General features: G+C 51.0%; 2 protein-coding genes and 1 long non-coding RNA gene across 4 annotated transcripts; 1 reads left to right on the plus strand and 2 right to left on the minus strand.

Moving 5' to 3' along the window:
• Positions 1-24,523: 24,523 nt before the first annotated feature.
• On the minus strand, positions 24,524-79,014 carry LOC137349280 (zinc finger protein 623-like). Of its 2 annotated transcripts, none has more exons than XM_068014812.1 (3): positions 78,768-79,014; positions 77,952-78,073; positions 24,524-28,648 (listed from the first exon to the last, which is right to left on the minus strand). In XM_068014812.1, the coding sequence occupies exon 3, from the start codon at positions 28,537-28,539 to the stop codon at positions 27,670-27,672; it is 870 nt and encodes a 289-aa protein (XP_067870913.1). In that variant the 5' UTR covers positions 28,540-28,648; positions 77,952-78,073; positions 78,768-79,014; the 3' UTR covers positions 24,524-27,669. The 2 variants fall into 2 exon arrangements, with proteins under 2 accessions (XP_067870913.1, XP_067870914.1); XM_068014813.1 differs by having other exon boundaries at positions 77,918-78,073.
• Positions 78,837-99,181, plus strand: LOC137348783 (zinc finger protein 271-like). Its single transcript, XM_068014028.1, has 7 exons — positions 78,837-78,938; positions 81,699-82,289; positions 82,383-82,471; positions 83,919-84,007; positions 87,079-87,872; positions 98,405-98,995; positions 99,089-99,181. Exons 1-7 carry the CDS (start codon positions 78,837-78,839, stop codon positions 99,179-99,181), a joined length of 2,349 nt encoding a protein of 782 aa, XP_067870129.1.
• LOC137349308 (uncharacterized) lies at positions 83,569-95,719 on the minus strand. The gene is made up of 3 exons (XR_010969317.1): positions 95,474-95,719; positions 94,658-94,779; positions 83,569-84,883 (listed from the first exon to the last, which is right to left on the minus strand). It is a non-coding gene; the product is annotated as an uncharacterized lncRNA (long non-coding RNA).
• Positions 99,182-110,730: the final 11,549 nt, after the last annotated feature.

Genomic DNA, 110,730 nt, shown 5'->3' on the forward strand with positions numbered 1-110,730 from the left:
CCTCAATCTCCTTTGCTCCAAGGAGAACTACCCCAGCTTCTCCAACCTAACCTTGGCACTGATAAGGTAGATAGAGAGGAACTATTTCTGCTGGTTGGGGAAACCAGTACGAGGGGGCATTCTCTAAAAATTAAAGCCAGGCCATTCATTAATTCACCACTGCGCCCATTAAACCCGAGCATTAATCCACTCCTGGGCCCTGTAAACCCGAGCATTAGTCCAGCCCTGGGCCCTGTAAATCCGAGCATTAAACCATTCCCGGGCCCTGTAAAGCCGAGGATTAATCCACCCCTGTGCCCTGCAAACCCGAGCATTAATTCTCCCCAGGGACTGCATGCTTAAACATTAACCCACTGCTGCTGAACATACACTGAATTACAGCCCAGAAATAGGCCGTTCAGCCCCACTAGTCTGTGCTGGTGTTTATAATCCACAGGAGCCTCCTCCCAATCGAATTACCTTAAACTACACTGCCCCCATATCCCTCTATTCCCTTCTCCCTCATAAGTGTATTGAGCCTCTCCTTAAACACATCATTGTTATCTGCTTCAACCACTCCACATGGCAGTGAGTTCCACATTCTCACCACTCTCTGAGTAGAGAAATTCCTCCTAAGTTCTCTATTTGACCTGTTAATGTCTGTCTTATATTGCTGCCCCCTTGTTCTGACTCACTGATAATTTTAAAGACCTCTATCAGATCTACTCCTAGTCTTCTCTTTTCCAGAGAAAGGAGCCCCAGCCTGATCAATCTTGCTGGATAGTAACATCCTCTCTGGTGACATCTTTGTAAATCTATTCTGCACTTTCTTCAGTCTTCAATATCCTTTTTTAATCTGGAGACAAGAACTGCTCACAGTCCTCCTAAGTGAGGTTCTCTATAAATTTAACATTCCCTCCCTGCTGTTACATTGTATTCCTCTAGAAAAGAACATCAGCTCTTTCTTTGCTCACTTTTCGACTTGTGTTGCTCCTTTTAGTGATTTATGTGACTGTTCCCAGATCTCTTTGCTCCTCTGCTCCATTTAATTTCTTACATTCTAACCAATAACTGGCCTCCTTATTCCTCCTCCCAAAATGAACCAGCTCACATTTCACTATGTTGAATTTCATTTCCCATTTATCTGTCCAGTCTGCCAGCCTGTTTATGTCTTCCTGGACTTCAGTGCAGTCCTCCTCATTATTAGTTCTGCCACCCAATTTAGTGTCATCTGCAAATTGTGAAAACATCCCTCTATTTCCTGAGTCCAAATGTGGGTAATGAACAGAGGTCCTATTGTACTTCACACCATAGTTAATGCCCCGGGCACTCGGCTTGCTGTATAAATTATTTAATAATTTCACTTGAAAATAATCATCCATTTAACAATGGGAGATTTCAATGGCGGATTAATTACCCAGGACTCCCGGCGGGTCAGAAAGACAATGATTACAGGAGCCCAGTGCGCCAGTGGAAAAACGGACAGTGTTCTGAGCATGTGCAGTGCGAATGGTGGAGACGGATTGAGGCGGAACAGGCGGCTGGGGAGGTGGGAGGAGATTGTGTGCGCAGGGGAAGAATTGGAACGGTGGGTGGGCTGAGAAGCTTCATAAACACGTATGGTCGGCCTGAGGCCCCGAATAAGAGGCCACAGGGCCCTTGTTTGCCCCACGGTGACAGGGCCGGGAGAGAGGCGTTATTGGCTGCCATTTTGGACAGGGCGGGGCCAGGGCGCATGTGTGGCCATCTTGGTGAGGGCACAGGGAGTGGGCAGGGTTTCACAGTCGCTGTTCTCAACCGGGTCCAAGTGCCCGGGAGATGGAGCATCCTGAACAACAGGGATTTCAGCAGTTTACCCACTCCCAGGCTGCATGCGATGTTTGCAGCCGGGAGGAGTCCATGGGCTATGTATATATTCAGTGTGAGAGATTACAGTCCCTTTATAGTTACCTGAAGGGGCTGCTCTGCAACTTAGAATCAAATAAATTTACAGCACGGAAGGAGGCCATTCGGCCCCTCGTGTCCGTGCCGTTCGACAAGGAGCCATCCAGCCTAATCCCATTTTCCGGCTCTTGGTCCAAAGCCTTGTAGGTTAGGACACGTCAAGTGTAGATCCAGGTACTTTTTAATTATTGTGAGGGTTTTTGCCTCCACTATCCTCCCAGGCAGAGAGTTTCAGATCCTCACCATCCTCTGTCTGAAAACATTTCCCCTCAAATCCCTGCTAAACTTCTTACCTCTGACTCTATACCAGAGTGGTGGTATAGTGTGGTGACCAGAACAGCATGCAATTCTCCAGCTGTGTCCTAACCAGTGTTTTATACATTTCCAGCATAACCTCCCTGCTCTTATATTCTGTGCCTTGGCTAATAAAGACAAATATCACGTATGCCTTCTTAACCACCTTATCTCCCTGCCCAGCCACCTTCAGGGATCTGTGGACATGCACTCCAATGTCCCTCTGTTCCTTTATACTTCTCAGTATTCCTCCCATTTATTGTGTATTCCCTTGCCTTGTTAGCTGTCTCCAAATACATTACCTCACACTTCTCCGGATTGAATTCCATTTGTCACTATTCTGCCCACCTGACCAGTCCATTGATATCTTCCTGCAGTCTGCAGCTTTCTTCTTCATTATCAACCACACGGTCAATTTTTGTATCACCTACAAACTTCTTAATCATAACCCCAATATTCAAGTCCAAATCATTGATATATACCACAAAAAGCAGAAGCTCACTGAAAACAGCCTCCTGTCACACAAACACCTATCAACCAGTACCCTTTGCTCCCTGACTCTGAGCTAATTTTGGATCCAACTTGTCACTTTGCCTTGGATCCCATGGGCGTTTGCTTTCATGATGAATCTGCCATGTGCGACCTTATCAAAAGCCTTGGTTACGCCGTAGTCCCACTCTCCAAATCTTTGGTTGCTCAGTGTGGAGGGCGGTGGGTAAGTTGGAGGATCTTCTCCTGGAGCTGCTCTTGGGCCTGGTTAAAACAGCAATGTGTAGGTCCAGGATGTGCAAGGACTGTTTTGGGGATGAGGGTGTCTCTGTGTCTGTCGATCTCTCTTTCGTGGTCTTATCAGTTCCTGGGTGGCCTGGGAGCGGTAACTCGCTTGATATCTTCTGCGTTCAGACGGTTTGGGGTGGTGGTAACAACATTTTGGTATAGTTGGGAAGATTCCCTTTGCTTTTGTTGCAACTTTGTTACTTATTTTGTCTTTTTTGTTTGAATAGATGCACATGTTTGGGGAAATAAGAGAGGAGAGAATGTTTCTTAGAAATTAAATCAGTTCTGAATTTCTATCCTGGACTGACAGTGATAATTTTTGTAAACTCCTTTTACAGGGGATTAGAAGGGGAAGATTTACAGACTGGAAACTCAAACCAAACATCACACCAAGATCTGACAGAAACACTCGATTCGTCAGGACCTGAATATCATCAGCCTCTCAATGTGGAAGGAGAAATGTTTGTCTGTTCTGTCTGTGGGAAAAGATTTCAAACATCAGTGTGACTGGAAAAGCACCGAGACACACACACACCCGAGTGAGAGTGTTCCAGTGACTGACTGTGGAATGAGCTTTAAACAGTTACACAGCCTGAACTAAAAAAAAACACCATCCATTGCCAAGAGAAACCATACATGTGTTTTGTGTATGTAAATGAAGCTTCAACTGCTCGTCCAACCTGGAGAGACACAAGGACACCTGCACCACGAAGAAGCAATGGAAATGTGGGGACTGTGGAAGGGATTCTGTTCCCTATCCAAGCTGGAAATTCATTGGCACACCCACACAGGGGAGAGGCCGTTCACCTGTCTGAGTATGGGAAGAGAGTCACTCAGTCATCCAACCTGCTGACACACCAGCGAGTTCACACTGGGGAGAGGCCATTCACCTGCTCTGTGTGTGGGAAGGGAACACTTGGTCATCCTACCTCCTGAGACACCAACTTGTTCACTCTGATGAGAGACGTTCTGCATGTTCTGAATGTGAGAAGAGCTTTAAAAGCACAAATGATCTGATGAAACACCAACACAGTCACACTGGGTAGAGGCCGTTCAGCTGCTCCCTGTGCAGGAAAGGATTCCCTCAGTCATCACTCCTACTGACACATGTGTGTATACACACTAGGGTGGATTAATGCTTGGGTTTACAAGACTCAGGGATGGATTAAAACTCAGACACAAAACTCAGTTTAATTTAAATGAGGTATATGGTGATGTGATTGGCTTTATTATGAATACAGTATGGAAAATTCTACAGGCCTACTGCTTCAGATTTTGAGCTGCCTATGGTGTGCAATATGTTCAGTATCTCACCCTGAGCTGCCCCAGGAAGGGGAAGTTTGTGATGGCCCTGTATGGTGCAGTGTGTTCAGTGCTTGTCGCTCAGCTGTCTCAGGGAGGGACAGTTTGTGATGCCTCTGTGGGGTTCAGTGTGTTCAGTGTCTGACCCTGAGCTGTCTCAGGGAGGGGGCAGTTTGTGATGCCTCTGTGGGGTTCAGTGTGTTCAGTGTCTGACCCTGAGCTGTCTCAGGGAGGGACAGTTTGTGATGTCCATGTGGGTTCAGTGTGTTCAGTGTCTGACCCTGAGCTGTCCCAGGGAGGGGACAGTTTGTGATGTCCCTGTGGGGTTCAGTGTGTTCAGTGTCTGACCCTGAGCTGTCTCAGGGAGGGGGAAGTTTGTGATGCCTCTGTGGGGTTCAGTGTGTTCAGTGTCTGACCCTGAGCTGTCCCAGGGAGGGGACAGTTTGTGATGTCCCTGTGGGGTTCAGTGTGTTCAGTGTCTGACCCTGAGCTGTCTCAGGGAGGGACAGTTTGTGATGTCCATGTGGGTTCAGTGTGTTCAGTGTCTGACCCTGAGCTGTCCCAGGGAGGGGGCAGTTTGTGATGCCTCTGTGGGGTTCAGTGTGTTCAGTGTCTGACCCTGAGCTGTCCCAGGGAGGGGACAGTTTGTGATGCCTCTGTGGGGTGCAGTGTGTTCAGTGTCTGACCCTGAGCTGTCCCAGGGAGGGGGCAGTTTGTGATGCCTCTGTGGGGTTCAGTGTGTTCAGTGTCTGACCCTGAGCTGTCCCAGGGAGGGGACAGTTTGTGATGTCCCTGTGGGGTGCAGTGTGTTCAGTGTCTGACCCTGATCTGTCCCAGGGGGGGGGACAGTTTGCGATGTCCCTGTGGGTGCAGTGTGTTCAGTGTCTGACCCTGAGCTGTCCCAGTGAGGGGGCAGTTTGTGATGGCCCTGTGGGGTGCAGTGTGTTCAGTGTCTGATCCTGAGCTGTCCTCACTCAGCCTCCTTGGCGGAGCAGGGGGTTGTGGTGGGTGGTGGGGGGTTCATTCTCCTCTCAGAAGGAGTTAAATGGAGGTTCAGCCCCACCTGCTGGACTCAGGCCCATCTCATCTCTGCCATTCTTTCAAACTCGATCTGCAGCTTCAGTTCATTTTCTGAGCATTGTTGAACTTCGTTTTGCTGCATTTGGGGTAGTTTTCAGTATTTGAAGAAAATCTTTTAAATGGTGAAATATTCGATAAAAGGAAAAATAAACTCCATTGGAAGCAAATACACTCAGCAGAATTTTTACCCTTGGATAATTTGATATCTACCCAGAATATTAAACTCCAGCCCAGTTACAGGGATTATTAACATCAGCAGATACAAACCCCAACTGTCAGAATGAACATGATTCTATTTTTTATTTTTTTTATTTAGAGATACAGCACTGAAATAGGCCCTTCGGCCCACCGAGTCTGTGCCGACCAACAACCACCCATTTATACCAACCCTACAGTAATCCCATATTCCCTATCACCGACCTATACTAGGGGCAATTTACAACAGCCAATTTACCTATCACCTGCAAGTCTTTTGGATGTGGGAGGAAACCAGAGCACCCGGTGAAAACCCACGCAGACACAGGGAGAACTTGCAAACTCCGCACAGGCAGTACCCAGAATCGAACCCGTTCTGGATGTGATTAACAGCAGAATCCAATTCCTGCAGTCACTTGTGAACTCACTGCTGTTTCAGCAGGGTGGCTGAATGAGTAAATCGCTTCCCACATATGGAGCAATGGGTTTTATTTCTGCTGATATCAATAAACCCTCTAACTGGGCTGGAGTTTAATATTCTGGCAATCAATTTGCTTTGCTTTGCTTTGTAACTTTTACTCCTCAAATAAAGCATCTTCAGGCTATTCTCAAGAGTTTTTGTCATGAAACAAACACAAACAGTGATTTACCCTGATACGGCCCTCGTCTCTGCTGCCTGAAGTCCATGGGACACAGATGTGAAAGGATATAGCCGACAACTGGTTTATCCATCCACAGGCAGAGCTGTCTGGACCACTGAAAACATGATCGTATCCTGCTTACGTTTGCTAAGTCTGTTCACTATTTCAGGATCATCCCGGAATACAAAGATAACCCCGGGCTTCTTGTCTCTGCTGTAAATCGTGTTCTTATACTCCTCTCTCTGCCCTGTCTCCTCCCGCCACAACTCAGCACAGTGGTGCAGTGGTCGGCACCGCAGCCTCACAACTCCAGCGACCCGAGTTTGGTTCTGGGTACTGCCTGTGCGGAGTTTGCAAGTTCTCCCTGTGACTGCGTGGGTTTCCTCCGGGTGCTCCAGTTTCCTCCCACATGCCAAAGACTTGTGTGTTGACAGGTAAATTGGCCATTGTAAAAAAATTGCCCCTAGTGTAGGTAGGTGGTAGGAGATTTGAGGGAAGGTGGGGATGTGAGAGAGAAAAATGGGATTAATGTAGGATTAGTATAAATGGGTGGTTGATGGTTGGCAGGGGCTCGGTGGGCCGAAGGGCCTGTTTTGGTGCTATATCTCTCTATGACTCTATGACTTCAACAACTTGTGTGAGGAGCTCATGGATTTCTTTGTCCACTAAGATCAAGGCCAGCTGCCTCCGCTGCATCCCTCCCTTCCACACACCCACTGGGCCAAACTTCCTCTAATGCTCCCCCCTGCCCCAGCCCAGAAACTACATTTTTCTCCTATCTGCCCTCATCTTGTCCATGAGAGCCACCTCCTGCTCCCTTGACCCTATTCTCACTAAACTGTTGATCACCCAACTACCTCTCCTGGTCCCCATGTTAGCTGATATTGTTAATGGCTCTCCCTCTTCGGGTGTTGTCCCTCTCTCCCTTAAATCTTCCATCATCACCCTGTTCTCCAAAAAACAACCCTTGATTCCAATGTTCCTGCAAATTACTGTCCGATCTCCTACCTCCCTTTCCTCGCCAATGCCGTTGAATGTGTTGTTGCTTCCCAAATCCATTCCCATCTTTCCCAGAACTCCATATTTGAATCCCTCCAATCCGGTTTCCGCCCCTGCCACAGTGCAAAAACGTCTCTAATCAAAGTCACAAATGACTGCGACAAACTTTCCCTCCTTGTCCTTTTTAACCTCTCTGCAGTCTTTGACATTGTTGACCACACCTTCACCCTCCAACATTTCTCCATTGTCATCCAGCCTGGTAGGACTGCTCTCACCTGGTTCCATTCTTAGCTAACTGTAGATGCTGAATCACTTTCAATGGCTTCTCTTCCTGCTCCCACACTGTTAACTCTGGTGTCCCCCAGGGATTAATTCTTTGCCTCCTCCCATTTTTCATCTACGTGCTGCCCATCAGCCTCATCATCCAAAAACACAGCGTTAGTTTTCACATCCGCACTGACAATGCCCAGCTCTACTTCACCACCACCTCTCTCAACCTCTCCGCTCTCTTTAAATTATCAGACTGCTTCTCCGACATCCAGTGCTGGATGAGCAGAAATCTTCTCCAATTAAATATTGGGAATAATGACGCCATTTATTTTGGTCCCTACTCCAAACTCCGGAGAATCCTTGGCATCTGGTGGCAGGACCGTATCTCCAACACAGAAGTCCTCGAGGCGGCCAATATCCCCAGCTTATACACACTACTGAGTCAGCAGCGCTTGAGATGGCTTGGCCATGTGAGCCGCATGGAAGATGGCACGATCCCCAAAGACACATTGTACAGCGAGCTCGTCACTGGTATCAGACCCATTGGTCGTCCATGTCTCCGCTTTAAAGACGTCTGCAAACGCGACATGAAGTCCTGTGAAATTGATCACAAGTCATGGGAGTCAGTTGCCAGTGATCGCCAGAGCTGGTGGGCAGCCATAAAGGTGGGGCTAAAGTGTGGCGAGTCGAAGAGACTTAGCAGTTGGCAGGAAAAAAGACAGAAGCGCAAGGGGAGAGCCAACTGTGTAACAGCCCCGACAAACAATTTCTTCTGCAGCACCTGTGGAAGAGTCTGTCACTCTAGTATTGGCCTTTATAGCCACTCCAGGCGCTGCTCCACAAACCACTGACCACCTCCAGGCACTTACCCATTGTCTCTCAGGACAAGGAGGCCAAAGAAGAAGAAGACTCCAAACTCTGTTCCCTAGCTACTGACTCCATCCCTTTCTCTGGCAACAGTCTGAAATTAAGCCAATCTGTTTGCAGCCTTGGTGTCCCATTTGACCCTGAGATAATCTTCCAAATGCATGCTCACGCCATCACTAAGCCCACCTATTTCCACCTCCGTAACATCGCTCGACTTCGCCTCTGTCTCAGCTCATCACCTGCCTTTGTTACCTCCATGCTTGATTATCCCAACAGACTCCTGGCTAGTCTTCCACATTCTACCCTCCGTAACCTTGCGGTCATACAAAACTCTGCTGCCCATGTCTTAACTCGCACCAAATCCTGTTCACCTACTACACCTGTGCTCACTGACACACATTGGATTCTGGTCAAGATAAGTCTTGATTTTAAAAATTGTCATCCTTGTTTTTAAATCCCTCCATGGCCTTGCCCCTCACTATCTCGGTAATGACCTCCAGCCCTACAACCCTCTGAGATGCTCATCTGATTCTGTCCTCTTGATCATCCCTAACTGTAATCTCTCCACCATTGGTTGCCATAGCATCAGTTGCCTGGACCCCAAGCTCTGGAATTCCCTCCCTCAACCTCACTGCCTCTCTATCTCACTTCCCTCCTTCAAGATACTCCTCAAAAGCTATCTCTTTGACCAAGCATTTGGTCATCTGTTCTAATATCTCCTTATGTGGTTCGGTGTCATATTTTGTTTTCCATCACTCCTGTGAAGTGCCTTGGGATGTTTTATTCCATTAAAGGCACTATATAAATGTAAGTTGTTACTTGTACTTCTTGCAATTTAGTATATTTTATTCACTGCTCACAATGCGGCCTGCTCTATATTGGGAAGACCAAACACAGATTGGGTGATCACTTTGTGAAACACCTTTATTCAGTGTGCAAGCGGGACCCTGAGTTTCTCGACGCTTGCCATTTTAATTCTCCATCTCACTTCCACTCTGACCTCGGCTTCCTGCACTGTTCCAATGAAGCTCAATGGGCACTTGAGCAACAACAGCTCATTTTCAATTAGGCACTTTACAATCCTCCGGACTCAACATAGCATTCAGCAGTTTCTACACCAACAGAGAGTTGTCAGGATCTGGAATGCTCCACCTGAAAAGATAATGGAACCTGATTCCGTCAGTCATTTTTAAAAAATACGTACAGGTGTTTGAATGGTGGTGTAGTGGTAATGCCACTATACGAATAATCCAATGGCCCAGGCAATGTCCGAGAGCTATGTGTTCAAATCTCACCATGACAGCTGGTGGAATTTAAGTTTAGTAAATTCAATTATTTCATTAAAAAGAAGCTGGAATTGAAAGCTCGTCTTAGCAACAGTGCCTTGAAACTATCATTGACGGTCATAAAAGCCAATCTGTTTCACTAATGTCCTTTAGGAAAGGAAATCTGCCATCCTTATCTGGTCTGGCCTACAGTTGTCTCCAGCCCCACAGCAATGTGGTTGATTCTTAACTGTCCTCTGAAATAGCCTCGCAAGCCATTCAGTTGTCAAGGGCAATTAGAGATGGGCAGCAAATGCTGGCCTTGACAGTGACACCCACAGCCCATGAAATAATTAAAAAATGAGGAGCTCACAGGGTTACAAACAAAAACTGGGTGTATGCGATTAAGCACAAGCACAAAAGGTTGAATGGCCTCCCTCTGTGCTGTTAGTTTCTATGATTCTAGGTGTTGGCTGTTTACACCCCGGGCCTGTTTCACCATGCAATGAGGTCATGGCTGATCTGTGACCTCACCCCATATACCTGCCTTTACGCCATATCCCTTAATACCATTGGTCAGTCAAGATCTATCAATGTCAGGTTTAAAATTAACATGATCCAGGCATCGAGTACAAAAGAAGAGAAGTTTTGCTGAAATATTCTAAAGCTCTGGTTAGGCCACAACTAGAGTACTGCGTCCAGTTCTGGTCACCACACTTTAGGATGGATGCGAGGGTCCTTGAGAGGGTGAAGAGGAGATTTACCAATGTGGTTCCAGGGACGGGTAATTTTAGTTGCAAGGTGATATTGGAAAATCTGGGGTTGTATCTTCTGGAGCAAAGGAGATTGAGGGAATATTTAATAGAAGTGTGCAAGATTGTGACAGGCTTAGATAAGTTAAACAAGGAAAAGCTGTTACAATTAACAGATGATACAAGGACTAGGGGACACAGATTGAAGGTTTTGGGCAAGAGATGCAGGGGGAATGTGAGGAAGAACTTTTTTACACAGAGAGTGGTAATGACCTGGAACTCGCCACTCACGAGGGTGGTGGAATTGGAAACAATCAATGATTTCAAAAAGAAATTGGATGGACATTTGCAGGGCCAAGGGATCGAGCAGGGGAATGGGACTGACTAGATTGCTCTGTGGAGAGCTGGCATGGACTTCATGAGCTGAATGGTCTCCTTCTATGCTGTTCATCTTTATGACTCTACTGTTCTTTAGAATTGTGCCATTAAGTCTATCTTGCCTCTCCCTACTCCTTCTGCCAAAATGTATCATCTTACACTTATTAAAGTGTATTAAATTCCATCTGCTACATGTCTGCCCATTCTGAGAGCCTACCTATGTCTTGTTGCAGTCATTGGTATCATCCTTACTGTTTACTGCCCCTTCAAGTTTGGAGTCGTCGGCATGTGCACACACACGCACGCACATACACACACACACACTCACGCACACACCCACACACCCACACACACACATGCACACACATATCAAAAAAGCAGTGGTCCTACCACTGACCCATGGGGAACACCACTGTCTACCTCCTCCAGTCTGAAAAACAATCATTTACCATGACTGGTCACTGACCTGAAACATTAACTCTGCTTCTCTTTCCACAGATACTGCCAGACCTGCTGAGTATTTCCAGCATTTCTTGTTTTTATTTCATTTACCATTTTCTCTCCTTAAAATCCAATTGGACACTGACCCTCTTATTCTCTAAGCCTTAATTTTGATACCCGCCTTTTTGTGTGTTATTTCGCCAAAAGCTTTCCTGAAATCCACATGGACAACAAGTATTTATTTCCCTCCATCAACCTTCTCTGTTACTTCATCAAAAAATTCAATCAGATTAGTCAAACATGATCTGCCTTTTACAAATCCGTGTTGGCTTTCCTTAATGAACTCAAACCTCTGCAAGTGCCTGTGAATTGTTACCCTGATTATTGTTTCTAAAGCCGTACCCAACACTGATATTAAACTGACAGGCCTGTAGTTACTAGAATGTCCTTACACCCTTTCTCTAATAAGGACGTCACTTTTGCCACTCTCCAATCCTCTGGCATTTCCTCTGTATCGAGGGAAGATTGGAAGATTACGGCAAGCCCTTCCGCCCTGTCCAGTCCCACTTCTTTCAGTGACCTGGGATGCAAGCCATCCAGACCAGGTGATGTATCTACTCTAGGCACAGCCAAGCCTTCCAGTACATCCTGCCTATCAAGTTTCACCCCATCCATTACCTCTACCATCTCTGCTTCTACTGATGTTTTGTCAGAATCCTCTTAGTAAACCTGGACACAAAGTACCCATTAAGTATTCTAGCCCTGCCCTATAACTCTAAGTGTATGTCACCCTCTTTGTCCCTAAAAGACACACCCTCCTCTTACTACCCGCTTGCTGTTAACTTGCAAGTAGGAGACTTTTGGGTCCCCTTTTATGATAACTGCCATCCTATTCTCATATGCTCTCGTTGTCAGTCTTATTTTTTTCTTCACTTCACCTCTCAACTTATGGCATTTAACCTGGTTCTCACTTGAAGAATTCACCTGACATGCACCATACACCATCTTTTTTTTTGTTTCGTCATCATGTCTATCTCCCTCATCATCCAAGGAGACCTGACCTGGGTTCCTTTACCTTTCACCCTTGTTGGAAAGTACCCAGCCTGTACCTGAAGCATCTCCTCCTGAAAGGTCCCACATTGTTCCATTACAGATTTCCTGTCAGACCTTGCTTCTATTTTACCCTGGCTTGATTCCCTCTCATCCCATTGAAGTTAGCCCTCATCCAGTTTAGAAATTTTACTTGACATTGTTCCTTGCTCTTCTCCATTACTAATCTAAATCTTATGATAGCATGATCACTCTTACCCAAGTACTCCCCCACAGCCACTTGGTCCACTTGGCCCACCTCATTCCCCAGCACCAGATCCAGCAAGAGCCCTATAGAACAACTCCAGCAGCATGACCAACTCTCATCAAATGGATTCTGTCCTCGCCCTCTCAAGGACATTCTCTCTTTCTAAGACTACAACGTGTTCACTAATCAGTGCTGCCATCCCACCTCCATTTTTTCATTTTCTATATTTTCTAAACACTTTGTATCCTTTAATATTAAGTGCCATTCCTTAGTTTTAAGCCACATTTCCATGATTGCCATTGCATCATATTCCCACATGGCTATTTATGCTTGTAGCTCACCAACCTTATTCACGACATTTTGCACATTTACGTACATGCAGGTTGAGTTAGGACATCCCAGCTCTCCACCCTGGGATTTTCAGTATGAAAAGGGTGGGATGTGTTTTGAGAAAGGATGTCCCAGCTCTCCACCATGGGATTCTCAGTATGAACAGGGTGGGATGTGTTTTGAGACAGGGTGTCCCAGCTCTCCACCCTGGGATTCTCAGTATGAACAGGGTGGGATGTGTTTTGAGACAGGGTGTCCCAGCTCTCCACCCTGGGATTCTTAGTATGAACAGAGTGGGATGTGTTTTGAGACAGGATGTCCCAGCTCTCCACCCTGGGATTCTTAGTATGAACAGAGTGGGATGTGTTTTGAGACAGGGTGTCCCAGCTCTCCACCCTGGGAGTCTCAGTGTGAACAGGGTGGGATGTGTTTTGAGAAAGGATGTCCCAGCTCTCCACCCTGGGATTCTCAGTATGAACAGAGTGGATGTGTTTTGAGACAAGATGTCCCAGCTCTCCACCCTGGGATTCTCAGTATGAACAGGGTGCGATGTGTTTTGAGACAGGATGTCCCAGCTCTCCACCCTGGGAGTCTTAGTGTGAACAGGGTGGGATGTGTTTTGAGACAGGATGTCCCAGCTCTCCACCCTGGGATTCTCAGTGTGAACAGGGTGGGATGTGTTTTGAGACAGGATGTCCCAGCTCTCCACCCTGGGATTCTTAGTATGAACAGAGTGGGATGTGTTTTGAGACAGGGTGTCCCAGCTCTCCACCCTGGGAGTCTCAGTGTGAACAGGGTGGGATGTGTTTTGAGAAAGGATGTCCCAGCTCTCCACCCTGGGATTCTCAGTATGAACAGAGTGGATGTGTTTTGAGACAAGATGTCCCAGCTCTCCACCCTGGGATTCTCAGTATGAACAGGGTGCGATGTGTTTTGAGACAGGATGTCCCAGCTCTCCACCCTGGGAGTCTTAGTGTGAACAGGGTGGGATGTGTTTTGAGACAGGATGTCCCAGCTCTCCACCCTGGGATTCTCAGTGTGAACAGGGTGGGATGTGTTTTGAGACAGGATGTCCCAGCTCTCCACCCTTAAAGGAAAAATGGGAGGACCAGCTGAGCTGAAAGGCATTTTTTATGACATCATCGCATTGTCTCAAAACCAACCTTCTCAAGCCTCGCTCATTATCAACTGGGACTATTTGATGGGGCAGTATAGCAGGAGGTGTATTTTGTATCTAACCCATGCTATACCTTGGACCATGTGGTAGTCGGTGTGCAGTGGCCACTCCACGTTAAAAGAACCCATGAACAGACATTTTCCACCCTCTCAAAATGAACTTTGGGACCTGGAATATCAGGTTCAGCCTATTCAGTCACCTGAAGGCCCACAACCCTGGAGTGGAAAAAAGTTATCCTCATTCCCCAGGAGCTGCCTAAGAAAATGAAGAAATGCTGTACCTGCCCTGGGGTATGTTTACAGGGGCAGTGTAGAGGGAGCTTTACTCTGTAGCTAACCCATTTTTTTTCTTTAAAAAAAATCTTTTTAGGGTGGCACAGTAGAGCAGTGGTTAGTACTGCAGCCTCACAGCTCCAGCGACCCGGGTCCAATTCTGGGTACTGCCTGTACGGAGTTTGCAAGTTCTCCCTGTGAACCGCGTGGGTTTTCGCCGGGTGCTCCAGTTTCCTCCCACATCCAAAGACTTGATAGGTAAATTGGCCATTATAAATTGCCCCTAGTATAGGTAGGTGGTAGGGGAATGTGGTAGGAATATGGGAATAGTGTAGGGTTAGTATAAATGGATGGTTGATGGTCAGCACAGACTTGGTGGGCCGAAGGGCCCGTTTCAGTGCTGTATCTCTAAATAAATAAAATAAATAAATCTGTACCTGTCCTGGGAGTGTTTGATGGGGATAGTGTAGATGGAGATTAACTCTGTATCTAACCCATTTTTTGTTCTTTTGTTTCTTATTTTGCCATGGTGTACCAGCACTGGGAGTGTTTGATAGGACAGCATGGGGGAGATTTACTCGGAATCTAATCCTTTTTTTTTGGTAGAGGGTGCTTTCCTCTGTATCTAACCAGTTTTTTTTAAGGTGGCCTTTATACCCCAGGCCCCTTTTATATTTTTCATGTCGAGGGGGCCTTTATTGCTCAGGCCCCCTTTATATACATATTTACATTTTTAAAATAACTTTATTACAACCAGATAAATAAACAAAAAACTCAAATAAAATGCCATTTTCAGCATCAATGATGCACTCCAGTCCCTGCGGTGCCCACCAGTCGCGGAAGGCATCAAGCGTGCCGGCGGACACCGCATGCTCCTTCTCCAGGGACACCTGGGCACGAACGTAACCGCGGAAGAGGGGCAGGCAATCGGGGAGGATGGACCCCCTGATGGCGCACAGCCTGGACCTGTGAATTGTCACCTTGGCCAGGCCCAGGAACAAACCGACGAGGAGATCCTCCCCCCAGCCCATGCCCCTCCACACCGGGTGCCCAAAGATTAGGAGCGTGGGACTGAAGTGCAGCCAGAACTTGAGGAGCAGCCCCTTCAGATACTCAAAGAGGGGCTGCAACCTCGCACACTCCGTATATATGTAGAACACGGACTCGTCCAGGTTGCAGAAAGTACAGGCGGCCTGGGAGTCCATGAACCTACTTACAAGTCTATTGCACGGGACTGCCCTGTGCAACACCCTCCACCCCAGGTCCCCGATGGAAAGGGGGAAGACTCCCGCGTAGAGAGACCTCCATCGGGGTTTCCCCTCACTGCCAGATGGCAACGTGGACAGCCAGGGCGTGTCTGGCCGGCTGACGAGGGCGAGGAAGTGGAGAGTGCGCAGGAGCAGCCCGTACAGGAAACCCCTCCGTGCCGATTGGAATGGCACGGAGGGCATTTCCAAGAGTCGGCTCGGGTTGTGTGGGACCGGCTCCCGAGGAGGGTTTCGGGGCCTGGGTCCGATGAGCAGTTCCGGCCAAGCGGAGGTCAGCTCGGCCGGGATCGCTCCACACTCCTGAGCCCCCTCGCCACCCGCAGTGTGGGGCATCCCGGGGGTTTTGACTACTCCTCCGCCCGCCGGACCATCCCCGGAGTCGGCCGCTCAGGCAGCCGAGGCACTCCCCTCCACCGGCAGGGAAGTGCCCTGACTGGAGGCGACCATGTTCCAGACTCGGAATTGATCCCGGTAAAAGACAGGCAACTCCCTCAGAGAGGAGTGGCTAACGGACTCCACCGGGAGCTGTGTGTCGTCTTGAAGGCAGTGACACTGGTGGAAAAAATACGTCGCCAGTGCACACCATCTGGAAGGACGCTCGATGTATAGGTATCTCTGCAGGGTCTGAAGGCGGAGACTTGGTTAAGGGAAGGGCATGATTGACAACTAAATATCCCAGGATATCGATGCTTCAGGCGGGATAGAGAGGGAGGTAAAAGGGGTGGAGGAGTTGCATTACTGGTCAAAGAGGATATCACAGCTGTGCTGAAGGAAGGCACGATGGAGGACTCGAGCTGTGAGGCAATATGGGCAGAACGCAGAAATAGGAAGGGTGCGGTAACAATGTTGGGGCTGTACTACAGGCCTCCCAACTGCGAGCGTGAGATCGAGGTACAAATATGTAAACAGATTATGGAAAGATGTAGGAGCAACAAGGTGGTGGTGATAGGAGATTTTAATTTTCCCAACATTGACTGGGATTCACTTAGTGTTAGAGTTCTAGATGGAGCAGAATTTGTAAAGAGCATCCAGGAGGGTATTCTAGAGCAGTATGTAAATAGTCCAACTCGGAAAGGGGCCATACTGGACCTGGTGTTGGGGAATGAGCCCGGCCAGGTGGTTGAAGTTTCAGTAGGGGACTACTTTGAGAATAGTGATCACAATTCCATAAGTTTTAGAATACTCACGGACAAAGATGAGAGTGGTCCTAAAGGAAGAGTGCTAAATTGGGGGAAGGCCAACTATACCAAAATTCGGCAGGAGCTGGGGAATGTAGATTGGGAGCAGCTGTTTGAAGGGAAATCCACATTTCATATGTGGGAGGCTTTTAAAGAGAGGTTGATTAGCGTACAGGAGAGACATGTTCCTGTGAAAATGAGGGATAGAAATGGCAAGATTAAGGAACCATGGATGACAGGTGAAATTGTGAGACTAGCTAAGAGGAAAAAGGAAGCATACATAAGGTCTAGGCAGCTGAAGAAAGACGAAGCTTTGGAAGAATATCGGGAATGTAGGACCAATCTGAAACAAGGAATTAAGAGGGCTAAAAGGGGTCATGAAATATCTTTAGCAAACAGGGTTAAGGAAAATCCCAAAGCCTTTTATTCATATATAAGGAGCAAGAGGGTAACTAGAGAAAGAATTGGCCCACTCAAGGACAAAGGAGGAAAGTTATGCGTGGAGTCAGAGAAAATGGGTGAGATTCTAAACGAGTACTTTGCATCGGTATTCACCGAGGAGAGGGACATGACGGATGTTGAGGTTAGGGACAGATGTTTGATTACTCTAGGTCAAGTCGGCATAAGGAGGGAGGAAGTGTTGGGTATTCTAAAAGGCATTAAGGTGGACAAGTCCCCAGGTCCGGATGCGATCTATCCCAGGTTACTGAGGGAAGCGAGAGAGGAAATAGCTGGGGCCTTAACAGATATCTTTGCAGCATCCTTAAACACGGGTGAGGTCCCGGAGGACTGGAGAATTGCTAATGTTGTCCCCTTGTTCAAGAAGGGTAGCAGGAATAATCCAGGTAATTATAGACCGGTGAGCCTGACGTCAGTGGTAGGGAAGCTGCTGGAGAAGATACTGAGGGATAGGATCTATTCCCATTTGGAAGAAAATGGGCTTATCAGTGATAGGCAACATGGTTTTGTGCAGGGAAGGTCATGTCTTACCAACTTAATAGAATTCTTTGAGGAAGTGACAAAGTTGATTAATGAGGGAAGGGCTGTCGATGTCATATACATGGACTTCAGTAAGGCGTTTGATAAGGTTCCCCATGGCAGGCTGATGGAGAAAGTGAAGGCGCTTGGGGTCCAAGGTGTACTAGCTAGATGGATAAAGAACTGGCTGGGCAACAGGAGACAGAGAGTAGCAGTGGAAGGGAGTTTCTCAAAATGGAGACGTGTGACCAGTGGTGTTCCACAGGGATCTGTGCTGGGACCACTGTTGTTTGTGATATACATAAATGATTTGGAGGAAAGTATAGGTGGTCTGATTAGCAAGTTTGCAGATGACACTAAGATTGGTGGAGTAGCAGATAGTGAAGGGGACTGTCAGAGAATACAGCAGAATATAGATAGATTGGAGAGTTGGGCAGAGAAATGGCAGATGGAGTTCAATCAAGGCAAATGCGAGGTGATGCATTTTGGAAGATCCAATTCAAGAGTGAACTATACAGTAAATGGAGAAGTCCTGGGGAAAATTGATGTACAGAGAGATTTGGGTGTTCAGGTCCATTGTTCCCTGAAGGTGGCTACGCAGGTAAATAGAGTGGTCAAGAAGGCATACGGCATGCTTTCCTTCATCGGGCGGAGTATTGAGTACAAGAGATGGCAGGTCATGTTACAGTTGTATAAGACTTTGGTTCGGCCACATTTGGAATACTGCGTGCAGTTCTGGTCGCCACATTACCAAAAGGATGTGGATGCTTTGGAGAGGGTGCAGAGGAGGTTCACCAGGATGTTGCCTGGTATGGAGGGCGCTAGCTATGAAGAGAGGTTGAGGAGATGAGGATTATTTTCATTAGAAAGGCGGAGGTTGAGGGGGGACCTGATTGAGGTGTACAAAATCATGAGAGGTATAGACAGGGTGGATAGCAAGAAGCTTTTTCCCAGAGTGGGGGATTCAAATACTAGGGGTCACGAGTTCAAAGTGAGAGGGGAAAAGTTTAGGGGGGATATGCGTGGAAAGTTCTTTACGCAGAGGGTGTGGGTGCCTGGAACGCGTTGCCAGCGGAGGTGGTAGATGCGAACACGATAGCGTCTTTTAAGATGTATCTAGACAGATACATGAATGGGCAGGAAGCAAAGAGATACAGACCCTTAGAAAATAGGCGACATGTTTAGGTAGAGGATCTGGATCGGCGCAGGCATGGAGGGCCGAAGGGCCTGTTCCTGTGCTGTAATTTTCTTTGTTCTCTGTAGTCACAGCCAGGGTGCGGATGCACACCAGCGACTGGCTGCCCTCCTCAATTGGGAGACTCAGGACCGTGGCAGAGACCCAGCGTTTCCTCTTGCCCGAGAAGAAATCGACAAGTTTCTTCTGGATCTTGCTGGCAAATGCAGGGGGCGGGGCCAAAGTGACCAACCGGTACCACAACATGGAGGCCACCAGTTGGTTTATGACCAGCGCTCGGCCCCTGTAGGAAAGCACTCGGAGCTGTCCTGTCCAGCGCCCCAGTTGAGCAGTGACTTTCGCCTCCAACTCCTCCCAGTTTGCCGGCCAGGCTTCCTCAGCGGGGCTCAGGTGAACTCCCAGATGGAGGATGTGCATGGTGCTCCACGCAAAAGGTGTCATCTCCTCCAGCAGGGAGTCCACCCACCACTGACCCACCAGGAGTCCGGAACATTTCTCCCAATTGATCCTCATGGAGGATGCAGCAGAAAAGGTCTGCTGGCAGTTGTGCATCCTCCGCAAGTCAATGGGATCTGTGACAGCGAGGAGCACATCACCGGCGTAAGCCGAGAGGACCACCCACATGGTCAGCTCACGCAGAGCCAATCCCGTCAACCTCCTGCGAAGCAGGCACAGGAAGGGCTCCACGCAGATGGTGTACAATTGGCCGGAAATGGGGCATCCCTGATGCACGCCTCTCCCAAAGCGAAGGGGCGCCGTCAAGGACCCGTTAACCTTGACTAGACACTCTGTGGCAGCGTATAAAAGTCGGACCCGGGCCACGAAATGCGGCCTGAGTCCAAAAGCACGCAGAGTCCCAAAAAGGTATTCGTGATCCATCCTGTCGAACGCCTTCTCCTGATCGAGGGAGAGAAAGGCAACCGACTGACCAGTCCTCTGGGAAAGATGGATCAGGTCCCACACCAGGTGGATGTTGTCCTGGATGGACCGGCCCGGGACCATGTAGGACTGGTCGGGGTGGATCATGTGGGCCAGCACGGAGCCCAGGCGGGTAGACATAGCCCAGGCAAAGATTTTATAATCCATGCTGAGGAGGGAGACCGGACGCCAGTTTTTAAGCAGGTGGAGATCGCCCCTCTTCAGCAGCAGGACAATGACTGCCCTGCACCACGAGAGGGGCATCTCCCCGGTGACCAGGCTTTCCCCCAGGATCCGCACGTAATCGTCCCCAAGGATTTCCCAGAACGCCCTGAGGAACTCCACGGTCAGCCCGTCCAGCCCTGGAGATTTGCCCCTCAAGAGCTGGTGGAGGGCACCAGTCAGCTCCGTCAACGTGAGCGGAGCCTCCAACCCTTCGGTGCCCTCCGAGCTGACCTGGGGCAGGTTCTCCCACAAAACTCTGTGCACATCCTCGCTGGACGGATCCGGAGAGAACAACGCACTGTAGTAAGTATGGACCAGGAGGCCCATTCCCTCCGGATCCGTGATGGAGGATCTGTCGTCGGCCAGCAGCTCGATGAGCTGCTTACGGAGCCCCCGCCATATTTCCAGTGAGTAGAAGAAGGGTGAGGCGCGGTCCCAATCTTCCATGATCTGGATCCGCAACCTCATGTACACGCCTTGGGACCCTATGAGCTGCAGGTACCTCAGCGCGCCCTTCTTTTCTTTGTACGCCTGCCACAGGGCCGGGTCCACAACGGCATGACCGAGGCGGGACTCCAAGTCGAGCACCTCCCTCTCAAGGCGCCCGATCTCGGCTTCCTGCCTCTTGGTCGACCCCTTCGCATACTCCTGACAGAAGACATGGATGTGAGTCTTGCCCACATCCCACCACAGCCTCAAGGAGGGGAAGCCCCCCCGCTTCCTTCTCCAGTCAGCCCAGAATCGACAGAACAAGTCCCGAAATCGCTCGTCCTCCAGCAGCCCGGTTGTTAAAGTGCCAGTACGCGGACACTGCCCGCGTGCGGAGCGGAGTGAACTCCGCCCACACCAGGCGGTGGTCCGAGCACGGCACCAGCCACATGGAGATGCGGGAGACGTACGCCTGCGAAAGTAGAGGCGGTCTCCACGTGAAGGCGCTGGAGTCAGGATGGAGATTCCGCCAGACGTCCACCATGTTGAGGGAGCTGATCAGTCTCCTCAACTTCTCCACTGATGCTTGGCCGCACTGGGGACCGGAGCGATCCCCCACCTCGAGGGTGCAGTTAAAATCCCCCCGAGGATGATGCACTCACCGCTATCGATGGAGCTCAAGAGAGCGGACACTTCTTCAAAGAAGCGCGTTTGCAACGCGCCGGGCCTGGGCATGTACACGTTCACAAAGTGGAGTGGCACGCTACCCAGGCGAACAGCGAGGTGGAGCAAGTGGCCCGGCACTAGCTCCTTGACCCCCAAGATCTCCAGCTGAAAAGTCGGGGCCAACAAGATAGCCACCCCACTAGAAATAGGGGTGAGGTGACTCATGTTGACCCCACCCTGCCACTCCAGGAGCCAGGTGGCTTCGTCTCCTGGAACGGTGTGGGTTTCCTGCAGAAAGCTCACCGCGTATCTACCTTCCCTGAGGACTGAGAGATTGTGAAATCTGCGGTGAGACCCCCTGCTGCCGTTGATGTTGAGGCTGGCTATGGTTATCTTCATGTCAAAGGTACTTACAACCCGTCACCAACACCTCACTGTGAGGAGGGAGTGGAAGTGCAGCTGGCCTTCCACTCCCCTAGCAACCCATTGAGGAACACATTAAAACGGTGCCTCTCAACCAGTTTCACGCCCGCGCGCTTGCCCGCTTTCTTCAGGGCGGCACGGACGGGCTGTGTGATCAGCGCCAGATTCGACCAACGGCCGAGGGCCAGCTGAACTTTATCACGGCAACCCCTGCAAGCTGCGAGGAAATCCCGGAGTTCCGCTGTGGGGATGAGAGGAGATTTGGTGGGAGGCACGAGGGACTCCACCACCTCACTGGCGATGGAATCAAGATCATCCTCCGTGCCCCACACTGAATCCCCATCCTCCTCCGGGTCGTCACCGCCAGCGACCAACACATCCACCACACACTGTGGGGCGGACGTCCCGGCCGCGCCAGCAGATCCCGCCTCCGTCACGATCCCACCCCCAGGATCGATGGCGGAGGAGTCCTCTCTGGGTTCTATTATGAAACTGGAGCCTGTGGGCGCCAGCAGTTCAGGACCCCCCTCCACCTCCATCCCCAGGCCAATGAGTGGTCCAGGGGAGACCACAGGTGCTGGACTCCAGCTGGGAGGGCCGACCCTTTGGGGCCCCGCCCTCCCCTCTACTCAGGGCACCCGACCCAGTGGCAGTGGCGGAATGGGTGGCGTCCCCAGGCTCCCCCACAACAGGCAGGGCTCCACTGGCTTCCCCTGGAGGGGCCACAAGTACAAGCGTCTCCCCCCTCCACTCCATCCTGAGGAATCAGGAGCTCCTGCCCGGACTGTGTAGCCTTGGTGGTGGCGGTAGGGGAAACCTGGGGACCCGAAACAGGAGACAGCTCCCCTCCAACAGATGGACCCTGTGCCTCAGGGCCCCTTGTTACCTCTGTGGAGGGGTGCCTTCTCCTCTTTTTCCCAGTTGGGTGCAGAGGCTCAGAGACCTCCACGTCATCAGAGGCCTCCGCACTCTTTTTTTTTATTCACCCTGGGCATGAGCCCAGCCCTGGGGCAAGTTGACTCCCCGACATCGGGCTTTGTGCTGAGCTCAGACTCAGGTAGTGTCATGGTGTCCAGGGGACGCGCCTCTCGATGCTTATTTCTCCTCCGCCCCTTCCTTCCACTTGGACGGTCACCCCCCTCCCTGCCGGAGGCCATGAAAACCACAGCCTCCGGTACCGACTGAATGGTATCTGGTGGAGGTGGAAGGGGGGTGGAAGGAGGTGCAGTGGCGCCACCCTGGGACGCTGAGTTGGAGTTGGCAGCCGGGAGGTTGAGGCAGTTCTTACGAACATGCCCCACCCCCTTACAGACATGGCACCGCACCCCATCCAAGGTCCAGAAGACGCGGTAGGCCGTCCCCTGGAACTCTACATTAAAGTGGCCCTCTGTAACCTCCTCCCGCGCCAGCTGCATGAATAACTGGCGGCGGAAGGAGTACACGTGTCGGAAGCTGTTCTCCCGAAGACCGAGCGGGACTGGGGTGAGCCCCATCTTTACCTCCCCCAGATGGTGCAGGTGGGGAAGGAGGAGCTCACCAGGAATGAAGGGCGGGACATTGGATAGAATGAGCCTTTGAGCAGTGGCCTCCAGGGGGTCCACTTGCAGAAAGGTCCCGCCCACGGTGAGCCCCTTGCTCAGAGCCAGGGACACCGCCCGCTCGGTCCTCAGGAATAACACTGCTTTCCCGTACATTTTAGAGGCTGCAACAATGGCTGAAGGGCCGACAACCTCGGCCATTGCTTTCACACATGCCTCTATAGTCATGTTCAGGTGGATGTCGCTCTTGACCCCATGCTTCGATGTTAATAAAGCAAACGGTGACGGGGCAACAGGTGCAGCTGCAGCAGCCGCAGCAGCATATGTACGGGAAGGCCCTGCCACCGGCGAAGGAGGGCTTGCCATGGGGTCTAAGAGACACGTCCACCCACAAGAAACAAAGCAAAGTTACACAATTGAAACAAAAAACAAACTTTAAACAAAGTGGAGTGGCAGTAGAGGAGGATAGGGGTAGGAAGGTAAAAGAAAAGGGGAGGATAGGTGACTGAGTGGAGGAAGGGAGAGAAAGGCTGAAGGGGATGTTTGATCCAACTGCCAGTTGGAGCACCTTTGTAACAATTAGTCCAAAACTGTTTATTGTCTTCCAGTTGGGGGAGGCTTCTTCGCCCGGGATGGCTGGAGCCGCCCGGTACTCTCCTCTTCTGCTTTTAACAAAAAAAATCTTCACCCGGGCAACTCCAGCTGTCCCGAGCAGGCAGTTGCGGTGGGGAGGGAGCTCCCTGTGTGCAAACACCACTACAAATACAGGGGCCCCCTACTGGATTTGGCAGCCCCACCCAAGTCTTCCGGCCTCTTCTCCCTCCCCCAAACAGTCCAAACTTAAGAGTTCATCAGGTGCCCTGGACACCCACATCTCCAAAACAATTGCAGCCTTCCTTGATGGTTTCTCTCCACTCTGCATTCACCTCGCTCCGCTTTCTCCAATTACTCCAGTCTCCTCTCTCCAGTTGCTGCAGTCTCCACTCTGCAGTTGCTGCAGCACAGGTGCAGCTGCTCCCCCTGATTGCTGGCAGGAAGTGCTCCAAATTGCCCAGCCAATCCCAGTGCTGTACCTGTCCTAGGAGTGTTTGATGGGGACAGTGTAGAAGGAGCTTTACTCTGTCGCTAATCCGTGCTGTACCTTTCCTGTGAGTGTTTACAGGGACAATGCAGAGGGAGCTTTACTGTGTTTCCCAGCCAGAGTGAGCACGTTCAGGAGAGGAACATAACAACATAAATAGGATCAGGAGTAGGTTACATGCCCTTTGAGTCTGCTCCGCCACTCAGTAAGATCATGTCAGATCTTCTACTTCAACACCACTCTCCTGCAGTATCCCCATTTTCCTTGACTCCCTTAGTATCCAAGAAGCTATCTATCTCTGTGCTGATTATACTCAATTACTGTGCGTCCACAGCCCTTTGGGTGAAAATTTTTAATCCTGTTGTTGAAAACAATTTTCATCATATCGACTCAGCACAACTTTCACAACGGCAATTAAGGATGGGCAACAAAAGCTGGCCTTGCCGATGATTCCCACATCCTATGAAAGAATAAAATAAAATTAAAAAGTCCTAAATGGCTGAACTCTTATTGTGAGACTGTGACTTCTAGTTCTTGACTCACCAGCCAGGAGAAACATCTTCCCAGCATCTTCTCTGTCAAGTCCCTTAAGGATTTTATATGTTTCAATCGACCACCTCTAATTCATCAAGCTCAATGGAATATAGACCTCTTCTCCTCAGAGAACAATCAGTCCTGAGAGCCTTCATTGCACTCCCTCTCAGGGAAGTACACCTAAAGTAATATTAATCAGATCCAGGACTCAACGATCACAGAGGGCCCATGCATTTGGGTTTCTGTATGAGTTATTTATTAATTACATCACAATCCAACCACAGAGCATCATTTTCGTCACTAATTGGGGCGGCCAAAGGCGGGGTCCTAACCCAGCATTCCCCGCGGCAGTGAATGTGCCCTATTCCCTCTTCAGGAGCCCAGCGCACATGCGCAGTGCTGGCCAGTATGCGGAGCATGCGCAGTGTCACTGTGACCAGAACCGTGCAAGTGCTGGAGACGCTTTTGCAGCGGGTGAGAGTCGGCGGAGTGCAGGGGAGGAATGGAGCCAGTGGGTGGGCTGGGAAGCTTCAGAAACACCTGCGATCGCCCTGAGGTCCCGTGTTTATCCCGCGGTGACAGGCCCAGGAGAGCACTGGCGCCATCTTGGACAGGGCACCTGCGTGGTCATCACGCGGGTCCTAGTGCCCGGTCGCTACAATATCCTGGACAACCGGGTTTTAAGCAGCTTCACCCACTCCCACCCTCCAGGTGATGTTTGCAGCTGAGAGGGGTACATGGGCCATGCAAATGTTCAGTGTGAGAGGTTACAGTCCCTGAAGGGGCTGCTCCTCAAATTTTAATTACAGTTTAGCCCCACACTCCTAATCTTTGGTCACTCAGTTGGGGAGGCGGAGGGTGGGTGGGTCAGAGGATCTGATCCTGGACCTGCTCTTGGCCTTAGTGAAAACATCAATGTGTAGGTCCAGCATGCGCAGGGTGTCACTCTGGTTGCCAGCCTCTCTATCGTGCTCGGGTCGCCCCAGAGAGGGAGCACGCTTGATATCTTCTGCGTCCAGTGAGAACCTAAGGGTACAGAGTGTTTCATAGACACTGGTAACAACATTCTGGTTTAGTTGGGATGGTTCCCTTTCCTTTTGGCACTTTACATCCTTCTGGACTCAATATTGAGTTCAGCAGTTTCAGACCATGAACCTCATTGTGATTGTTTTTTAAACCATGTGCCAGTCTTAAATTTGTTTTTCACGTTTGTACTTTTGGACAGAGCTGTTCATTACTCTGCCATCAACACGCTCTTGACAAATGCTCTGTCTTTTACTGCAACTCTTAGAACTCCCTTTGCCTTGTGTTCCATGACATCTTTGTCATTTAATCTCTCCCACCCTCATAGACTTTCCCTTTTGCTCAAAATCTATTACCTTTCTATCCTTTGCCAGTTCTGATGAAAGATCACTGACCTGAAATGTTAACTCTGTTTCTCTCTCCATAGATGCTGCCAGATCTGCTGAGTTTTCCAGCACTTTCTGTTTTTATTCAGAATTGCAGCATCTGCATTTTTGCTTTTGTTGGACTTTGTTGCTTATTTTTGGCTTCTTTGAGTTTGAATGGATCACATGTTTTGGGAAACAAGAGAGGAAAGAATGTTCCATAGAAACTAGAATTGTCTGTTCTGAATTTCTATCCCGTACGAACAGTGTGGACTGTTGTAAACTCCTTTTACAGAGGATTAGAAGAGGAGGATTTTCAGGACGTCTAACACACAAATTAGTAATGTGATATATGAATTTCAATGCCAGCTAGGTATATAGCTGTATGTCCCAAAGACTGGTGGAGTATTGTACAGTTTTGGTCCCCTTACTTGAGGAGAGATGTAGTTGTATTGGAGGCAGTTCAGAGGAGGTTCACTAGATTGATTCCAGGGATGATGGGTTTGTCTTATGAAGAGAGATTGAGCAGTTTAGGCCTTTACTCGCCAGAGTTTAGAAGAATGAGAAGAGACCTAATTGAAGTATATAACATAATCAAGGGGATTGACAAAGTAGACAGAGAGAGGATGTTTCCTCTTGTGGGGCAATCTAGGTCATAGTTTTAGGATAAGGGGTAGCAGATTTACAACAGAGATGAGGAGAAATTACTTCTCTCAAAGGGTCGTGAATCTGTGGAATTCACTACCCCAGAGTGCGGTGGATGCCGGGACATTGAGTAAATTTGAGGAGATAGACAGATTTTTAATTAGTAATGGGTTGAAGGGTTATGGAGAACGGGCAGAAAAGTGGAGTTGAGGCTGAGATGAGATCAGCCATGGTCATATTGAATGGCGGAGCAGGCTCGAGGGGCTGAATTGCCTACTCCTGCTCCTAGTTCTTATGACCTTATGGATTGTATCAAACAACATGTCCCTTCCGCAGTTTGCAACGGGCAAGGTACAGGCTATACCCAACCAGCCCGTGCTTGCAAAACTCAAAATACAGTGTCCAACATTAGATTTCCGTAATTGAACAACATTTGCTAAATAACCCTCGGTGTGCTAATAATTAGCTGCCAACCAATTTAAGATTGTCAGTCGGGCTCACAGTGTGGCACATTTGCGTGTACTGGAAGCTACATATATTCATATGCAGGGTCCTATTCTTTGCACACAAAGAACATGTACACACATTGCGCCTGTTTCAGCTAAACAAAATAAGTGACAGCCATTCGCTGGTTCATTCGTCAGGGCAATGCCTTGACCAGAGTCAAGCTGCCTGGTTTAAATTGCAAACAAAGCCAGGCAGTTAACTGTCAATCACCATAAACTACTGCATTCTCGATGACAACACCTCTACCAAGCAGAGTTCACTTGCCAACCAATCAGCACTCTCTTACCATACAGTATAAAGTTGTTGTTTTCCTTTAAATTGGTATTCTTGCGGATTGTCCTGATGAGAGCGCAAGATGAAAAGCTGAAACAACATGTCTCTATTTCCAGCACCAATCAAGTTCATTTAAAGATGATTTAAATTTCTTGTCCCCGAGTTACTTGTGAACTCGCTGGTGTGTCAGAAGGTTGGATGACTGAGTGAATCTCTTCCCACACATGCAGCACATGAAGGGCTTCTCCCCAGTGTGAACTCGCTGGTGTGTCAGCAGGTCAGATGACCGGGTGAATCTTTTCCCACACTCTGAGCAAGTGAACAACCTCTCCCCAGTGTGAAGTCGCTGGTGTCTCAGCAGGTTGCATGACTGAGTGAATTCCTTCCCACACTCTGAGCAAGTGAACAGCCTCTCCGCACTGTGAATTCTCTGGTGTGTCAGAAGGCAGGATGACCAAGCGAATCGCTTCCCACACTCTGAGCAGGTGAATGGCCTCTCCCCAGTGTGAATTCGCTGGTGTGTCAGAAGGCTGGATGACCGAGTGAATCCCATCCCACACTCTGAGCAGGTGAATGGCCTCTCCCCAGTGTGAACTCGCTGGTGTCTCAGCAGGTATGATGAAGTAGTGAATCCCTTCCCACACTCTGAGCAGGTGAATGGCCTCTCCCTGCTGTGAACCCACTGGTGTGTCAGCAGGTCAGATGACTGAGTGAATCCCTTCCCACACTCGGAGCAGGAGAATGGCCTCTCCCCAGTGTGAACTCGCTGGTGTGTCAGCAGGGCGGATGATTGAGTGAATCCCTTCCCACACTCGGAGCAGGTGAACGGCCTCTCCAGGGTGTGACTGCGTGGATGAGTTTCCAGCTCAACTGGATAATTCAATCCCTTTCCACAGTCCCCAGATTTAAATGGTTTCTTCCCAGTGTGACTGCGCTTGTGTTTTGACAGGCCAGATGATCGGCTGAAACCGCGTCCACATTCAGAACATGTGTACAGTTTCTCCCCACTGTGATCGCTGCTTTCTCCTTCCATGTTCAAAATCCAGAGCGATTCGGGTTACGATAAATTGGGCGACTCCTTCAGATCCTGATCTGACGTTTGCTTTGCATTTCACGGCTGCAATTCCTCCCCTTCTAAAACCCTGTGAAATTGATTTAAAACAGAAAAAAAAGAGCGTGTGAGAGAACCCACAAAAACACAAAGGCAGGTTGTGAAATGGAGCTGAATGAATCTGGTAATTTATGGGGCCGGCACGAGGAAAGAGAGACCATGAAAGCTGCTGGATTGATGTACAACCCCAACTGGTTCACTAATGTCCTTCAGGGAAGGGAACCTGCCACCCAGTCTGGACCGACACAAGACTCTACTCTCTATGGAGAAATGAGAGAGAGAGTGAGAGAAGAACATAGGAAGATAGGAACAGGAGTAGGCCCTTCAGCCCCTCGAGCCAGTCCCGTCATTCAATGAGATCATGGCTGATCTGCAGCCTAACTCCATATACCTGCCTTTGTCCCATATCCCTTAATATCTTTGCTTAACAAAAATCTATCTCAGATTTAAAACTAACAACTGTTTTAGCTTCACCTGCTGTTTGTGGGAGAGAGTTCCAAACCTCTACCACCCTTTGCGTGAAGAAGTGCTTCCTAACATCTCTCCTGAACGGTCTGGTCCTAATTTTTAGACTATGTCCCCTAGTTTTAGAATCTGCAACCAGTGGAAATAGTTTATCTTTATCTTGCCTGTCTTTTCCTGTTAATATCTTGAAGACTTCAATCAGATCACCCCATAACCTTCCAAATTCGAGTGAAAACAGGCCTAATTTGTGTAATCTCTCCTTGTAACTTAACCCCTGTCGTCCAGGTATCATTCTTGTAAACCTACCTTGCACTCCCTCCAAGGCCAATATATCCTTCCTTAGGTGTGGTGCCCAGAACTGCTCACAGTACTCCAAGTGGGGTCTAACCAGGGTTTTGTACAGCTGCAGCTTAACCTCTGTCTTTATACTCCAGTCCTCCAGATATAAAGGCCAGCATTCCATTAGCCTTTTTGATTATTTTCTGCACTTGCTCGTGGCATTTTAAAGATCTATGCACCTGAACCCCCAAGTCTCTTTGGACATCCATTGTACTTAACCTCTGCCCATTTAGAAAGTACCCTACTCTATACTTTTTGGTCCAAAATGGATAACCTCACACTTGCTCACATTGAAATCCATCTGCCACAGTTTTGCCCACTCACCTTGTCTGTCAATATCTCTGCAATTTTATGCTATCATCTAGACTGTCCACAATGCCGCCTAACTTTGCATCATCAACAAATTTGGATATATGACTTACTATGCCATCATCCAAGTCGTTGATGAATAATGTGAATAATTGAGGCCCCAAGACAGATCCCTGCGGGACACCACTAGCCAAATCCTGCCAATCGGAATAGTTTCCCAATATCCTCACTTTCTGTCGCCTACCACTCAACCAACTTCCTAACGTTGTCAATAATTTGCCCTCAACTCCATGGGCTTCCACCTTAGTTAACAGTCTGTTATGTGGGACTTTATCAAATGCTTTCTGGAAGTCCATATAAATAACATGCATAGACATTCCCCTATCCACTACCTTAGAGAAAGGGATGGGCAGGGAGAGGAGAGGGATTTTATATATCTACAACTCGACCAGAACTTTGACAGAACCTCACAAACACTCAACTTCCATCATTTCGAAGGACCAGGGTAGCAGGTGTATGTGAACACCATCACCTCCAAGTTCCCCTCCAAGTCACACACCATCCTGACTTGTCTGACATCCAGTACTGGATGAACAGAAATTTCCTCCAATTATATATTGGGAAGTCTTCAGTTCCTGCTACAATCTCCACTCCCTGTCCCCCAACTCTACCCCTCTCCCTGGCAACTGTCTGAGGCTAAACCAGACCATTCATAACCTTGGTGTCATATTTGACCCTCAGATGAGCTTCTGACTGCATATCAGCACCATCACTCAGACCGCCTATTTCCACCTCAGTAACATCACCAGACTTCACCACTGTCTCAGATCATCTGCCTCTGAAACTTACATCCATGTATCTGTTACCTCTCAACTTGACTATTCTAACACACTCCTGGCCGACCTCCCACGTTCTACCCTCTGTAAACTTGAGATCATCCAAAATTCTGCTGCCTGTGTCCTTACTCGAACCCAGTCCTGTTCACCCATCACCACTGTGCTCACTGGCCTACACAGACTCCCAGTTAAACAGCACCTCAAATTTAAAATCCTCATCCTTGTTTTCAAATCCCTCCATTCCCTCACCCCTCACTATCTCTATAATCTCCTCCAGTCCTACAACCCTCCGAGAGATCAGGGCTCATCTAATTCTGGCATCTTGAACATCCCTGATTTTCATTGCTCCACCACTGGTGGCTGTGCCTTCAGCTGCCAAGACCATAATCTTTGGAAATCCCTCCCTAATCCTCTCCGCCTCTCTACCTCACCTTCCCTGATTCAGACACTTCTGAAAACCCACCTCCCTGATGAAACACCTTGGAACATTTTATTACATTAAAGATGCTATATAAATACAAGTTGATGTTGACTTGGACATATATCACCGTTCCTTCATCATTACTGGGTGAAAATCCTGTAACTCTTTCCATAACACAATTGTGGGAGCACCTTCACCACACAGACTGCAGTGGTTCAAGAAGAAGGCCCACCATCACCTTCTCAATGGGCAACTGGGGATTGGTAATATATGCTGGTCTGGATAGTGACACCCTTATTCCAAGAATGGATTAACAACATCTGTATATGGAAAATGGATTAAAAGCCTCTGCAGAAATACTTCTAATTAACCCAATACTCTTTTACATTGACCAGTTGGTGTCTGTTTAGCAACCTCATCTCTCCTGGAATCTACCTCCCTTAACAGCCTCCCATTGGAAATTGCTGGGCCTGACTGGGCTCAAATGTACTCGGGATTAAAGCCAGCCGCTGTTCCTCCATCTCCACTCCAAATCAAACTGATGCAACAAAAAAGACCAACACAGGATGTCAGGGACTGACTTCCACATCCAACATCCACCCTGATACAAACCGGATCTTACTTGGTCCTGCTGTGTTTCTTGACTCAGTGAGAAACGTTTGCATTAAAATAAAACCAAAATACTGTGGATGCTAGAAATCTGAAATAAAAGGCAAAAATGGTGGAAATACTCAGCAGGTTGGGCAACGTCTGTGGAGAGAGAAACAGAGTTAACATTCGAGGCGCATTCAGCTGCCGGAGCCTGCAGCCTGGAACTCGGAGGGGGAGGAGGAAGAATGAGGAGAGAAAATATAGGTGGGTGGACCATTAAAGTGATGGTGCAGCGTCTCCCCCATCCCAGCTGCCGCTTCCCGGTTTCTTCTCCCATTTCCACTGAGTCAGGAAGCCTGTGAGTTGATTGGCTGGTAAGTTTTGTAACTTTGTTTCCCTTTCTCCAAAGTTAGGAAGTTAGTCCAAGGAGCTGGAAATTAAACATTCCAGTTTTCATCAGAATAAGGGGGATCTCCCCTCGATTTAAGTGACAGCAACAGAAAGGAAGTGAGTAGCTGGTCAGTCTCCTCTTTTATTTTTTAGTAGTAAGGTATATTAGTATTAGTAAGGATTATTATCTAACAGATATAGGAATGGCAGGGCTGCTCTGGCCTCTGGATTGCACATCCTGTGCTATCTGGGAACTCTAGGACTCTTCCCGTGTCCAGGATAACCATTGTGCAGGGAGTGCCGTCAATTGCAGCAGCTCAATCTCTGGATTTTGGAACATGAGCAGCAGCTGGCATCGCCGCGGCGCATCTCTGAGGTTGAGAGCTTCATGGATAGCATGTTTATAGATGTGATCACCCTGCAGCTTTATGAGGATGCAGGGAGAGAGGCAATGGGTGGCCAACAGACAGTCAAGAAGAAACAGACAGGTAGTGCAGGAGACCGCTGAGTCAATCTCACTCTCCAACCAGTATTCAGTTCTGAATACTGATGAAAGTGATGGTTCATCTGGGGAGTGCAGACAGAGCCAGGTCCATGGCACCATGGTTGGCTCAGCTGCAGAGGGGGGCACAAAGAAGACTGGAAGAGCAATAGTGATTGGAGGTTTAATGGTTCGGGGAATAGACAGGCATTTCTGCAGGCGCAGGCGTGACTCCATGATGCTGTATTGCCTCTCTCATGCCAGGGTCAAGGATGTCACTGAATGGCGATAGAACACAGTGTGGGGAGGGTGAATAGCCAGCAGTCATGGTCCACGTTGGTACCAACAACACAGGCAGAAAGAGGGATGTGGTCCTGCAGTCAGAATTTAGGGAGCTAGGTCCTGCTTGGTAATTTTCTCCCTCAAAAGTAGTAATCTCTGCATTACTCCTGGGATCACACGCAAGTGAGTACAGAAATAGCAGGAAAAAGCAGATGAATACATGGCTGGAAAGATGGTGCAGGAGGGAGAGCTTTAGATTCCTGGGACATTGGGACCAGCTCTGGGTGTGATGGGGCCTGTTCAGGCCAGGTTGCACCTAAACAGAGCTGGGACCAATTTCCTTGCTAGTGGAGAAGGTTTAAACTAACTTGGCAGGGGTATGGGAACCAGGAGGTAATCTCACAGAGGAATACCAAGGTGCACAGAATACTGGGAGAGACAGACAGCGCTAGAGTAGGAAATAGTAAGTTATTAGGTTGGGTCAGAGTAAGGGAGAAAGAAATAAAGTCTAAATTAGGGCTACTGTGCATGTATGTGAATGTGTGGAGTGTGGTAAATAAGCTTGGTGAGTTACAGGTGCAGATTGCCATGTGGACATATCATGTGACTATAACAGAGTCATGGCTCAAAGAAGGGCAGGACTGGGTATTAAATATTCCTGAATAAAAGGTGTTCAGGAAAGATAGGAAAGGAAGGGTGGCAGTATTGGTTAAGCAGAACATTGCAGTGCTGGAGAGGATGTCCCAGGGGGGTGAAGAACAGAATCTATTTGGCTACAGCTAAGGAACAAAAAAGGTGCAATTACATTGCTTGGAATAGTCTATAGGCCACCAACTAGTGGCAAAGATACAGAGGAACAAACTTGCAAGGAAATTACAAAGAGGTGCAAGAATTATTTTTTTTAAATATTCATTCATGGGATGTGGGCGTCACTGACCAGGCCAGCATTTATTGCCCATCCCTAACTGAGTGGCTTGCTAGGCCATTTCAGAGGGCATGTAAGAGCTAACCACATTTCTGTGGGTCTGGAGTCACATGTAGGCCAGACCAGGTAAGGACAGCAGATTTCCTTCCCGAAAGGACATTCGTGAACCAGATGGGTTTTTACAACAATCGACAATGGTTTCATGGCCATCATTAGACTAGCTTTTAATTCCAGATTTATTAATTGAATTAAAATTCCACCTTCTGCTGTGGTGGGATTTGAACCCATGTCCCCAGAGAAATACCCTGGGTCTCTGGGTTACCAGTCCAGTGACAATACCACTACGCCACTGCCTCCCCATAAGTAGAGAAGTTATAATGGGGGGACATTAATTATCCCAATAGAGACTGGGATAGTAGTAGTGTAAAGGGCAGAGAGGGGCAAGAGTTCCCAGAGTTTGTTCAGGAAAATGTTCTACAGCAGTATGTTTCAGTTCAATGAGAGGGGAGGCACTGCTGGACCTGGTTCTTGTGATTGAGGTGGGCCAAGTGGATCAAGTGTCTGTCGGGGAACATTTTGGGGACAGTGATCATTGTATCATCAGGTTTAGGTTGGGTATGGAAAAGGACAAGGAACAATCCACAATAATGAAATGGGGGAAAGCCAACTTCAATGGGGTAAGAATGGATCTGACCCAGATAGAGTGGAATCAAAGGTTGGTGGGTAAAATGCTAACCGAACAATGGACTGCCTTTAAAGACAAGATAATTCAGACACAGTCAAGGTATATTCCCACGAAGGAGAAAGGGAGGGCAAACAAATCCAGAGCTCCCTGGATGATGAAAGGGATAGAGATTAAGAAGAAAAAAAGTGCGCTCATGATAGATGTCAGGTAGATAATATAAGTGGGAACCAGGCTGAAAGCTGCACAGGTCATGCTGAAACAGGAGGTAATTTAGATACTTGAAGGGTTTAAAATTGATCATGAGGAGGTATCGATAGGCTATCTGTACTTAAAGTGGATAAGGCATCAGGACCAGATGAAGTGCATCCAAGGATACTGACGGAAGTGAGAGTGGCCATAATTTTCCAGTCTTCCTTGGAGTCGGGTGGTGCCAGAGGAGAATTGTTATATCTTAGTCACAGTTTAATGGCGAAAGCCTGGTTTGATTTTCTCAGGTCGGGAGTTCAAGGCCGACTCCAGTCTCCGCCTGCATGTAGTTTAAAAATGGTGATCTTAGACAAGGTCCTTCCTCTTTGCTGGAATAGATGGAAAATCTTCATCACTGGTTAAGTTAATCTACCTATTCTAAACTTACCTTTCACCAACTTACATTTATATTCTCTCAATATAATGTATTTATATAATCTTTATATTGTATTCGCAACAAATTAATATGTACAGCCCTTTGGAGTGGAGAATTCCAAAGATTCACAGCCGTCTGAGTGAAGAAATATCTCGTCTCAGACCGAAATGATCGTCCTTTTATCCTGAGACTATGTCCCTTAGTTCAAGACTCTCCAGCCACAGGAAACAGCCTATCAGCACCTAACCTGTCAAAACCTGTCAAACCCTCTCAGAATCTTGCATGTTTCAATGAGATAACTTCCTATTCTTTAAATCTGCAGACAGTATAGGCCCATTCTACTCAATCTCTCCTCGCAGGACAACTCTCTGATCCCAGGAATCAGTCTAGTGAACCTTTGTTGCACCCACTCTAGAGCAAGGATATCCTTCCTTAGATTCAGAGACTAAAACTGTACACATTACTCCAGACCTGATCGTACCAAAGACTAAAACTGTGCACATTACTCCAGGCCTGATCTTACCAACACCATGTACAGTTGTCCCTCATGGCAGACTGGTACAAAAGGTGAAGTCACACGGGATCAGAGGTGAGCTGGCAAGATGGATACAGAACTGGCTCGGTCACAGAAGACAGAGGTGAACAGTGGATGGGTGTTTTTCTGAATGGAGGGATGTGACTAGTGGTGTTCCGCAGGGATCAGTGCTGGGACCTTTGCTGTTTGTAGTATATATAAATGCTTTGGAGGAAAATGTAGCTGGTCTGATCAGTAAGTTTGCAGACGACACAAAGGTTGGTGGAATTGCGGATAGTGATGAGGATTGTCAGAGGATACAGCAGGATATAGATCGGTTGGAGACTTGGGCGGAGAAATGGCAGATGGAGTTTAATCCGGACAAATGTGAGGTAATGCATTTTGGAAGGTCTAATGCAGGTGGGAGGTATACAGTAAATGGCAGAACCCTTAGGAGTATTGACAGGCAGAGAGATCTGGGCGTACAGGTCCACAGGTCACTGAAAGTGGCAACGCAGTAAGGTAGTTAAGAAGGCATACAGCATGCTTGCCTTCATCGATCGGGGCATAGAGTATAAAAATTGGCAAGTCATGCTGCAGCTGCACAGAACTTTAGTTAGGCTACACTTAGAATATTGTGTGCAATTCTGGTCGCCACACTACCAGAAGGACGTGGAGGCTTTGGAGAGGGTACAGAATAGGTTTACCAGAATGTTTTATTTTATTTTATTTATTTATTTATTTAGAGATACAGCACTGAAACAGGCCCTTCGGCCCACTGAGTCTGTGCCGACCAACAACCACCCATCCATACTAATCCTACATTAACCCCATATTCTCTACATCATCCCCACCATTCTCCTACCACCAATCTACACTAGGGGCAATTTATAATAGCCAATTTACCTATCAAACCGGAGCACCCGGCGGAAACCCACGCAGACACAGGGAGAACTTGCAAACTCCGCACAGGCAGTACCCAGAATTGAACCCGAGTCGCTGGAGCTGTGAGGCTGCGGTGCTAACCACTGTGCCGCCCGGTTGCCTGGTCTGGAGAGCATTAGCTATGAGGAGAGGTTGGATAAACTCGGATTGTTTTTACTGGAACAACGGAGGTGGAGGGGCGACATGATAGAGGTTTACAAAGTTATGAGCGGCATGGACAGAGTGGATAGTCAGAAGCTTTTTCCCAGGGTGGAAGAGTCAGTTACTAGGGGACATAGGTTTAAGGTGAGAGGGGCAATGTTTAGAGGCGATGTGCGACGCAAGTTCTTTATATAGAGGGTGGCGAGTGCCTGGAAGTTGTTGCCAGGGGAGGTGGTGGAAGCAGGTACCATCGAGACGTTTAAGAGGCATCTTGACAAATACATGAATAGGAAGAGAATAGAGGGATATGGACCCCGGAAGTGCAGAAGGATTTAGTTTAGACAGGCATCAAGATCGGCACAGGCTTGGAGGGCCGAATGGCCTGTTCCTGTGCTGTACTGTTCTTTGCTCTTGGTAGCAAGTTGTCCTTACTCTAACACTCCAACCCCTTGCAATAAACACCAACATTCCAGTTATCAGTCTTAGTCCTTAAACAGCCTCCGCTGAAGACAATTTTCAGACATGATCTCCTCTTGGATATTTTTACTCTTTGTTTTTCTCTGTCGCTATTGAAAATAAATCAGCAGAAAGCAATTGAAACACAATTTGACATCTTAAAAATGCTTCTGCCTCCACTCTCGTGACAGGTGGGGATACTCACCGCTGTGCTAATGAGGAGCTGACACAGGGACAGACTGTACTTTCTCTGTGGTCTAATTCACCAGCACCAGAAATATTTATTAGAGAGAGTGATCAAGGAGAGGGAGACAGAGAGGGAGAGAGACAGACACAGACTAAGAGATGGAAGCAGACAGAAACACAGAGAGAGAAGTAGAGAGTGAAAGGTGCAGATACATTTCACAATTCCATCTCTCTGTTCATTCAGAGTGACAGACAGAAAGATAGATTTGCATTTTATAGTTTCTTTCATGACCTCAGGACACCCCAAAGCACTTTCCAGCCAATGAAGTGCTTTTGAAATGTAATCTCCGTTGTAATGTAAGGACAGTGTTACAGAAAAAATGCAGAATTGGAAATAGCAAAGTAGCATCTTAAGAATGATGTGGAAATATGGAATATTTATTTCCATATCGTCTCTTTGTTTCGTGCAAATTCAGCAGATGTAAACGTTTGCTGAATTTCAAAATGCTGCTCAGTTTAAATCTCACTCGTCCATCACTTTACAACAGACTTGCACCAAGAATCAGATCACCAAACAACTCATCATTAGATGGTCTGAAATTCTCTTATGAACCGATCTTAATAGTTAATGTTCGTGAGAATCCTTAAGAAGGAATACCTCCTGCAACATGGGAGATGCAAGCCTCATTTTCTGATACTAAACAGTTGGAAATATTGCATTGTACTCAGTAATCTCCCCCCACCACCTGAAACAGGGATTATATTATGCTGCATGACACTTCTTTCATCTTTATCAACTTTGAGAATCAAATCACGGAATGGTTACTGCGCAGGAGGCCATTTAGCCCTTCGTGTCTACACCGGCAGCAATTCACTCAGTTCCATTACCCCACCCTCTTCCCATAACACTGTAGAGTCGTCCTTTTCATAAAACCGTTAGAGCGCAGGAGTGGATTAATGCTCGGGTTTACAGGACCCGGGGTGGATTAATGCTCGGGTTTACAGGGCCCAGGGGTGGATTAATGTTCGGGTTTACAGGACCCAGGGGTGGATTAATGCTCGGGTTTACAGGGCCCAGGGGTGGATTAATGCTCGGGTTTACAGGGCCCAGGAGTGGATTAATACTCGGGTTTACAGGGCCCAGGAGTGGATTAATGCTCGGGTTTACAGGGCCCAGGGGTGGATTGACGCTCGGGTTTACAGGGCCCAGGGGTGGATTGACGCTCGGGTTTACAGGGCCCAGGGGTGGATTGACGCTCGGGTTTACAGGGCCCAGGGGTGGATTGACGCTCGGGTTTACAGGGCCCAGGGGTGGATTGACGCTCGGGTTTACAGGGCCCAGGGGTGGATTGACGCTCGGGTTTACAGGGCCCAGGGGTGGATTGACGCTCGGGTTTACAGGGCCCAGGGGTGGATTGACGCTCGGGTTTACAGGGCCCAGGGGTGGATTGACGCTCGGGTTTACAGGGCCCAGGGGTGGATTGACGCTCGGGTTTACAGGGCCCAGGGGTGGATTGACGCTCGGGTTTACAGGGCCCAGGGGTGGATTGACGCTCGGGTTTACAGGGCCCAGGAGTGGATTAATGCTCGGGTTTACAGGACCCAGGGGTGGATTAATGCTCGGGTTTACAGGGCCCGGGGTGGATTAATGCTCGACGTACAGGGCCCAGGGGTGGATTAATGCTCGGGTTTACAGGGCCCAGGGGTGGATTGACGCTCGGGTTTACAGGGCCCAGGGGTGGATTGACGCTCGGGTTTACAGGGCCCAGGAGTGGATTAATGCTCGGGTTTACAGGGCCCAGGAGTGGATTAATGCTCGGGTTTACAGGGCCCGGGGTGGATTAATGCTCGGGTTCACAGGGCCCAGGGGTGGATTAATGTTCGGGTTTACAGGACCCAGTGGTGGATTAATGTTCGGTTTACAGGACCCAGGGGTGGATTAATGTTCGGGTTCACAGGGCTCAGGGGTGGATTAATGTTCGGGTTTACAGGACCCAGGGGTGGATTAATGCTCGGGTTTACAGGACCCAGGGGTGGATTAATGTTTGGGTTTACAGGACCCAGGGGTGGATTATTGCTCGGGTTTACAGGACCCAGGGGTGGATTAATGCTCGGGTTTACAGGACCCAGGGGTGGATTAATGTTTGGGTTTACAGGACCCAGGGGTCGATTATTGCTCGGGTTTACAGGGTCCAGGGGTGGATTAATGCTCAGGTTTACAGGGTCCAGGGGTGGATTAATGCTCAGGTTTACAGGGTCCAGGGGTGGATTAATGCTCGGTTTACAGGACCCAGGGGTGGATTAATGCTCGGGTTTACAGGACCCAGCGGTGGATTAATGCTCGGGTTTACAGGGCCCGGGGTGGATTAATGCTCGATTTACAGGGCCCAGTGGTGGATTAATGCTCGGGTTCACAGGGCTCAGGGGGTGGATTCATGCTCGACTTACAGGGCCCAGGGGTGGATTAATGCTCGGGTTCACAGGGCTCAGGGGGTGGATTCATGCTCGACTTACAGGGCCCAGGGGTGGATTAATGCTCGGGTTCACAGGGCTCAGGGGGTGGATTCATGCTCGACTTACAGGGCCCAGGGGTGGATTAATGCTCGGGTTCACAGGGCTCAGGGGGTGGATTCATGCTCGACTTACAGGGCCAAGGGGTGGATTAATGCTCGGGTTTACAGGGCCCAGGGGTGGATTCATGCTCGGGTTCACAGGGCCCAGGGGTGGATTCATGCTCGGGTTCACAGGGCCCAGGGGTGGATTCATGCTCGGGTTCACAGGGCCCAGGGGTGGATTAATGCTCGGGTTTACAGGGCCCAGGGATGGATTAATGCTCGGGTTTACAGGGCCCAGGGGTGGATTAATGCTGGGGTTTACAGGCCCAGGGGTGGATTAATGCTGGGGTTTACAGGATCCAGGGGTGGATTAATGCTCGGGTTTACAGGGCCCAGGGGTGGATTAATGCCCGGGTTTACAGGGCCCAGGGGTGGATTAATGCTCGGGTTTACAGGGCCCAGGGGTGGATTAATGCTCGGGTTTACAGGGCCCAGGGGTGGATTAATGCTCGGGTTTACAGGGCCCAGGGGTGGATTAATGCTCGGGTTTACAGGGCCCGGGGTGGATTAATGCTCGGGTTTACAGGGCCCAGGAGTGGATTAATGCTCGGGTTTACAGGGCCCAGGAGTGGATTGACGCTCGGGTTTACAGGGCCCAGGGGTGGATTGACGCTCGGGTTTACAGGGCCCAGGAGTGGATTAATGCTCGATTTACAGGACCCAGGGGTGGATTAATGCTCGGGTTTACAGGGCCCGGGGTGGATTAATGCTCGACGTACAGGGCCCAGGGGTGGATTAATGCTCGGGTTCACAGGGCTCAGGGGTGGATTAATGCTCGGTTTACAGGACCCAGGGGTGGATTAATGTTTGGGTTTACAGGACCCAGGGGTGGATTAATGTTTGGGTTTACAGGGCCCAGGGGTGGTTTAATGTTCGGGTTTACAGGACCCAGGGGTGGATTAATGCTCGGTTTACAGGACCCAGGGGTGGATTAATGTTTGGGTTTACAGGACCCAGGGGTGAATTAATGCTCGGGTTTACAGGACCCAGCGGTGGATTAATGCTCGGGTTTACAGGGCCCAGGGGTGGATTGACGCTCGGGTTTACAGGGCCCAGGGGTGGATTGACGCTCGGGTTTACAGGGCCCAGGAGTGGATTAATGCTCGGGTTTACAGGGCCCAGGAGTGGATTAATGCTCGGGTTTACAGGGCCCGGGGTGGATTAATGCTCGGGTTCACAGGGCCCAGGGGTGGATTAATGTTCGGGTTTACAGGACCCAGTGGTGGATTAATGTTCGGTTTACAGGACCCAGGGGTGGATTAATGTTCGGGTTCACAGGGCTCAGGGGTGGATTAATGTTTGGGTTTACAGGACCCAGGGGTGGATTAATGCTCGGGTTTACAGGGCCCAGGGGTGGATTAATGCTCGGGTTTACAGGGCCCAGGAGTGGATTAATACTCGGGTTTACAGGGCCCAGGAGTGGATTAATGCTCGGGTTTACAGGGCCCAGGGGTGGATTGACGCTCGGGTTTACAGGGCCCAGGGGTGGATTGACGCTCGGGTTTACAGGGCCCAGGGGTGGATTGACGCTCGGGTTTACAGGGCCCAGGGGTGGATTGACGCTCGGGTTTACAGGGCCCAGGGGTGGATTGACGCTCGGGTTTACAGGGCCCAGGGGTGGATTGACGCTCGGGTTTACAGGGCCCAGGGGTGGATTGACGCTCGGGTTTACAGGGCCCAGGGGTGGATTGACGCTCGGGTTTACAGGGCCCAGGGGTGGATTGACGCTCGGGTTTACAGGGCCCAGGGGTGGATTGACGCTCGGGTTTACAGGGCCCAGGGGTGGATTGACGCTCGGGTTGACAGGGCCCAGGAGTGGATTAATGCTCGGGTTTACAGGACCCAGGGGTGGATTAATGCTCGGGTTTACAGGGCCCGGGGTGGATTAATGCTCGACGTACAGGGCCCAGGGGTGGATTAATGCTCGGGTTTACAGGGCCCAGGGGTGGATTGACGCTCGGGTTTACAGGGCCCAGGGGTGGATTGACGCTCGGGTTTACAGGGCCCAGGAGTGGATTAATGCTCGGGTTTACAGGGCCCAGGAGTGGATTAATGCTCGGGTTTACAGGGCCCGGGGTGGATTAATGCTCGGGTTCACAGGGCCCAGGGGTGGATTAATGTTCGGGTTTACAGGACCCAGTGGTGGATTAATGTTCGGTTTACAGGACCCAGGGGTGGATTAATGTTCGGGTTCACAGGGCTCAGGGGTGGATTAATGTTCGGGTTTACAGGACCCAGGGGTGGATTAATGCTCGGGTTTACAGGACTCAGGGGTGGATTAATGTTTGGGTTTACAGGACCCAGGGGTGGATTATTGCTCGGGTTTACAGGACCCAGGGGTGGATTAATGCTCGGGTTTACAGGACCCAGGGGTGGATTAATGTTTGGGTTTACAGGACCCAGGGGTCGATTATTGCTCGGGTTTACAGGGTCCAGGGGTGGATTAATGCTCAGGTTTACAGGGTCCAGGGGTGGATTAATGCTCAGGTTTACAGGGTCCAGGGGTGGATTAATGCTCGGTTTACAGGACCCAGGGGTGGATTAATGCTCGGGTTTACAGGACCCAGCGGTGGATTAATGCTCGGGTTTACAGGGCCCGGGGTGGATTAATGCTCGATTTACAGGGCCCAGTGGTGGATTAATGCTCGGGTTCACAGGGCTCAGGGGGTGGATTCATGCTCGACTTACAGGGCCCAGGGGTGGATTAATGCTCGGGTTCACAGGGCTCAGGGGGTGGATTCATGCTCGACTTACAGGGCCCAGGGGTGGATTAATGCTCGGGTTCACAGGGCTCAGGGGGTGGATTCATGCTCGACTTACAGGGCCCAGGGGTGGATTAATGCTCGGGTTCACAGGGCTCAGGGGGTGGATTCATGCTCGACTTACAGGGCCAAGGGGTGGATTAATGCTCGGGTTTACAGGGCCCAGGGGTGGATTCATGCTCGGGTTCACAGGGCCCAGGGGTGGATTCATGCTCGGGTTCACAGGGCCCAGGGGTGGATTCATGCTCGGGTTCACAGGGCCCAGGGGTGGATTAATGCTCGGGTTTACAGGGCCCAGGGATGGATTAATGCTCGGGTTTACAGGGCCCAGGGGTGGATTAATGCTGGGGTTTACAGGCCCAGGGGTGGATTAATGCTGGGGTTTACAGGATCCAGGGGTGGATTAATGCTCGGGTTTACAGGGCCCAGGGGTGGATTAATGCCCGGGTTTACAGGGCCCAGGGGTGGATTAATGCTCGGGTTTACAGGGCCCAGGGGTGGATTAATGCTCGGGTTTACAGGGCCCAGGGGTGGATTAATGCTCGGGTTTACAGGGCCCAGGGGTGGATTAATGCTCGGGTTTACAGGGCCCGGGGTGGATTAATGCTCGGGTTTACAGGGCCCAGGAGTGGATTAATGCTCGGGTTTACAGGGCCCAGGAGTGGATTGACGCTCGGGTTTACAGGGCCCAGGGGTGGATTGACGCTCGGGTTTACAGGGCCCAGGAGTGGATTAATGCTCGATTTACAGGACCCAGGGGTGGATTAATGCTCGGGTTTACAGGGCCCGGGGTGGATTAATGCTCGACGTACAGGGCCCAGGGGTGGATTAATGCTCGGGTTCACAGGGCTCAGGGGTGGATTAATGCTCGGTTTACAGGACCCAGGGGTGGATTAATGTTTGGGTTTACAGGACCCAGGGGTGGATTAATGTTTGGGTTTACAGGGCCCAGGGGTGGTTTAATGTTCGGGTTTACAGGACCCAGGGGTGGATTAATGCTCGGTTTACAGGACCCAGGGGTGGATTAATGTTTGGGTTTACAGGACCCAGGGGTGAATTAATGCTCGGGTTTACAGGACCCAGCGGTGGATTAATGCTCGGGTTTACAGGGCCCAGGGGTGGATTGACGCTCGGGTTTACAGGGCCCAGGGGTGGATTGACGCTCGGGTTTACAGGGCCCAGGAGTGGATTAATGCTCGGGTTTACAGGGCCCAGGAGTGGATTAATGCTCGGGTTTACAGGGCCCGGGGTGGATTAATGCTCGGGTTCACAGGGCCCAGGGGTGGATTAATGTTCGGGTTTACAGGACCCAGTGGTGGATTAATGTTCGGTTTACAGGACCCAGGGGTGGATTAATGTTCGGGTTCACAGGGCTCAGGGGTGGATTAATGTTTGGGTTTACAGGACCCAGGGGTGGATTATTGCTCGGGTTTACAGGACCCAGGGGTGGATTAATGCTCGGGTTTACAGGACCCAGGGGTGGATTAATGTTTGGGTTTACAGGACCCAGGGGTGGATTATTGCTCGGGTTTACAGGGTCCAGGGGTGGATTAATGCTCAGGTTTACAAGGTCCAGGGGTGGATTAATGCTCAGGTTTACAGGGTCCAGGGGTGGATTAATGCTCGGTTTACAGGACCCAGGGGTGGATTAATGCTCGGGTTTACAGGACCCAGCGGTGGATTAATGCTCGGGTTTACAGGGCCCGGGGTGGATTAATGCTCGATTTACAGGGCCCAGTGGTGGATTAATGCTCGGGTTCACAGGGCTCAGGGGGTGGATTCATGCTCGACTTACAGGGCCCAGGGGTGGATTAATGCTCGGGTTCACAGGGCTCAGGGGGTGGATTCATGCTCGACTTACAGGGCCCAGGGGTGGATTAATGCTCGGGTTTACAGGGCCCAGGGGTGGATTCATGCTCGGGTTCACAGGGCCCAGGGGTGGATTCATGCTCGGGTTCACAGGGCCCAGGGGTGGATTCATGCTCGGGTTTACAGGACCCGGGGTGGATTAATGCTCGGGTTTACAGGGCCCAGGGGTGGATTAATGCTCAGGTTTACAGGGTCCAGGGGTGGATTAATGCTCAGGTTTACAGGGTCCAGGGGTGGATTAATGCTCGGTTTACAGGACCCAGGGGTGGATTAATGCTCGGGTTTACAGGACCCAGCGGTGGATTAATGCTCGGGTTTACAGGGCCCGGGGTGGATTAATGCTCGATTTACAGGGCCCAGTGGTGGATTAATGCTCGGGTTCACAGGGCTCAGGGGGTGGATTCATGCTCGACTTACAGGGCCCAGGGGTGGATTAATGCTCGGGTTCACAGGGCTCAGGGGGTGGATTCATGCTCGACTTACAGGGCCCAGGGGTGGATTAATGCTCGGGTTCACAGGGCTCAGGGGGTGGATTCATGCTCGACTTACAGGGCCCAGGGGTGGATTAATGCTCGGGTTCACAGGGCTCAGGGGGTGGATTCATGCTCGACTTACAGGGCCCAGGGGTGGATTAATGCTCGGGTTCACAGGGCTCAGGGGGTGGATTCATGCTCGTCTTACAGGGCCCAGGGGTGGATTAATGCTCGGGTTCACAGGGCTCAGGGGGTGGATTCATGCTCGACTTACAGGGCCCAGGGGTGGATTAATGCTCGGGTTCACAGGGCTCAGGGGGTGGATTCATGCTCGACTTACAGGGCCAAGGGGTGGATTAATGCTCGGGTTTACAGGGCCCAGGGGTGGATTCATGCTCGGGTTCACAGGGCCCAGGGGTGGATTCATGCTCGGGTTCACAGGGCCCAGGGGTGGATTCATGCTCGGGTTCACAGGGCCCAGGGGTGGATTAATGCTCGGGTTTACAGGGCCCAGGGGTGGATTAATGCTCGGGTTTACAGGGCCCAGGGGTGGATTAATGCTGGGGTTTACAGGCCCAGGGGTGGATTAATGCTGGGGTTTACAGGATCCAGGGGTGGATTAATGCTCGGGTTTACAGGGCCCAGGGGTGGATTAATGCCCGGGTTTACAGGGCCCAGGGGTGGATTAATGCTCGGGTTTACAGGGCCCAGGGGTGGATTAATGCTCGGGTTTACAGGGCCCAGGGGTGGATTAATGCTCGGGTTTACAGGGCCCAGGGGTGGATTAATGCTCGGGTTTACAGGGCCCGGGGTGGATTAATGCTCGGGTTTACAGGGCCCAGGAGTGGATTAATGCTCGGGTTTACAGGGCCCAGGAGTGGATTGACGCTCGGGTTTACAGGGCCCAGGGGTGGATTGACGCTCGGGTTTACAGGGCCCAGGAGTGGATTAATGCTCGATTTACAGGACCCAGGGGTGGGTTAATGCTCGGGTTTACAGGGCCCGGGGTGGATTAATGCTCGACGTACAGGGCCCAGGGGTGGATTAATGCTCGGGTTCACAGGGCTCAGGGGTGGATTAATGCTCGGTTTACAGGACCCAGGGGTGGATTAATGTTTGGGTTTACAGGACCCAGGGGTGGATTAATGTTTGGGTTTACAGGGCCCAGGGGTGGTTTAATGTTCGGGTTTACAGGACCCAGGGGTGGATTAATGCTCGGTTTACAGGACCCAGGGGTGGATTAATGTTTGGGTTTACAGGACCCAGGGGTGAATTAATGCTCGGGTTTACAGGACCCAGGGGTGAATTAATGCTCGGGTTTACAGGACCCAGCGGTGGATTAATGCTCGGGTTTACAGGGCCCAGGGGTGGATTGACGCTCGGGTTTACAGGGCCCAGGGGTGGATTGACGCTCGGGTTTACAGGGCCCAGGAGTGGATTAATGCTCGGGTTTACAGGGCCCAGGAGTGGATTAATGCTCGGGTTTACAGGGCCCGGGGTGGATTAATGCTCGGGTTCACAGGGCCCAGGGGTGGATTAATGTTCGGGTTTACAGGACCCAGTGGTGGATTAATGTTCGGTTTACAGGACCCAGGGGTGGATTAATGTTCGGGTTCACAGGGCTCAGGGGTGGATTAATGTTTGGGTTTACAGGACCCAGGGGTGGATTATTGCTCGGGTTTACAGGACCCAGGGGTGGATTAATGCTCGGGTTTACAGGACCCAGGGGTGGATTAATGTTTGGGTTTACAGGACCCAGGGGTGGATTATTGCTCGGGTTTACAGGGTCCAGGGGTGGATTAATGCTCAGGTTTACAGGGTCCAGGGGTGGATTAATGCTCAGGTTTACAGGGTCCAGGGGTGGATTAATGCTCGGTTTACAGGACCCAGGGGTGGATTAATGCTCGGGTTTACAGGACCCAGCGGTGGATTAATGCTCGGGTTTACAGGGCCCGGGGTGGATTAATGCTCGATTTACAGGGCCCAGTGGTGGATTAATGCTCGGGTTCACAGGGCTCAGGGGGTGGATTCATGCTCGACTTACAGGGCCCAGGGGTGGATTAATGCTCGGGTTCACAGGGCTCAGGGGGTGGATTCATGCTCGACTTACAGGGCCCAGGGGTGGATTAATGCTCGGGTTTACAGGGCCCAGGGGTGGATTCATGCTCGGGTTCACAGGGCCCAGGGGTGGATTCATGCTCGGGTTCACAGGGCCCAGGGGTGGATTCATGCTCGGGTTTACAGGACCCGGGGTGGATTAATGCTCGGGTTTACAGGGCCCAGGGATGGATTAATGCTCGGGTTTACAGGGCCCAGGGGTGGATTAATGCTGGGGTTTACAGGCCCAGGGGTGGATTAATGCTGGGGTTTACAGGATCCAGGGGTGGATTAATGCTCGGGTTTACAGGGCCCAGGGGTGGATTAATGCCCGGGTTTACAGGGCCCAGGGGTGGATTAATGCTCGGGTTTACAGGGCCCAGGGGTGGATTAATGCTCGGGTTTACAGGGCCCAGGGGTGGATTAATGCTCGGGTTTACAGGGCCCAGGGGTGGATTAATGCTCGGGTTTACAGGGCCCAGGGGTGGATTAATGCTCGGGTTTACAGGGCCCAGGGGTGGATTAATGCTCGGGTTTACAGGGCCCGGGGTGGATTAATGCTCGGGTTTACAGGGCCCAGGAGTGGATTAATGCTCGGGTTTACAGGGCCCAGGAGTGGATTGACGCTCGGGTTTACAGGGCCCAGGGGTGGATTGACGCTCGGGTTTACAGGGCCCAGGGGTGGATTGACGCTCGGGTTTACAGGGCCCAGGAGTGGATTAATGCTCGATTTACAGGACCCAGGGGTGGATTAATGCTCGGGTGTACAGGGCCCGGGGTGGATTAATGCTCGACGTACAGGGCCCAGGGGTGGATTAATGCTCGGGTTCACAGGGCTCAGGGGTGGATTAATGCTCGGTTTACAGGACCCAGGGGTGGATTAATGTTTGGGTTTACAGGGCCCAGGGGTGGTTTAATGTTCGGGTTTACAGGACCCAGGGGTGGATTAATGTTTGGGTTTACAGGGCCCAGGGGTGGTTTAATGTTCGGGTTTACAGGACCCAGGGGTGGATTAATGCTCGGTTTACAGGACCCAGGGGTGGATTAATGTTTGGGTTTACAGGACCCAGGGGTGGGTTAATGCTCGGGTTTACAGGACCCAGCGGTGGATTAATGCTCGGGTTTACAGGGCCCGGGGTGGATTCATGCTCGACTTACAGGGCCCAGGGGTGGATTAATGCTCGGGTTCACAGGGCCCAGGGGTGGATTCATGTTCGGGTTCACAGGGCTCAGGGGGTGGATTAATGCTCGGGTTCACAGGGCTCAGGGGGTGGATTCATGCTCGACTTACAGGGCCCAGGGGTGGATTAATGCGCGGGTTCACAGGGCTCAGGGGGTGGATTCATGCTCGACTTACAGGGCCCAGGGGTGGATTAATGCTCGGGTTTACAGGGCCCAGGGGTGGATTCATGCTCGGGTTCACAGGGCCCAGGGGTGGATTCATGCTCGGGTTCACAGGGCCCAGGGGTGGATTCATGCTCGGGTTTACAGGACCCGGGGTGGATTAATGCTCGGGTTTACAGGGCCCAGGGATGGATTAATGCTCGGGTTTACAGGGCCCAGGGGTGGATTAATGCTGGAGTTTACAGGCCCAGGGGTGGATTAATGCTGGGGTTTACAGGATCCAGGGGTGGATTAATGCTCGGGTTTACAGGGCCCAGGGGTGGATTAATGCCCGGGTTTACAGGGTACCAGGGGTGGATTAATGCTCGGGTTTACAGGGCCCAGGGGTGGATTAATGCTCGGGTTTACAGGGCCCAGGGGTGGATTAATGCTCGGGTTTACAGGGCCCAGGGGTGGATTAATGCTCGGGTTTACAGGGCCCGGGGTGGATTAATGCTCGGGTTTACAGGGCCCAGGAGTGGATTAATGCTCGGGTTTACAGGGCCCAGGAGTGGATTGACGCTCGGGTTTACAGGGCCCAGGGGTGGATTGACGCTCGGGTTTACAGGGCCCAGGAGTGGATTAATGCTCGATTTACAGGACCCAGGGGTGGATTAATGCTCGGGTTTACAGGGCCCGGGGTGGATTAATGCTCGACGTACAGGGCCCAGGGGTGGATTAATGCTCGGGTTCACAGGGCTCAGGGGTGGATTAATGCTCGGTTTACAGGACCCAGGGGTGGATTAATGTTTGGGTTTACAGGGCCCAGGGGTGGATTAATGTTTGGGTTTACAGGGCCCAGGGGTGGTTTAATGTTCGGGTTTACAGGACCCAGGGGTGGATTAATGCTCGGTTTACAGGACCCAGGGGTGGATTAATGTTTGGGTTTACAGGACCCAGGGGTGGATTAATGCTCGGGTTTACAGGACCCAGCGGTGGATTAATGCTCGGGTTTACAGGGCCCGGGGTGGATTCATGCTCGACGTACAGGGCCCAGGGGTGGATTAATGCTCGGGTTCACAGGGCCCAGGGGTGGATTCATGCTCGGGTTCACAGGGCCCAGGGGTGGATTAATGCTTGGGTTCACAGGGCTCAAGGGTGGATTCATGCTCGACTTACAGGGCCCAGGGGTGGATTAATGCTCGGGTTCACAGGGCCCAGGGGTGGATTCATGCTCGGGTTTACAGGGCCCAAGGGTGGATTCATGCTCGGGTTCACAGGGCCCAGGGGTGGATTCATGTTCGACTTACAGGGCCCAGGGGTGGATTAATGCTCGGGTTCACAGGGCCCAGGGGTGGATTCATGCTCGGGTTTACAGGGCCCAAGGGTGGATTCATGCTCGGGTTCACAGGGCCCAGGGGTGGATTCATGCTCGACTTACAGGGCCCAGGGATGGATTAATGCTCGGGTTCACAGGGCCCGGGGTGGATTCATGCTCGACTTACAGGGCCCAGGGGTGGATTAATGCTCGGGTTCACAGGGCTCAGGGGTGGATTAATGCTCGGGTTCACAGGGCTCAGGGGTGGATTCATGCTCGACTTACAGGGCCCAGGGGTGGATTAATGCTCAGGTTCACAGGGCCCAGGGGTGGATTCATGCTCGACTTACAGGGCCCAGGGGTGGATTAATGCTCGGGTTCACAGGGCCCAGGGGTGGATTCATGCTCGACTTACAGGGCCCAGGGGTGGATTAATGCTCGGGTTCACAGGGCCCAGGGGTGGATTCATGCTCGGGTTCACAGGGCCCAGGGGTGGATTCATGCTCGACTTACAGGGCCCAGGGGTGGATTAATGCTCGGGTTTACAGGGCCCAGGGGTGGATTAATGCTCGGGTTCACAGGGCCCAGGGGTGGATTCATGCTCGGGTTTACAGGGCCCAGGGGTGGATTAATGCTCGGGTTTACAGGGCCCAGGGGTGGATTCATGCTCGGGTTTACAGGGCCCAGGGGTGGATTCATGCTCGGGTTTACAGGGCCCAGGGGTGGATTCATGCTCGGGTTTACAGGGCCCAGGGGTGGATTCATGTTCGGGTTCACAGAACCCAGGGGTGGATTCATGTTCATGTTTACAGGGCCCAGGGGTGGATTAATGCTCGGTTTACAGGCCCCAGGGGTGGATTAATGCTCGGGTTTACAGGACCCAGGGGTGGATTAATGCTCGGTTTACAGGCCCCAGGGGTGGATTAATGCTGGGGTTCACAGGGCCCAGGGGTGGATTAATGCTCGGGTTTACAGGGCTCAGGAGTGGATTAATGCTCGGGTTCACAGGGCCCAGGGGTGGATTAATGCTCGGGTTCACAGGGCCCAGGGGTGGATTAATGCTCGGGTTTACAGGGCCCAGGGGTGGATTAATGCTCGGGGTTACAGGGCCCAGGGATCGATTAATGCTCTGGTTTAGAGGGCCCTGGGGTGGATTAATGTTCGGGTTTACAGGGCCCAGGGGTGAATTAATGCTCGGGTTTACAGAGGCCAGGGGTGGATTAATGCTCGGGTTTACAGGGCCCTGGGATGGATTAATGCTCAGGTATACAGGGCCCAGAGGTGGATTAATACTCGGGTTTACAGGGTCCAAGGGTGGATTAATACTCGGGTTCACTGGGCCCAAGGGTGGATTAATGCTCGGGTTCACAGGGCCCAAGGGTGGATTAATGCTCGGGTTCACAGGGCCCAAGGGTGGATTAATGCTCGGGTTTACAGGGCCCAGGGGTGGATTAATGCTCGGGTTTACAGGGCCCAGGGGTGGATTAATGCTCGGGTTTACAGGGTCCAGGTCTGGATTAATGATCGGTACAGGGCCGTGGGGTGGATTAATGCTCTGGTTTACAGGGTCCAGGGGTGGATTAATGCTTGGGTTTACAGGGCCCAGCGGTGGATTCATGCTCGGGTTTACAGGGCCCTGGGGTGGATTAATGCACGGGTTTACAGGGTCCAGGGCTGGATTAATGCTCGGGCACAGGGCCCTGGGGTGGTTAATGCTCGGGTTTACAGGGCCCAAGGGTGGATAAATGCTCGGGTTTACAGGACCCAGGGTGGATTAATGCTCGGGTTTACAGGACCCAGGCGTGGATTAATGTTTGGGTTTACAGGACCCAGGGGTGGATTAATGCTCGGGTTCACAGGGCTCAGGGGTGGATTAATGCTCGGGTTCACAGGGCTCAGGGGTGGATTAATGCTCGGGTTCACAGGGCTCAGGGGTGGATTCATGCTCGACTTCCAGGGCCCAGGGGTGGATTCATGCTCGGGTTTACAGGGCCCAGGGGTGGATTAATGCTCGGTTTACAGGCCCCAGGGGTGGATTAATGCTCGGGTTTACAGGACCCAGGGGTGGATTAATGCTCGGTTTACAGGCCCCAGGGGTGGATTAATGCTGGGGTTCACAGGGCCCAGGGGTGGATTAATGCTCGGGTTCACAGGGCCCAGGGGTGGATTCATGCTCGACTTACAGGGCCCAGGGGTGGATTAATGCTCGGGTTTACAGGGCCCAGGGGTGGATTAATGCTCGGGTTCACAGGGCCCAGGGGTGGATTCATGCTCGGGTTTACAGGGCCCAGGGGTGGATTAATGCTCGGGTTTACAGGGCCCAGGGGTGGATTCATGCTCGGGTTTACAGGGCCCAGGGGTGGATTCATGTTCGGGTTCACAGAACCCAGGGGTGGATTCATGTTCATGTTTACAGGGCCCAGGGGTGGATTAATGCTCGGTTTACAGGCCCCAGGGGTGGATTAATGCTCGGGTTTACAGGACCCAGGGGTGGATTAATGCTCGGTTTACAGGCCCCAGGGGTGGATTAATGCTGGGGTTCACAGGGCCCAGGGGTGGATTAATGCTCGGGTTTACAGGGCTCAGGAGTGGATTAATGCTCGGGTTCACAGGGCCCAGGGGTGGATTAATGCTCGGGTTCACAGGGCCCAGGGGTGGATTAATGCTCGGGTTTACAGGGCCCAGGGGTGGATTAATGCTCGGGGTTACAGGGCCCAGGGATCGATTAATGCTCTGGTTTAGAGGGCCCTGGGGTGGATTAATGTTCGGGTTTACAGGGCCCAGGGGTGAATTAATGCTCGGGTTTACAGAGGCCAGGGGTGGATTAATGCTCGGGTTTACAGGGCAATGGGATGGATTAATGCTCAGGTATACAGGGCCCAGAGGTGGATTAATACTCGGGTTGACAGGGTCCAGGGGTGGATTAATGTTCGCGTTTAAAGGGTCCAGGGGTGGATTAATGCTCGGGTTTACAGGGCCCAGGGGTGGATTAATGCTCGGGTATACACGGCCCAGAGGTGGATTAATACTCGGGTTTACAGGGTCCAAGGGTGGATTAATACTCGGGTTCACTGGGCCCAAGGGTGGATTAATGCTCGGGTTCACAGGGCCCAAGGGTGGATTAATGCTCGGGTTCACAGGGCCCAAGGGTGGATTAATGCTCGGGTTTACAGGGCCCAGGGGTGGATTAATGCTCGGGTTTACAGGGCCCAGGGGTGGATTAATGCTCGGGTTTACAGGGTCCAGGTCTGGATTAATGATCGGTACAGGGCCGTGGGGTGGATTAATGCTCTGGTTTACAGGGTCCAGGGGTGGATTAATGCTTGGGTTTACAGGGTCCAGGTCTGGATTAATGATCGGTACAGGGCCGTGGGGTGGATTAATGCTCTGGTTTACAGGGTCCAGGGGTGGATTAATGCTTGGGTTTACAGGGCCCAGCGGTGGATTCATGCTCGGGTTTACAGGGCCCTGGGGTGGATTAATGCACGGGTTTACAGGGTCCAGGGCTGGATTAATGCTCGGGCACAGGGCCCTGGGGTGGTTAATGCTCGGGTTTACAGGGCCCAAGGGTGGATAAATGCTCGGGTTTACAGGACCCAGGGTGGATTAATGCTCGGGTTTACAGGACCCAGGCGTGGATTAATGTTTGGGTTTACAGGACCCAGGGGTGGATTAATGCTCGGGTTCACAGGGCTCAGGGGTGGATTAATGCTCGGGTTCACAGGGCTCAGGGGTGGATTAATGCTCGGGTTCACAGGGCTCAGGGGTGGATTCATGCTCGACTTCCAGGGCCCAGGGGTGGATTCATGCTCGGGTTCAGAGGGCCCAGGGGTGGATTCATGCTCGGGTTTACAGGGCCCAGGGGTGGATTCATGCTCGGGTTCAGAGGGCCCAGGGGTGGATTCATGCTCGGGTTCACAGGGCCCAGGGGTGGATTAATGCTCGGTTTACAGGGTCCAGGGGTGGATTAATGTTCGTGTTTACAGGGTCCAGGGGTGGATTAATGCTCGGGATTACAGGGCCCAGGGATGGATTAATGTTCGGGTTTACAGGACCCAGGGGTGGATTAATGCTCGGGTTTACAGGGCCCAGGGATGGATTAATGTTCGGGTTTACCGGACCCAGGGGTGGATTAATACTCGGGTTCACTGGGTCCAAGGGTGGATTAATGCTCGGGTTCACAGGGCCCAAGGGTGGATTAATGGTCGGGTTTACAGGGCCCAGGGGTGGATTAATGCTCGGGTTTACAGGGCCCTGGGGTGGATTAATGCTCGTGTTTACAGGGTCCAGGGGTGGATCAATGCTCAGGTTTACAGGGCCCTGGGGTGGATTAATGCTCGGGTTTACAGGGCCCAGGGGTGGATTAATGCTCGGGTTTACAGGGCCCAGGGGTGGATTAATGCTCGGGTTTACAGGGCCCAGGGGTGGATTAATGCTCGGGTTTACAGGGCCCTGGGGTGGATTAATGCTCGGGTACAGGGCCTTGGGGTGGATTAATGCTCTGGTTTATAGGGTCCAGGGGTGGATTAATGCTCGGGTTTACAGGGCCCAGCAGTGGATTAATGCTCGGGTTTACAGGGTCTGGGGCTGGATTAATGCTCGGGTACAGGGCCCTGGGGTGGATTAATGCTCAGGTTTACAGGGCCCAAGGGTGGATTAATGCTCGGGTTTACAGGTCCCAGGGGTGGATTAATGTTCGGGTTTACAGGGCCCAGGGGTGGATTAATGCTCGGGTTTACAGGACCCAGGGGTGGATTAATGCTCGGGTTTACAGGGCCCAGGGGTGGATTAATGTTCGGGTTTACAGGGCCCAGGGGTGGATTAATGCTCGCGTTTAAAGGGCCCAGGGGTGGATCAATGCTCGCGTTTACAGGACCCAGGGGTGGATTAATGCTCAGGTTTACAGGACCCAGGGGTGGATTAATGCTCGGGTTTACAGGGCTCAGGGGTGCATAAATGTTCGGGTTCACAGGGCCCAGGGGTGGATTAATGCTCGGGTTTACAGGGCCCAGGGGTGGATTAATGCTCGGGTTTACAGGGCCCAGGGGTGGATTAATGCTCGGGCTTACAGGGTCCAGGGGTGGATCAATGCTCAGGTTTACAGGGCCGTGGGGTGGATTAATGCTCGGGTTTACAGGGCCCAGGGGTGGATTAATGCTCGGGTTTACAGGGCCCAGGGGTGGATTAATGCTCGGGTTTACAGGGTCCAGGGGTGGATCAATGCTCAGGTTTACAGGGCCCTGGGGTGGATTAATGCTCGGGTTTACAGGGCCCAGGGGTGGATTAATGCTCGGGTTTACAGGGTCCAGGGGTGGATTAATGCTTGGGTTTACAGGGCCCAGCGGTGGATTCATGCTCGGGTTTACAGGGCCCTGGGGTGGATTAATGCACGGGTTTACAGGGTCTCGGGCTGGATTAATGCTCGGGCACAGGGCCCTGGGGTGGTTAATGCTCGGGTTTACAGGGCCCAAGGGTGGATAAATGCTCGGGTTTACAGGACCCAGGGTGGATTAATGCTCGGGTTTACAGGACCCAGGCGTGGATTAATGTTTGGGTTTACAGGACCCAGGGGTGGATTAATGTTCGGGTTTACAGGGCCCAGGGGTGGATTAATGCTCGGGTTCACAGGGCTCAGGGGTGGATTAATGCTCGGTTTCACAGGGCTCAGGGGTGGATTAATGCTCGGGTTCACAGGGCTCAGGGGTGGATTCATGCTCGACTTACAGGGCCCAGGGGTGGATTCATGCTCGGGTTCAGAGGGCCCAGGGGTGGATTCATGCTCGGGTTTACAGGGCCCAGGGGTGGATTCATGCTCGGTTTACAGGACCCAGGGGTGGATTAATGTTCGTGTTTACAGGACCCAGGGGTGGATTAATGCTCGGGTGTACAGGGCCCGGGGTGGATTAATGCTCGACGTACAGGGCCCAGGGGTGGATTAATGCTCGGGTTCACAGGGCTCAGGGGTGGATTAATGCTCGGTTTACAGGACCCAGGGGTGGATTAATGTTTGGGTTTACAGGGCCCAGGGGTGGTTTAATGTTCGGGTTTACAGGACCCAGGGGTGGATTAATGTTTGGGTTTACAGGGCCCAGGGGTGGATTAATGCTCGGTTTACAGGACCCAGGGGTGGATTAATGTTTGGGTTTACAGGACCCAGGGGTGGGTTAATGCTCGGGTTTACAGGACCCAGCGGTGGATTAATGCTCGGGTTTACAGGGCCCGGGGTGGATTCATGCTCGACTTACAGGGCCCAGGGGTGGATTAATGCTCGGGTTCACAGGGCCCAGGGGTGGATTCATGTTCGGGTTCACAGGGCCCAGGGGTGGATTAATGCTTGGGTTCACAGGGCTCAAGGGTGGATTCATGCTTGACTTACAGGGCCCAGGGGTGGATTAATGCTCGGGTTCACAGGGCCCAGGGGTGGATTCATGCTCGGGTTTACAGGGCCCAAGGGTGGATTCATGCTCGGGTTCACAGGGCCCAGGGGTGGATTCATGCTCGACTTACAGGGCCCAGGGGTGGATTAATGCTCGGGTTCACAGGGCCCAGGGGTGGATTCATGCTCGGGTTTACAGGGCCCAAGGGTGGATTCATGCTCGGGTTCACAGGGCCCAGGGGTGGATTCATGCTCGACTTACAGGGCCCAGGGGTGGATTAATGCTCGGGTTCACAGGGCCCAGGGGTGGATTCATGCTCGACTTACATGGCCCAGGGGTGGATTAATGCTCGGGTTCACAGGGCCCAGGGGTGGATTAATGCTCGGGTTCACAGGGCCCGGGGTGGATTCATGCTCGACTTACAGGGCCCAGGGGTGGATTAATGCTCGGGTTCACAGGGCTCAGGGGTGGATTCATGCTCGACTTACAGGGCCCAGGGGTGGATTAATGCTCGGGTTCACAGGGCCCAGGTGTGGATTCATGCTCGACTTACAGGGCCCAGGGGTGGATTAATGCTCGGGTTCACAGGGCCCAGGGGTGGATTCATGCTCGACTTACAGGGCCCAGGGGTGGATTAATGCTCGGGTTCACAGGGCCCAGGGGTGGATTCATGCTCGACTTACAGGGCCCAGGGGTGGATTAATGCTCGGGTTTACAGGGCCCAGGGGTGGATTAATGCTCTGGTTTACAGGGCCCAGGGGTGGATTCATGCTCGGGTTTACAGGGCCCAGGGGTGGATTCATGCTCGGGTTTACAGGGCCCAGGGGTGGATTCATGCTCGGGTTTACAGGGCCCAGGGGTGGATTCATGCTCGGGTTTACAGGGCCCAGGGGTGGATTCATGCTCGGGTTTACAGGGCCCAGGGGTGGATTCATGCTCGGGTTTACAGGGCCCAGGGGTGGATTCATGTTCGGGTTCACAGAACCCAGGGGTGGATTCATGTTCATGTTTACAGGGCCCAGGGGTGGATTAATGCTCGGTTTACAGGCCCCAGGGGTGGATTAATGCTCGGGTTTACAGGACCCAGGGGTGGATTAATGCTCGGTTTACAGGCCCCAGGGGTGGATTAATGCTGGGGTTCACAGGGCCCAGGGGTGGATTAATGCTCGGGTTTACAGGGCTCAGGAGTGGATTAATGCTCGGGTTCACAGGGCCCAGGGGTGGATTAATGCTCGGGTTCACAGGGCCCAGGGGTGGATTAATGCTCGGGTTTACAGGGCCCAGGGGTGGATTAATGCTCGGGGTTACAGGGCCCAGGGATCGATTAATGCTCTGGTTTAGAGGGCCCTGGGGTGGATTAATGTTGGGGTTCACAGGGCCCAGGGGTGGATTAATGCTCGGGTTTACAGGGCCCAGGAGTGGATTAATACTCGGGTTTACAGGGCCCAGGAGTGGATTAATGCTCGGGTTTACAGGGCCCAGGGGTGGATTGACGCTCGGGTTTACAGGGCCCAGGGGTGGATTGACGCTCGGGTTTACAGGGCCCAGGGGTGGATTGACGCTCGGGTTTACAGGGCCCAGGGGTGGATTGACGCTCGGGTTTACAGGGCCCAGGGGTGGATTGACGCTCGGGTTTACAGGGCCCAGGGGTGGATTGACGCTCGGGTTTACAGGGCCCAGGAGTGGATTAATGCTCGGGTTTACAGGACCCAGGGGTGGATTAATGCTCGGGTTTACAGGGCCCGGGGTGGATTAATGCTCGACGTACAGGGCCCAGGGGTGGATTAATGCTCGGGTTTACAGGGCCCAGGGGTGGATTGACGCTCGGGTTTACAGGGCCCAGGGGTGGATTGACGCTCGGGTTTACAGGGCCGAGGAGTGGATTAATGCTCGGGTTTACAGGGCCCAGGAGTGGATTAATGCTCGGGTTTACAGGGCCCGGGGTGGATTAATGCTCGGGTTCACAGGGCCCAGGGGTGGATTAATGTTCGGGTTTACAGGACCCAGTGGTGGATTAATGTTCGGGTTTACAGGACCCAGGGGTGGATTAATGTTCGGGTTCACAGGGCTCAGGGGTGGATTAATGTTCGGGTTTACAGGACCCAGGGGTGGATTAATGCTCGGGTTTACAGGACCCAGGGGTGGATTAATGTTTGGGTTTACAGGACCCAGGGGTGGATTATTGCTCGGGTTTACAGGACTCAGGGGTGGATTAATGCTCGGGTTTACAGGACCCAGGGGTGGATTAATGTTTGGGTTTACAGGACCCAGGGGTGGATTATTGCTCGGGTTTACAGGGTCCAGGGGTGGATTAATGCTCAGGTTTACAGGGTCCAGGGGTGGATTAATGCTCAGGTTTACAGGGTCCAGGGGTGGATTAATGCTCGGTTTACAGGACCCAGGGGTGGATTAATGCTCGGGTTTACAGGACCCAGCGGTGGATTAATGCTCGGGTTTACAGGGCCCGGGGTGGATTAATGCTCGATTTACAGGGCCCAGGGGTGGATTAATGCTCGGGTTCACAGGGCTCAGGGGGTGGATTCATGCTCGACTTACAGGGCCCAGGGGTGGATTAATGCTCGGGTTCACAGGGTTCAGGGGGTGGATTCATGCTCGACTTACAGGGCCCAGGGGTGGATTAATGCTCGGGTTCACAGGGCTCAGGGGGTGGATTCATGCTCGACTTACAGGGCCCAGGGGTGGATTAATGCTCGGGTTCACAGGGCTCAGGGGGTGGATTCATGCTCGACTTACAGGGCCCAGGGGTGGATTAATGCTCGGGTTTACAGGGCCCAGGGGTGGATTCATGCTCGGGTTCACAGGGCCCAGGGGTGGATTCATGCTCGGGTTCACAGGGCCCAGGGGTGGATTCATGCTCGGGTTCACAGGGCCCAGGGGTGGATTCATGCTCGGGTTTACAGGACCCGGGGTGGATTAATGCTCGGGTTTACAGGGCCCAGGGATGGATTAATGCTCGGGTTTACAGGGCCCAGGGGTGGATTAATGCTGGGGTTTACAGGCCCAGGGGTGGATTAATGCTGGGGTTTACAGGATCCAGGGGTGGATTAATGCTCGGGTTTACAGGGCCCAGGGGTGGATTAATGCCCGGGTTTACAGGGCCCAGGGGTGGATTAATGCTCGGGTTTACAGGGCCCAGGGGTGGATTAATGCTCGGGTTTACAGGGCCCAGGGGTGGATTAATGCTCGGGTTTACAGGGCCCAGGGGTGGATTAATGCTCGGGTTTACAGGGCCCGGGGTGGATTAATGCTCGGGTTTACAGGGCCCGGGAGTGGATTAATGCTCGGGTTTACAGGGCCCAGGAGTGGATTGACGCTCGGGTTTACAGGGCCCAGGGGTGGATTGACGCTCGGGTTTACAGGGCCCAGGAGTGGATTAATGCTCGATTTACAGGACCCAGGGGTGGATTAATGCTCGGGTTTACAGGGCCCGGGGTGGATTAATGCTCGACGTACAGGGCCCAGGGGTGGATTAATGCTCGGGTTCACAGGGCTCAGGGGTGGATTAATGCTCGGTTTACAGGACCCAGGGGTGGATTAATGTTTGGGTTTACAGGGCCCAGGGGTGGATTAATGTTTGGGTTTACAGGGCCCAGGGGTGGTTTAATGTTTGGGTTTACAGGGCCCAGGGGTGGTTTAATGTTCGGGTTTACAGGACCCAGGGGTGGTTTAATGTTCGGGTTTACAGGACCCAGGGGTGGATTAATGCTCGGTTTACAGGACCCAGGGGTGGATTAATGTTTGGGTTTACAGGACCCAGGGGTGGATTAATGCTCGGGTTTACAGGACCCAGCGGTGGATTAATGCTCGGGTTTACAGGGCCCGGGGTGGATTCATGCTCGACGTACAGGGCCCAGGGGTGGATTAATGCTCGGGTTCACAGGGCCCAGGGGTGGATTCATGCTCGGGTTCACAGGGCCCAGGGGTGGATTAATGCTTGGGTTCACAGGGCTCAAGGGTGGATTCATGCTCGACTTACAGGGCCCAGGGGTGGATTAATGCTCGGGTTCACAGGGCCCAGGGGTGGATTCATGCTCGGGTTTACAGGGCCCAAGGGTGGATTCATGCTCGGGTTCACAGGGCCCAGGGGTGGATTCATGTTCGACTTACAGGGCCCAGGGGTGGATTAATGCTCGGGTTCACAGGGCCCAGGGGTGGATTCATGCTCGGGTTTACAGGGCCCAAGGGCGGATTCATGCTCGGGTTCACAGGGCCCAGGGGTGGATTCATGCTCGACTTACAGGGCCCAGGGATGGATTAATGCTCGGGTTCACAGGGCCCGGGGTGGATTCATGCTCGACTTACAGGGCCCAGGGGTGGATTAATGCTCGGGTTCACAGGGCTCAGGGGTGGATTAATGCTCGGGTTCACAGGGCTCAGGGGTGGATTCATGCTCGACTTACAGGGCCCAGGGGTGGATTAATGCTCGGGTTCACAGGGCCCAGGGGTGGATTCATGCTCGACTTACAGGGCCCAGGGGTGGATTAATGCTCGGGTTCACAGGGCCCAGGGGTGGATTCATGCTCGACTTACAGGGCCCAGGGGTGGATTAATGCTCGGGTTCACAGGGCCCAGGGGTGGATTCATGCTCGACTTACAGGGCCCAGGGGTGGATTAATGCTCGGGTTTACAGGGCCCAGGGGTGGATTAATGCTCGGGTTCACAGGGCCCAGGGGTGGATTCATGCTCGGGTTTACAGGGCCCAGGGGTGGATTAATGCTCGGGTTTACAGGGCCCAGGGGTGGATTCATGCTCGGGTTTACAGGGCCCAGGGGTGGATTCATGCTCGGGTTTACAGGGCCCAGGGGTGGATTCATGTTCGGGTTCACAGAACCCAGGGGTGGATTCATGTTCATGTTTACAGGGCCCAGGGGTGGATTAATGCTCGGTTTACAGGCCCCAGGGGTGGATTAATGCTCGGGTTTACAGGACCCAGGGGTGGATTAATGCTCGGTTTACAGGCCCCAGGGGTGGATTAATGCTGGGGTTCACAGGGCCCAGGGGTGGATTAATGCTCGGGTTTACAGGGCTCAGGAGTGGATTAATGCTCGGGTTCACAGGGCCCAGGGGTGGATTAATGCTCGGGTTCACAGGGCCCAGGGGTGGATTAATGCTCGGGTTTACAGGGCCCAGGGGTGGATTAATGCTCGGGGTTACAGGGCCCAGGGATCGATTAATGCTCTGGTTTAGAGGGCCCTGGGGTGGATTAATGTTCGGGTTTACAGGGCCCAGGGGTGAATTAATGCTCGGGTTTACAGGGCCCTGGGATGGATTAATGCTCAGGTATACAGGGCCCAGAGGTGGATTAATACTCGGGTTGACAGGGTCCAGGGGTGGATTAATGTTCGCGTTTAAAGGGTCCAGGGGTGGATTAATGCTCGGGTTTACAGGGCCCAGGGGTGGATTAATGCTCGGGTATACACGGCCCAGAGGTGGATTAATACTCGGGTTTACAGGGTCCAAGGGTGGATTAATACTCGGGTTCACTGGGCCCAAGGGTGGATTAATGCTCGGGTTCACAGGGCCCAAGGGTGGATTAATGCTCGGGTTCACAGGGCCCAAGGGTGGATTAATGCTCGGGTTTACAGGGCCCAGGGGTGGATTAATGCTCGGGTTTACAGGGCCCAGGGGTGGATTAATGCTCGGGTTTACAGGGTCCAGGTCTGGATTAATGATCGGTACAGGGCCGTGGGGTGGATTAATGCTCTGGTTTACAGGGTCCAGGGGTGGATTAATGCTTGGGTTTACAGGGCCCAGCGGTGGATTCATGCTCGGGTTTACAGGGCCCTGGGGTGGATTAATGCACGGGTTTACAGGGTCCAGGGCTGGATTAATGCTCGGGCACAGGGCCCTGGGGTGGTTAATGCTCGGGTTTACAGGGCCCAAGGGTGGATAAATGCTCGGGTTTACAGGACCCAGGCGTGGATTAATGTTTGGGTTTACAGGACCCAGGGGTGGATTAATGCTCGGGTTCACAGGGCTCAGGGGTGGATTAATGCTCGGGTTCACAGGGCTCAGGGGTGGATTAATGCTCGGGTTCACAGGGCTCAGGGGTGGATTCATGCTCGACTTCCAGGGCCCAGGGGTGGATTCATGCTCGGGTTTACAGGGCCCAGGGGTGGATTAATGCTCGGTTTGCAGGCCCCAGGGGTGGATTAATGCTCGGGTTTACAGGACCCAGGGGTGGATTAATGCTCGGTTTACAGGCCCCAGGGGTGGATTAATGCTGGGGTTCACAGGGCCCAGGGGTGGATTAATGCTCGGGTTCACAGGGCCCAGGGGTGGATTAATGCTCGGGTTCACAGGGCCCAGGGGTGGATTCATGCTCGACTTACAGGGCCCAGGGGTGGATTAATGCTCGGGTTTACAGGGCCCAGGGGTGGATTAATGCTCGGGTTCACAGGGCCCAGGGGTGGATTAATGCTCGGGTTTACAGGGCCCAGGGGTGGATTAATGCTCGGGTTTACAGGGCCCAGGGGTGGATTCATGCTCGGGTTTACAGGGCCCAGGGGTGGATTCATGCTCGAGTTTACAGGGCCCAGGGGTGGATTCATGTTCGGGTTCACAGAACCCAGGGGTGGATTCATGTTCATGTTTACAGGGCCCAGGGGTGGATTAATGCTCGGTTTACAGGCCCCAGGGGTGGATTAATGCTCGGGTTTACAGGACCCAGGGGTGGATTAATGCTCGGTTTACAGGCCCCAGGGGTGGATTAATGCTGGGGTTCACAGGGCCCAGGGGTGGATTAATGCTCGGGTTTACAGGGCTCAGGAGTGGATTAATGCTCGGGTTCACAGGGCCCAGGGGTGGATTAATGCTCGGGTTCACAGGGCCCAGGGGTGGATTAATGCTCGGGTTTACAGGGCCCAGGGGTGGATTAATGCTCGGGGTTACAGGGCCCAGGGATCGATTAATGCTCTGGTTTAGAGGGCCCTGGGGTGGATTAATGTTCGGGTTTACAGGGCCCAGGGGTGAATTAATGCTCGGGTTTACAGAGGCCAGGGATGGATTAATGCTCGGGTTTACAGGGCCCTGGGATGGATTAATGCTCAGGTATACAGGGCCCAGAGGTGGATTAATACTCGGGTTGACAGGGTCCAGGGGTGGATTAATGTTCGCGTTTAAAGGGTCCAGGGGTGGATTAATGCTCGGGTTTACAGGGCCCAGGGGTGGATTAATGCTCGGGTATACACGGCCCAGAGGTGGATTAATACTCGGGTTTACAGGGTCCAAGGGTGGATTAATACTCGGGTTCACTGGGCCCAAGGGTGGATTAATGCTCGGGTTCACAGGGCCCAAGGGTGGATTAATGCTCGGGTTCACAGGGCCCAAGGGTGGATTAATGCTCGGGTTTACAGGGCCCAGGGGTGGATTAATGCTCGGGTTTACAGGGCCCAGGGGTGGATTAATGCTCGGGTTTACAGGGTCCAGGTCTGGATTAATGATCGGTACAGGGCCGTGGGGTGGATTAATGCTCTGGTTTACAGGGTCCAGGGGTGGATTAATGCTTGGGTTTACAGGGCCCAGCGGTGGATTCATGCTCGGGTTTACAGGGCCCTGGGGTGGATTAATGCACGGGTTTACAGGGTCCAGGGCTGGATTAATGCTCGGGCACAGGGCCCTGGGGTGGTTAATGCTCGGGTTTACAGGGCCCAAGGGTGGATAAATGCTCGGGTTTACAGGACCCAGGGTGGATTAATGCTCGGGTTTACAGGACCCAGGCGTGGATTAATGTTTGGGTTTACAGGACCCAGGGGTGGATTAATGCTCGGGTTCACAGGGCTCAGGGGTGGATTAATGCTCGGGTTCACAGGGCTCAGGGGTGGATTAATGCTCGGGTTCACAGGGCTCAGGGGTGGATTCATGCTCGACTTCCAGGGCCCAGGGGTGGATTCATGCTCGGGTTTACAGGGCCCAGGGGTGGATTAATGCTCGGTTTGCAGGCCCCAGGGGTGGATTAATGCTCGGGTTTACAGGACCCAGGGGTGGATTAATGCTCGGTTTACAGGCCCCAGGGGTGGATTAATGCTGGGGTTCACAGGGCCCAGGGGTGGATTAATGCTCGGGTTCACAGGGCCCAGGGGTGGATTCATGCTCGACTTACAGGGCCCAGGGGTGGATTAATGCTCGGGTTTACAGGGCCCAGGGGTGGATTAATGCTCGGGTTCACAGGGCCCAGGGGTGGATTCATGCTCGGGTTTACAGGGCCCAGGGGTGGATTCATGCTCGGGTTTACAGGGCCCAGGGGTGGATTCATGCTCGGGTTTACAGGGCCCAGGGGTGGATTCATGTTCGGGTTCACAGAACCCAGGGGTGGATTCATGTTCATGTTTACAGGGCCCAGGGGTGGATTAATGCTCGGTTTACAGGCCCCAGGGGTGGATTAATGCTCGGGTTTACAGGACCCAGGGGTGGATTAATGCTCGGTTTACAGGCCCCAGGGGTGGATTAATGCTGGGGTTCACAGGGCCCAGGGGTGGATTAATGCTCGGGTTTACAGGGCTCAGGAGTGGATTAATGCTCGGGTTCACAGGGCCCAGGGGTGGATTAATGCTCGGGTTCACAGGGCCCAGGGGTGGATTAATGCTCGGGTTTACAGGGCCCAGGGATCGATTAATGCTCTGGTTTAGAGGGCCCTGGGGTGGATTAATGTTCGGGTTTACAGGGCCCAGGGGTGAATTAATGCTCGGGTTTACAGAGGCCAGGGATGGATTAATGCTCGGGTTTACAGGGCCCTGGGATGGATTAATGCTCAGGTATACAGGGCCCAGAGGTGGATTAATACTCGGGTTGACAGGGTCCAGGGGTGGATTAATGTTCGCGTTTAAAGGGTCCAGGGGTGGATTAATGCTCGGGTTTACAGGGCCCAGGGGTGGATTAATGCTCGGGTATACACGGCCCAGAGGTGGATTTATACTCGGGTTTACAGGGTCCAAGGGTGGATTAATACTCGGGTTCACTGGGCCCAAGGGTGGATTAATGCTCGGGTTCACAGGGCCCAAGGGTGGATTAATGCTCGGGTTCACAGGGCCCAAGGGTGGATTAATGCTCGGGTTTACAGGGCCCAGGGGTGGATTAATGCTCGGGTTTACAGGGCCCAGGGGTGGATTAATGCTCGGGTTTACAGGGTCCAGGTCTGGATTAATGATCGGTACAGGGCCGTGGGGTGGATTAATGCTCTGGTTTACAGGGTCCAGGGGTGGATTAATGCTTGGGTTTACAGGGTCCAGGTCTGGATTAATGATCGGTACAGGGCCGTGGGGTGGATTAATGCTCTGGTTTACAGGGTCCAGGGGTGGATTAATGCTTGGGTTTACAGGGCCCAGCGGTGGATTCATGCTCGGGTTTACAGGGCCCTGGGGTGGATTAATGCACGGGTTTACAGGGTCCAGGGCTGGATTAATGCTCGGGCACAGGGCCCTGGGGTGGTTAATGCTCGGGTTTACAGGGCCCAAGGGTGGATAAATGCTCGGGTTTACAGGACCCAGGGTGGATTAATGCTCGGGTTTACAGGACCCAGGCGTGGATTAATGTTTGGGTTTACAGGACCCAGGGGTGGATTAATGCTCGGGTTCACAGGGCTCAGGGGTGGATTAATGCTCGGGTTCACAGGGCTCAGGGGTGGATTAATGCTCGGGTTCACAGGGCTCAGGGGTGGATTCATGCTCGACTTCCAGGGCCCAGGGGTGGATTCATGCTCGGGTTCAGAGGGCCCAGGGGTGGATTCATGCTCGGGTTTACAGCGCCCAGGGGTGGATTCATGCTCGGGTTCACAGGGCCCAGGGGTGGATTAATGCTCGGTTTACAGGGTCCAGGGGTGGATTAATGTTCGTGTTTACAGGGTCCAGGGGTGGATTAATGCTCGGGATTACAGGGCCCAGGGATGGATTAATGTTCGGGTTTACAGGACCCAGGGGTGGATTAATGCTCGGGTTTACAGGGCCCAGGGATGGATTAATGTTCGGGTTTACCGGACCCAGGGGTGGATTAATACTCGGGTTCACTGGGCCCAAGGGTGGATTAATGCTCGGGTTCACAGGGCCCAAGGGTGGATTAATGGTCGGGTTTACAGGGCCCAGGGGTGGATTAATGCTCGGGTTTACAGGGCCCTGGGGTGGATTAATGCTCGTGTTTACAGGGTCCAGGGGTGGATCAATGCTCAGGTTTACAGGGCCCTGGGGTGGATTAATGCTCGGGTTTACAGGGCCCAGGGGTGGATTAATGCTCGGGTTTACAGGGCCCAGGGGTGGATTAATGCTCGGGTTTACAGGGCCCTGGGGTGGATTAATGCTCGGGTACAGGGCCCTGGGGTGGATTAATGCTCTGGTTTATAGGGTCCAGGGGTGGATTAATGCTCGGGTTTACAGGGCCCAGCAGTGGATTAATGCTCGGGTTTACAGGGTCTGGGGCTGGATTAATGCTCGGGTACAGGGCCCTGGGGTGGATTAATGCTCAGGTTTACAGGGCCCAAGGGTGGATTAATGCTCGGGTTTACAGGGCCCAGGGGTGGATTAATGTTCGGGTTTACAGGGCCCAGGGGTGGATTAATGCTCGGGTTTACAGGACCCAGGGGTGGATTAATGCTCGGGTTTACAGGGCCCAGGGGTGGATTAATGTTCGGGTTTACAGGGCCCAGGGGTGGATTAATGCTCGCGTTTAAAGGGCCCAGGGGTGGATCAATGCTCGCGTTTACAGGACCCAGGGGTGGATTAATGCTCAGGTTTACAGGACCCAGGGGTGGATTAATGCTCGGGTTTACAGGGCTCAGGGGTGCATAAATGTTCGGGTTCACAGGGCCCAGGGGTGGATTAATGCTCGGGTTTACAGGGCCCAGGGGTGGATTAATGCTCGGGTTTACAGGGCCCAGGGGTGGATTAATGCTCGGGTTTACAGGGTCCAGGGGTGGATCAATGCTCAGGTTTACAGGGCCGTGGGGTGGATTAATGCTCGGGTTTACAGGGCCCAGGGGTGGATTAATGCTCGGGTTTACAGGGCCCAGGGGTGGATTAATGCTCGGGTTTACAGGGTCCAGGGGTGGATCAATGCTCAGGTTTACAGGGCCCAGGGGTGGATTAATGCTCGCGTTTACAGGGCCCAGGGGTGGATTAATGCTCGGGTTTACAGGGTCCAGGGGTGGATTAATGCTTGGGTTTACAGGGCCCAGCGGTGGATTCATGCTCGGGTTTACAGGGCCCTGGGGTGGATTAATGCACGGGTTTACAGGGTCTAGGGCTGGATTAATGCTCGGGCACAGGGCCCTGGGGTGGTTAATGCTCGGGTTTACAGGGCCCAAGGGTGGATAAATGCTCGGGTTTACAGGACCCAGGGTGGATTAATGCTCGGGTTTACAGGACCCAGGCGTGGATTAATGTTTGGGTTTACAGGACCCAGGGGTGGATTAATGCTCGGGTTTACAGGGCCCAGGGGTGGATTAATGCTCGGGTTCACAGGGCTCAGGGGTGGATTAATGCTCGGTTTCACAGGGCTCAGGGGTGGATTAATGCTCGGGTTCACAGGGCTCAGGGGTGGATTCATGCTCGACTTACAGGGCCCAGGGGTGGATTCATGCTCGGGTTCAGAGGGCCCAGGGGTGGATTCATGCTCGGGTTTACAGGGCCCAGGGGTGGATTCATGCTCGGTTTACAGGACCCAGGGGTGGATTAATGTTCGTGTTTACAGGGTCCAGGGGTGGATTAATGCTCGGGATTACAGGGCCCAGGGATGGATTAATGTTCGGGTTTACAGGACCCAGGGGTGGATTAATGCTCGGGTTTACAGGACCCAGGGGTGGATTAATGCTCGGGTTTACAGGGCCCAGGGATGGATTAATGTTCGGGTTTACCGGACCCAGGGGTGGATTAATACTCGGGTTCACTGGGCCCAAGGGTGGATTAATGCTCGGGTTCACAGGGCCCAAGGGTGGATTAATGCTCGGGTTTACAGGGCCCAGGGGTGGATTAATGCTCGGGTTTACAGGGCCCAGGGGTGGATTAATGCTCGTGTTTACAGGGTCCAGGGGTGGATCAATGCTCAGGTTTACAGGGCCCTGGGGTGGATTAATGCTCGGGTTTACAGGGCCCAGGGGTGGATTAATGCTCGGGTTTACAGGGCCCAGGGGTGGATTAATGCTCGGGTTTACAGGGCCCAGGGGTGGATTAATGCTCGGGTTTACAGGGTCCAGGGCTGGATTAATGCTCGGGTACAGGGCCTTGGGGTGGATTAATGCTCTGGTTTATAGGGTCCAGGGGTGGATTAATGCTCGGGTTTACAGGGCCCAGCAGTGGATTAATGCTCGGGTTTACAGTGTCTGGGGCTGGATTAATGCTCGGGTACAGGGCCCTGGGGTGGATTAATGCTCGGGTTTACAGGGCCCAAGGGTGGATTAATGCTCGGGTTTACAGGGCCCAGGGGTGGATTAATGTTCGGGTTTACAGGGCCCAGGGGTGGATTAATGCTCGGGTTTACAGGACCCAGGGGTGGATTAATGCTCGGGTTTACAGGGCCCAGGGGTGGATTATTGCTCGGGTTTACAGGGCCCAGGGGTGGATTAATGCTCGCGTTTAAAGGTCCAGGGGTGGATCAATGCTCGCGTTTACAGGGCCCAGGGGTGGATTAATGTTCGGGTTTACAGGGCCCAGGGGTGGATTAATGCTCGCGCTTAAAGGGCCCAGGGGTGGATCAATGCTCGCGTTTACAGGGTCCAGGGGTGGATTAATGCTCGGGTTTACAGGACCCAGGGGTGGATTAATGCTCGGGTACAGGGCCCTGGGGTGGATTAATGCTCGGGTTTACAGGGCCCAAGGGTGGATTAATGCTCGGGTTTACAGGGCCCAGGGGTGGATTAATGCTCGTGTTTACAGGGTCCAGGGGTGGATCAATGCTCAGGTTTACAGGGCCCTGGGGTGGATTAATGCTCGGGTTTACAGGGCCCAGGGGTGGATTAATGCTCGGGTTTACAGGGCCCAGGGGTGGATTAATGCTCGGGTTTACAGGGCCCAGGGGTGGATTAATGCTCGGGTTTACAGGGTCCAGGGCTGGATTAATGCTCGGGTTTACAGGGCCTTGGGGTGGATTAATGCTCTGGTTTATAGGGTCCAGGGGTGGATTAATGCTCGGGTTTACAGGGCCCAGCAGTGGATTAATGCTCGGGTTTACAGTGTCTGGGGCTGGATTAATGCTCGGGTACAGGGCCCTGGGGTGGATTAATGCTCGGGTTTACAGGGCCCAAGGGTGGATTAATGCTCGGGTTTACAGGGCCCAGGGGTGGATTAATGTTCGGGTTTACAGGGCCCAGGGGTGGATTAATGTTCGGGTTTACAGGGCCCAGGGGTGGATTAATGCTCGGGTTTACAGGACCCAGGGGTGGATTAATGCTCGGGTTTACAGGGCCCAGGGGTGGATTAATGCTCGGGTTTACAGGGCCCAGGGGTGGATTAATGCTCGCGTTTAAAGGTCCCAGGGGTGGATCAATGCTCGCGTTTACAGGGCCCAGGGGTGGATTAATGTTCGGGTTTACAGGGCCCAGGGGTGGATTAATGCTCGCGCTTAAAGGGCCCAGGGGTGGATCAATGCTCGCGTTTACAGGGTCCAGGGGTGGATTAATGCTCGGGTTTACAGGACCCAGGGGTGGATTAATGCTCGGGTACAGGGCCCTGGGGTGGATTAATGCTCGGGTTTACAGGGCCCAAGGGTGGATTAATGCTCGGGTTTACAGGGCCCAGGGGTGGATTAATGTTCGGGTTTACAGGGCCCAGGGGTGGATTAATGCTCGGGTTTACAGGACCCAGGGGTGGATTAATGCTCGGGTTTACAGGACCCAGGGGTGGATTAATGCTCGGGTTTACAGGGCCCAGGGGTGGATTAATGCTCGGGTTTACAGGGTCCAGGGGTGGATTAATGCTCGGGTTTACAGGACCCAGGGGTGGATTAATGCTCGGGTTTACAGGGCCCAGGGATGGATTAATGTTCGGGTTTACAGGACCCAGCGGTGGATTAGTGCTCGAGTTTACAGGGCCCAAGGGTGGATTAATGCTCGGGTTTATAGGGCCCAGGGGTGGATTAATGCTCGGGTTTACAGGGCTCAGGGGTGCATAAATGTTCGGGTTTACAGGACCCAGGGGTGGATTAATGCTCGGGTTTACAGGACCCAGTAGTGGATTAATGCTCGGGTTTACAGGACCCTGTAGTGGATTAATGCTCGGGTTTACAGGGTCCGGGGTGGATTAATGCTCGGGTTTGCAGGGCCCAAGGGTGGATTAATGCTCGGGTTTACAGGGCCCAGGGGTGGATTAATGCTCGGGTTTACAGGGCCCAGGGGTGGATTAATGCTCGGGTTTACAGGGCCCTGGGGTGGATTAATGCTCGGGTTTACAGGGCCCAAGGGTGGATTAATGCTCGGGTTTACAGGGCCCAGGGGTGGATTAATGCTCGGGTTTACAGGGCCCAGGGGTGGATTAATGCTCGGGTTTACAGGGCCCAGGGGTGGATTAATGCTCGGGTTTACAGGGCCCTGGGGTGGATTAATGCTCGGGTTTGCAGGGCCCAAGGGTGGATTAATGCTCGGGTTTACAGGGCCCAGGGGTGGATTAATGCTCGGGTTTACAGGGCCCTGGGGTGGATTAATGCTCGGGTTTACAGGGCCCTGGGGTGGATTAATGCTCGGGTTTACAGGGCCCAGGGATGCATTAATGTTCGGGTTTACAGGGCCCAGGGGTGGATTAATGCTCGGGTTTACAGGGTTCAGGGGTGGATTAATGCTCGGGTATATAGTGCCCAGGGGTGGATTAATGCTCGGGTTTACAGGGTCCGGGGTGGATTAATGCTCGGGTTCATAGGGTCAAGGGCTGGATTAATGCTCGGGTTTACAGGGCCCAGGTTTGGATTAATGCTCGGGTTTACAGGACCCAGGTTTGGATTAATGCTCGGGTTTACAGGGCTCAGGGGTGGATTAATGCTCGCGTTTACAGGGCCCAGGGGTGGATTAATGCTCGGATTTACAGGACCCAGGGGTGGATTAATGCTCGGGTTTACAGGGTCCAGGGGTGGATTGATGCTCGGGTTTACAGGACCCAGGGGTGGATTAATGCTCGGGTTTACAGGGCCCAGGGATGGATTAATGTTCGGGTTTACAGGACCGAGGGGTTGATTAGTGCTGGGGTTTACAGTGCCCTGGAGTGGATTAATGCTCGGGTTTACAGGGTCCAGGGCTGGATTAATGCTCGGGTACAGGGCCCTGGGGTGGATTAATGCTCTGGTTTACAGGTTCCAGGGGTGGATTAATGCTCGGGTTTACAGGGCCCAGGGGTGGATTAATGCTCGCCTATACAGGGCCCAGAGGTGGATTAATACTCGGGTTTACAGGGTCCAGGTGTGGATTAATAGTCAGGTTTACAGCGTCAAGGGGTGGATTAATACTCTGGTTCACCGTGCCCAGGGGTGGATTAATACTCTGGTTCACCATGCCCAGGGGTGGATTCATGCTCGGGTTTACAGGGCCCAGGGGTGGATTAATGCTCGCGTTTACAGGGTCCATGGGTGGATTAATGCTCGGGTTTACAGGGCCCTGGAGTGGATTAATGCTCGGGTTTACAGGGTCCAGGGCTGGATTAATGCTCGGGTACAGGGCCCTGGGGTGGATTAATGCTCTGGTTTACAGGTTCCAGGGGTGGATTAATGCTCGGGTTCACAGGGCTCAGGGGTGGATTAATGCTCGGTTTCACAGGGCTCAGGGGTGGATTAATGCTCGGGTTCACAGGGCTCAGGGGTGGATTCATGCTCGACTTACAGGGCCCAGGGGTGGATTCATGCTCGGGTTCAGAGGGCCCAGGGGTGGATTCATGCTCGGGTTTACAGGGCCCAGGGGTGGATTCATGCTCGGTTTACAGGACCCAGGGGTGGATTAATGTTCGTGTTTACAGGGTCCAGGGGTGGATTAATGCTCGGGATTACAGGGCCCAGGGATGGATTAATGTTCGGGTTTACAGGACCCAGGGGTGGATTAATGCTCGGGTTTACAGGACCCAGGGGTGGATTAATGCTCGGGTTTACAGGGCCCAGGGATGGATTAATGTTCGGGTTTACCGGACCCAGGGGTGGATTAATACTCGGGTTCACTGGGCCCAAGGGTGGATTAATGCTCGGGTTCACAGGGCCCAAGGGTGGATTAATGCTCGGGTTTACAGGGCCCAGGGGTGGATTAATGCTCGGGTTTACAGGGCCCAGGGGTGGATTAATGCTCGTGTTTACAGGGTCCAGGGGTGGATCAATGCTCAGGTTTACAGGGCCCTGGGGTGGATTAATGCTCGGGTTTACAGGGCCCAGGGGTGGATTAATGCTCGGGTTTACAGGGCCCAGGGGTGGATTAATGCTCAGGTTTACAGGGCCCAGGGGTGGATTAATGCTCGGGTTTACAGGGTCCAGGGCTGGATTAATGCTCGGGTATAGGGCCTTGGGGTGGATTAATGCTCTGGTTTATAGGGTCCAGGGGTGGATTAATGCTCGGGTTTACAGGGCCCAGCAGTGGATTAATGCTCGGGTTTACAGTGTCTGGGGCTGGATTAATGCTCGGGTACAGGGCCCTGGGGTGGATTAATGCTCGGGTTTACAGGGCCCAAGGGTGGATTAATGCTCGGGTTTACAGGGCCCAGGGGTGGATTAATGTTCGGGTTTACAGGGCCCAGGGGTGGATTAATGCTCGGGTTTACAGGACCCAGGGGTGGATTAATGCTCGGGTTTACAGGGCCCAGGGGTGGATTATTGCTCGGGTTTACAGGGCCCAGGGGTGGATTAATGCTCGCGTTTAAAGGTCCAGGGGTGGATCAATGCTCGCGTTTACAGGGCCCAGGGGTGGATTAATGTTCGGGTTTACAGGGCCCAGGGGTGGATTAATGCTCGCGCTTAAAGGGCCCAGGGGTGGATCAATGCTCGCGTTTACAGGGTCCAGGGGTGGATTAATGCTCGGGTTTACAGGACCCAGGGGTGGATTAATGCTCGGGTACAGGGCCCTGGGGTGGATTAATGCTCGGGTTTACAGGGCCCAAGGGTGGATTAATGCTCGGGTTTACAGGGCCCAGGGGTGGATTAATGCTCGTGTTTACAGGGTCCAGGGGTGGATCAATGCTCAGGTTTACAGGGCCCTGGGGTGGATTAATGCTCGGGTTTACAGGGCCCAGGGGTGGATTAATGCTCGGGTTTACAGGGCCCAGGGGTGGATTAATGCTCGGGTTTACAGGGCCCAGGGGTGGATTAATGCTCGGGTTTACAGGGTCCAGGGCTGGATTAATGCTCGGGTTTACAGGGCCTTGGGGTGGATTAATGCTCTGGTTTATAGGGTCCAGGGGTGGATTAATGCTCGGGTTTACAGGGCCCAGCAGTGGATTAATGCTCGGGTTTACAGTGTCTGGGGCTGGATTAATGCTCGGGTACAGGGCCCTGGGGTGGATTAATGCTCGGGTTTACAGGGCCCAAGGGTGGATTAATGCTCGGGTTTACAGGGCCCAGGGGTGGATTAATGTTCGGGTTTACAGGGCCCAGGGGTGGATTAATGCTCGGGTTTACAGGACCCAGGGGTGGATTAATGCTCGGGTTTACAGGGCCCAGGGGTGGATTAATGCTCGGGTTTACAGGGCCCAGGGGTGGATTAATGCTCGCGTTTAAAGGTCCCAGGGGTGGATCAATGCTCGCGTTTACAGGGCCCAGGGGTGGATTAATGTTCGGGTTTACAGGGCCCAGGGGTGGATTAATGCTCGCGCTTAAAGGGCCCAGGGGTGGATCAATGCTCGCGTTTACAGGGTCCAGGGGTGGATTAATGCTCGGGTTTACAGGACCCAGGGGTGGATTAATGCTCGGGTACAGGGCCCTGGGGTGGATTAATGCTCGGGTTTACAGGGCCCAAGGGTGGATTAATGCTCGGGTTTACAGGGCCCAGGGGTGGATTAATGTTCGGGTTTACAGGGCCCAGGGGTGGATTAATGCTCGGGTTTACAGGACCCAGGGGTGGATTAATGCTCGGGTTTACAGGACCCAGGGGTGGATTAATGCTCGGGTTTACAGGGCCCAGGGGTGGATTAATGCTCGGGTTTACAGGGTCCAGGGGTGGATTAATGCTCGGGTTTACAGGACCCAGGGGTGGATTAATGCTCGGGTTTACAGGGCCCAGGGATGGATTAATGTTCGGGTTTACAGGACCCAGCGGTGGATTAGTGCTCGAGTTTACAGGGCCCAAGGGTGGATTAATGCTCGGGTTTATAGGGCCCAGGGGTGGATTAATGCTCGGGTTTACAGGGCTCAGGGGTGCATAAATGTTCGGGTTTACAGGACCCAGGGGTGGATTAATGCTCGGGTTTACAGGACCCAGTAGTGGATTAATGCTCGGGTTTACAGGACCCTGTAGTGGATTAATGCTCGGGTTTACAGGGTCCGGGGTGGATTAATGCTCGGGTTTGCAGGGCCCAAGGGTGGATTAATGCTCGGGTTTACAGGGCCCAGGGGTGGATTAATGCTCGGGTTTACAGGGCCCAGGGGTGGATTAATGCTCGGGTTTACAGGGCCCTGGGGTGGATTAATGCTCGGGTTTACAGGGCCCAAGGGTGGATTAATGCTCGGGTTTACAGGGCCCAGGGGTGGATTAATGCTCGGGTTTACAGGGCCCAGGGGTGGATTAATGCTCGGGTTTACAGGGCCCAGGGGTGGATTAATGCTCGGGTTTACAGGGCCCTGGGGTGGATTAATGCTCGGGTTTGCAGGGCCCAAGGGTGGATTAATGCTCGGGTTTACAGGGCCCAGGGGTGGATTAATGCTCGGGTTTACAGGGCCCTGGGGTGGATTAATGCTCGGGTTTACAGGGCCCTGGGGTGGATTAATGCTCGGGTTTACAGGGCCCAGGGATGCATTAATGTTCGGGTTTACAGGGCCCAGGGGTGGATTAATGCTCGGGTTTACAGGGTTCAGGGGTGGATTAATGCTCGGGTATATAGTGCCCAGGGGTGGATTAATGCTCGGGTTTACAGGGTCCGGGGTGGATTAATGCTCGGGTTCATAGGGTCAAGGGCTGGATTAATGCTCGGGTTTACAGGGCCCAGGTTTGGATTAATGCTCGGGTTTACAGGACCCAGGTTTGGATTAATGCTCGGGTTTACAGGGCTCAGGGGTGGATTAATGCTCGCGTTTACAGGGCCCAGGGGTGGATTAATGCTCGGATTTACAGGACCCAGGGGTGGATTAATGCTCGGGTTTACAGGGTCCAGGGGTGGATTGATGCTCGGGTTTACAGGACCCAGGGGTGGATTAATGCTCGGGTTTACAGGGCCCAGGGATGGATTAATGTTCGGGTTTACAGGACCGAGGGGTTGATTAGTGCTGGGGTTTACAGTGCCCTGGAGTGGATTAATGCTCGGGTTTACAGGGTCCAGGGCTGGATTAATGCTCGGGTACAGGGCCCTGGGGTGGATTAATGCTCTGGTTTACAGGTTCCAGGGGTGGATTAATGCTCGGGTTTACAGGGCCCAGGGGTGGATTAATGCTCGCCTATACAGGGCCCAGAGGTGGATTAATACTCGGGTTTACAGGGTCCAGGTGTGGATTAATAGTCAGGTTTACAGCGTCAAGGGGTGGATTAATACTCTGGTTCACCGTGCCCAGGGGTGGATTAATACTCTGGTTCACCATGCCCAGGGGTGGATTCATGCTCGGGTTTACAGGGCCCAGGGGTGGATTAATGCTCGCGTTTACAGGGTCCATGGGTGGATTAATGCTCGGGTTTACAGGGCCCTGGAGTGGATTAATGCTCGGGTTTACAGGGTCCAGGGCTGGATTAATGCTCGGGTACAGGGCCCTGGGGTGGATTAATGCTCTGGTTTACAGGTTCCAGGGGTGGATTAATGCTCGGGTTCACAGGGCTCAGGGGTGGATTAATGCTCGGTTTCACAGGGCTCAGGGGTGGATTAATGCTCGGGTTCACAGGGCTCAGGGGTGGATTCATGCTCGACTTACAGGGCCCAGGGGTGGATTCATGCTCGGGTTCAGAGGGCCCAGGGGTGGATTCATGCTCGGGTTTACAGGGCCCAGGGGTGGATTCATGCTCGGTTTACAGGACCCAGGGGTGGATTAATGTTCGTGTTTACAGGGTCCAGGGGTGGATTAATGCTCGGGATTACAGGGTCCAGGGCTGGATTAATGCTCGGGTACAGGGCCCTGGGGTGGATTAATGCTCTGGTTTACAGGTTCCAGGGGTGGATTAATGCTCGGGTTTACAGGGCCCAGGGGTGGATTAATGCACGGGTTTACAGGGTCCAGTGGTGGATTATCGCTCGTGTTTACAGGGTCCAGGGCTGGATTAATGCTCGGGTTTACAGGGCCCAGGGCTGGATTAATGCTCAGGTTTACAGGGCCCAGAGGTGGATTAATGCACGGGTTTACAGGGCCCAGGGCTGGATTAATGCTCGGGTTTACAGGGCCCAGAGGTGGATTAATGCTGGGGTTTACTGGGTCCAGGGGTGGATTAACGCCCGGGTTCACTGGGTCCAGGGGTGGATTAACGCCCGGGTTCACTGGGTCCAGGGGTGGATTAATGCTCGGGTTTACTGGGTCCAGGGGTGGATTAAAGCTCGGGTTCACTGGGCCCAGGGGTGGATTAAAGCTCGGGTTCACTGGGCCCAGGGGTGGATTAAGACTTGGGGTCACAGAGCTCAGGGGTGGAATCATGCTCGGGTTTTCAGGGTACGTGGTGATTTAATGCAAGGTCTGGCTCTAAGTTTTAGACTATGCCCCTCGTACTGGATTCCCCAAATAGCAGAAATCATTTCTCTCTATCTACCCTACCAGTACTAATTAATATGTTGAAAACTTTGATTCAATTAACCCTTAATCTTCCACATTCGAAGGAATACGCCACTCATAGTGAGGTGATGCATTCTGGTAGAAGGGATAGCGCAAGGCACTTCATGGTACAGTTCTCAAGTGTGTGCAGTGACAGAGGGACCTTGGAGGGTCATGTGCATAGATCATTGAAGGTGGCAGGACATACTGACAGAGTAGCTGGCAAAGCATTTGTTATCTTGGGCTTCATAAATAGAGATATTGTATGTAAAGCAGGGAAGTTATGCTGAACCTTTATAAAGCTCTGGTTCGGCCACAGCTACGGTATTGCATCCAGTTCTGGTCACCACACTTTAGGAAGGATGTGAAGGTCCTGGAGAGGGTGCAGAGATGATTTACCAGAATGGTTCCAGGGTTGATGGAATTCAGCTACAAGGTTAGGTTGGAGAAGCTGGGGTTGTTCTCCTTGGAGTAAAGGAGATTGAGGGGAAATCTGATGGAGGTGTTCAAAATCATAACAGGTTCAGATAAGGCAGCCAAAGAAAATCCATTAGTTGACGATACAAGGACTAGAGGAAACAAATTAAAGTTTTGGACAAGAGATACAGGAGGCGTGTGAGGATGAAGTGTTTTTACTCAAGAGTGGTAATGACCTGGAACTCACTGCCTACAAGGGTGGTGGAAGTGGAGACCATCAATGATTTCAAAAGGAAATTGGATGGACACTTGAGGGAAATAAACCTGCAGGACTACAGGGACAGAGTGGGGGAACGGGACTGACTGGATTGCTCAACAGAGAGCTGGCATGGAATCAAAAAGCTGAATATCCTCCTTCTGTGTTGCAATAAATCTATGACTCATTGATGTAATCTCTACTTGTAATTTAACCCTTGGAGTCCAGGTATCATTCAGGTAAATCGACACTGCACTCCCTCCAAGTCCAATATCCCCCTCCTAAGGTGTGTGCGCAGGACTGAACACAATACTCCAGGTGTGGTCTAACCAGGGTTTTGTGTATCTCAGTGCTTTTCCAGTCACACTGATACCTGAAATCTTTTCCCACAGACAGAACAGACAAACCTTTCTCCTTCCACATTCAAAGGACAATGATATTCAGGTTCTGAGTATTCGAGTGACTGTCAGATCGTGATGTGATGTTTGGTTTGAGATTTTCCATCTGCAAATCTTCTGCTTCTAAGACCCTGTAAATGGAGTTTACAAAAGCCATCACTGTCAGTCCAGGATAGAAATTCACAACATTCTCTCCTCCTGCTTCCTGGCCCAGGATGGTTGCACATTGTCCTGAGGGAGGCAGTGTGGTGTGAGATATTCAAGTGTTGAATTAGTAAAGAAAATACCTTTGATTGTAATTTGAGGTGTCAACTATTTACAAAGTGCGATTTAGTTAATTGGGGATTTCTTTTAGTTCAGTTGTTATAATAAAACTCTTTAACAAATTACACAAGATTTCACATTTTAAGTGGTCTGGGAGTCCATAACCTGTACTTTTCATTCTGACGATCTTGGAGGTTGTAACAACTGGAAAGTGGGATTAAGCTGGTTACCTCTTTTTCAGCTGGCACAGACACAATGGGCTGAATGGCCTCCTTCTGTGCCATAAATTTTCTATGTTTTCTATTTTCTAAAGCACAGGATGTACACTCCAGAGGCTGGAGGAGCCCTGCCATTCCTCTAGCTATTAGATAATAATATACCTTACTACTTAAAAATAAAACAGAATAAAAATAAACCAGCTACTCACTTCTCCTTCTGTTGGTGTCACTTAAATCTCGGGAAGCTGCCCTTCATTCTGATGAAAACTGGAATGTTTAATTTCCAGCTCCTTGGACTAACTTCCTAACTTTGGAGAAAGGGAAACAAAGTTGCAATACTTACCAGCCAATCAACTCACAGACTTCCTGACTCGGTGGAAACGGCAGAAGAAACCGGGAAGTAGCGGCTAGGATGGGGGAGAAGCTGCACGATCGCTTTCATGGTCCTTCCTTCTTCTCTTCCTCCCCCCGGGGCCCTCGCCGCACAACCACCGAACCGGACGGTTCTGATTCGGTGCCTAAATCCGCTGAAACTCGACGTTGCTGAAGTTTCGCTCAGCTTCCGGGAACCGCAACGCGCATGCTCCGCGCCGGGAGGCGGGGCCTTCTAACGCCTGCGCGTTGCAGCCCGTGGGATGGTGATAGGTCGTATTTCTCCGCGCCGAGCATTCTGGGCAGTATAGGCTGCCATTTACAAGTCGGAGAATGTTTAGTTTAGAGATACAGCACTGAAACAGGTCTTTCGGCCCACCGAGTCTGTGCCGACCATAAACCACCCATTTATACTAACCCTACACTAATTCCATATTCCTACTACATCCCCAACTGTCCCTATGTTTCCCGACCACCTACCTATACTCGGGGCAATTTATAATGGCCAATTTACCTATCAACCTGCAAGTCTTTTGGTGGTGGGAGGAAACCGGAGCACCCAGCGAAAACCCACGCAGACACAGGGAGAACTTGCAAACTCCACACAGGCAGTACCCAGAATTGAACCCGGGTCGCTGGAGCTGTCAGGCTGTGGTGCAAACCACTGCGCCACTGTGCCGCCCTTTTCTTTCGGATTTCCAGCATCCGCTGTATTTTGTTTTTATTTTAATGCAAGCGTTGCTCACAGAACTGAGTCGAGAAACACAGATGGACCAATTAAGTGGCGCTTTGTATCGGGGTGGGTTTTCGATGCGGAACTCGGTCCCTGAACTCCTGTGTTGATCTTTGTTGTTGCATCAGTTTGCTCTGGAGTGGAGATGGAGTAGCAGCTGCTGAGTTTAAACCCGGGTACTTTTGAGCCCAGTCGAGCCCAACAATTTCCAATGTGAGACTGTCAAGGCATGTAGGTTCCAGGGGAGATGAGTTTGCTAAACGGACACCACCCACTCAATGTTATGGAGTATTATTTTGGTAACAAGTATTTCTATAGAGGGTTTTAATCCATTTAACAGATACAGATTTTTTTTTAACTTCATTCTTGGGCTATGGACACCACAAGCAAGACCAGCATATATTACCAATCCCCAGTTGCCCATTGAGAAGGTGATGGTGGGCCTTCTTCTTGAACTGCTGCAGTCTGTGTGGTGAAGGTGCTCCCACAATGGTGTCAGGGAAGGAGTTACAGGATTTTCACCCAGTGATGATGAAGGAACGGTGATATATGTCCAAGTTAACATCAACTTGTATTTATGTAGCACTTTTAATGTAATAAAATGTTCCAAGGTGTTTCACAGGAGTGTTTATAAAGCATCATTTGACACTGGAACACATAATGAGATATTAGGGCAAATGATCAAATGCTTGATCAGACAGGTGGGTTTTAAGAAGTGTCTAAATCAGGGAAGGTGAGGTAGAGAGGTGGAGAGGATTAGGGAGGGATTTCCAAAGCTTACGGCCTTGGCAGCTGAAGGCCCGGCCATCAGTGGTGGAGCAATGAAAATCAGGGATGTTCAAGATGCCAGAATTAGATGAGCCCTGATCTCTCGGAGGGTTGTAGGGCTGGAAGAGATTATAGAGATAGTGAGGGGCGAGGGCATGGAGTGGTTTGAAACAAGGATGAGGAGTTTAAAATTGAAGTGCTGCTTAATTGGGAGTCTGTGTAGGCCAGTGAGCACAGTGGTGATGGGTGAACAGGACTTGGTTCGAGTAAGGACACAGGCAGCAGAGTTTTGGATGATCTCAAGTTTACAGAGGGTAGAATGTGGGAGGCCGGCCAGGAATGTGTTAGAATAGTCAAGTTGAGAGGAAACAAATACATGGATGTAAGTTTCAGAGGCAGATGATCTGAGGCAGTAGCAAAGTCTGGTGATGTTACTGAGGTGGAAATAGGCGGTCTGAGTGATGGCGATGATATGCAGTCAGATGCTCATCTCGGGGTCAAGTATGACAGCAAGGTTATGAACGGTCTGGTTTATCCTCCAGGGAGAGGGATAGAGTTGGTGACTAGGGAGTGGAGTTTGTAGCAGGAACTGAAGACAATGGCTTCAGACTTCCCAGTATTTAATTGGAGGAAATTTCTGTTCATCCGGTACTGGATGTCAGACAAGTCAGGATGGTGTGTGACTTGGAGGAGAACTTGGAGGTGATGGTGTTCACATACACCTGCTATCCTGGTCCTTCTGGATTAAGGAAGTTGAGTGTTTGGGAGGTTTTGTCAAAGTTCTGATTGAGTTGTAGATATATCAAATCCCTCTCCTCTCTCTGCCCCTTGCACCTCTCCTTCCCTCTCCCCCGCTCCTTCCTCCCATGGAAGGCAGAGACTTGTGTATGTCCAGTATGGGTGGCAGGTTCCCTTCCCTGAAGGACATTAGTGAACCAGTTGGGGTTGTACATCAATCCAGCAGCTTTCACGGTCACTTTTTCCTCGTGCCGGCCCCATAAATTACCAGATTCATTCAGCTCCATTTCACAACCTGTCATTGTGTTTCTGTTGGTTCTCACACACTTCCTTTTTTCCGTTTTCAAACAATTTCACAGCATTTTAGAAGGGGAGAAATTGTAGCTGTCCAGTGCAAAGCAAACGTCAGATCAGGATCTGAAGGAGTCGCCCAATTTATCGTAACCCGAATATGACCGGAATTTTGACCATGGAAGGAAAAAGCAGCGATCACAGTGGGGAGAAACTGTACACGTGTTCTGTGTGTGGATGAGGTTTCGGCCAATCATCTGGCCTATCGAAACACAAATGCAGTCACACTGGGAAGAAACCGTGTAACTATGGGACTGTAGAAAGGGATTGAATTATTCTGTTGAGCTGCATCCCCACATTCAACCCCTGGAGAGGCCATTCACCTGCTCCGAGTGTGGGAAGGGATTCACTTGGTCATCCCAACTGCTTGAGCACCAGCGAGTTCACACTGGGGAGAGGCCGTTCACCTGCTCAGAGTGTGGGAAGGGATTCACTCAGTCATCCCACCTGCTGAAACACCAGCGAGTTCACACTGGGGAGAGGCCATTCATCTGCTCAGAGTGTGGGAACGGATTCACTACTTCATCCGACCTGCTGACACACCAGCGCATTCTCACTGGGGAGAGGCCGTTCACCTGCTCAGTGTGTGGGAAGGGATTCACTTGGTCATCCCAACTGCTTGAGCACCAGCGAGTTCACACTGGGGAGAGGCTGTTCACCTGCTCAGAGTGTGGGAAGGGATTCACTCAGTCATCCACCCTGCTGAAACACCAGCCAGTTCACATGCGGGTGAGGCCACTCACCTGCTCAGAGTGTGGGAAGGGATTTATTACTTCATTCAACCTTCTGACACACCAGCGAGAAATTTCCATCAAAAAGCAGATTTTACGGTTTGGGAAATCCACCATTGGCTTCTGCCTTTCAGATTTGACCAAAAGACCGGCTTTAAAAAAAATTGAAACTGTCTGTTCCCATTTTTTTAAATTAAAGCTGCCCAACCACAAAGCTACCCTGTGGTCTTTCTACCTGTTTTTAATTTGTCTTTATTTTTTATAGTCTTCCACCTCGGTGGAAATGAACTTCAACCAGGAAAGCAAGTGGGTGGAACTGCATCCTCCTTCACAACTTCAGTGTGTCAGTCTTCTGTAAATGGCCAAAAAGGAGGTGTGTATATGCACAGACCAATTCCCAATGTTTGTTTTTGCCTTCATGGGATATCTTAGCAGAGACCACCTGAGAACTGACACAGCTCATTTGACATGGTTTAAAATTAATGGCGCAGGATCAGTAGCTGGCAAGTCGCTGGTCTGCAGCAAAAACATTGGTCTGTCAATAGGAATTTGAACCTTGCTTCCATTTACACAGCAGTGTGTGTCTGAAATAATTTCTGAAAACTCTGCACAAACTGGTTACTGAATGTGAATATCCTGCAGTGAGCATGAACTGTATAAACTGAATATGTCCTGTGCTTTGCAGCAACTGAAGTGATCTGGAATTTCCACTTATCGGTTTGCTCAGGTGTATGGCTGAATTCCATTCATTGTTCATCTCCATTTTCACTGTCTACTGACCCAGTCACACTGTAAACCTTGAGTCAGTGTGAAGCTGTCTTTTACATCCTAGTGATGGAAGGCAAGGTGTATAACTCTGGCCATCTTTCTTCAATATGTGGTTTGAAATTGCTTAAGATTATCTGCAAAAAGCTGTCCTGCACCACAAGTGCTGTGTATTGGCTACAGTGCAACTATCCTGTGAGCTCTCTGCAGTCACTATAAATGATCACTGGGTTTCTGAGGCTGATGGCACAATACTCTGTACATGTATGAATATGTATATACAGAGTGCTGCCTTTCTCCAAGCCAACACAATAGTTATGATTTTCATCTCACCTTGCTGTTAAATGCAGCTGCCTCTGCACCAATTGATGCATTTAAGTTCATGGACAGTAAATTGGACAGGCTGTATAACTGGTATACAATCCTCCCTACCTGGTTTTGCTTTCTGCTTTGTTCAGATGATTATGTCATAGCACAAAATAAGAAAAAGTACCCTGCTTATGTTCATGTTTCTGGATTGTCAATGTCTCTCAAATTCTGTACCTGATTTAAGCACATCACTTACCAAGGTACCAGAACGTGCCATCTGGTCGGCTTATAGATATAACTTTCCATTAAAGTTGACACATCTTCACAGAACACCTTTTACCTGAACAAGCTATAAATAGACAGAAGCAGGACATTGAGAACATGAAGCTCTGTAAAACCAATTATCAGCTGTCAGGTAAGTCTCATGAAATTGTATTCTGAGTACAGTGTAATTTTATTCATTACATAGACTTTTTTTAGTCTTCGGCCACTAATTTTCAGACCTTTTGGTCTTTGTCCACTCACCTCTGCATTTGTTGCCTGATTTTGTGAAATACTCTCCCTATTAGTGCTCAACTGCTGGATAACTCTGATTACATTTATATGTGTTTATATATTTATATCTGAGGGTACAGATACACAGACCAATGAAAGTAGCAACACAGGTTATTAAGGCCAAAAACAGAAACAAATAAAGCACTATGTCCCCTGGTTCTATAATCCCCAGGGAGGGGAAAGAGAACTGTGAACAGTTCTGGTCTCCATATTATGGAAAGGATATGGAAGCACCAGATGAGGTGCAAAAAGATTTGCAAGGTTGGTCCTAGAACTGAGAGGATAAACTTATCAGGAAAGGCTGAACAGGCTGGAGCTCTTTTCCCGAGATAAAGGAGATGGTTGATGGGTGATCTGAAAAAAGTCTTTAAGGTTATTAAAAGGTGATACAGGGTGGACGTAGAGAAAAGAGGGCGGCACAGAGGACGTAGAGAGGGCGGCACAGTGGCGAGCACCGCAGCCTCACAGCTCCAGCGACCCGGGTTCAATTCTGGGTACTGCCTGTGTGGAGTTTGCAAGTTCTCCCTGTGTCTGCGTGGGTTTTCTCCGGGTGCTCCGGTTTCCTCCCACAAGCCAAAAGACTTGCAGGTTGGTAGGTAAATTGGCCATTATAAATTGCCGGTGTCTCAGCAGGTTGGATGAACGGGTGAATCCCTTCCCACACTCAGAGCATGTGAACGGCCTCTCCCCAGTGTGACTATGTCAATTAATTTCCAGTAGGGATGGGTAATTGAATCCCTTCCCACAGTTCTCACATTTCCATGGTCTCTCCATGCTGCCGGTGTCTTTGCGTCTCTCCAGGTTGGATGATCAGTTGAAGCCTCGTCCACACACAGAACACGTGTACAGTTTCTCCCCGCTGTGAATGGTGATATTTTTTCAGGCTGTGTAACTGGTTAAAGCTCTTTCCACAGTCAGTCACTGGAACACTCTCACTCGGGTGTGTGTGTGTCTCGGTGCTTTTCCAGTCACACTGATGTTTGAAATCTTTTCCCACAGACAGAACAGACAAACATTTCTCCTTCCACATTCAAAGGCCGATGATATTCAGGTCCTGATGAATCGAGTGAATCTGTCAGATCTTGATGTGATGTTTGGTTTGACTTTCCCGTCTGTAAATCCTCCCCTTCTAATACCCTGTAAAAGGAGTTTACAAAAGGCATCACGGTCAGTACAGGATAGAAATTCAGAATAGACAATTTGAGATCCAATGGAACACATTTTCCTCTCTTTTTCGCCCGAAGCTGTAAATCCCCATCCCGCACATTCACCCTCCACCCTGTCTTCTTTGGCCTCCTTATCTCGCGAGACAATGGATACGCGCCTGGAGGTGGTCAGTGGTTTGTGAAGCAGCGCCTGGAGTGGCTATAAAGGCCAAAACTAGAGTGACAGGCTCTTCCACAGGTGCTGCAGAGAAATTTGTTTGTCGGGGCTGTTGCACAGTTGGCTCTCCCCTTGCGCCTCTGTCTTTTTTCCTGCCAACTACTAAGTCTCTTCGACTCGCCACATTTTAGCCCCGTCTTTATCGCTGCCCGCCAGCTCTGGCGAACGCTGGCAACTGACTCCCACGACTTGTGATCAATGTCACAGGATTTCATGTCGCATTTGCAGACGTCTTTAAAGCGGAGACATGGACGGCAGGTGGGTCTGATACCAGTGGCGAGCTCGCTGTACAATGTGTCTTTGGGGATCCTGCCATCTTCCATGCGGCTCACATGGCCAAGCCATCTCAAGCGCCGCTGACTCAGTAGTGTGTATAAGCTGGGGATGTTGGCCGCTTCAAGGACTTCTGTGTTGGAGATATAGTCCTGCCACCTGATGCCAAGTATTCTCCGGAGGCAGCGAAGATGAAATGAATTGAGACGTCGCTCTTGGCTGACATACGTTGTCCAGGCCTCGCTGCCATAGAGCAAGGTACTGAGGACACAGGCCTGATACACTCGGACTTTTGTGTTCCGTGTCAGTGCGCCATTTTCCCACACTCTCTTGGCCAGTCTGGACATAGCAGTGGAAGCCTTTCCCATGCGCTTGTTGATTTTTGCATCTAGAGACAGGTTACTGGTGATAGTTGAGCCTAGGTAGGTGAACTCTTGAACCACTTCCAGAGCGTGGTCGCCAATATTGATGGATGGAGCATTTCTGACGTCCTGCCCCATGATGTTCGTTTTCTTGAGGCTGATGGTTAGGCCAAATTCATTGCAGGCAGCCGCAAACCTGTCGATGAGACTCTGCAGGCACTCTTCAGTGTGAGATGTTAAAGCAGCATCGTCAGCAAAGAGGAGTTCCCTGATGAGGACTTTCCGTACTTTGGACTTCACTCTTAGATGGGCAAGGTTGAACAACCTGCCCCCTGATCTTGTGTGGAGGAACATTCCTTCTTCAGAGGACTTGAACGCATGTGAAAGCAGCAGGGAGAAGAAAATCCCAAAAAGTGTGGGTGCGAGAACACAGCCCTGTTTCACGCCACTCAGGATAGGAAAGGGGTCTGATGAGGAGCCACCATGTTGAATTGTGCCTTTCATATTGTCATGGAATGAGGTGATGATACTTAGTAGCTTTGGTGGGCATCCGATCTTTTCTAGTAGTCTGAAGAGACCACGTCTGCTGAAGAGGTCAAAGGCTTTGGTGAGATCAATGAAAGCAATGTAGAGGGGCATCTGTTGTTCGCGGCATTTCTCCTGTATCTGACGAAGGGAGAACAGCATGTCAACGGTCGATCTCTCTGCACGAAAGCCACACTGTGCCTCAGGGTAGACGCGCTCGGCCAGCTTCTGGAGCCTGTTCAGAGCGACTCGAGCAAAGACTTTCCCCACTATGCTGAGCAGGGAGATTCCACGGTAGTTGTTGCAGTCACCGCGGTCACCTTTGATTTTATAGAGTGTGATGATATTGGCATCGTGCATGTCCTGTGGTACTGCTCCCTCGTCCCAGCACAGGCATAGCAGTTCATGTAGTGCTGAGAGTATAGCAGGCTTGGCACTCTTGATTATTTCAGGGGTAATGCTGTCCTTCCCAGGGGCTTTTCCGCTGGCTAGAGAATCAATGGCATCACTGAGTTCCGATTTGGTTGGCTGTATGTCCAGCTCATCCATGACTGGTAGAGGCTGGGCTGCATTGAGGGCAGTCTCAGTGACAGCATTCTCCCTGGAGTACAGTTCTAGGTAGTGCTCAACCCAGCGGTCCATTTGTTTGCTTTGGTCAGTGATTATGTCCCCTGATTTAGATTTGAGGGGGGCGATCTTCTTGATGGTTGGCCCAAGAGCTCTCTTAATGCCATCATACATTCCTCTGATGTTTCCGGTGTCTGAGGCCAGCTGAATATGACTGCATAGGTGTTGCCAGTAGTCGTTTGCGCAGCGCCTGGCTGTTCTTTGTGCTGAAATCCAAACCCATGGCACCATTTCTTACCTCCACTGCCCAGTTTTCCCCCTCCCTCTACTCTGGCTGGGTTCAGTTCTCCAGCCCGTGTGTGCAGACTGAGAATACAATCAGTGAGTCAATGATTTTCTCTCCTGGTCACTGGGACCCTGAAGCCCCGCCCACTCTCTGTGCCCTCACAAAGATGGCCGCGCAAGCGCTCAGCTCCATGCTGCACCTAGATGGTGGTCAGTGCCCCTGCTCCCCCAGGCCTATCACCGTGACAAAAACTCAGGGACTCTTATTCGGGGCCTCAGGCCAACCCCAGGTGTTTATGAAGCTTCCCAGCCCACCTACGGCTCCAGTTCCTCCCCTGCCCCCACAATCTTCTCCCGCCTCCCGAGCTGCCCGTTTCACCTCAGTCCGTCTCCATCACCTGCATTGCTCATGCTCAGAACACAGTCCATTCCTGCGCTGGTGCACTGGGCTCCTGTATTCATTGATAGGGGACTTCCTGACCCAGGAGTCCTGGGTAATTAATCCACCATTGAAAACTACAATTGTTGAATGGATGATTATTTTCACATCATCCCAGGGAGATTGGGGCCAGAGAGGCAATGAACAAAACTATAATAAATTATACCGATACCCAAGTGCCCGGGCCATCATCTATGGTGTGAAATACAATGGGATTTCTGTTCATTACCTACATTGGGACTCAGGAATTAGAGGATGTTTTCATAAATTGCAGATGACACCAAACTGGGTGGTAGAACTAATAATGTGGAAACTGCACTGAAATCTGGGAAGACATAAACAGGCTGGCAGACTGGACAGATAAATGGGAAAGGAAATTCAACATAGTGAAATGTGAGCTGGTTCATTTTGGGAGGAGGAATAAGGAGGCCAGTTATTGATTAAAATGTAAGAAATTAAATGGAATTAAAAGATGGCCCCAGAGAGGATGCTACTATCCAGCAAGATTGAGCAGGCTGGGGCTCCTTTCTCTGGAAAAGAGAAGACTAGGAGGAGATCTGATAGAGGTCTTTAAAATTATCAGTCAGTCAGAACAAGGGGGCAGCAATATAAGACAGACATTAACAGGTCAAATAGAGAACTTAGGAGGAATTTCTCTACTCAGAGAGTGGTGAGAATGTGGAACTCTCTGCCATGTGGAGTGGTTGAAGCAGATAGCAATGATGTGTTTAAGGGAAGGCTCAATACATTTATGAGGGATATAGGAATAGAGGGATATGGGGGAAGGGTGGGACGAGGTAATTAGATTGGGAGGAGGCTCATGTGGATTATAAACAGCAGCACAGACTAGTGAGGCTGATCAACCAGTTTCTGGGCTGCAATTGTGTATGTACAGCAAAGTGGATTAAGGTTTAATCCGACAGGCCCAGAGTGGATTAATGCTCGGTTTTACAAGCCCAGAGTGGATTAATGCTCAGGTTTACAGGGCCCAGGGGTGGATTAATGCTCAGGTTTACAGGGCCCAGGGGTGGATTAATGCTCGGGTTTACAGGGCCCATGGTGGATTAATCCACAGGTTTACAGGGCCCATGGTGGATTAATCCACAGGTTTACAGGGCCCAGGGGTGAATTAATCCACAGGTTTACAGGGCTCAGGGTGAATTAATGTTCGGGTTTACAGGGCCCAGTGTGAATTAATACTCGGGTTTACAGGGCCCATGGTGGATTAATCCACAGGTTTACAGGGCCCATGGTGGATTAATCCACAGGTTTACAGGGCTCAGGGTGAATTAATGTTCGGGTTTACAGGGCCTAGGGGTGGATTAATGCTCGGGTTTACAGGGCCCATGGTGGATTAATCCACAGGTTTACAGGGCCCATGGTGGATTAATCCACAGGTTTACAGGGCCCAGGGGTGAATTAATGCTCGGGTTTACAGGGCCTAGGGGTGGATTAATGCTCGGGTTTACAGGGCCCATGGTGGATTAATCCACAGGTTTACAGGGCCCATGGTGGATTAATCCACAGGTTTACAGGGCCCAGGGGTGAATTAATCCACAGGTTTACAGGGCTCAGGGTGAATTAATGTTCGGGTTTGCAGGGCCCAGTGTGAATTAATACTCGGGTTTACAGGGCCCATGGTGGATTAATCCACAGGTTTACAGGGCCCATGGTGGATTAATCCACAGGTTTACAGGGCCCAGGGTGAATTAATGCTCGGGTTTACAGAGCCCAGGGGTGGATTAATGCTCGGGTTTACAGGGCCCAGAGTGGATTAATGCTCGGGTTTACAGAGCCCAGGGGTGGATTAATGCTTGGGTTTACAAGGCCCAGGGGTGGATTAATGCTTGGGTTTACAGGGCCCATGGTGGATTAATCCACAGGTTTACAGGGCCCATGGTGGATTAATCCACAGGTTTACAGTGCCCAGGGTGAATTAATGCTTGGGTTTACAGGGCCCAGGGTGGATTAATGCTCGGGTTTACAGGGCCCAGGGTGGATTAATGCTCAGGTTTACAGGGCCCATGGTGGATTAATCCACAGGTTTACAGGGCCCAGGGTGGATTAATGCTCGGGTTTACAGGGCCCAGGGTGAATTAATGTTCGGGTTTACAGGGCCCAGGGGTGGATTAATGCTCAGGTTTACAGGGCCCAGGGCTGGATTAATGCTCGGGTTTACAGGGCCCAGGGTGGATTAATGCTCGGGTTTACAGGGCCCAGGGGTGGATTAATGCTCGCGTTTAAAGGTCCCAGGGGTGGATCAATGCTCGCGTTTACAGGGCCCAGGGGTGGATTAATGTTCGGGTTTACAGGGCCCAGGGGTGGATTAATGCTCGCGCTTAAAGGGCCCAGGGGTGGATCAATGCTCGCGTTTACAGGGTCCAGGGGTGGATTAATGCTCGGGTTTACAGGACCCAGGGGTGGATTAATGCTCGGGTACAGGGCCCTGGGGTGGATTAATGCTCGGGTTTACAGGGCCCAAGGGTGGATTAATGCTCGGGTTTACAGGGCCCAGGGGTGGATTAATGCTCGTGTTTACAGGGTCCAGGGGTGGATCAATGCTCAGGTTTACAGGGCCCTGGGGTGGATTAATGCTCGGGTTTACAGGGCCCAGGGGTGGATTAATGCTCGGGTTTACAGGGCCCAGGGGTGGATTAATGCTCGGGTTTACAGGGCCCAGGGGTGGATTAATGCTCGGGTTTACAGGGCCCAGGGGTGGATTAATGCTCGGGTTTACAGGGTCCAGGGCTGGATTAATGCTCGGGTTTACAGGGCCTTGGGGTGGATTAATGCTCTGGTTTATAGGGTCCAGGGGTGGATTAATGCTCGGGTTTACAGGGCCCAGCAGTGGATTAATGCTCGGGTTTACAGTGTCTGGGGCTGGATTAATGCTCGGGTACAGGGCCCTGGGGTGGATTAATGCTCGGGTTTACAGGGCCCAAGGGTGGATTAATGATCGGGTTTACAGGGCCCAGGGGTGGATTAATGTTCGGGTTTACAGGGCCCAGGGGTGGATTAATGCTCGGGTTTACAGGACCCAGGGGTGGATTAATGCTCGGGTTTACAGGGCCCAGGGGTGGATTAATGCTCGGGTTTACAGGGCCCAGGGGTGGATTAATGCTCGCGTTTAAAGGTCCCAGGGGTGGATCAATGCTCGCGTTTACAGGGCCCAGGGGTGGATTAATGTTCGGGTTTACAGGGCCCAGGGGTGGATTAATGCTCGCGCTTAAAGGGCCCAGGGGTGGATCAATGCTCGCGTTTACAGGGTCCAGGGGTGGATTAATGCTCGGGTTTACAGGACCCAGGGGTGGATTAATGCTCGGGTACAGGGCCCTGGGGTGGATTAATGCTCGGGTTTACAGGGCCCAAGGGTGGATTAATGCTCGGGTTTACAGGGCCCAGGGGTGGATTAATGTTCGGGTTTACAGGGCCCAGGGGTGGATTAATGCTCGGGTTTACAGGACCCAGGGGTGGATTAATGCTCGGGTTTACAGGACCCAGGGGTGGATTAATGCTCGGGTTTACAGGGCCCAGGGGTGGATTAATGCTCGGGTTTACAGGGTCCAGGGGTGGATTAATGCTCGGGTTTACAGGACCCAGGGGTGGATTAATGCTCGGGTTTACAGGGCCCAGGGATGGATTAATGTTCGGGTTTACAGGACCCAGCGGTGGATTAGTGCTCGAGTTTACAGGGCCCAAGGGTGGATTAATGCTCGGGTTTATAGGGCCCAGGGGTGGATTAATGCTCGGGTTTACAGGGCTCAGGGGTGCATAAATGTTCGGGTTTACAGGACCCAGGGGTGGATTAATGCTCGGGTTTACAGGACCCAGTAGTGGATTAATGCTCGGGTTTACAGGACCCTGTAGTGGATTAATGCTCGGGTTTACAGGGTCCGGGGTGGATTAATGCTCGGGTTTGCAGGGCCCAAGGGTGGATTAATGCTCGGGTTTACAGGGCCCAGGGGTGGATTAATGCTCGGGTTTACAGGGCCCAGGGGTGGATTAATGCTCGGGTTTACAGGGCCCTGGGGTGGATTAATGCTCGGGTTTACAGGGCCCAAGGGTGGATTAATGCTCGGGTTTACAGGGCCCAGGGGTGGATTAATGCTCGGGTTTACAGGGCCCAGGGGTGGATTAATGCTCGGGTTTACAGGGCCCAGGGGTGGATTAATGCTCGGGTTTACAGGGCCCTGGGGTGGATTAATGCTCGGGTTTGCAGGGCCCAAGGGTGGATTAATGCTCGGGTTTACAGGGCCCAGGGGTGGATTAATGCTCGGGTTTACAGGGCCCTGGGGTGGATTAATGCTCGGGTTTACAGGGCCCTGGGGTGGATTAATGCTCGGGTTTACAGGGCCCAGGGATGCATTAATGTTCGGGTTTACAGGGCCCAGGGGTGGATTAATGCTCGGGTTTACAGGGTTCAGGGGTGGATTAATGCTCGGGTATATAGTGCCCAGGGGTGGATTAATGCTCGGGTTTACAGGGTCCGGGGTGGATTAATGCTCGGGTTCATAGGGTCAAGGGCTGGATTAATGCTCGGGTTTACAGGGCCCAGGTTTGGATTAATGCTCGGGTTTACAGGACCCAGGTTTGGATTAATGCTCGGGTTTACAGGGCTCAGGGGTGGATTAATGCTCGCGTTTACAGGGCCCAGGGGTGGATTAATGCTCGGATTTACAGGACCCAGGGGTGGATTAATGCTCGGGTTTACAGGGTCCAGGGGTGGATTGATGCTCGGGTTTACAGGACCCAGGGGTGGATTAATGCTCGGGTTTACAGGGTCCAGGGGTGGATTAATGCTCGGGTTTACAGTACCCAGGGGTGGATTAATGCTCGGGTTTACAGGGCCCAGGGATGGATTAATGTTCGGGTTTACAGGACCGAGGGGTTGATTAGTGCTGGGGTTTACAGTGCCCTGGAGTGGATTAATGCTCGGGTTTACAGGGTCCAGGGCTGGATTAATGCTCGGGTACAGGGCCCTGGGGTGGATTAATGCTCTGGTTTACAGGTTCCAGGGGTGGATTAATGCTCGGGTTTACAGGGCCCAGGGGTGGATTAATGCTCGCCTATACAGGGCCCAGAGGTGGATTAATACTCGGGTTTACAGGGTCCAGGTGTGGATTAATAGTCAGGTTTACAGCGTCAAGGGGTGGATTAATACTCTGGTTCACCGTGCCCAGGGGTGGATTAATACTCTGGTTCACCATGCCCAGGGGTGGATTCATGCTCGGGTTTACAGGGCCCAGGGGTGGATTAATGCTCGCGTTTACAGGGTCCATGGGTGGATTAATGCTCGGGTTTACAGGGCCCTGGAGTGGATTAATGCTCGGGTTTACAGGGTCCAGGGCTGGATTAATGCTCGGGTACAGGGCCCTGGGGTGGATTAATGCTCTGGTTTACAGGTTCCAGGGGTGGATTAATGCTCGGGTTTACAGGGCCCAGGGGTGGATTAATGCACGGGTTTACAGGGTCCAGTGGTGGATTATCGCTCGTGTTTACAGGGTCCAGGGCTGGATTAATGCTCGGGTTTACAGGGCCCAGGGCTGGATTAATGCTCAGGTTTACAGGGCCCAGAGGTGGATTAATGCACGGGTTTACAGGGCCCAGGGCTGGATTAATGCTCGGGTTTACAGGGCCCAGAGGTGGATTAATGCTGGGGTTTACTGGGTCCAGGGGTGGATTAACGCCCGGGTTCACTGGGTCCAGGGGTGGATTAACGCCCGGGTTCACTGGGTCCAGGGGTGGATTAATGCTCGGGTTTACTGGGTCCAGGGGTGGATTAAAGCTCGGGTTCACTGGGCCCAGGGGTGGATTAAAGCTCGGGTTCACTGGGCCCAGGGGTGGATTAAGACTTGGGGTCACAGAGCTCAGGGGTGGAATCATGCTCGGGTTTTCAGGGTACGTGGTGATTTAATGCAAGGTCTGGCTCTAAGTTTTAGACTATGCCCCTCGTACTGGATTCCCCAAATAGCAGAAATCATTTCTCTCTATCTACCCTACCAGTACTAATTAATATGTTGAAAACTTTGATTCAATTAACCCTTAATCTTCCACATTCGAAGGAATACGCCACTCATAGTGAGGTGATGCATTCTGGTAGAAGGGATAGCGCAAGGCACTTCATGGTACAGTTCTCAAGTGTGTGCAGTGACAGAGGGACCTTGGAGGGTCATGTGCATAGATCATTGAAGGTGGCAGGACATACTGACAGAGTAGCTGGCAAAGCATTTGTTATCTTGGGCTTCATAAATAGAGATATTGTATGTAAAGCAGGGAAGTTATGCTGAACCTTTATAAAGCTCTGGTTCGGCCACAGCTACGGTATTGCATCCAGTTCTGGTCACCACACTTTAGGAAGGATGTGAAGGTCCTGGAGAGGGTGCAGAGATGATTTACCAGAATGGTTCCAGGGTTGATGGAATTCAGCTACAAGGTTAGGTTGGAGAAGCTGGGGTTGTTCTCCTTGGAGTAAAGGAGATTGAGGGGAAATCTGATGGAGGTGTTCAAAATCATAACAGGTTCAGATAAGGCAGCCAAAGAAAATCCATTAGTTGACGATACAAGGACTAGAGGAAACAAATTAAAGTTTTGGACAAGAGATACAGGAGGCGTGTGAGGATGAAGTGTTTTTACTCAAGAGTGGTAATGACCTGGAACTCACTGCCTACGAGGGTGGTGGAAGTGGAGACCATCAATGATTTCAAAAGGAAATTGGATGGACACTTGAGGGAAATAAACCTGCAGGACTACAGGGACAGAGTGGGGGAACGGGACTGACTGGATTGCTCAACAGAGAGCTGGCATGGAATCAAAAAGCTGAATATCCTCCTTCTGTGTTGCAATAAATCTATGACTCATTGATGTAATCTCTACTTGTAATTTAACCCTTGGAGTCCAGGTATCATTCAGGTAAATCGACACTGCACTCCCTCCAAGTCCAATATCCCCCTCCTAAGGTGTGTGCGCAGGACTGAACACAATACTCCAGGTGTGGTCTAACCAGGGTTTTGTGTATCTCAGTGCTTTTCCAGTCACACTGATACCTGAAATCTTTTCCCACAGACAGAACAGACAAACCTTTCTCCTTCCACATTCAAAGGACAATGATATTCAGGTTCTGAGTATTCGAGTGACTGTCAGATCGTGATGTGATGTTTGGTTTGAGATTTTCCATCTGCAAATCTTCTGCTTCTAAGACCCTGTAAATGGAGTTTACAAAAGCCATCACTGTCAGTCCAGGATAGAAATTCACAACATTCTCTCCTCCTGCTTCCTGGCCCAGGATGGTTGCACATTGTCCTGAGGGAGGCAGTGTGGTGTGAGATATTCAAGTGTTGAATTAGTAAAGAAAATACCTTTGATTGTAATTTGAGGTGTCAACTATTTACAAAGTGCGATTTAGTTAATTGGGGATTTCTTTTAGTTCAGTTGTTATAATAAAACTCTTTAACAAATTACACAAGATTTCACATTTTAAGTGGTCTGGGAGTCCATAACCTGTACTTTTCATTCTGACGATCTTGGAGGTTGTAACAACTGGAAAGTGGGATTAAGCTGGTTACCTCTTTTTCAGCTGGCACAGACACAATGGGCTGAATGGCCTCCTTCTGTGCCATAAATTTTCTATGTTTTCTATTTTCTAAAGCACAGGATGTACACTCCAGAGGCTGGAGGAGCCCTGCCATTCCTCTAGCTATTAGATAATAATATACCTTACTACTTAAAAATAAAACAGAATAAAAATAAACCAGCTACTCACTTCTCCTTCTGTTGGTGTCACTTAAATCTCGGGAAGCTGCCCTTCATTCTGATGAAAACTGGAATGTTTAATTTCCAGCTCCTTGGACTAACTTCCTAACTTTGGAGAAAGGGAAACAAAGTTGCAATACTTACCAGCCAATCAACTCACAGACTTCCTGACTCGGTGGAAACGGCAGAAGAAACCGGGAAGTAGCGGCTAGGATGGGGGAGAAGCTGCACGATCGCTTTCATGGTCCTTCCTTCTTCTCTTCCTCCCCCCGGGGCCCTCGCCGCACAACCACCGAACCGGACGGTTCTGATTCGGTGCCTAAATCCGCTGAAACTCGACGTTGCTGAAGTTTCGCTCAGCTTCCGGGAACCGCAACGCGCATGCTCCGCGCCGGGAGGCGGGGCCTTCTAACGCCTGCGCGTTGCAGCCCGTGGGATGGTGATAGGTCGTATTTCTCCGCGCCGAGCATTCTGGGCAGTATAGGCTGCCATTTACAAGTCGGAGAATGTTTAGTTTAGAGATACAGCACTGAAACAGGTCTTTCGGCCCACCGAGTCTGTGCCGACCATAAACCACCCATTTATACTAACCCTACACTAATTCCATATTCCTACTACATCCCCAACTGTCCCTATGTTTCCCGACCACCTACCTATACTCGGGGCAATTTATAATGGCCAATTTACCTATCAACCTGCAAGTCTTTTGGTGGTGGGAGGAAACCGGAGCACCCAGCGAAAACCCACGCAGACACAGGGAGAACTTGCAAACTCCACACAGGCAGTACCCAGAATTGAACCCGGGTCGCTGGAGCTGTCAGGCTGTGGTGCAAACCACTGCGCCACTGTGCCGCCCTTTTCTTTCGGATTTCCAGCATCCGCTGTATTTTGTTTTTATTTTAATGCAAGCGTTGCTCACAGAACTGAGTCGAGAAACACAGATGGACCAATTAAGTGGCGCTTTGTATCGGGGTGGGTTTTCGATGCGGAACTCGGTCCCTGAACTCCTGTGTTGATCTTTGTTGTTGCATCAGTTTGCTCTGGAGTGGAGATGGAGTAGCAGCTGCTGAGTTTAAACCCGGGTACTTTTGAGCCCAGTCGAGCCCAACAATTTCCAATGTGAGACTGTCAAGGCATGTAGGTTCCAGGGGAGATGAGTTTGCTAAACGGACACCAACCACTCAATGTTATGGAGTATTATTTTGGTAACAAGTATTTCTATAGAGGGTTTTAATCCATTTAACAGATACAGATTTTTTTTTAACTTCATTCTTGGGCTATGGACACCACAAGCAAGACCAGCATATATTACCAATCCCCAGTTGCCCATTGAGAAGGTGATGGTGGGCCTTCTTCTTGAACTGCTGCAGTCTGTGTGGTGAAGGTGCTCCCACAATGGTGTCAGGGAAGGAGTTACAGGATTTTCACCCAGTGATGATGAAGGAACGGTGATATATGTCCAAGTTAACATCAACTTGTATTTATGTAGCACTTTTAATGTAATAAAATGTTCCAAGGTGTTTCACAGGAGTGTTTATAAAGCATCATTTGACACTGGAACACATAATGAGATATTAGGGCAAATGATCAAATGCTTGATCAGACAGGTGGGTTTTAAGAAGTGTCTAAATCAGGGAAGGTGAGGTAGAGAGGTGGAGAGGATTAGGGAGGGATTTCCAAAGCTTACGGCCTTGGCAGCTGAAGGCCCGGCCATCAGTGGTGGAGCAATGAAAATCAGGGATGTTCAAGATGCCAGAATTAGATGAGCCCTGATCTCTCGGAGGGTTGTAGGGCTGGAAGAGATTATAGAGATAGTGAGGGGCGAGGGCATGGAGTGGTTTGAAACAAGGATGAGGAGTTTAAAATTGAAGTGCTGCTTAATTGGGAGTCTGTGTAGGCCAGTGAGCACAGTGGTGATGGGTGAACAGGACTTGGTTCGAGTAAGGACACAGGCAGCAGAGTTTTGGATGATCTCAAGTTTACAGAGGGTAGAATGTGGGAGGCCGGCCAGGAATGTGTTAGAATAGTCAAGTTGAGAGGAAACAAATACATGGATGTAAGTTTCAGAGGCAGATGATCTGAGGCAGTAGCAAAGTCTGGCGATGTTACTGAGGTGGAAATAGGCGGTCTGAGTGATGGCGATGATATGCAGTCAGATGCTCATCTCGGGGTCAAGTATGACAGCAAGGTTATGAACGGTCTGGTTTATCCTCCAGGGAGAGGGATAGAGTTGGTGACTAGGGAGTGGAGTTTGTAGCAGGAACTGAAGACAATGGCTTCAGACTTCCCAGTATTTAATTGGAGGAAATTTCTGTTCATCCGGTACTGGATGTCAGACAAGTCAGGATGGTGTGTGACTTGGAGGAGAACTTGGAGGTGATGGTGTTCACATACACCTGCTATCCTGGTCCTTCTGGATTAAGGAAGTTGAGTGTTTGGGAGGTTTTGTCAAAGTTCTGATTGAGTTGTAGATATATCAAATCCCTCTCCTCTCTCTGCCCCTTGCACCTCTCCTTCCCTCTCCCCCGCTCCTTCCTCCCATGGAAGGCAGAGACTTGTGTATGTCCAGTATGGGTGGCAGGTTCCCTTCCCTGAAGGACATTAGTGAACCAGTTGGGGTTGTACATCAATCCAGCAGCTTTCACGGTCACTTTTTCCTCGTGCCGGCCCCATAAATTACCAGATTCATTCAGCTCCATTTCACAACCTGTCATTGTGTTTCTGTTGGTTCTCACACACTTCCTTTTTTCCGTTTTCAAACAATTTCACAGCATTTTAGAAGGGGAGAAATTGTAGCTGTCCAGTGCAAAGCAAACGTCAGATCAGGATCTGAAGGAGTCGCCCAATTTATCGTAACCCGAATATGACCGGAATTTTGACCATGGAAGGAAAAAGCAGCGATCACAGTGGGGAGAAACTGTACACGTGTTCTGTGTGTGGATGAGGTTTCGGCCAATCATCTGGCCTATCGAAACACAAATGCAGTCACACTGGGAAGAAACCGTGTAACTATGGGACTGTAGAAAGGGATTGAATTATTCTGTTGAGCTGCATCCCCACATTCAACCCCTGGAGAGGCCATTCACCTGCTCCGAGTGTGGGAAGGGATTCACTTGGTCATCCCAACTGCTTGAGCACCAGCGAGTTCACACTGGGGAGAGGCCGTTCACCTGCTCAGAGTGTGGGAAGGGATTCACTCAGTCATCCCACCTGCTGAAACACCAGCGAGTTCACACTGGGGAGAGGCCATTCATCTGCTCAGAGTGTGGGAACGGATTCACTACTTCATCCGACCTGCTGACACACCAGCGCATTCTCACTGGGGAGAGGCCGTTCACCTGCTCAGTGTGTGGGAAGGGATTCACTTGGTCATCCCAACTGCTTGAGCACCAGCGAGTTCACACTGGGGAGAGGCTGTTCACCTGCTCAGAGTGTGGGAAGGGATTCACTCAGTCATCCACCCTGCTGAAACACCAGCCAGTTCACATGCGGGTGAGGCCACTCACCTGCTCAGAGTGTGGGAAGGGATTTATTACTTCATTCAACCTTCTGACACACCAGCGAGAAATTTCCATCAAAAAGCAGATTTTACGGTTTGGGAAATCCACCATTGGCTTCTGCCTTTCAGATTTGACCAAAAGACCGGCTTTAAAAAAAATTGAAACTGTCTGTTCCCATTTTTTTAAATTAAAGCTGCCCAACCACAAAGCTACCCTGTGGTCTTTCTACCTGTTTTTAATTTGTCTTTATTTTTTATAGTCTTCCACCTCGGTGGAAATGAACTTCAACCAGGAAAGCAAGTGGGTGGAACTGCATCCTCCTTCACAACTTCAGTGTGTCAGTCTTCTGTAAATGGCCAAAAAGGAGGTGTGTATATGCACAGACCAATTCCCAATGTTTGTTTTTGCCTTCATGGGATATCTTAGCAGAGACCACCTGAGAACTGACACAGCTCATTTGACATGGTTTAAAATTAATGGCGCAGGATCAGTAGCTGGCAAGTCGCTGGTCTGCAGCAAAAACATTGGTCTGTCAATAGGAATTTGAACCTTGCTTCCATTTACACAGCAGTGTGTGTCTGAAATAATTTCTGAAAACTCTGCACAAACTGGTTACTGAATGTGAATATCCTGCAGTGAGCATGAACTGTATAAACTGAATATGTCCTGTGCTTTGCAGCAACTGAAGTGATCTGGAATTTCCACTTATCGGTTTGCTCAGGTGTATGGCTGAATTCCATTCATTGTTCATCTCCATTTTCACTGTCTACTGACCCAGTCACACTGTAAACCTTGAGTCAGTGTGAAGCTGTCTTTTACATCCTAGTGATGGAAGGCAAGGTGTATAACTCTGGCCATCTTTCTTCAATATGTGGTTTGAAATTGCTTAAGATTATCTGCAAAAAGCTGTCCTGCACCACAAGTGCTGTGTATTGGCTACAGTGCAACTATCCTGTGAGCTCTCTGCAGTCACTATAAATGATCACTGGGTTTCTGAGGCTGATGGCACAATACTCTGTACATGTATGAATATGTATATACAGAGTGCTGCCTTTCTCCAAGCCAACACAATAGTTATGATTTTCATCTCACCTTGCTGTTAAATGCAGCTGCCTCTGCACCAATTGATGCATTTAAGTTCATGGACAGTAAATTGGACAGGCTGTATAACTGGTATACAATCCTCCCTACCTGGTTTTGCTTTCTGCTTTGTTCAGATGATTATGTCATAGCACAAAATAAGAAAAAGTACCCTGCTTATGTTCATGTTTCTGGATTGTCAATGTCTCTCAAATTCTGTACCTGATTTAAGCACATCACTTACCAAGGTACCAGAACGTGCCATCTGGTCGGCTTATAGATATAACTTTCCATTAAAGTTGACACATCTTCACAGAACACCTTTTACCTGAACAAGCTATAAATAGACAGAAGCAGGACATTGAGAACATGAAGCTCTGTAAAACCAATTATCAGCTGTCAGGTAAGTCTCATGAAATTGTATTCTGAGTACAGTGTAATTTTATTCATTACATAGACTTTTTTTAGTCTTCGGCCACTAATTTTCAGACCTTTTGGTCTTTGTCCACTCACCTCTGCATTTGTTGCCTGATTTTGTGAAATACTCTCCCTATTAGTGCTCAACTGCTGGATAACTCTGATTACATTTATATGTGTTTATATATTTATATCTGAGGGTACAGATACACAGACCAATGAAAGTAGCAACACAGGTTATTAAGGCCAAAAACAGAAACAAATAAAGCACTATGTCCCCTGGTTCTATAATCCCCAGGGAGGGGAAAGAGAACTGTGAACAGTTCTGGTCTCCATATTATGGAAAGGATATGGAAGCACCAGATGAGGTGCAAAAAGATTTGCAAGGTTGGTCCTAGAACTGAGAGGATAAACTTATCAGGAAAGGCTGAACAGGCTGGAGCTCTTTTCCCGAGATAAAGGAGATGGTTGATGGGTGATCTGAAAAAAGTCTTTAAGGTTATTAAAAGGTGATACAGGGTGGACGTAGAGAAAAGAGGGCGGCACAGAGGACGTAGAGAGGGCGGCACAGTGGCGAGCACCGCAGCCTCACAGCTCCAGCGACCCGGGTTCAATTCTGGGTACTGCCTGTGTGGAGTTTGCAAGTTCTCCCTGTGTCTGCGTGGGTTTTCTCCGGGTGCTCCGGTTTCCTCCCACAAGCCAAAAGACTTGCAGGTTGGTAGGTAAATTGGCCATTATAAATTGCCGGTGTCTCAGCAGGTTGGATGAACGGGTGAATCCCTTCCCACACTCAGAGCATGTGAACGGCCTCTCCCCAGTGTGACTATGTCAATTAATTTCCAGTAGGGATGGGTAATTGAATCCCTTCCCACAGTTCTCACATTTCCATGGTCTCTCCATGCTGCCGGTGTCTTTGCGTCTCTCCAGGTTGGATGATCAGTTGAAGCCTCGTCCACACACAGAACACGTGTACAGTTTCTCCCCGCTGTGAATGGTGATATTTTTTCAGGCTGTGTAACTGGTTAAAGCTCTTTCCACAGTCAGTCACTGGAACACTCTCACTCGGGTGTGTGTGTGTCTCGGTGCTTTTCCAGTCACACTGATGTTTGAAATCTTTTCCCACAGACAGAACAGACAAACATTTCTCCTTCCACATTCAAAGGCCGATGATATTCAGGTCCTGATGAATCGAGTGAATCTGTCAGATCTTGATGTGATGTTTGGTTTGACTTTCCCGTCTGTAAATCCTCCCCTTCTAATACCCTGTAAAAGGAGTTTACAAAAGGCATCACGGTCAGTACAGGATAGAAATTCAGAATAGACAATTTGAGATCCAATGGAACACATTTTCCTCTCTTTTTCGCCCGAAGCTGTAAATCCCCATCCCGCACATTCACCCTCCACCCTGTCTTCTTTGGCCTCCTTATCTCGCGAGACAATGGATACGCGCCTGGAGGTGGTCAGTGGTTTGTGAAGCAGCGCCTGGAGTGGCTATAAAGGCCAAAACTAGAGTGACAGGCTCTTCCACAGGTGCTGCAGAGAAATTTGTTTGTCGGGGCTGTTGCACAGTTGGCTCTCCCCTTGCGCCTCTGTCTTTTTTCCTGCCAACTACTAAGTCTCTTCGACTCGCCACATTTTAGCCCCGTCTTTATCGCTGCCCGCCAGCTCTGGCGAACGCTGGCAACTGACTCCCACGACTTGTGATCAATGTCACAGGATTTCATGTCGCATTTGCAGACGTCTTTAAAGCGGAGACATGGACGGCAGGTGGGTCTGATACCAGTGGCGAGCTCGCTGTACAATGTGTCTTTGGGGATCCTGCCATCTTCCATGCGGCTCACATGGCCAAGCCATCTCAAGCGCCGCTGACTCAGTAGTGTGTACAAACTGGGGATGTTGGCCACCTCGAGGACTTCTGTGTTGGAGATACGGTCCTGCCACCTGATGCCAAGTATTCTCCGGAGGCAGCGAAGATGAAATGAATTGAGACGTCGCTCTTGGCTGACATACGTTGTCCAGGCCTCGCTGCCATAGAGCAAGGTACTGAGGACACAGGCCTGATACACTCGGACTTTTGTGTTCCGTGTCAGTGCGCCATTTTCCCACACTCTCTTGGCCAGTCTGGACATAGCAGTGGAAGCCTTTCCCATGCGCTTGTTGATTTTTGCATCTAGAGACAGGTTACTGGTGATAGTTGAGCCTAGGTAGGTGAACTCTTGAACCACTTCCAGAGCGTGGTCGCCAATATTGATGGATGGAGCATTTCTGACGTCCTGCCCCATGATGTTCGTTTTCTTGAGGCTGATGGTTAGGCCAAATTCATTGCAGGCAGCCGCAAACCTGTCGATGAGACTCTGCAGGCACTCTTCAGTGTGAGATGTTAAAGCAGCATCGTCAGCAAAGAGGAGTTCCCTGATGAGGACTTTCCGTACTTTGGACTTCACTCTTAGATGGGCAAGGTTGAACAACCTGCCCCCTGATCTTGTGTGGAGGAACATTCCTTCTTCAGAGGACTTGAACGCATGTGAAAGCAGCAGGGAGAAGAAAATCCCAAAAAGTGTGGGTGCGAGAACACAGCCCTGTTTCACGCCACTCAGGATAGGAAAGGGGTCTGATGAGGAGCCACCATGTTGAATTGTGCCTTTCATATTGTCATGGAATGAGGTGATGATACTTAGTAGCTTTGGTGGGCATCCGATCTTTTCTAGTAGTCTGAAGAGACCACGTCTGCTGAAGAGGTCAAAGGCTTTGGTGAGATCAATGAAAGCAATGTAGAGGGGCATCTGTTGTTCGCGGCATTTCTCCTGTATCTGACGAAGGGAGAACAGCATGTCAACGGTCGATCTCTCTGCACGAAAGCCACACTGTGCCTCAGGGTAGACGCGCTCGGCCAGCTTCTGGAGCCTGTTCAGAGCGACTCGAGCAAAGACTTTCCCCACTATGCTGAGCAGGGAGATTCCACGGTAGTTGTTGCAGTCACCGCGGTCACCTTTGATTTTATAGAGTGTGATGATATTGGCATCGTGCATGTCCTGTGGTACTGCTCCCTCGTCCCAGCACAGGCATAGCAGTTCATGTAGTGCTGAGAGTATAGCAGGCTTGGCACTCTTGATTATTTCAGGGGTAATGCTGTCCTTCCCAGGGGCTTTTCCGCTGGCTAGAGAATCAATGGCATCACTGAGTTCCGATTTGGTTGGCTGTATGTCCAGCTCATCCATGACTGGTAGAGGCTGGGCTGCATTGAGGGCAGTCTCAGTGACAGCATTCTCCCTGGAGTACAGTTCTAGGTAGTGCTCAACCCAGCGGTCCATTTGTTTGCTTTGGTCAGTGATTATGTCCCCTGATTTAGATTTGAGGGGGGCGATCTTCTTGATGGTTGGCCCAAGAGCTCTCTTAATGCCATCATACATTCCTCTGATGTTTCCGGTGTCTGAGGCCAGCTGAATATGACTGCATAGGTGTTGCCAGTAGTCGTTTGCGCAGCGCCTGGCTGTTCTTTGTGCTGAAATCCAAACCCATGGCACCATTTCTTACCTCCACTGCCCAGTTTTCCCCCTCCCTCTACTCTGGCTGGGTTCAGTTCTCCAGCCCGTGTGTGCAGACTGAGAATACAATCAGTGAGTCAATGATTTTCTCTCCTGGTCACTGGGACCCTGAAGCCCCGCCCACTCTCTGTGCCCTCACAAAGATGGCCGCGCAAGCGCTCAGCTCCATGCTGCACCTAGATGGTGGTCAGTGCCCCTGCTCCCCCAGGCCTATCACCGTGACAAAAACTCAGGGACTCTTATTCGGGGCCTCAGGCCAACCCCAGGTGTTTATGAAGCTTCCCAGCCCACCTACGGCTCCAGTTCCTCCCCTGCCCCCACAATCTTCTCCCGCCTCCCGAGCTGCCCGTTTCACCTCAGTCCGTCTCCATCACCTGCATTGCTCATGCTCAGAACACAGTCCATTCCTGCGCTGGTGCACTGGGCTCCTGTATTCATTGATAGGGGACTTCCTGACCCAGGAGTCCTGGGTAATTAATCCACCATTGAAAACTACAATTGTTGAATGGATGATTATTTTCACATCATCCCAGGGAGATTGGGGCCAGAGAGGCAATGAACAAAACTATAATAAATTATACCGATACCCAAGTGCCCGGGCCATCATCTATGGTGTGAAATACAATGGGATTTCTGTTCATTACCTACATTGGGACTCAGGAATTAGAGGATGTTTTCATAAATTGCAGATGACACCAAACTGGGTGGTAGAACTAATAATGTGGAAACTGCACTGAAATCTGGGAAGACATAAACAGGCTGGCAGACTGGACAGATAAATGGGAAAGGAAATTCAACATAGTGAAATGTGAGCTGGTTCATTTTGGGAGGAGGAATAAGGAGGCCAGTTATTGATTAAAATGTAAGAAATTAAATGGAATTAAAAGATGGCCCCAGAGAGGATGCTACTATCCAGCAAGATTGAGCAGGCTGGGGCTCCTTTCTCTGGAAAAGAGAAGACTAGGAGGAGATCTGATAGAGGTCTTTAAAATTATCAGTCAGTCAGAACAAGGGGGCAGCAATATAAGACAGACATTAACAGGTCAAATAGAGAACTTAGGAGGAATTTCTCTACTCAGAGAGTGGTGAGAATGTGGAACTCTCTGCCATGTGGAGTGGTTGAAGCAGATAGCAATGATGTGTTTAAGGGAAGGCTCAATACATTTATGAGGGATATGGGAATAGAGGGATATGGGGGAAGGGTGGGACGAGGTAATTAGATTGGGAGGAGGCTCATGTGGATTATAAACAGCAGCACAGACTAGTGAGGCTGATCAACCAGTTTCTGGGCTGCAATTGTGTATGTACAGCAAAGTGGATTAAGGTTTAATCCGACAGGCCCAGAGTGGATTAATGCTCGGTTTTACAAGCCCAGAGTGGATTAATGCTCAGGTTTACAGGGCCCAGGGGTGGATTAATGCTCAGGTTTACAGGGCCCAGGGGTGGATTAATGCTCGGGTTTACAGGGCCCATGGTGGATTAATCCACAGGTTTACAGGGCCCATGGTGGATTAATCCACAGGTTTACAGGGCCCAGGGGTGAATTAATCCACAGGTTTACAGGGCTCAGGGTGAATTAATGTTCGGGTTTACAGGGCCCAGTGTGAATTAATACTCGGGTTTACAGGGCCCATGGTGGATTAATCCACAGGTTTACAGGGCCCATGGTGGATTAATCCACAGGTTTACAGGGCTCAGGGTGAATTAATGTTCGGGTTTACAGGGCCTAGGGGTGGATTAATGCTCGGGTTTACAGGGCCCATGGTGGATTAATCCACAGGTTTACAGGGCCCATGGTGGATTAATCCACAGGTTTACAGGGCCCAGGGGTGAATTAATGCTCGGGTTTACAGGGCCTAGGGGTGGATTAATGCTCGGGTTTACAGGGCCCATGGTGGATTAATCCACAGGTTTACAGGGCCCATGGTGGATTAATCCACAGGTTTACAGGGCCCAGGGGTGAATTAATCCACAGGTTTACAGGGCTCAGGGTGAATTAATGTTCGGGTTTACAGGGCCCAGTGTGAATTAATACTCGGGTTTACAGGGCCCATGGTGGATTAATCCACAGGTTTACAGGGCCCATGGTGGATTAATCCACAGGTTTACAGGGCCCAGGGTGAATTAATGCTCGGGTTTACAGAGCCCAGGGGTGGATTAATGCTCGGGTTTACAGGGCCCAGAGTGGATTAATGCTCGGGTTTACAGAGCCCAGGGGTGGATTAATGCTTGGGTTTACAAGGCCCAGGGGTGGATTAATGCTTGGGTTTACAGGGCCCATGGTGGATTAATCCACAGGTTTACAGGGCCCATGGTGGATTAATCCACAGGTTTACAGTGCCCAGGGTGAATTAATGCTTGGGTTTACAGGGCCCAGGGTGGATTAATGCTCGGGTTTACAGGGCCCAGGGTGGATTAATGCTCAGGTTTACAGGGCCCATGGTGGATTAATCCACAGGTTTACAGGGCCCAGGGTGGATTAATGCTCGGGTTTACAGGGCCCAGGGTGAATTAATGTTCGGGTTTACAGGGCCCAGGGGTGGATTAATGCTCAGGTTTACAGGGCCCAGGGCTGGATTAATGCTCGGGTTTACAGGGCCCAGGGTGAATTAATGTTCGGATTTACAGGGCCCAGGGGTGGATTAATCCACAGGTTTACAGGGCCCAGGAGTGGATTAATGCTCGGGTTTACAGGGCCCAGGGTGGATTAATGCTCAGGTTTACAGGGCCCATGGTGGATTAATCCACAGGTTTACAGGGCCCATGGTGGATTAATCCACAGGTTTACAGGGCCCAGGGTGAATTAATGCTCGGGTTTACAGAGCCCAGGGCTGGCTTAATGCTCGGGTTTACATGATAGGATTCTTCATCAAGATGGAGAGTGACATAGGTGATTCTGAGACAAGGGTCCTGAATCTTAGAAAAGGAAACTATGAAGGTATGAGGCGCGAGTTGGCCATGATGGATTGGGAAACGTTACTTAAAGGGATGATGGTGGATAGGCAATGGCAATCATTTAAACAACACATGGATGAACTGCAAAAAATGTTTATCCCTGTCTGGCGCAAAAGTAAAATGAGAAAGGTAGCCTAACCATGGCTTACAAGGGAAATTAGGTTTAGCATTAGATCCAAGGAAGAGGCATATAAATTTGCCAGGAAAAACAACAGACCTGAGGATTGGGAGCAGTTTAGAATTCGGCAAAGGAGGACCATGGGATTGATTAAGAAGGGGAAAATAGACTGTGAGAGCAAGCTTGCGGAGAACATAAAAACTGACTGTAAAAGTTTCTCTAGGTATGTGAAGAGAAAAAGATTGGTGAAGACAAATGTAGGTCCCTTACAGTCAGAAACAGGGGAATTCATTATGGGGAATTAAGAAATGGCTGACCAACTAAATGCATACTTTGGTTCTGTCTTCACAAAGGAGGACACAAATATCTGGATCGGCGCAGGCTTGGAGGGCCGAAGGGCCTGTTCCTGTGCTGTAATTATCTTTGTTCTTTGTTCTATCATACCAGAAATGTTGGGGAACACAGGGCTTCGTGAGAGAGAGGAACTGAAAGAAATCAGTATTAGTAGAGAAATGGTGTTTGGGAAATTGATGGGATTGAAGGCTGATAAATCCCCAAGGCCTGATGTTAAGCATCCCAGAGTACTTAAGGAAGTGCCCTAGAAATAGTGGATGCATTGGTGGTCATCTTTCAAGATTCTATAGACTCTGGAACAGTTCCTACAGATTGGAGGGTAGCTAATGCAACCCCACTATTTTAAAAGGCAGGTAGAGAGAAAGCAGGGAATTATAGACCAGTCAGCCTGACAATGGTAGTGGGGAAAATTATAGAGTCTATTATCAAAGATTGTATAGCAGAGTACTTGGAAAACAGTGGTAGAATCGGGCAGAGTCAGCATGGATTTACAAAAGGGAAATCATGCTTGACAAATCTACTAGAATTCTTCGAGGATGTAACTAGTAGAATTGCTGCGGGGGAGCCAGTGGATGTGGTTTATTTGGACTTTCAGAAGGCTTTTGACAAAGTTCCACAGAAGAGATTAGCGTATAAAATTAAAGCGCATGGGATTGGGGGTAGTGTATTGCGATAGATAGAAAATTGGTTGGTGGACAGGAAACAAACAGTAGGGATAAATGGGTCTTTTTCTGAATGGCAGGCAGTGACTAGTGGGGTACCGCAGGGATCGGCGCTAGGACCCCAGCTATTCACAATATACATTAATGATTTAGATGAGGGAACTAAATGTAATATCTCCAAATTTGCAGATGACACAAAACTGGGTGGGAAGTTGAGTTGTGAGGAGGATGCAGAGAGGCTTCAGGGTGATTTGGACAAGTTGAGTGAGTGGGCTAATGCATGGCAGATGCAGTATAATGTGGATAAATGTGAGGTTATCCACTTTGATAGCAAAAACAGGAAGGAAGATTATTATCTTGACAGCAATAAACTGAGAGAGGGGAATATGCAGCGAGGCCTGGGTGTTCTCGTATACCAGTCGCTGAAGGCAAGCATGCAGGTGCAACAGGCGGTAAAAAAGGCAAATGGTATGTTGGCCTTCATAGTGAAAGATTTGAGTACAGGAGCAGGGATGTCTTGCTGCAATTATACAGGGCCTTGGTGAGGCCACACCTGGAATATTGTGTGCAGTTTTGGTCTCCTTATCTGACGAAGGATGTTCTCGCTAGAGAGGGAATGCAGCGAAGGTTTACCAGACTGATTCCTGGGATGGCGGGACTGACGTATGAGGAGAGATTGAGTTGGTTAGGATTATATTCCACTGGAGTTCCGAAGAGTGAGGGGGGATCTCATAGAAACCTATAAAATTCTAACAGGACTTGACAGGGTAGATGCAGGAAGGATGTTCCCGATGGTGGGGGAGTCCAGAACCAGGGGTCATAGTCTAAGGATACGGGGTAAACTTTCAGGATGGAGATGAGGAGAAATTTCTTCACCTAGAGAGTGGTGAACCTGTGGAATTCGCTACCACAGAAAGCAGTTGAGGCCAAAACACTATGTTTTCAAAAAGGAGTTAGATATAGCTCTTGGGTCTGGGCAAAAGCCGGAACAGGCTACTGAGTTGGGTGATCAGCCATGATCATAATGAATGACGGAACAGGCTTGAAGGGCCGAATGGCCTACTCCTGCTCCTATTTTCTATGTTTTTATGTACAAGGCCCAGGGTGGATTAATGCTCGGGTTTAGAGGGCCCGGGGTAGAGTAATGCTTGGGTTTACAGGGCCCAGGAGTGGATTAATCTTTTCCCAAAGGCAGGAAAAACCTTCCACGTTCAAAGGCTAATGATATTCAGGTCCAGATGAATCGAGTCAAATCTTGACGTGATGCTTGGTTTGAGTTTCCGATCTGTAAATCCTCCCCTTCTAAGCCCTTGTAAAAGAAGTTTACAAAAGCCATCACCATCAGCCCTTACCAGTCTCCACATTTCTTCCATTTAGAGACGCTCCCTGACCAGTCCCCATTTCTCCTCCATTTAGAGACGCTCCCTGACCAGTCCCCATTTAGAGACGCTCCCTGCCTCTCCTGGATTTTGGGACAGTCTCTGCTCTCGGCTCTTTGTTGAGATTGGGGCCGGAGGGAAGCGGTGGGGGTTGATCTTGTTGTTTGTTGTGATCTTGCTGTTTAGATTGTCTCCTGACTCCACACTCGGTGTCTCTGCAGCCTGCGAGCCCCGGGCTTTATTAACCCGCCTCCCTCTCACCTGCTGGAACCGCACTCTCTGCCTCAGACCCTGCCAACCGCGCATGCTCAGCTCACACCGCCCGCCCGGCTGATAGACGGCAGCTCGGGACCAATAGGAAAGAGCCGGGGCGGGTCTGGAGGACAGAGCGGGCTTTTGGTCATCCAAGCAATCCGAGCGAGCGAGGGGCGGGGCTCGCGGCAATAGCCGTCTTGTTATTGGTTCGAAGCAGCCGTCAAGCACCCTGACACTGTGAGCTGACTGGTCGGAAGTCGCACGCGCGAGGGTGTTAGCTGCGCAGGCGCAGTGCCAGTGATGGCGACGGAGAAGGGCTTTTCAGTCGAATCTGCAGCCGATGAGGGGCATTGTGTGTGGAGCATGCGTAGTTCGAATAGTGTTAGCAAGATGCGCAGTGCGTGTGCTGGGTTTTGCAGTCGGTAAGCGGTGGAGCCGGCGGGTGGGCGGGGAGGCTTCAGAAACACCTGGTGTAGGCCTCAACACCCTCAATAAGAAGCTCCCGGTCCCGCCTCTGCAGCGGTAGCTGCGGGGCTTCTCCCGGTGACAGGCCTGGGGTGAACGGCCGCCAGATTTCCAGTTGTTTTGGAGGAACTGTTACGTCTTTTTGTTGTTTTTCTGGTACTTAGAAGCTGGAAATAATCAGACTTTAAACTTGGAAAGGCTGGCGTCAGTCTGTTTATTACAGCACCATGCTGTCTGCTGCAGAACCTGGTTTTTGTGTTATATATAACATGACTCCCCAGTGCAGCTGTGAATGTGGCCCACTGGAACACTGACACATAACAACTGGTTCCTAGCTAATTAGTTCCTAACACTTCACAAATAGTATAACAATATATAAAATCCCTCTTTCTTTAAAACATAATGCCCCTACATCAATATAAATAAAGATGATCATCCGACTTGTGGAAAAAATCTGAACCCCTTTTTTAGAGTCTTTTACAGCGTGTATTCTTTCTTTAAAATATTATTCACGGTATCACGTGGGTGGTAAGATGTTGTGCTTACAACTGGTAGATTTGGCATTTGTTGCTCTCAGTGGTGAGTTGGCACGCTGTACAGGCAATGTTGTGTCACTTGAAGATGATAATGTTGTTTCACTGGATAGTGATGTTTCCGGTGTTATTGATGGT

This window comes from Heterodontus francisci, chromosome 34 (genome assembly GCF_036365525.1).
Source record: "Heterodontus francisci isolate sHetFra1 chromosome 34, sHetFra1.hap1, whole genome shotgun sequence".
NCBI lineage: Eukaryota > Metazoa > Chordata > Chondrichthyes > Heterodontiformes > Heterodontidae > Heterodontus > Heterodontus francisci.

Excerpts from the sequence above, each read along its gene's own strand:
- LOC137349280 (XM_068014812.1), bottom strand. The coding sequence starts at position 28,539 with ATGGAAGGAGAAAGCAGCGATCACAGTGGGGAGAAACTGTACACATGT.
- LOC137348783 (XM_068014028.1), top strand. The coding sequence starts at position 78,837 with ATGGGGGAGAAGCTGCACGATCGCTTTCATGGTCCTTCCTTCTTCTCT. Across the intron at positions 82,472-83,918 it reads CTTCAGTGTGTCAGTCTTCT|GGAGGGGAAAGAGAACTGTG; the intron begins GTAAATGGCCAA and ends TATAATCCCCAG. Across the intron at positions 87,873-98,404 it reads AGATGACACCAAACTGGGTG|AGGCCATTCACCTGCTCCGA; the intron begins GTAGAACTAATA and ends CAACCCCTGGAG.